Source organism: Symsagittifera roscoffensis, chromosome 4, assembly GCF_963678635.1.
Source record: "Symsagittifera roscoffensis chromosome 4, txSymRosc1.1, whole genome shotgun sequence".
Lineage (NCBI taxonomy): Eukaryota > Metazoa > Xenacoelomorpha > Acoela > Convolutidae > Symsagittifera > Symsagittifera roscoffensis.
Window position 1 is genome coordinate 78,055,483 of NC_087065.1, and position 144,179 is coordinate 78,199,661.

A 144,179-nucleotide genomic window follows, 5' to 3' on the forward strand; every position below is an offset into this window, starting at 1 on the left:
AAAAACAGGGAACTGTGGCTCCAGATTATTAAACTTTTGGTACGCGGAAGTCATACTCATAGCCCGTTCATTGTGTTCATTCGTAATTTTTTTTAATTTTGAACAAATTCTTAAATCTTTCTGAATTAACTAACTCAATTTGAAAAACAGGGAACTGTGGCTCCAGATTATTAAACTTTTGGTACGCGAAGTCGTACTCATAGCCCGTTCATTGTGTTCATTCGGAAAATTTTTTAGTTTTGATCAAAATTTTGATTTAACTAACTCAATTTGAAAAACAGGGGTCTGTGGCTCCAGAATATTAAGCTTTTGTTCCGCGGAAGTCATTTTTATTGTCAGCTCATTGTGTTCAATCAGTAAATATATTAATATTTAACAAATTTTTAAATCTTTTTGAATTAACCAGCTCAATTTGAAAAACAGGGAACTGTGGTTCCAGATTATTAAACTTTTGGTACGCGGAAGTCATACTCATAGCCCGTTCATTGTGTTCATTCGAAAATTTATTAATTTTGAACAAATTTTAAATCTTTTTGAATTAACTAACTCAACTTGCAAAAACAGGGGTCTGGGCTCCAGATCAAAAACTTTTGGTACGCGTACAACATTTTCATTGTCAGCTCATTGTGTTCAATCAGAAAATTTATTAATTTTTAACAAATTATTAAATCTTTTTGAATTAATTAATTCAATTTGAAAAACAGGGGTCTGGGCTCCAGATTATTAAATTTTTGGTACGCGGAAATCATAGCCCGTTCATTGTGATGAGTAGTATTTAACAAATTTTAAATCTTTTTGAATCAACTAACTCAATTTGAAAAACAGGGGCCTGTGGCTCCGATTATTAAACTTTGTTACGCGGAATTGTGTTCAGTCAGAAACTTTATAAAAATTTTAAAAAATTTTAAATCTTTTTGAATTAACTAATTCAATTTGAAAAACAGGGAACTGTGGCTCCAGATTATCAAACTTTTGGTACGCGGAAGTCATACTCATAGCCCGTTCATTGTGTTCATTCGAAGTTTTTTAATTTTGAATAAATTTTAAATCTTTTTGAATTAATTAATTCAATTTGAAAAACAGGGAACTGTGGCTCCAGATTATTAAAATTTAGGTACGCGGAAGTCATACTCATTGTCAGCTTATTGTGTTCATTCCAAAATTTATTAATATTTAACAAATTTTTAAATCTTTTAGAATTAACTAGCTCAATTTGAAAAACAGGGGTCTGGGCTCCAGATTATTAAACTTTTGATACGCGGAAGTCATACTCATAGCCCGTTCATTGTGATGATTTCAAAAATTTATTAGTTTTTAACAAATTTTAAATCTTTTTGAATCAACTAACTCAATTTGAAAAACAGGGGTCTGTGGCTCCAGATTATTAAACTTTTGTTACGCGGAAATCATTTTCATTGTCAGCTCATTGTGTTCAATCAGAAATTTTATTATTATTTAACAAATTTTTAAATCTTTTTGAATTAATTAATTCAATTTGAAAAACAGGGAACTGTGGCTCCATATTATTAAACTTTTGGTACGCGGAAGTCAAACTCATTGTCAGCTTAGTGTTCATTCCAAAATTTATTCATATTTAACAAATTTTTAAATCTTTTAGAATAAACTAGCTCAATTTGAAAAACAGGGGTCTGTGGCTCCAGATTATGAAGCTTTTGGTACGCGTAAGTGATTTTCATTATCAGTTCATTGTGTTCAATAAGAAAATTTATTAATTTTAAACAAATTTTTAAATCTTTTTGAACTAACTGACTAAATTTGGAAAACAGGGGTCTGTGGCTCCAGATTATTAAACTTTTGGTACGCGAAGTCATATTCATAGCCCGTTCATTGTGTTCATTCGGAATGTTTTTTAGTTTTGATCAAAGTTTTGATTTAACTAACTCAATTTGAAAAACAGGGGTCTGTGGCTCCAGATTATTAAACTTTTGGTGCGCGGAAGTCATTTTTGTTAATTATGTTAATTATTAATTTTAAAAAAAATTTTTAAATCTTTTTGAATTAACTGACTAAATTTGGAAAACAGGGGTCTGTGGTTCCAGATTATTAAACTTTTGGTACGCGGAAGTCATACTCACAGCCCGTTCATTGTGTTCATTCGGAAAAATTTTTAATTTCGAACAAAATTTTAAATCTTTTTGAATTAACTAACTCAATTTGAAAAACAGGGCTCTGTGGCTCCAGATTACTAAACTTTTGGTGCGCGGAAGTCATTTTTATTGTCAGCTCATTGTGTTCGATCAGAAAATTTATTAATTTGGAACAAACTTTTAAATCTTTTTGAATTAACTAACTCAATGTGAAAAAAAGGGGTCTAAGGCTCCAGATTATTAAACTTTTGGTACGCGGAAGTCATACTCATAGCCCGTTCATTGTGTTCATTCGTAAATTTTTTAATTTTGAACAAAGTTTAAATCTCTTTGAATTAACTAACTCAATTTGAAAAATAGAGGCCTGGGGCTCCAGATCATAAACTTTTGTTCCGCGGAAGTCATTTTTATTGTCAGCTCATTGTGTTCAATCAGAAAATTTATTAATATGGAACAAATTTTTAAAACTTTTTGAATTAACTGACTCAATTTGAAAAACAGGCGTCTGTGGCTCCAGATTATGAAACTTTTGGTGCGCCGAAGTCATTTTTATTGTCAGCTCATTGTGTTCAATCAGAAAATTTATTAAATTGGAACAAATTTTAAAATCTTTTTGAATTAAATAACTCAATTTGAAAAACAGGGGTCTGTGGCTCCAGATTATTAAACTTTTGTTACGCGGAAGTCATACTCAATATGTTCATTCGAAAAATTTATCAATATTTGATAGTACTTCACTGAAAGGAAAACTCTCGAGGATCATCAACGTTGAAGATTGTTTGTTTTTGCAGCATTTACTTTTTGAAAGACCAAAACAATTGGGCTAAATCTTGGCAACATTGCAGACAAATTACTTATTTTAAAGCTTTAATTTGTAGAGGCTTAAGCTACTGAAATCTCAATTTTATTTTGCAGATGTTGAAGTAACTGGCTGAAATTTCCTAGAACTAAGTCATCTTCCCTCTAACACTTTTCAATGTTCAGGGTTTTAATATGGTGCCAATCAATTCTATTTGTGATTCAACAAGAAAAACTCAACCTTCAAATTTAAATTTATGTTCGGTTTTAGGTTGCATGGAGAACAATAATTATATGTTAAATATTAAACATTTGGGCAAAATATTTCAATAAATTTACAAATATAATTTTAAAACTCAACTCAACAAAAACAACTAACTGCATCGCGGAGAAAAATTTCAAATAATAAATTTTCGATGAAATTAAGTGGCGCAAAACAACCAATACGAGCAGGCAAAACTATTGGTTGCAATAAATCTATCTCAAAAATACATTTACTGAATGTTAATTTTTCCAAAACATTACCATCTGAATGCTATGACAACCTTGAAAAGCATTCACAATGTGATATCTTTGAAAGATTTTGGCAATTAGGGAACAGAAAATAGAATCAATTCAAACGTTTAACACATTTCTTCGAACATTTAACTGAACTGAGAAAAATCAGTTTAGCATTCTCTTTACTAGAAGTTTAAACATCTTTGAAATTTAGCACAGCCCGCTGAAGACTCAGAACTGTTTAAGCTTCTCAAGAATAATTAAGCGTTATGAGCCATTTATAAGCCGGTTATGACGGATTTTGATAACAGGTTCAACTAACGCAATTTACATTAACTAGTGCCATCTCCTTCGTCCTTTTGAAATAGTTGAACGAGTTGAAGTAATTCATAGACAAAACTCACTCGCTGCAAAGACCAATCGACTGCGACACAAATGTGGAAGCAGCTGAAAGTAATGCTCAAGTAAACAGACCAGAGCAAGATGTTTTGCACACGAGATAGTTGCTCTCGTGTTTTTCATGTATTTATAGGTTTTCAAAATCATGATCCCTATTTAGAAAAAGTTATAGGAATCAACAAATTAACAGTTAACATCATCAACGCGGGTTTTAATCCACCATATTTATAGCCTGTTTTAAAAATCATAATACTTAAGTAAAAAGTACCAGAAATCAACAAAATAACAAAATGTTATCCTTAACTCGGGTTTTCATCCACGGCGGGTAACGATCCAGGATATGGCGCTTAGATATAATATCGGTAACTTGAAATGGGTCAACCCGCGACTTAAGTGTAACTAATTTTCAGATAACTGATTGTTAAGTGTCATTCAATTGCAAAAAAGTAATAATTGCCGGGGCCTCCCATGCAGTTCTTTTGACCAGTTTTTGGAACAGTGCGGAAAAACGATGAACGATGCAACTGACCATCCCTCAAAAACGCATGAAACAATTACAAGACTTTTAGCAGTCTAGTTGGACAAAATTAATTGCTTCCTTAGGTTTAAACGCCTCCTCTATAATCGCCTTAGAAATGTCAAATTTCAGATTTCCACCTGCTTCCCGGGAAATTATGGTGTGTTCAGCTGTCGCTGACAAATTTCGATGCGAGTCAATCGTCTTTCGAGGTGGCGAATATCTTGTTTCTGCCATGATGGTTATAGTAGAGCCGGTTCATCATGATGGTGAAAGTGCTGAGGATATTGAGCTTGGATAAACTCGCAATAATTTAATAGAGAAATGGGCCAATCCGCGACTTAAGGAAAGCAACTACTTTTCAGATAACTGATTGGAAAAAGTCATTCAACGGGAAGAAAGTAACCATTGTCGGAGGCTCACATGTACTTCGGATGACCAGTATTCGGAAGAGTACGGAACAGTTAAGGCCACCGAAGGAGAAAAAGTCAACAGGCAAGTGACGACAGAAGTTGAACGTGTTGCCAGATATTGTTGTTTTAATGATTGGCGGAAACGATGCATTTGACCATTGCTCAAAAACGCATGCAAAACGCGACAAATAAAACAATCGATCGTTGCTTCAATGAAATAAAAAAATTCTTATGATCATTTAACAGAACAGTGTTAACAGTCAACGTGATACCTCGAAGTCCAAGGTAGTTTTAGTTGGACAGTATGCGCCTGAAACGATTTAAACAACAGCTCATTAGAAAAATTGTCTTCACTGGCATTCAAAATATAATGTAAAACTAACTCTAGATTACTACGTGGAATAGGCTGCTGTGATAATTTTAAAAAGTACAAAAATGAGCTAGTTTTTTAGAGGAATTCAATTCAAAAACATTTCGCCACAGATGTACCAGTTTTCGGGGGGCCAGCGTTTCGGGACCTCAAATTCAGTCTGCTAGAGAGCCTCAAACGCAAGGAAAGGGCAGCTATCAATAGACGTCCCCTTCGGAACTCTGCTACGCTCTTCAGCGAAGGCAGATGTGAACATCATCGATGTCATTTTCGAGATGAATCCCTCAGTGTTCCCGAGCCAACCAGAGGTGGGTTATGATTCGGGCCCGGGCAAAAACAATACTATATTTGGAAACTGGCTTTTGTTCTCAACACATAACTGGAACAATTCCATCACATACCGAGATTGTGTGATGGTAGGGAAAAGAGCCAGTGTAAAGTAAACCTATCATTTTTTCTCATATGTCAATAATAACCATTATTGAGCACAGTGAGACCTAATAGTTGAGGTGTATAATATTGAGATATTACTTTCAATATGTAGTTTTGAGACATAGTAATTAGGTTGAGTTTGATGAGTGCAATTCGAATTTATAGCTTGCACTGTCAAATTGTTAGTAAATTTAAATATTTTTATACTATAATAGTTTTAATTGTTGTTTTATTTATTTAGTAGAATTATCCAACCAAAAAACCGTCGAAAGCTCTCATTTAATTGTAATATTTGCTTCCGACATTCAAATAGTGAAACTTCAGTGGCTGATATAATTTTTGATCATTCGGTTTTTCTGTCACAAGGCTCTCCTTGAGTTCTTTAGCTCCTTACTTTTTGTTTTTTTTCCTTTCCCTTTCATGCACCTGAGCTGGCTGGTTAGTAGTTTATTTATTTATTTAATTTCATTCTGTCTGTAGTTGTGTTCATTCTGTTCCTCAGGTGTAGAAAATGAACTGTGGGATCTGTCCGTCCTCTACTGAGGTGCCGTTGTTGTTCCCTGGCGAGTGCTGGAAGTGGAACACTATCTTCCCATCAGGAGTGTCTATGTGCACCTTGCGCATCCCTTTCGTCCCGTAGTGGCTGTCTGCGCCCTACAACAAAAACTAACTCTTTTGAAATTCCTTCTTTGGCAGTATTTTTATATAGGTGGCTGAACCCACTGAGAATCAAAAGAAATAAACTGAACTTAAAAATAAATAAATAAAAAGTCACACCACCAAAACTTTTCCTGAAACAAAAAAATTACCAAGACCTATATAAGAGTCTTCACTCTTCATTCATGACTCTTTACAAACATTTGGCCAACCTCTCTTTTCTCATCCAATCACCTTAGCGGTAATTTATTTTGGATAGCTAAAAGTTCAGGCCTGCTTCTGTCGTCACTGAGATGAGGTTTTTGAAATATATTTAAGCTGTCCAAATCACGTCTGATAAAGCTTTAATAGGGCACCACACTCTATCCCCTACGAACTTGCTTTGTGGCGAGCGAAACTGTGGGAAAACGCTTTCCTAGACAGAGTTCCCCGACCGATTTGAACACCCGACATTTTTTGCCCCAAGTTTCATTATTCGTGAACCAGGATTCATAGAACGAGTAACATATCGCCTTTTAAGAACGTTCTATGTTTTTGGGTGCCATTTGCCAACAATTTCTCATTTCTATTCCAAACGTCAGAAAAAACGCGCCCAAAATGAGTGAAAATTCTCAAGAAAGAAAACTGAAACGCATCGAATAAAGGATAACCCATAACAATAACTTTTCCAGCGGGATAAATATTAATATTAACTTTTCCAGCCTTAAGCTATCAAAAACTTACGCTTATGCTTTAAAGTATCGTATAAAATAGCGGCATTTCAGAAAAAAAAACGACCCTGATTTGAGTTTTCAGAGGCGTTCATATATAGCGTGATGCCGATTATCATAGTGATCAACAGAAACAAGAACATGTGAGTTGACTTGAATGAAATTTCAAGAGGCAAGCTGCACTTCGCAAACAAGCAACCGATAACGGAAAAAAGGAGCTATTGAAAGCCGAGGCAATACAAAAACCAACCGTTCGGAATACAAATCTTGTCTACTACGTGATTCGAACGATGGAGCTCCCGATTATGTGTCACTTGCCTCAAACAACTGCTAGCTTAATAATACTACTTTCACGAATGGCTTGATATTAATTACCAACTAAGCGGATGTATCGCTCATGGTATTTGAAATAGAAATAATAGTTTCTGAAACTCAAAACTGAACAGAGAACTGAACTTAACTTTGGCTGGAAAAAAAGTAACTGATCATAAAACACCTGCGCTGCTTGTAAAAATAAGTATCAAATCATATTATTTCATCGTATTCATTATGATATTCGGGAAAAGATTGAAAAATTAGCTGTCGATTTTTGTTACACTTAAAATGATCAATAACGTGAAAACCACCTTCAATGTCCATTGGGATTTAAGCTTCTACCAAGATGAGATTTAGGCGATCATTTGATCCGTTAAACACAAATCTTAAAAGAGACAGCATCATTTTATTTAGATATTTGCACTGTGGACCGACCGACCTATTACCATGCGTGTTGATTTGCATTCCGTTAAAAAAATTATAGCTTATTTAGTACTCGTTCTAGATTTAACCAGAAACAGCCAAAAAAAATTTCAAAGAAGTCTTTCATAACAACCTGCTTCGGGAAAAAAACCCACGGACAGAAACTTGTTTTTTCAATGCAAAGATTTTCTCACTTAAAAATTCGCAAAATTACTTGAAACTTTAGTTATGTCTCTCATTATAATATTGTATAAAATTTTCAGACAATCATTTTATGAGCAATCGCCGATTAGACAGTTCTCTTGGAAGTTATCCTTAAGCATTCTTGCAAAAACGCCAGCGTTAATCTGTCTTCAAAGCCATAAACCGATATCTTTAGACCACGCGTTTCTTTGGTTATCCTGTGATCTGGACCAGTTTAACAGACTCCCAATTCCTCAATAAATCTCTTGACAGGTTAAATTAGGAAGAAGTTATCAAACTGAAGCTGCCATTGGCCTATCAAATAAATAGCCACTCCCTCTTTGGCTTGCAAACAATTACAGAAAGGCAGTTGATTCCGTTTGATCGCAACCACAAAACAGTCCAAACGTGCACTTGCACGAAGACTGACAAGACTAGGCGAGAACCTAAAACAAGTTACAAGCATTAAGGAGTCATTTATGTTCTAAAATAAGTGCCCGTGTGTACGCTCACAAGATATTACACAACACCATCTTCGCTAATGTAAAAATTAACCAGAATCAATGTCGGATTATTAGCGACTGCAACTTAAAGAAACCTCGATTGCGGCTTAAGCTGCCAGTTTTAGCTTTGCACTGTCGGATGTGTGTAGTGGAATACTAATCCCCAGTGGTGTCAACAGTCAAATGGCTCGAAATATAACCCGTATTTCAGATTAAGATCCCGTTGTTTTTGGGTTGGGAATTAAGAAGATACTCTTGATCAGTTTCCGGTTCTCTATATCAAAGAGGTTAGGGTTCCACTGAGTGGATTAGGAACAAATTGTGAAATATTGCGCGACTGTAATGTCACGCGGTGCTCAGTTAATCGCAAATTATTCAATATTGTCTTGAAATTGGTTGGTTGTACAGGTTATCAAAATTGAAGTCGATATTTAACGCAAATGTATGACAAAACAAAATGACATGTTTAATGAACAACAACTGTTGCTTTATCCACGACAAAAGAAAATAAAATTGCGACCGCAGCTTTTTTGCATGAATTTTCGACAAAATAGCCGAAAGAAAAACATCACTCTTTTTTTTTAACTTGGGAATAAATTTTTTGGTTTTTGTCGACTTGGTGATGAGCTATAATTAACTTAACAAGGAAAGCATCGTTTGGATCTCATCATTCGTCTTCAACGTCAGATGACTGGAGTAATTCATTAGTGATTACATCTTAATCTCATTTTCCATTGGAAACGAGGTTGCACTTCGGATACACAAGCTGAAAAATCACAAAAAAAATCTAGTTGCAATCGAGTTTTTTTGTACCTTCGCAAATAAACTTACCTTTTATTAGACTTGATAAAATATCCCTGATTAATAAATTGAAATCGACTTGGTATGTGAAGCAAAAAAGTGACATGCTTTCTGGTCTAGCATTGATAAGAACAAACAACTGTTGAATTTGGAATGATTTCTGAGCCGCATTATTTCGCCGCTTACGCCTACGCCGCTTATTATCTACCATTGCTAACTTCCAAACGCCCATAACTTTACAAAAACTGACCGCTGGTCAATTATCTTTTCAATTTGAGCTCATATGGTTGATAACTTTTAGAACAGCCAACTAACAGTTGGAAAAGAATAATGAACGCAAGGAAACTTAAAAAAAAACTCACTAGTTTTTTCAAGAGACTTCAACTTTTGGATTTTGAAGAAAAAAAATAGATGACCTTAAAGCTCTTTGAATTTGTAGAACAATTAATGAAGGACACTTTTTTGTTAAAATTAACCCAATTTGAGAAAACTGGATCAATACGTAAAATTTTTTCGCTGGGAAATCTGATAATTAAAATTTCCATCAGAAGTCAATCACGTTTTTCGTGAGCTTGCTGCTCGATAGTGGAGTTTGCCTTCCTTTTAACAATGAAAATGCACTTAACTTAAAAAAAATCACAAGTCAGGCCGTGAAAAATCAAAACTGCTGAAAAAAAAAACAAAAATCAGCAAGACCTATATATGAGATGATTACGTCTCAAATGGCATAGAAATTAAAAATTTTTCCCAAATGGCATAAGTTTCATGCAACAGTTGCATTGAAAAAATCGAGATCAATTTTTTCGTGAACAATGTGAGAAAATAAGTCAAATTGTCAATTCAAATGCTGATTGACATTTTATCTAAATTTTTTTAAACAAAAGCAAGAAGCATAAGCTTGCGGTTATTAATAAGCTTCTTGTGGTCAATTTTTTCGACAAATTTGTTGCGTAAATTTGTTTGAAAGCAATTAATTCCAAATCTTGTTCACATGCTTTCATTACAGACAAAATGTTACAATTAGAAATTGATAGAAAACGTTTAAACTACAATGAAAACTTGAAACTTATGCCATTTGGGAAAAGTTTCCATTTTTATGCCATTTGGGAATTATGCCATTTGGAAAGTTAGCTATGAGAGTACTCACTACGTTCATTACTCTTAATAATATCCGTTCAAAACGGTTAGTTCAAAAATCCGTTCAAAACAATTTAGTTCAAAAATCCGTTCAAAACAATTTAGTTCAAAAATCCGTTCAAAACAATTTATTTCAAAAATCCGTTCAAAACAATTTAGTTAAAAAATCCGTTCAAAACAATTTAGTTCAAAAATCCATTCAAAACGGTTTGTTACAAAATAAAAAACATTCCAAAAAAATCCAGATTAAGCACATATCCTCCTGTTTTTTGTTATATTTCCAACAGGCTCAAAGATATTGGACATCCATCCTCGCGCCAAAACAAATTTTTTAAATGATTAATTCAGTCTTTAATTTTAAAGGAAGCGATGTGACACATAGGTGACCACTGAATCTGTTTTGTTACTTCATTAAAGTTTTCTAATCAGGGCTGATCTACATGTAATTTAAAAAAAATAGGAGCCAAATTCATGCTATTTTTAAAAAGAAACAATGCGACTGATGGATAAATTATGCTGTAATCAACCCTTGCAACAACTGATTTCAAAGCAAAACAATCAACAAACTGGGTACTCAATTGAACTGATTCAGCAAAACAAAACACAGCCAACAGACAATTGGAGTTTTTTTTTTAATTATTGGTCGATCAGGTTTTTCGTGACGTTTACACTTTTGCTGTTTCATAGTGGAACTAATGCGCTTTAAAAATAATTTCATGGCATTTTCAAAACATGCATGTGTTCGAACTTCGACATTCTGCATCTGAAACGGTCATTAAAACGACCAGCATCATAGATCATGGACAAAAAATGATTGTAAATTATTAAGTTCTTTCAGAATTTTCAAAAATAGATAAGTTTCTACCTCAAAAATTACAATTTAGATACACTTCGCTCAACGTTCAAATGGTTGGAAAAAGAAGACTGACTGTGTAAAACTACACTTGCAAGCTTCCACGAAAATTTGTCCGAATCGAATCCGGACCTTTTGAGCCTCAGGCAGGTGCTATACTACAACACTAATTAGAAACCTACACTTGACAGTAGTTTACATTTCCTTTTAAAAAACGCTCTATTTTTTACAGGCTCATAAGAAAAAGTTGGTAAGTTGAAAAAGCCCCAGTACCCGTTTGCGATGCACTTGTTCTCGCAAGTGAAAGAAATAAACCTCGCAAGCAATTGGTACAAAATAGTTTCTTTAGAAACAGTTAGAAGCGTCTGAATAGTATAACTAAAAAGTACTGACAGCTATTGTCGCGGATGCCGTGTATGAGGCGTGGGGTCTGACTTCCACTGGTTCCCGGAACATCACTCGGAAGGTGTTGGAGGAACCATCCGAGGAGAAACTGGTGTCGTTGTCACCACATACTTTGCCGCTCTCATCGTGTGCGATCTACGAAAAATAAAATTATAACAGTTATATTTTTTAAATTATTTTCACTAGCCGCTCAACTGAAATTTAAAAAAATTCAACAAAAAATTGATTTATGCTAACACTATCTGATTAGCATGATTGCTTCCCTATATTAAAGATTGCTTGAGCTTATAATAGTAATGGCCAGCAAAATCAACTTGTATCCCAACTGAAGCACTAATCAATTATGCAATAATTCTAAACAATTCTTGCAGATAGATGAAGATAACTCTGTGGAAACTTGATCTAACCTGAATGCTGACTTGGTACTCCATTGGCAATTGGGTGGAGCCATACAGTGCCAGTCCAACAATGTGGATCTTCTGGTTTACTCGGAACCTATAGAGACAGTCAACTGCAGACACTTCGAAACGTACCAGTGAGCTCAAATTCAAAGTGATAGAAATAAATGGAAATACTTATATTTTTCAAATTCGTATAAAAAACTAAGGTAAAAAATGTTTTCAGTGTTCATTGACACTCAAGCAAGAAACGTCGAAGGTACAATAACGACTCTAATTTTCCTGTTAACATGATAAGTAGTTTTTTGATCTTAAACACCAAAAACGGGTATGTAAATCTCGAAAAACTTGCTAAGGCATAAATGAGTATAAGATTCGCATAAAAACTGAATCAGGGTACCAAATCATTTCATTTATTGGTTTCAATTTGAAAAAATGTCGAAAATTTAGCTACCTTATCTTGTCCGGAGTGCCACTGTATCCCCACCTGCAGTCGACCTGTTTGAACCTGGTCAGAGTATATTCACATCCAGACAAGTAACACCTGGGTCGATCCACAAACTCCACCTTCGGCTTCGGATTGCACGTGAAATACAAAAACAGATTGACTATCTCCTTGTCTTGCAGAATCTTCGTCTGTGCACATGAAGCGAACTCCTCGACCGACATGAGAGGGAACCGAATCAGAGTCGTCGCTTCTCCCAGCACTTGTCGTTTGTTCTCTGCAGTCGACGCGATTTGTTGTCGTTGACATTCCTCATCGGCCCAACGAACGATGGCTTGGAACAACTTGCACTCTCGTATTGACAGAGTATCCCGACGAAGCACGGAGCACAGTGTCTCAAGGTCAATGTCTACAAACCCCTCAGCATTTATAGCCTCAGTTGTACATTTATCTATAGTCTCCAGGCATAAATCAGCGAGTTGCTGTTCGTCGAACAACCGAGCTTGTGACAAAAGCATGAACGCATTTTCGGCGTTAAGATTTCGTTTGAGGAAATCGACGCATTGGCATTCAAGGGCGGGTACAGCATACTTCTTGGCAGTGTACAGTGTAGTCATTACAGTGTCGGGGCCAATTTGCGCCTCATCTGTATATAGAAACTTGAGGAGAAACATAAAAGCAGCTGGTTCCACGTCCGGGAGGTCAATTTCACTAGCGTTAGTAGCCATAGATCCATTGAACATGGCATTAAACACTGCACTGCCAATTGAGAGTATAAACTTATGCGAGGGAATTCTCTGTTGCGCCGATCCACGTCCCACTAGAAACTTAACGTCACTTAGAGTCTCATTATTGAAGAGAAATGCAAGGCGTTCTGCCATGCTCATTTTCATAGACTGCCAATTATGAATTGACGCCTGGGTTCTCGATGTCGTTAAATTCGTTTCAGACGGAGAACTATCCGCACTGCCTTCCTCTGGCCCATCTCCGTGTACTGGAGTTACATTAATGAAGAACGGGACGCTTTGGGAGCCAGCAGCCGACGAACTTACGGGAACGATTCGGTCTCCAGACGACGGGACGGACGCACTTTGGTGAAGTGCAACCGGGAGCGATGGAGCGCTTGAGCTACTCTGAGCGCCTCCATTTGCAGACCTATTCGCAGCTAAATGGTGGTTGCGGTTCCTCGGAGCGTGATTTTTTGCCGGCGAAGAGCATTTCGTACTTGTACTGACCAAACCGACAAGCGACTCATTGGAGCTACTGGTTCCGTTTGAGTTGCGATGCGGGGTTCGAATGTGGTCACCGCTGCTCGATATGGCCGAGGGAGATCCATTTGAACCCGACTGACGATTAGGAGAGGATCTCTTCCTGTTCATTTGGGGGTGTGAGTTAGCAGGGATACTTGAGGATACATTGGATACGTTCATATTAGCTCTCGGTCTCGTCATGTGAGGAGATGAGAGGGAAACCTGAGGCAGTTTGGTCAATTTGAGTCAGAAAACTCGAGCAGATGATGAAAGTTCAAGTAACTTCTCAATAAACAATTCATCGTATATTATATTTTTAGCTGTTAACTTGATATATTAAACGGAACTAATTAAGTTCTGAAAACAATTAACCACAAACAAGACAAAAATTGGAAAAAAAGGTTATAACAAAAAAAATCAGGAGGTAATGACTTTTAAGCAATTGAACAAGTGAACACCATGTTAAATTAATGCCTCCGCTAAAAAAAACACAAGCCTAAAATAGACGTGAAAAAAAAACCTTATCTAATTTACTTCACTACGTTCAGCAACACTTAATAATGAGAGCTTGTGAAATTTCACCTATTATCTCCTATTATTTCTGACTGAAGCTATCAAATTCACTAGAACCTGTCGTGCGATGGCTACTGCGGGAGGGACACGTGTGTGAGTGGAAACCGAACTAGCAATTGTTGTCGTGGATGTGGTAGAGGAAACAGTTTGCTCGTCTTCCGAAGCGGAGTCAGTCATTGCTTGGTTGTTACTTTCAGGCGACTCTATTAAACTGATCGCCTCTGATGTCTCATCCATGACAAACTGAAACCAAACATCCACCAATGCTCTAAACACCAATCAAATATAAAATTCCTCAAGCTAAAATACATAAATTTTATAGACAGAATTGATACATGAAGATTGAAGTGAACCTTTATTTAATCCGAGCTCAAGTCATTGATTTTTTTAATGTGATATCCAAAGGCTCTAAAAATTACAAGAAAAGACAAGAATATGCTTCAAAAATGATAAAACATCATTACAGATTGCAAGATTCGAATTTGTACCTCTCGCCTAGAATTCAATTGCCTTAGCCACGTAGACCTGGTGTCTACTTTTCCACTACTTTCACATTATCAAATTTTCATATTTAGAATCTAGATATGTTTTTAACAAAGCGACGCTCAACTTCGCAAACATGAAGGAAAAAAATGGACTCTCAAAAGCGTCAAAAATAAAACAAACCTCCACCGACCTGCAGGTTAATAATATCACGGACCTCCAGATTATGCAAACCACGGACCTCGTTTGCCGACGAATCAAACAAACCACGGATTCAAAAAATCATCCACCAGGCTGGCTTACCTGGTTACTAGCGTGTAACGCACTTCCGTTGCACCGAATTTTTTGAGAACTCATGAAAAACCGCAAATAAAGGAAAAAGATTTGCAATCTTTGAGTGTACTCTGACAGCACCCAATTACAGATTTGGTTATTTCAAATTTTGAACAGTTTTTTCTATTAAGTTTTTTTAATTCAAACTTTGAAAACCATAAAATTTTTCAAGCTCTATGTTTATTGAAAAATTGACAAAAAACGTCACATCTCGGAACTAAAAGCATTGGACGCAAGATTGGCAACTGACAGTACCCAACTGCAGGGTTGGAAATTTCAAATGTTGAGAAACTTTATAAAACTAAAAAGACTTGAGCAGACAAATTTTAAGACAAGAGTAGCAACCCCTGGAAGTGCCCTGACAGCACCCAACTACAGGGTTGAGAATTTCAACGTTTTAGATTATTTTTTAGTTTAAGTTTTTTGAAAATTTTTGAAAAAATGAAAAAATCGTCTTATCTTGTAAACTAAAAAGATTTGGGTGTTTTAAAATGGAGACCAAAGTCGCAACCCTGGATGAACCCTGAGAGCATCATAACACTATTGGGTTACTAGTTTCAAAATTGATCAAATAATCCTTGAAATCAAACTGGAAAATCGAAAGAAACATTTTTAACCATTGCAATTACGATATAGTTTAAACGTGAAAAAACTTTTCGTTAAACGTTCAAAGAAAACAATATGGTGAGAAAATTTCAGCAAAGGCGAGATAGTGAAGCCCGCATTTAAACATATAATAGATAGATTACACAGGGACAAGGTCGGATTTCGCAAACAAAAATGAAAAACGGCAAAAATGAGAAATCCAAGAACATGCAACAAAGTCAACTTCAATAAGCATTTTTTAACATTCAAGACAGCAGGATTCGAAATTGAACCTCTGAGCCAGAAGTCAATTGCATCTACCAGTTAGCCCTGTTGTCTAAGCGTTTCTTTTTTTATTGACTACATTTCACCCTTGAGCCTTTTTTCCGTGGGGGAGAAAGGTCATCCATTATGCCGCAGCCGGTCCGTCCCACCTTGAGGAGGCGGATGGCATTGACATCGAAACCTCCCCCCTGCCCCACGGAAAACAGTCCAAAGGGTGAATGCTGTGAATTGGTCCGGGGGCTAATAATAAAAAAGAAACACTTAGACAACAGGGCTAAGTGGTAAATGCAATTGACTTCTGGCTCAGAGGTTCAACTTCGAATCCTGCTGTCTCAAACGTTTAATGCTTTTTGAAGTTGATTTTGTTGCATGTTTTTGGATTTTTCATTTTGCCGCTTATTGGAGCTCCTGTTTTTGCCGTTCTTCATTTTTGTTTGCGAAATAATAAAAGAAACTTGCTAATAATTAAGAAAAAAAGAATTAGCGACTTCGAATCCTTTACTCTGATGTTTATTGCTTTATAAAGTTGATTTTTGTTTTATATTCTTTCTACCCTTCGCCACGCGTTTCTTCTACTTTCGCGTATAATTTATTATTAAATATCATACTTCAAATTATCTTTTTGAACGACGCAAAAATAACAAGACATAACTTTTAGGCTCTTCTCCAAACGCTAGATTCGGGAGGCTAGTTTTCGCGGAAATAAGAATTCAGAAACTTGAATCAAATATTCCCCAAAAAATTGACTTTTCCGAAGGTCATAACTTTTTGTTAAAATAATTTGGGCGTTGGGTTATCCATTGAGCCCAAAATCCCAGATTTGAGAGGGTAGTTTGTGAGAAAATGTCAAAATCCAAAAATAAAGATTAAAAGTTCCCCACACACTTTTTGAAGTCTGTAGAAAGTGTGGTAAGTTAAAAAGAGACTAGGGGATTATTCATGTACACAGGGGAGTGGGCGGACTTTCTATTGGTAAAAAATTTTGAAAAAAGCGACAACTTTTTCCAAAGCGTATCAAAAAAGTAAATGAAAAAATTTAAAAAAAAACGATCCCATTTTCATAATACCTGTTTTTCTCAAACAGGACTTCATTTAAGCTTCCTAATCAATCCTGGTAGTATTTTACAAAAAAGTTCCAGGGTCTTATCGATCTCAAAAAACAAAACCGGAAATATCAGGGAAACAAATTATTAGGAAAATAAGCCGACAGAATTGAAGCCTGCACTCAATAGGGTGAAAATCACGGAACTCATTTGACAATATCTTATGGAAAAACAGGATCAACAAATGGTAAATTATTTGCGTATGCAAGGTGATATACTTGATTCAGAAACTAAGCCGACAGCGCTAAAGGCGCCAACCATGAAGCCAAAAAACCATCAGCAAAAATTAATGTAGACATTCTATAATTACTAGTAGTATCCAGTAATTACTAGTAGTAAATAGTTAAATTTGAAGCTGCAAGAAATTGAGCACGTCAGCAGCATCAGAAACTATTGAAGTAATTAATCAATAAAAAGTCAAAACTCCGATTTGATAACTCTTGCTAATCGGAAGCATAAAGAAACCAAAAGTCAAAACGCAAAATCAACTTTAAGCCAGTGCAAAAATTGTTACTTTTTGCCGCAAAAAAAAAACAGAGAAAAAGTCATCACCACTTATGTTAATTACAAAAATTGCGTCCTTTCACAGTTAATAGTTTGGCCTAATTGTACCTATTTTGGGAAGTGCCCAATACGCATGAAAATATTTCATTTTATAGAAGTTTTGGCAAAAACAACACGGCAAAAAATACAAGCAAGCAAAAATATGACTGATAACGTTACTGGGAAAAACTTTGAGTCTACAAAATTTCTTAAGTGACGCACGCCAATTATCAGTCTACATAATTGCTAAGTGACGCAAGCCAATTATGACGCATTAGCAGTACCAGTGAATTTGAAAAAAAAAATTAACAACTAACATTTTATGAAGCGAACGCAGTTTTACTAGCATACGAAAAAGTTCATCGAACCCTCTTATTTTGTTGTGGGTTTCCTTTCCTACCTGTACGCTACAGATCCATGATACCTTATTTGTAACATAATAGTCTGCTTGTGTAAATAGCATAATTTTGCAGACTCATTTTTGAGCACTCCATTTACTTTCTCAATCAGCAAACCATATCGCCTTCCTTCACATGAACTTCTCCAACCACTCAAGATACATTTTTAGCATTCGTTGATGACATCCATTTTGCAGCTAATCCCGCATTTCATTTAATCAGAAGATTAACCTACTTAAGATTTCACAATAATTGTTACGCAAAACATCGAAAAAATACATTAGGATGATGTTAATATCGAAAACCATTACTTACTAAACTGAGGGACAATTTTCTTTCAGCCAATCGGATCGAACTCTACAAAAACTCGTTTCAATTACTCAACTGCAAATAAATTTTATTCGAATTCGAAAATAATCTTTATTGAATTATTCTCAAATCAAAAGATGATCAAGCGCAACATACAGGTACAATTACTGTCCAACTGTATTTTCTGAATTAAATTACAGTTTCTCAGTGAATTCAATTCAAGAAAAGCATCAACAAGGTTCATTAGAAACAGATCAATAATTCAATTTGAAGGCACTAATCGTCGAACTTGATTCGACTTGCTCTTTTCTTTATGCTTCTAGGGGGTCTCTTGGCTAATAAATCGAAAGAACCAGTACCTAAACATAAACATCAAAAAATATATTACACATGAAAAAAAAACAAATCATTACCAGGGGCGGATCAAGATTTCTCCCGAGGAACAGCGGATTTTCTAGAAAAAATATTTGAAAAAGTTATTGACCTGATTCCTTTTAGATCAACCCAATTGAACATCAGAGCTCTCTATGGGAACTATAAGGCCCCGTTATGCTTCTTTGTTTGCGCTGGAGGCGAAAACAAATTGCAAAAAACTTGAGTTTTAGAGCACTTTTTGGAGCGTTTTAGAGCACTTTTTGGAACGTTTTAACAAAAACAACTGCGTTTTTTCGGCGCACGCTCCCCTCTCAACTGTGGTGCATGGTGGCGCTAAATGCGTCTTTACCAACATTTTAGAGATGGTCAAAATCGTGAAATGGTACCAAAGACGTGACCTTTTAGGTAAACTAGAGTCGGACAAAAAACGCGAAGCTTTCCTTTAGTTCACAAAAAGGTTTTTAATTTCTAAAATTAGCTTTCATTACAGAAAACTAAAAAACTCGAAAAATGACACTATCGGCAGCCAGGAATTTAACCTTTTCTCTTTTAATTCTCATACCCTTCTGCCACTATTTTACGGTAAAACCCAGACTTTTTGGTCAAAACAATCCAAAAAAACTTACAAAACACCTTTTTGGCCTCTCTATTCAAAAATTTGACTGCGGTGAACAAAATTTGGTCAAAATTGGGGTTTAATAGCGATTCCTAGATGCCCCCACTCCTCGAGAAACCCTATCTTCATCTGATTTTGAAACAACCATTTTTGCTGACCAACCCTTTAACTTTTCAAATCCATACTTTTTAAAACAGTCTGTTGTCGTTTAGGTCAACACTTCGGCCTAATGTATTTGGTCAAAATTGGGGTTTGATAGTGATTCCTAGATGCCCCCACTCCTCGAGAAACCCTCTTTTCATCTGATTTTAGAACAACCATTTTTGCTGACCAACCCTTCAACTTCTCAAATCCATACTTTTTAAAACAGTCTGTTGTCGTTTAGGTCAACACTTCGGCCTAATGTATTTGGTCAAAATTGGGGTTTGATAGTGATTCCTAGATGCCCCCACTCCTCGAGAAACCCTCTTTTCATCTGATTTTAGAACAACCATTTTTGCTGACCAACCCTTTAACTTTTCAAATCCATACTTTTTAAAACAGTCTGTTGTCGTTTAGGTCAACACTTCGGCGTAATGTATTTGGTCAAAATTGGGGTTTGATAGTGATTCCTAGATGCCCCCACTCCTCGAGAAACCCTCTTTTCATCTGATTTTAGAACAACCATTTTTGCTGACCAACCCTTCAACTTCTCAAATCCATACTTTTTAAAACAGTCTGTTGTCGTTTAGGTCAACACTTCGGCCTAATGTATTTGGTCAAAATTGGGGTTTGATAGTGATTCCTAGATGCCCCCACTCCTCGAGAAACCCTCTTTTCATCTGATTTTAGAACAACCATTTTTGCTGACCAACCCTTCAACTTCTCAAATCCATACTTTTTAAAACAGTCTGTTGTCGTTTAGGTCAACACTTCGGCCTAAAGTATTTGGTCAAAATTGGGGTTTGATAGTGATTCCTAGATGCCCCCACTCCTCGAGAAACCCTCTTTTCATCTGATTTTAGAACAACCATTTTTGCTGACCAACCCTTTAACTTTTCAAATCCATACTTTTTAAAACAGTCTGTTGTCGTTTAGGTCAACACTTCGGCGTAATGTATTTGGTCAAAATTGGGGTTTGATAGTGATTCCTAGATGCCCCCACTCCTCGAGAAACCCTCTTTTCATCTGATTTTAGAACAACCATTTTTGCTGACCAACCCTTCAACTTCTCAAATCCATACTTTTTAAAACAGTCTGTTGTCGTTTAGGTCAACACTTCGGCCTAATGTAGGTGGTCAAAATTGGGGTTTGATAGTGATTCCTAGATGCCCCCACTCCTCGAGAAACCCTCTTTTCATCTGATTTTAGAACAACCATTTTTGCTGACCAACCCTTCAACTTCTCAAATCCATACTTTTTAAAACAGTCTGTTGTCGTTTAGGTCAACACTTCGGCCTAATGTATTTGGTCAAAATTGGGGTTTGATAGTGATTCCTAGATGCCCCCACTCCTCGAGAAACCCTCTTTTCATCTGATTTTAGAACAACCATTTTTGCTGACCAACCCTTTAACTTTTCAAATCCATACTTTTTAAAACAGTCTGTTGTCGTTTAGGTCAACACTTCGGCGTAATGTATTTGGTCAAAATTGGGGTTTGATAGCGATTCCTAGATGCCCCCACTCCTCGAGAAACCCTATCTTCATCTGATTTTAGAACAACCATTTTTGCTGACCAACCCTTTAACTTTTCAAATCCATACTTTTTAAAACAGTCTGTTGTCGTTTAGGTCAACACTTCGGCCTAATGTATTTGGTCAAAATTGGGGTTTGATAGTGATTCCTAGATGCCCCCACTCCTCGAGAAACCCTCTTTTCATCTGATTTTAGAACAACCATTTTTGCTGACCAATCCTTTAACTTTTCAAATCCATACTTTTTAAAACAGTCTGTTGTCGTTTAGGTCAACACTTCGGCGTAATGTATTTGGTCAAAATTGGGGTTTGATAGTGATTCCTAGATGCCCCCACTCCTCGAGAAACCCTCTTTTCATCTGATTTTAGAACAACCATTTTTGCTGACCAACCCTTCAACTTTTCAAATCCATACTTTTTAAAACAGTCTGTTGTCGTTTAGGTCAACACTTCGGCCTAATGTATTTGGTCAAAATTGGGGTTTGATAGTGATTCCTAGATGCCCCCACTCCTCGAGAAACCCTCTTTTCATCTGATTTTAGAACAACCATTTTTGCTGACCAACCCTTCAACTTCTCAAATCCATACTTTTTAAAACAGTCTGTTGTCGTTTAGGTCAACACTTCGGCCTAATGTATTTGGTCAAAATTGGGGTTTGATAGTGATTCCTAGATGCCCCCACTCCTCGAGAAACCCTCTTTTCATCTGATTTTAGAACAACCATTTTTGCTGACCAACCCTTTAACTTTTCAAATCCATACTTTTTAAAACAGTCTGTTGTCGTTTAGGTCAACACTTCGGCGTAATGTATTTGGTCAAAATTGGGGTTTGATAGTGATTCCTAGATGCCCCCACTCCTCGAGAAACCCTCTTTTCATCTGATTTTAGAACAACCATTTTTGCTGACCAACCCTTCAACTTCTCAAATCCATACTTTTTAAAACAGTCTGTTGTCGTTTAGGTCAACACTTCGGCCTAATGTATTTGGTCAAAATTGGGGTTTGATAGTGATTCCTAGATGCCCCCACTCCTCGAGAAACCCTCTTTTCATCTGATTTTAGAACAACCATTTTTGCTGACCAACCCTTCAACTTCTCAAATCCATACTTTTTAAAACAGTCTGTTGTCGTTTAGGTCAACACTTCGGCCTAATGTATTTGGTCAAAATTGGGGTTTGATAGTGATTCCTAGATGCCCCCACTCCTCGAGAAACCCTCTTTTCATCTGATTTTAGAACAACCATTTTTGCTGACCAACCCTTTAACTTTTCAAATCCATACTTTTTAAAACAGTCTGTTGTCGTTTAGGTCAACACTTCGGCGTAATGTATTTGGTCAAAATTGGGGTTTGATAGCGATTCCTAGATGCCCCCACTCCTCGAGAAACCCTATCTTCATCTGATTTTAGAACAACCATTTTTGCTGACCAACCCTTTAACTTTTCAAATCCATACTTTTTAAAACAGTCTGTTGTCGTTTAGGTCAACACTTCGGCCTAATGTATTTGGTCAAAATTGGGGTTTGATAGTGATTCCTAGATGCCCCCACTCCTCGAGAAACCCTCTTTTCATCTGATTTTAGAACAACCATTTTTGCTGACCAACCCTTTAACTTTTCAAATCCATACTTTTTAAAACAGTCTGTTGTCGTTTAGGTCAACACTTCGGCGGAATGTATTTGGTCAAAATTGGGGGTTGATAGCGATTCCTAGATGCCCCCACTCCTCGAGAAACCCTATCTTCATCTGATTTTAGAACAACCATTTTTGCTGACCAACCCTTTAACTTTTCAAATCCATACATTTTAAAAGAGTCTGTTGTCGTTTAGGTCAACACTTCGGCCTAATGTATTTGGTCAAAATTGGGGTTTGATAGTGATTCCTAGATGCCCCCACTCCTCGAGAAACCCTCTTTTCATCTGATTTTAGAACAACCATTTTTGCTGACCAACCCTTCAACTTCTCAAATCCATACTTTTTAAAACAGTCTGTTGTCGTTTAGGTCAACAATTCGGCCTAATGTATTTGGTCAAAATTGGGGTTTGATAGTGATTCCTAGATGCCCCCACTCCTCGAGAAACCCTCTTTTCATCTGATTTTAGAACAACCATTTTTGCTGACCAACCCTTTAACTTTTCAAATCCATACTTTTTAAAACAGTCTGTTGTCGTTTAGGTCAACACTTCGGCCTAATGTATTTGGTCAAAATTGGGGTTTGATAGTGATTCCTAGATGCCCCCACTCCTCGAGAAACCCTCTTTTCATCTGATTTTAGAACAACCATTTTTGCTGACCAACCCTTCAACTTCTCAAATCCATACTTTTTAAAACAGTCTGTTGTCGTTTAGGTCACCACTTCGGCCTAATGTATTTGGTCAAAATTGGGGTTTGATAGTGATTCCTAGATGCCCCCACTCCTCGAGAAACCCTCTTTTCATCTGATTTTAGAACAACCATTTTTGCTGACCAACCCTTTAACTTTTCAAATCCATACTTTTTAAAACAGTCTGTTGTCGTTTAGGTCAACACTTCGGCGTAATGTATTTGGTCAAAATTGGGGTTTGATAGCGATTCCTAGATGCCCCCACTCCTCGAGAAACCCTATCTTCATCTGATTTTAGAACAACCATTTTTGCTGACCAACCCTTTAACTTTTCAAATCCATACTTTTTAAAACAGTCTGTTGTCGTTTAGGTCAACACTTCGGCCTAATGTATTTGGTCAAAATTGGGGTTTGATAGTGATTCCTAGATGCCCCCACTCCTCGAGAAACCCTCTTTTCATCTGATTTTAGAACAACCATTTTTGCTGACCAACCCTTTAACTTTTCAAATCCATACTTTTTAAAACAGTCTGTTGTCGTTTAGGTCAACACTTCGGCGTAATGTAATTGGTCAAAATTGGGGTTTGATAGCGATTCCTAGATGCCCCCACTCCTCGAGAAACCCTATCTTCATCTGATTTTAGAACAACCATTTTTGCTGACCAACCCTTCAACTTCTCAAATCCATACTTTTTAAAACAGTCTGTTGTCGTTTAGGTCAACACTTCGGCCTAATGTATTTGGTCAAAATTGGGGTTTGATAGTGATTCCTAGATGCCCCCACTCCTCGAGAAACCCTCTTTTCATCTGATTTTAGAACAACCATTTTTGCTGACCAACCCTTTAACTTTTCAAATCCATACTTTTTAAAACAGTCTGTTGTCGTTTAGGTCAACACTTCGGCCTAATGTATTTGGTCAAAATTGGGGTTTGATAGTGATTCCTAGATGCCCCCACTCCTCGAGAAACCCTCTTTTCATCTGATTTTAGAACAACCATTTTTGCTGACCAACCCTTCAACTTCTCAAATCCATACTTTTTAAAACAGTCTGTTGTCGTTTAGGTCAACACTTCGGCCTAATGTATTTGGTCAAAATTGGGGTTTGATAGTGATTCCTAGATGCCCCCACTCCTCGAGAAGCCCTCTTTTCATCTGATTTTAGAACAACCATTTTTGCTGACCAACCCTTTAACTTTTCAAATCCATACTTTTTAAAACAGTCTGTTGTCGTTTAGGTCAACACTTCGGCCTAATGTATTTGGTCAAAATTGGGGTTTGATAGTGATTCCTAGATGCCCCCACTCCTCGAGAAACCCTCTTTTCATCTGATTTTAGAACAACCATTTTTGCTGACCAACCCTTCAACTTCTCAAATCCATACTTTTTAAAACAGTCTGTTGTCGTTTAGGTCAACACTTCGGCCTAATGTATTTGGTCAAAATTGGGGTTTGATAGTGATTCCTAGATGCCCCCACTCCTCGAGAAACCCTCTTTTCATCTGATTTTAGAACAACCATTTTTGCTGACCAACCCTTTAACTTTTCAAATCCATACTTTTTAAAACAGTCTGTTGTCGTTTAGGTCAACACTTCGGCCTAATGTATTTGGTCAAAATTGGGGTTTGATAGTGATTCCTAGATGCCCCCACTCCTCGAGAAACCCTCTTTTCATCTGATTTTAGAACAACCATTTTTGCTGACCAACCCTTCAACTTCTCAAATCCATACTTTTTAAAACAGTCTGTTGTCGTTTAGGTCAACACTTCGGCCTAATGTATTTGGTCAAAATTGGGGTTTGATAGTGATTCCTAGATGCCCCCACTCCTCGAGAAACCCTCTTTTCATCTGATTTTAGAACAACCATTTTTGCTGACCAACCCTTCAACTTCTCAAATCCATACTTTTTAAAACAGTCTGTTGTCGTTTAGGTCAACACTTCGGCCTAATGTATTTGGTCAAAATTGGGGTTTGATAGTGATTCCTAGATGCCCCCACTCCTCGAGAAACCCTCTTTTCATCTGATTTTAGAACAACCATTTTTGCTGACCAACCCTTTAACTTTTCAAATCCATACTTTTTAAAACAGTCTGTTGTCGTTTAGGTCAACACTTCGGCGTAATGTATTTGGTCAAAATTGGGGTTTGATAGCGATTCCTAGATGCCCCCACTCCTCGAGAAACCCTCTTTTCATCTGATTTTAGAACAACCATTTTTGCTGACCAACCCTTTAACTTTTCAAATCCATACTTTTTAAAACAGTCTGTTGTCGTTTAGGTCAACACTTCGGCCTAATGTATTTGGTCAAAATTGGGGTTTGATAGTGATTCCTAGATGCCCCCACTCCTCGAGAAACCCTCTTTTCATCTGATTTTAGAACAACCAATTTTGCTGACCAACCCTTTAACTTTTCAAATCCATACTTTTTAAAACAGTCTGTTGTCGTTTAGGTCAACACTTCGGCCTAATGTATTTGGTCAAAATTGGGGTTTGATAGTGATTCCTAGATGCCCCCACTCCTCGAGAAACCCTCTTTTCATCTGATTTTAGAACAACCATTTTTGCTGACCAACCCTTTAACTTTTCAAATCCATACTTTTTAAAACAGTCTGTTGTCGTTTAGGTCAACACTTCGGCCTAATGTATTTGGTCAAAATTGGGGTTTGATAGTGATTCCTAGATGCCCCCACTCCTCGAGAAACCCTCTTTTCATCTGATTTTAGAACAACCAATTTTGCTGACCAACCCTTTAACTTTTCAAATCCATACTTTTTAAAACAGTCTGTTGTCGTTTAGGTCAACACTTCGGCCTAATGTATTTGGTCAAAATTGGGGTTTGATAGTGATTCCTAGATGCCCCCACTCCTCGAGAAACCCTCTTTTCATCTGATTTTAGAACAACCATTTTTGCTGACCAACCCTTTAACTTTTCAAATCCATACTTTTTAAAACAGTCTGTTGTCGTTTAGGTCAACACTTCGGCCTAATGTATTTGGTCAAAATTGGGGTTTGATAGTGATTCCTAGATGCCCCCACTCCTCGAGAAACCCTCTTTTCATCTGATTTTAGAACAACCATTTTTGCTGACCAACCCTTTAACTTCTCAAATCCATACTTTTTAAAACAGTCTGTTGTCGTTTAGGTCAACACTTCGGCCTAATGTATTTGGTCAAAATTGGGGTTTGATAGTGATTCCTAGATGCCCCCACTCCTCGAGAAACCCTCTTTTCATCTGATTTTAGAACAACCATTTTTGCTGACCAACCCTTTAACTTTTCAAATCCATACTTTTTAAAACAGACTGTTGTCGTTTAGGTCAAAACTTCGGCCTTATGTATTTGGTCAAAATTGGGGTTTGATAGTGATTCCTAGATGCCCCCACTCCTCGAGAAACCCTCTTTTCATCTGATTTTAGAACAACCATTTTTGCTGACCAACCCTTCAACTTCTCAAATCCATACTTTTTAAAACAGTCTGTTGTCGTTTAGGTCAACACTTCGGCCTAATGTATTTGGTCAAAATTGGGGTTTGATAGTGATTCCTAGATGCCCCCACTCCTCGAGAAACCCTCTTTTCATCTGATTTTAGAACAACCATTTTTGCTGACCAACCCTTTAACTTTTCAAATCCATACTTTTTAAAACAGTCTGTTGTCGTTTAGGTCAACACTTCGGCCTAATGTATTCGGTCAAAATTGGGGTTTGATAGTGATTCCTAGATGCCCCCACTCCTCGAGAAACCCTCTTTTCATCTGATTTTAGAACAACCATTTTTGCTGACCAACCCTTTAACTTTTCAAATCCATACTTTTTAAAACAGTCTGTTGTCGTTTAGGTCAACACTTCGGCCTAATGTATTTGGTCAAAATTGGGGTTTGATAGTGATTCCTAGATGCCCCCACTCCTCGAGAAACCCTCTTTTCATCTGATTTTAGAACAACCATTTTTGCTGACCAACCCTTTAACTTTTCAAATCCATACTTTTTAAAACAGTCTGTTGTCGTTTAGGTCAACACTTCGGCCTAATGTATTCGGTCAAAATTGGGGTTTGATAGTGATTCCTAGATGCCCCCACTCCTCGAGAAACCCTCTTTTCATCTGATTTTAGAACAACCATTTTTGCTGACCAACCCTTTAACTTTTCAAATCCATACTTTTTAAAACAGTCTGTTGTCGTTTAGGTCAACACTTCGGCCTAATGTATTTGGTCAAAATTGGGGTTTGATAGTGATTCCTAGATGCCCCCACTCCTCGAGAAACCCTCTTTTCATCTGATTTTAGAACAACCATTTTTGCTGACCAACCCTTTAACTTTTCAAATCCATACTTTTTAAAACAGTCTGTTGTCGTTTAGGTCAACACTTCGGCCTAATGTATTTGGTCAAAATTGGGGTTTGATAGTGATTCCTAGATGCCCCCACTCCTCGAGAAACCCTCTTTTCATCTGATTTTAGAACAACCAATTTTGCTGACCAACCCTTTAACTTTTCAAATCCATACTTTTTAAAACAGTCTGTTGTCGTTTAGGTCAACACTTCGGCCTAATGTATTTGGTCAAAATTGGGGTTTGATAGTGATTCCTAGATGCCCCCACTCCTCGAGAAACCCTCTTTTCATCTGATTTTAGAACAACCATTTTTGCTGACCAACCCTTTAACTTTTCAAATCCATACTTTTTAAAACAGTCTGTTGTCGTTTAGGTCAACACTTCGGCCTAATGTATTTGGTCAAAATTGGGGTTTGATAGTGATTCCTAGATGCCCCCACTCCTCGAGAAACCCTCTTTTCATCTGATTTTAGAACAACCATTTTTGCTGACCAACCCTTTAACTTCTCAAATCCATACTTTTTAAAACAGTCTGTTGTCGTTTAGGTCAACACTTCGGCCTAATGTATTTGGTCAAAATTGGGGTTTGATAGTGATTCCTAGATGCCCCCACTCCTCGAGAAACCCTCTTTTCATCTGATTTTAGAACAACCATTTTTGCTGACCAACCCTTTAACTTTTCAAATCCATACTTTTTAAAACAGTCTGTTGTCGTTTAGGTCAAAACTTCGGCCTAATGTATTTGGTCAAAATTGGGGTTTGATAGTGATTCCTAGATGCCCCCACTCCTCGAGAAACCCTCTTTTCATCTGATTTTAGAACAACCATTTTTGCTGACCAACCCTTCAACTTCTCAAATCCATACTTTTTAAAACAGTCTGTTGTCGTTTAGGTCAACACTTCGGCCTAATGTATTTGGTCAAAATTGGGGTTTGATAGTGATTCCTAGATGCCCCTACTCCTCGAGAAACCCTCTTTTCATCTGATTTTAGAACAACCATTTTTGCTGACCAACCCTTTAACTTTTCAAATCCATACTTTTTAAAACAGTCTGTTGTCGTTTAGGTCAACACTTCGGCCTAATGTATTCGGTCAAAATTGGGGTTTGATAGTGATTCCTAGATGCCCCCACTCCTCGAGAAACCCTCTTTTCATCTGATTTTAGAACAACCATTTTTGCTGACCAACCCTTTAACTTTTCAAATCCATACTTTTTAAAACAGTCTGTTGTCGTTTAGGTCAACACTTCGGCCTAATGTATTTGGTCAAAATTGGGGTTTGATAGTGATTCCTAGATGCCCCCACTCCTCGAGAAACCCTCTTTTCATCTGATTTTAGAACAACCATTTTTGCTGACCAACCCTTTAACTTTTCAAATCCATACTTTTTAAAACAGTCTGTTGTCGTTTAGGTCAACACTTCGGCCTCATGTATTTGGTCAAAATTGGGGTTTGATAGTGATTCCTAGATGCCCCCACTCCTCGAGAAACCCTCTTTTCATCTGATTTTAGAACAACCATTTTTGCTGACCAACCCTTTAACTTTTCAAATCCATACTTTTTAAAACAGTCTGTTGTCGTTTAGGTCAACACTTCGGCCTAATGTATTTGGTCAAAATTGGGGTTTGATAGTGATTCCTAGATGCCCCCACTCCTCGAGAAACCCTCTTTTCATCTGATTTTAGAACAACCATTTTTGCTGACCAACCCTTTAACTTTTCAAATCCATACTTTTTAAAACAGTCTGTTGTCGTTTAGGTCAACACTTCGGCCTAATGTATTTGGTCAAAATTGGGGTTTGATAGTGATTCCTAGATGCCCCCACTCCTCGAGAAACCCTCTTTTCATCTGATTTTAGAACAACCATTTTTGCTGACCAACCCTTTAACTTCTCAAATCCATACTTTTTAAAACAGTCTGTTGTCGTTTAGGTCAACACTTCGGCCTAATGTATTTGGTCAAAATTGGGGTTTGATAGTGATTCCTAGATGCCCCCACTCCTCGAGAAACCCTCTTTTCATCTGATTTTAGAACAGCCATTTTTGCTGACCAACCCTTTAACTTTTCAAATCCATACTTTTTAAAACAGTCTGTTGTCGTTTAGGTCAACACTTCGGCCTAATGTATTTGGTCAAAATTGGGGTTTGATAGTGATTCCTAGATGCCCCCACTCCTCGAGAAACCCTCTTTTCATCTGATTTTAGAACAACCATTTTTGCTGACCAACCCTTTAACTTTTCAAATCCATACTTTTTAAAACAGTCTGTTGTCGTTTAGGTCAACACTTCGGCCTCATGTATTTGGTCAAAATTGGGGTTTGATAGTGATTCCTAGATGCCCCCACTCCTCGAGAAACCCTCTTTTCATCTGATTTTAGAACAACCATTTTTGCTGACCAACCCTTTAACTTTTCAAATCCATACTTTTTAAAACAGTCTGTTGTCGTTTAGGTCAACACTTCGGCCTAATGTATTTGGTCAAAATTGGGGTTTGATAGTGATTCCTAGATGCCCCCACTCCTCGAGAAACCCTCTTTTCATCTGATTTTAGAACAACCATTTTTGCTGACCAACCCTTTAACTTTTCAAATCCATACTTTTTAAAACAGTCTGTTGTCGTTTAGGTCAACACTTCGGCCTAATGTATTTGGTCAAAATTGGGGTTTGATAGTGATTCCTAGATGCCCTCACTCCTCGAGAAACCCTCTTTTCATCTGATTTTAGAACAACCATTTTTGCTGACCAACCCTTTAACTTCTCAAATCCATACTTTTTAAAACAGTCTGTTGTCGTTTAGGTCAACACTTCGGCCTAATGTATTTGGTCAAAATTGGGGTTTGATAGTGATTCCTAGATGCCCCCACTCCTCGAGAAACCCTCTTTTCATCTGATTTTAGAACAGCCATTTTTGCTGACCAACCCTTTAACTTCTCAAATCCATACTTTTTAAAACAGTCTGTTGTCGTTTAGGTCAACACTTCGGCCTAATGTATTTGGTCAAAATTGGGGTTTGATAGTGATTCCTAGATGCCCCCACTCCTCGAGAAACCCTCTTTTCATCTGATTTTAGAACAACCATTTTTGCTGACCAACCCTTTAACTTTTCAAATCCATACTTTTTAAAACAGTCTGTTGTCGTTTAGGTCAACACTTCGGCCTAATGTATTTGGTCAAAATTGGGGTTTGATAGTGATTCCTAGATGCCCCCACTCCTCGAGAAACCCTCTTTTCATCTGATTTTAGAACAACCATTTTTGCTGACCAACCCTTCAACTTCTCAAATCCATACTTTTTAAAACAGTCTAGTGTCGTTTAGGTCAACACTTCGGCCTAATGTATTTGGTCAAAATTGGGGTTTGATAGTGATTCCTAGATGCCCCCACTCCTCGAGAAACCCTCTTTTCATCTGATTTTAGAACAACCATTTTTGCTGACCAACCCTTTAACTTTTCAAATCCATACTTTTTAAAACAGTCTGTTGTCGTTTAGGTCAACACTTCGGCCTAATGTATTTGGTCAAAATTGGGGTTTGATAGCGATTCCTAGATGCCCCCACTCCTCGAGAAACCCTCTTTTCATCTGATTTTAGAACAACCATTTTTGCTGACCAACCCTTTAACTTTTCAAATCCATACTTTTTAAAACAGTCTGTTGTCGTTTAGGTCAACACTTCGGCCTAATGTATTTGGTCAAAATTGGGGTTTGATAGTGATTCCTAGATGCCCCCACTCCTCGAGAAACCCTCTTTTCATCTGATTTTAGAACAACCAATTTTGCTGACCAACCCTTTAACTTTTCAAATCCATACTTTTTAAAACAGTCTGTTGTCGTTTAGGTCAACACTTCGGCCTAATGTATTTGGTCAAAATTGGGGTTTGATAGTGATTCCTAGATGCCCCCACTCCTCGAGAAACCCTCTTTTCATCTGATTTTAGAACAACCATTTTTGCTGACCAACCCTTTAACTTTTCAAATCCATACTTTTTAAAACAGTCTGTTGTCGTTTAGGTCAACACTTCGGCCTAATGTATTTGGTCAAAATTGGGGTTTGATAGTGATTCCTAGATGCCCCCACTCCTCGAGAAACCCTCTTTTCATCTGATTTTAGAACAACCATTTTTGCTGACCAACCCTTTAACTTTTCAAATCCATACTTTTTAAAACAGTCTGTTGTCGTTTAGGTCAACACTTCGGCCTAATGTATTTGGTCAAAATTGGGGTTTGATAGTGATTCCTAGATGCCCCCACTCCTCGAGAAACCCTCTTTTCATCTGATTTTAGAACAACCATTTTTGCTGACCAACCCTTCAACTTCTCAAATCCATACTTTTTAAAACAGTCTAGTGTCGTTTAGGTCAACACTTCGGCCTAATGTATTTGGTCAAAATTGGGGTTTGATAGTGATTCCTAGATGCCCCCACTCCTCGAGAAACCCTCTTTTCATCTGATTTTAGAACAACCATTTTTGCTGACCAACCCTTTAACTTTTCAAATCCATACTTTTTAAAACAGTCTGTTGTCGTTTAGGTCAACACTTCGGCCTAATGTATTTGGTCAAAATTGGGGTTTGATAGCGATTCCTAGATGCCCCCACTCCTCGAGAAACCCTCTTTTCATCTGATTTTAGAACAACCATTTTTGCTGACCAACCCTTTAACTTTTCAAATCCATACTTTTTAAAACAGTCTGTTGTCGTTTAGGTCAACACTTCGGCCTAATGTATTTGGTCAAAATTGGGGTTTGATAGTGATTCCTAGATGCCCCCACTCCTCGAGAAACCCTCTTTTCATCTGATTTTAGAACAACCAATTTTGCTGACCAACCCTTTAACTTTTCAAATCCATACTTTTTAAAACAGTCTGTTGTCGTTTAGGTCAACACTTCGGCCTAATGTATTTAGTCAAAATTGGGGTTTGATAGTGATTCCTAGATGCCCCCACTCCTCGAGAAACCCTCTTTTCATCTGATTTTAGAACAACCATTTTTGCTGACCAACCCTTTAACTTTTCAAATCCATACTTTTTAAAACAGTCTGTTGTCGTTTAGGTCAACACTTCGGCCTAATGTATTTGGTCAAAATTGGGGTTTGATAGTGATTCCTAGATGCCCCCACTCCTCGAGAAACCCTCTTTTCATCTGATTTTAGAACAACCATTTTTGCTGACCAACCCTTTAACTTTTCAAATCCATACTTTTTAAAACAGTCTGTTGTCGTTTAGGTCAACACTTCGGCCTAATGTATTTGGTCAAAATTGGGGTTTGATAGTGATTCCTAGATGCCCCCACTCCTCGAGAAACCCTCTTTTCATCTGATTTTAGAACAACCATTTTTGCTGACCAACCCTTTAACTTTTCAAATCCATACTTTTTAAAACAGTCTGTTGTCGTTTAGGTCAACACTTCGGCCTAATGTATTTGGTCAAAATTGGGGTTTGATAGCGATTCCTAGATGCCCCCACTCCTCGAGAAACCCTCTTTTCATCTGATTTTAGAACAACCATTTTTGCTGACCAACCCTTTAACTTTTCAAATCCATACTTTTTAAAACAGTCTGTTGTCGTTTAGGTCAACACTTCGGCCTAATGTATTTGGTCAAAATTGGGGTTTGATAGTGATTCCTAGATGCCCCCACTCCTCGAGAAACCCTCTTTTCATCTGATTTTAGAACAACCAATTTTGCTGACCAACCCTTTAACTTTTCAAATCCATACTTTTTAAAACAGTCTGTTGTCGTTTAGGTCAACACTTCGGCCTAATGTATTTAGTCAAAATTGGGGTTTGATAGTGATTCCTAGATGCCCCCACTCCTCGAGAAACCCTCTTTTCATCTGATTTTAGAACAACCATTTTTGCTGACCAACCCTTTAACTTTTCAAATCCATACTTTTTAAAACAGTCTGTTGTCGTTTAGGTCAACACTTCGGCCTAATGTATTTGGTCAAAATTGGGGTTTGATAGTGATTCCTAGATGCCCCCACTCCTCGAGAAACCCTCTTTTCATCTGATTTTAGAACAACCATTTTTGCTGACCAACCCTTTAACTTTTCAAATCCATACTTTTTAAAACAGTCTGTTGTCGTTTAGGTCAACACTTCGGCCTAATGTATTTGGTCAAAATTGGGGTTTGATAGTGATTCCTAGATGCCCCCACTCCTCGAGAAACCCTCTTTTCATCTGATTTTAGAACAACCATTTTTGCTGACCAACCCTTTAACTTCTCAAATCCATACTTTTTAAAACAGTCTGTTGTCGTTTAGGTCAACACTTCGGCCTAATGTATTTGGTCAAAACTGGGGTTTGATAGTGATTCCTAGATGCCCCCACTCCTCGAGAAACCCTCTTTTCATCTGATTTTAGAACAACCATTTTTGCTGACCAACCCTTTAACTTCTCAAATCCATACTTTTTAAAACAGTCTGTTGTCGTTTAGGTCAACACTTCGGCCTAATGTATTTGGTCAAAATTGGGGTTTGATAGTGATTCCTAGATGCCCCCACTCCTCGAGAAACCCTCTTTTCATCTGATTTTAGAACAACCATTTTTGCTGACCAACCCTTTAACTTTTCAAATCCATACTTTTTAAAACAGTCTGTTGTCGTTTAGGTCAACACTTCGGCCTAATGTATTTGGTCAAAATTGGGGTTTGATAGTGATTCCTAGATGCCCCCACTCCTCGAGAAACCCTCTTTTCATCTGATTTTAGAACAACCATTTTTGCTGACCAACCCTTTAACTTCTCAAATCCATACTTTTTAAAACAGTCTGTTGTCGTTTAGGTCAACACTTCGGCCTAATGTATTTGGTCAAAATTGGGGTTTGATAGTGATTCCTAGATGCCCCCACTCCTCGAGAAACCCTCTTTTCATCTGATTTTAGAACAACCATTTTTGCTGACCAACCCTTCAACTTCTCAAATCCATACTTTTTAAAACAGTCTGTTGTCGTTTAGGTCAACACTTCGGCCTAATGTATTTGGTCAAAATTGGGGTTTGATAGTGATTCCTAGATGCCCCCACTCCTCGAGAAACCCTCTTTTCATCTGATTTTAGAACAACCATTTTTGCTGACCAACCCTTTAACTTTTCAAATCCATACTTTTTAAAACAGTCTGTTGTCGTTTAGGTCAACACTTCGGCCTAATGTATTTGGTCAAAATTGGGGTTTGATAGTGATTCCTAGATGCCCCCACTCCTCGAGAAACCCTCTTTTCATCTGATTTTAGAACAACCATTTTTGCTGACCAACCCTTTAACTTTTCAAATCCATACTTTTTAAAACAGTCTGTTGTCGTTTAGGTCAACACTTCGGCCTAATGTATTTGGTCAAAATTGGGGTTTGATAGTGATTCCTAGATGCCCCCACTCCTCGAGAAACCCTCTTTTCATCTGATTTTAGAACAACCATTTTTGCTGACCAACCCTTTAACTTCTCAAATCCATACTTTTTAAAACAGTCTGTTGTCGTTTAGGTCAACACTTCGGCCTAATGTATTTGGTCAAAATTGGGGTTTGATAGTGATTCCTAGATGCCCCCACTCCTCGAGAAACCCTCTTTTCATCTGATTTTAGAACAACCATTTTTGCTGACCAACCCTTTAACTTTTCAAATCCATACTTTTTAAAACTGTCTGTTGTCGTTTAGGTCAACACTTCGGCCTAATGTATTTGGTCAAAATTGGGGTTTGATAGTGATTCCTAGATGCCCCCACTCCTCGAGAAACCCTCTTTTCATCTGATTTTAGAACAACCATTTTTGCTGACCAACCCTTTAACTTCTCAAATCCATACTTTTTAAAACAGTCTGTTGTCGTTTAGGTCAACACTTCGGCCTAATGTATTTGGTCAAAATTGGGGTTTGATAGTGATTCCTAGATGCCCCCACTCCTCGAGAAACCCTCTTTTCATCTGATTTTAGAACAACCATTTTTGCTGACCAACCCTTTAACTTTTCAAATCCATACTTTTTAAAACTGTCTGTTGTCGTTTAGGTCAACACTTCGGCCTAATGTATTTGGTCAAAATTGGGGTTTGATAGTGATTCCTAGATGCCCCCACTCCTCGAGAAACCCTCTTTTCATCTGATTTTAGAACAACCATTTTTGCTGACCAACCCTTTAACTTTTCAAATCCATACTTTTTAAAACTGTCTGTTGTCGTTTAGGTCAACACTTCGGCCTAATGTATTTGGTCAAAATTGGGGTTTGATAGTGATTCCTAGATGCCCCCACTCCTCGAGAAACCCTCTTTTCATCTGATTTTAGAACAACCATTTTTGCTGACCAACCCTTTAACTTCTCAAATCCATACTTTTTAAAACAGTCTGTTGTCGTTTAGGTCAACACTTCGGCCTAATGTATTTGGTCAAAATTGGGGTTTGATAGTGATTCCTAGATGCCCCCACTCCTCGAGAAACCCTCTTTTCATCTGATTTTAGAACAACCATTTTTGCTGACCAACCCTTTAACTTTTCAAATCCATACTTTTTAAAACAGCCTGTTGTCGTTTAGGTCAACACTTCGGCCTAATGTATTTGGTCAAAATTGGGGTTTGATAGTGATTCCTAGATGCCCCCACTCCTCGAGAAACCCTCTTTTCATCTGATTTTAGAACAACCATTTTTGCTGACCAACCCTTTAACTTCTCAAATCCATACTTTTTAAAACAGTCTGTTGTCGTTTAGGTCAACACTTCGGCCTAATGTATTTGGTCAAAATTGGGGTTTGATAGTGATTCCTAGATGCCCCCACTCCTCGAGACCCTCTTTTCATCTGATTTTAGAACAACCATTTTTGCTGACCAACCCTTTAACTTCTCAAATCCATACTTTTTAAAACAGTCTGTTGTCGTTTAGGTCAACACTTCGGCCTAATGTATTTGGTCAAAATTGGGGTTTGATAGTGATTCCTAGATGCCCCCACTCCTCGAGAAACCCTCTTTTCATCTGATTTTAGAACAACCATTTTTGCTGACCAACCCTTTAACTTCTCAAATCCATACTTTTTAAAACAGTCTGTTGTCGTTTAGGTCAACACTTCGGCCTAATGTATTTGGTCAAAATTGGGGTTTGATAGTGATTCCTAGATGCCCCCACTCCTCGAGAAACCCTCTTTTCATCTGATTTTAGAACAACCATTTTTGCTGACCAACCCTTTACCTTTTCAAATCCATACTTTTTAAAACAGTCTGTTGTCGTTTAGGTCAACACTTCGGCCTAATGTATTTGGTCAAAATTGGGGTTTGATAGTGATTCCTAGATGCCCCCACTCCTCGAGAAACCCTCTTTTCATCTGATTTTAGAACAACCATTTTTGCTGACCAACCCTTTAACTTCTCAAATCCATACTTTTTAAAACAGTCTGTTGTCGTTTAGGTCAACACTTCGGCCTAATGTATTTGGTCAAAATTGGGGTTTGATAGTGATTTCTAGATGCCCCCACTCCTCGAGAAACCCTCTTTTCATCTGATTTTAGAACAACCATTTTTGCTGACCAACCCTTTAACTTTTCAAATCCATACTTTTTAAAACAGTCTGTTGTCGTTTAGGTCAACACTTCGGCCTAATGTATTTGGTCAAAATTGGGGTTTGATAGTGATTCCTAGATGCCCCCACTCCTCGAGAAACCCTCTTTTCATCTGATTTTAGAACAACCATTTTTGCTGACCAACCCTTTAACTTTTCAAATCCATTCTTTTTAAAACAGTCTGTTGTCGTTTAGGTCAACACTTCGGCCTAATGTATTTGGTCAAAATTTGGGTTTGATAGTGATTCCTAGATGCCCCCACTCCTCAAGAAACCCTCTTTTCATCTGATTTTAGAACAACCATTTTTGCTGACCAACCCTTTAACTTTTCAAATCCATACTTTTTAAAACAGTCTGTTGTCGTTTAGGTCAACACTTCGGCCTAATGTATTTGGTCAAAATTGGGGTTTGATAGTGATTCCTAGATGCCCCCACTCCTCTAGAAACCCTCTTTTCATCTGATTTTAGAACAACCATTTTTGCTGACCAACCCTTTAACTTTTCAAATCCATACTTTTTAAAACAGTCTGTTGTCGTTTAGGTCAACACTTCGGCCTAATGTATTTGGTCAAAATTGGGGTTTGATAGTGATTCCTAGATGCCCCCACTCCTCGAGAAACCCTCTTTTCATCTGATTTTAGAACAACCAATTTTGCTGACCAACCCTTTAACTTTTCAAATCCATACTTTTTAAAACAGTCTGTTGTCGTTTAGGTCAACACTTCGGCCTAATGTATTTGGTCAAAATTGGGGTTTGATAGTGATTCCTAGATGCCCCCACTCCTCGAGAAACCCTCTTTTCATCTGATTTTAGAACAACCATTTTTGCTGACCAACCCTTTAACTTTTCAAATCCATACTTTTTAAAACAGTCTGTTGTCGTTTAGGTCAACACTTCGGCCTAATGTATTTGGTCAAAATTGGGGTTTGATAGTGATTCCTAGATGCCCCCACTCCTCTAGAAACCCTCTTTTCATCTGATTTTAGAACAACCATTTTTGCTGACCAACCCTTTAACTTTTCAAATCCATACTTTTTAAAACAGTCTGTTGTCGTTTAGGTCAACAGTTCGGCCTAATGTATTTGGTCAAAATTGGGGTTTGATAGTGATTCCTAGATGCCCCCACTCCTCGAGAAACCCTCTTTTCATCTGATTTTAGAACAACCAATTTTGCTGACCAACCCTTTAACTTTTCAAATCCATACTTTTTAAAACAGTCTGTTGTCGTTTAGGTCAACACTTCGGCCTAATGTATTTGGTCAAAATTGGGGTTTGATAGTGATTCCTAGATGCCCCCACTCCTCGAGAAACCCTCTTTTCATCTGATTTTAGAACAACCATTTTTGCTGACCAACCCTTTAACTTTTCAAATCCATACTTTTTAAAACAGTCTGTTGTCGTTTAGGTCAACACTTCGGCCTAATGTATTTGGTCAAAATTGGGGTTTGATAGTGATTCCTAGATGCCCCCACTCCTCAAGAAACCCTCTTTTCATCTGATTTTAGAACAACCATTTTTGCTGACCAACCCTTTAACTTTTCAAATCCATTCTTTTTAAAACAGTCTGTTGTCGTTTAGGTCAACACTTCGGCCTAATGTATTTGGTCAAAATTGGGGTTTGATAGTGATTCCTAGATGCCCCCACTCCTCTAGAAACCCTCTTTTCATCTGATTTTAGAACAACCATTTTTGCTGACCAACCCTTTAACTTTTCAAATCCATACTTTTTAAAACAGTCTGTTGTCGTTTAGGTCAACACTTCGGCCTAATGTATTTGGTCAAAATTGGGGTTTGATAGTGATTCCTAGATGCCCCCACTCCTCGAGAAACCCTCTTTTCATCTGATTTTAGAACAACCAATTTTGCTGACCAACCCTTTAACTTTTCAAATCCATACTTTTTAAAACAGTCTGTTGTCGTTTAGGTCAACACTTCGGCCTAATGTATTTGGTCAAAATTGGGGTTTGATAGTGATTCCTAGATGCCCCCACTCCTCGAGAAACCCTCTTTTCATCTGATTTTAGAACAACCATTTTTGCTGACCAACCCTTTAACTTTTCAAATCCATACTTTTTAAAACAGTCTGTTGTCGTTTAGGTCAACACTTCGGCCTAATGTATTTGGTCAAAATTGGGGTTTGATAGTGATTCCTAGATGCCCCCACTCCTCGAGAAACCCTCTTTTCATCTGATTTTAGAACAACCATTTTTGCTGACCAACCCTTTAACTTTTCAAATCCATTCTTTTTAAAACAGTCTGTTGTCGTTTAGGTCAACACTTCGGCCTAATGTATTTGGTCAAAATTGGGGTTTGATAGTGATTCCTAGATGCCCCCACTCCTCGAGAAACCCTCTTTTCATCTGATTTTAGAACAACCATTTTTGCTGACCAACCCTTTAACTTTTCAAATCCATACTTTTTAAAACAGTCTGTTGTCGTTTAGGTCAACACTTCGGCCTAATGTATTTGGTCAAAATTGGGGTTTGATAGTGATTCCTAGATGCCCCCACTCCTCGAGAAACCCTCTTTTCATCTGATTTTAGAACAACCATTTTTGCTGACCAACCCTTTAACTTTTCAAATCCATACTTTTTAAAACAGTCTGTTGTCGTTTAGGTCAACACTTCGGCCTAATGTATTTGGTCAAAATTGGGGTTTGATAGTGATTCCTAGATGCCCCCACTCCTCGAGAAACCCTCTTTTCATCTGACTTTAGAACAACCATTTTTGCTGACCAACCCTTTAACTTTTCAAATCCATACTTTTTAAAACAGTCTGTTGTCGTTTAGGTCAACACTTCGGCCTAATGTATTTGGTCAAAATTGGGGTTCGATAGTGATACCTAGATGCCCCCACTCCTCGAGAAACCCTCTTTTCATCTGATTTTAGAACAACCATTTTTGCTGACCAACCCTTCAACTTTTCAAATCCATACTTTTTAAAACAGTCTGTTGTCGTTTAGGTCAACACTTCGGCCTAATGTATTTGGTCAAAATTGGGGTTTGATAGTGATTCCTAGATGCCCCCACTCCTCGAGAAACCCTCTTTTCATCTGATTTTAGAACAACCATTTTTGCTGACCAACCCTTTAACTTTTCAAATCCATACTTTTTAAAACAGTCTGTTGTCGTTTAGGTCAACACTTCGGCCTAATGTATTTGGTCAAAATTGGGGTTTGATAGTGATTCCTAGATGCCCCCACTCCTCGAGAAACCCTCTTTTCATCTGATTTTAGAACAACCATTTTTGCTGACCAACCCTTTAACTTTTCAAATCCATACTTTTTAAAACAGTCTGTTGTCGTTTAGGTCAACACTTCGGCCTAATGTATTTGGTCAAAATTGGGGTTTGATAGTGATTCCTAGATGCCCCCACTCCTCGAGAAACCCTCTTTTCATCTGATTTTAGAACAACCATTTTTGCTGACCAACCCTTTAACTTTTCAAATCCATACTTTTTAAAACAGTCTGTTGTCGTTTAGGTCAACACTTCGGCCTAATGTATTTGGTCAAAATTGGGGTTCGATAGTGATTCCTAGATGCCCCCACTCCTCGAGAAACCCTCTTTTCATCTGATTTTAGAACAACCATTTTTGCTGACCAACCCTTTAACTTCTCAAATCCATACTTTTTAAAACAGTCTGTTGTCGTTTAGGTCAACACTTCGGCCTAATGTATTTGGTCAAAATTGGGGTTTGATAGTGATGCCTAGATGCCCCCACTCCTCGAGAAACCCTCTTTTCATCTGATTTTAGAACAACCATTTTTGCTGACCAACCCTTTAACTTTTCAAATCCATACTTTTTAAAACAGTCTGTTGTCGTTTAGGTCAACACTTCGGCCTAATGTATTTGGTCAAAATTGGGGTTTGATAGTGATTCCTAGATGCCCCCACTCCTCGAGAAACCCTCTTTTCATCTGATTTTAGAACAACCATTTTTGCTGACCAACCCTTTAACTTTTCAAATCCATACTTTTTAAAACAGTCTGTTGTCGTTTAGGTCAACACTTCGGCCTAATGAATTTGGTCAAAATTGGGCTTTGATAGTGATTCCTAGATGCCCCCACTCCTAGAGAAACCCTCTTTTCATCTGATTTTAGAACAACCATTTTTGCTGACCAACCCTTTAACTTTTCAAATCCATACTTTTTAAAACAGTCTGTTGTCGTTTAGGTCAACACTTCGGCCTAATGTATTTGGTCAAAATTGGGGTTTAATAGCGATTCCTAGATGCCCCCACTCCTCGAGAAACCCTCTTTTCATCTGATTTTAGAACAACCATTTTTGCTGACCAACCCTTTAACTTCTCAAATCCATACTTTTTAAAACAGTCTGTTGTCGTTTAGGTCAACACTTCGGCCTAATGTATTTGGTCAAAATTGGGGTTTGATAGTGATTCCTAGATGCCCCCACTCCTCGAGAAACCCTCTTTTCATCTGATTTTAGAACAACCATTTTTGCTGACCAACCCTTTAACTTCTCAAATCCATACTTTTTAAAACAGTCTGTTGTCGTTTAGGTCAACACTTCGGCCTAATGTATTTGGTCAAAATTGGGGTTTAATAGCGATTCCTAGATGCCCCCACTCCTCGAGAAACCCTCTTTTCATCTGATTTTAGAACAACCATTTTTGCTGACCAACCCTTTAACTTCTCAAATCCATACTTTTTAAAACAGTCTGTTGTCGTTTAGGTCAACACTTCGGCCTAATGTATTTGGTCAAAATTGGGGTTTGATAGTGATTCCTAGATGCCCCCACTCCTCGAGAAACCCTCTTTTCATCTGATTTTAGAACAACCATTTTTGCTGACCAACCCTTTAACTTTTCAAATCCATACTTTTTAAAACAGTCTGTTGTCGTTTAGGTCAACACTTCGGCCTAATGTATTTGGTCAAAATTGGGGTTTGATAGTGATTCCTAGATGCCCCCACTCCTCGAGAAACCCTCTTTTCATCTGATTTTAGAACAACCATTTTTGCTGACCAACCCTTTAACTTTTCAAATCCATACTTTTTAAAACAGTCTGTTGTCGTTTAGGTCAACACTTCGGCCTAATATATTTGGTCAAAAATGGGGTTTGATAGTGATTCCTAGATGCCCCCACTCCTCGAGAAACCCTCTTTTCATCTGATTTTAGAACAACCATTTTTGCTGACCAACCCTTTAACTTTTCAAATCCATACTTTTTAAAACAGTCTGTTGTCGTTTAGGTCAACACTTCGGCCTAATGTATTTGGTCAAAATTGGGGTTTGATAGTGATTCCTAGATGCCCCCACTCCTCGAGAAACCCTCTTTTCATCTGATTTTAGAACAACCATTTTTGCTGACCAACCCTTTAACTTTTCAAATCCATACTTTTTAAAACAGTCTGTTGTCGTTTAGGTCAACACTTCGGCCTAATGTATTTGGTCAAAATTGGGGTTTGATAGTGATTCCTAGATGCCCCCACTCCTCGAGAAACCCTCTTTTCATCTGATTTTAGAACAACCATTTTTGCTGACCAACCCTTTAACTTTTCAAATCCATACTTTTTAAAACAGTCTGTTGTCGTTTAGGTCAACACTTCGGCCTAATGTATTTGGTCAAAATTGGGGTTTGATAGTGATTCCTAGATGCCCCCACTCCTCGAGAAACCCTCTTTTCATCTGATTTTAGAACAACCATTTTTGCTGACCAACCCTTTAACTTTTCAAATCCATACTTTTTAAAACAGTCTGTTGTCGTTTAGGTCAACACTTCGGCCTAATGTATTTGGTCAAAATTGGGGTTTGATAGTGATTCCTAGATGCCCCCACTCCTCGAGAAACCCTCTTTTCATCTGATTTTAGAACAACCATTTTTGCTGACCAACCCTTTAACTTTTCAAATCCATACTTTTTAAAACAGTCTGTTGTCGTTTAGGTCAACACTTCGGCCTAATGTATTTGGTCAAAATTGGGGTTTGATAGTGATTCCTAGATGCCCCCACTCCTCGAGAAACCCTCTTTTCATCTGATTTTAGAACAACCATTTTTGCTGACCAACCCTTTAACTTTTCAAATCCATACTTTTTAAAACAGTCTGTTGTCGTTTAGGTCAACACTTCGGCCTAATGTATTTGGTCAAAATTGGGGTTTGATAGTGATTCCTAGATGCCCCCACTCCTCGAGAAACCCTCTTTTCATCTGATTTTAGAACAACCATTTTTGCTGACCAACCCTTTAACTTTTCAAATCCATACTTTTTAAAACAGTCTGTTGTCGTTTAGGTCAACACTTCGGCCTAATGTATTTGGTCAAAATTGGGGTTTGATAGTGATTCCTAGATGCCCCCACTCCTCGAGAAACCCTCTTTTCATCTGATTTTAGAACAACCATTTTTGCTGACCAACCCTTTAACTTTTCAAATCCATACTTTTTAAAACAGTCTGTTGTCGTTTAGGTCAACACTTCGGCCTAATGTATTTGGTCAAAATTGGGGTTTGATAGTGATTCCTAGATGCCCCCACTCCTCGAGAAACCCTCTTTTCATCTGATTTTAGAACAACCATTTTTGCTGACCAACCCTTTAACTTTTCAAATCCATACTTTTTAAAACAGTCTGTTGTCGTTTAGGTCAACACTTCGGCCTAATGTATTTGGTCAAAATTGGGGTTTGATAGTGATTCCTAGATGCCCCCACTCCTCGAGAAACCCTCTTTTCATCTGATTTTAGAACAACCATTTTTGCTGACCAACCCTTTAACTTTTCAAATCCATACTTTTTAAAACAGTCTGTTGTCGTTTAGGTCAACACTTCGGCCTAATGTATTTGGTCAAAATTGGGGTTTGATAGTGATTCCTAGATGCCCCCACTCCTCGAGAAACCCTCTTTTCATCTGATTTTAGAACAACCATTTTTGCTGACCAACCCTTTAACTTTTCAAATCCATACTTTTTAAAACAGTCTGTTGTCGTTTAGGTCAACACTTCGGCCTAATGTATTTGGTCAAAATTGGGGTTTGATAGTGATTCCTAGATGCCCCCACTCCTCGAGAAACCCTCTTTTCATCTGATTTTAGAACAACCATTTTTGCTGACCAACCCTTTAACTTTTCAAATCCATACTTTTTAAAACAGTCTGTTGTCGTTTAGGTCAACACTTCGGCCTAATGTATTTGGTCAAAATTGGGGTTTGATAGTGATTCCTAGATGCCCCCACTCCTCGAGAAACCCTCTTTTCATCTGATTTTAGAACAACCATTTTTGCTGACCAACCCTTTAACTTTTCAAATCCATACTTTTTAAAACAGTCTGTTGTCGTTTAGGTCAACACTTCGGCCTAATGTATTTGGTCAAAATTGGGGTTTGATAGTGATTCCTAGATGCCCCCACTCCTCGAGAAACCCTCTTTTCATCTGATTTTAGAACAACCATTTTTGCTGACCAACCCTTTAACTTTTCAAATCCATACTTTTTAAAACAGTCTGTTGTCGTTTAGGTCAACACTTCGGCCTAATGTATTTGGTCAAAATTGGGGTTTGATAGTGATTCCTAGATGCCCCCACTCCTCGAGAAACCCTCTTTTCATCTGATTTTAGAACAACCATTTTTGCTGACCAACCCTTTAACTTTTCAAATCCATACTTTTTAAAACAGTCTGTTGTCGTTTAGGTCAACACTTCGGCCTAATGTATTTGGTCAAAATTGGGGTTTGATAGTGATTCCTAGATGCCCCCACTCCTCGAGAAACCCTCTTTTCATCTGATTTTAGAACAACCATTTTTGCTGACCAACCCTTTAACTTTTCAAATCCATACTTTTTAATACAGTCTGTTGTCGTTTAGGTCAACACTTCGGCCTAATGTATTTGGTCAAAATTGGGGTTTGATAGTGATTCCTAGATGCCCCCACTCCTCGAGAAACCCTCTTTTCATCTGATTTTAGAACAACCATTTTTGCTGACCAACCCTTTAACTTTTCAAATCCATACTTTTTAAAACAGTCTGTTGTCGTTTAGGTCAACACTTCGGCCTAATGTATTTGGTCAAAATTGGGGTTTGATAGTGATTCCTAGATGCCCTCACTCCTCGAGAAACCCTCTTTTCATCTGATTTTAGAACAACCATTTTTGCTGACCAACCCTTTAACTTCTCAAATCCATACTTTTTAAAACAGTCTGTTGTCGTTTAGGTCAACACTTCGGCCTAATGTATTTGGTCAAAATTGGGGTTTGATAGTGATTCCTAGATGCCCCCACTCCTCGAGAAACCCTCTTTTCATCTGATTTAAGAACAACCATTTTTGCTGACCAACCCTTTAACTTTTCAAATCCATACTTTTTAAAACAGTCTGTTGTCGTTTAGGTCAACACTTCGGCCTAATGTATTTGGTCAAAATTGGGGTTTAATAGCGATTCCTAGATGCCCCCACTTCTCGAGAAACCCTCTTTTCATCTGATTTTAGTACAACCATTTTTGCTGACCAACCCTTTAACTGCTCAAATCCATACTTTTTAAAACAGTCTGTTGTCGTTTAGGTCAACACTTCGGCCTAATGTAATTGGTCAAAATTGGGGTTTGATAGTGATTCCTAGATGCCCCCACTCCTCGAGAAACCCTCTTTTCATCTGATTTTAGAACAACCATTTTTGCTGACCAACCCTTTAACTTCTCAAATCCATACTTTTTAAAACAGTCTGTTGTCGTTTAGGTCAACACTTCGGCCTAATGTATTTGGTCAAAATTGGGGTTTGATAGTGATTCCTAGATGCCCCCACTCCTCGAGAAACCCTCTTTTCATCTGATTTAAGAACAACCATTTTTGCTGACCAACCCTTTAACTTTTCAAATCCATACTTTTTAAAACAGTCTGTTGTCGTTTAGGTCAACACTTCGGCCTAATGTATTTGGTCAAAATTGGGGTTTAATAGCGATTCCTAGATGCCCCCACTTCTCGAGAAACCCTCTTTTCATCTGATTTTAGTACAACCATTTTTGCTGACCAACCCTTTAACTGCTCAAATCCATACTTTTTAAAACAGTCTGTTGTCGTTTAGGTCAACACTTCGGCCTAATGTAATTGGTCAAAATTGGGGTTTGATAGTGATTCCTAGATGCCCCCACTCCTCGAGAAACCCTCTTTTCATCTGATTTTAGAACAACCATTTTTGCTGACCAACCCTTTAACTTCTCAAATCCATACTTTTTAAAACAGTCTGTTGTCGTTTAGGTCAACACTTCGGCCTAATGTATTTGGTCAAAATTGGGGTTTAATAGCGATTCCTAGATGCCCCCACTCCTCGAGAAACCCTCTTTTCATCTGATTTTAGAACAACCATTTTTGCTGACCAACCCTTTAACTTCTCAAATCCATACTTTTTAAAACAGTCTGTTGTCGTTTAGGTCAACACTTCGGCCTAATGTATTTGGTCAAAATTGGGGTTTGATAGTGATTCCTAGATGCCCCCACTCCTCGAGAAACCCTCTTTTCATCTGATTTAAGAACAACCATTTTTGCTGACCAACCCTTTAACTTTTCAAATCCATACTTTTTAAAACAGTCTGTTGTCGTTTAGGTCAACACTTCGGCCTAATGTATTTGGTCAAAATTGGGGTTTCATAGCGATTCCTAGATGCCCCCACTTCTCGAGAAACCCTCTTTTCATCTGATTTTAGTACAACCATTTTTGCTGACCAACCCTTTAACTGCTCAAATCCATACTTTTTAAAACAGTCTGTTGTCGTTTAGGTCAACACTTCGGCCTAATGTAATTGGTCAAAATTGGGGTTTGATAGTGATTCCTAGATGCCCCCACTCCTCGAGAAACCCTCTTTTCATCTGATTTTAGAACAACCATTTTTGCTGACCAACCCTTTAACTTCTCAAATCCATACTTTTTAAAACAGTCTGTTGTCGTTTAAGTCAACACTTCGGCCTAATGTATTTGGTCAAAATTGGGGTTTAATAGCGATTCCTAGATGCCCCCACTCCTCGAGAAACCCTCTTTTCATCTGATTTTAGAACAACCATTTTTGCTGACCAACCCTTTAACTTCTCAAATCCATACTTTTTAAAACAGTCTGTTGTCGTTTAGGTCAACACTTCGGCCTAATGTATTTGGTCAAAATTGGGGTTTGATAGTGATTCCTAGATGCCCCCACTCCTCGAGAAACCCTCTTTTCATCTGATTTTAGAACAACCATTTTTGCTGACCAACCCTTTAACTTTTCAAATCCATACTTTTTAAAACAGTCTGTTGTCGTTTAGGTCAACACTTCGGCCTAATGTATTTGGTCAAAATTGGGGTTTAATAGCGATTCCTAGATGCCCCCACTCCTCGAGAAACCCTCTTTTCATCTGATTTTAGAACAACCATTTTTGCTGACCAACCCTTTAACTTCTCAAATCCATACTTTTTAAAACAGTCTGTTGTCGTTTAGGTCAACACTTCGGCCTAATGTATTTGGTCAAAATTGGGGTTTGATAGTGATTCCTAGATGCCCCCACTCCTCGAGAAACCCTCTTTTCATCTGATTTTAGAACAACCATTTTTGCTGACCAACCCTTTAACTTTTCAAATCCATACTTTTTAAAACAGTCTGTTGTCGTTTAGGTCAACACTTCGGCCTAATGTATTTGGTCAAAATTGGGGTTTGATAGTGATTCCTAGATGCCCCCACTCCTCGAGAAACCCTCTTTTCATCTGATTTTAGAACAACCATTTTTGCTGACCAACCCTTTAACTTTTCAAATCCATACTTTTTAAAACAGTCTGTTGTCGTTTAGGTCAACACTTCGGCCTAATGTATTTGGTCAAAATTGGGGTTTGATAGTAATTCCTAGATGCCTCCACTCCTCGAGAAACCCTCTTTTCATCTGATTTTAGAACAACCATTTTTGCTGACCAACCCTTTAACTTTTCAAATCCATACTTTTTAAAACAGTCTGTTGTCGTTTAGGTCAACACTTCGGCCTAATGTATTTGGTCAAAATTGGGGTTTGATAGTGATTCCTAGATGCCCCCACTCCTCGAGAAACCCTCTTTTCATCTGATTTTAGAACAACCATTTTTGCTGACCAACCCTTTAACTTTTCAAATCCATACTTTTTAAAACAGTCTGTTGTCGTTTAGGTCAACACTTCGGCCTAATGTATTTGGTCAAAATTGGGGTTTGATAGTGATTCCTAGATGCCCCCACTCCTCGAGAAACCCTCTTTTCATCTGATTTTAGAACAACCATTTTTGCTGACCAACCCTTTAACTTTTCAAATCCATACTTTTTAAAACAGTCTGTTGTCGTTTAGGTCAACACTTCGGCCTAATGTATTTGGTCAAAATTGGGGTTTGATAGTAATTCCTAGATGCCTCCACTCCTCGAGAAACCCTCTTTTCATCTGATTTTAGAACAACCATTTTTGCTGACCAACCCTTTAACTTTTCAAATCCATACTTTTTAAAACAGTCTGTTGTCGTTTAGGTCAACACTTCGGCCTAATGTATTTGGTCAAAATTGGGGTTTGATAGTGATTCCTAGATGCCCCCACTCCTCGAGAAACCCTCTTTTCATCTGATTTTAGAACAACCATTTTTGCTGACCAACCCTTTAACTTTTCAAATCCATACTTTTTAAAACAGTCTGTTGTCGTTTAGGTCAACACTTCGGCCTAATGTATTTGGTCAAAATTGGGGTTTGATAGTGATTCCTAGATGCCCCCACTCCTCGAGAAACCCTCTTTTCATCTGATTTTAGAACAACCATTTTTGCTGACCAACCCTTTAACTTTTCAAATCCATACTTTTTAAAACAGTCTGTTGTCGTTTAGGTCAACACTTCGGCCTAATGTATTTGGTCAAAATTGGGGTTTGATAGTGATTCCTAGATGCCCCCACTCCTCGAGAAACCCTCTTTTCATCTGATTTTAGAACAACCATTTTTGCTGACCAACCCTTTAACTTTTCAAATCCATACTTTTTAAAACAGTCTGTTGTCGTTTAGGTCAACACTTCGGCCTAATGTATTTGGTCAAAATTGGGGTTTGATAGTGATTCCTAGATGCCCACACTCCTCGAGAAACCCTCTTTTCATCTGATTTTAGAACAACCATTTTTGCTGACCAACCCTTTAACTTTTCAAATCCATACTTTTTAAAACAGTCTGTTGTCGTTTAGGTCAACACTTCGGCCTAATGTATTTGGTCAAAATTGGGGTTTGATAGTGATTCCTAGATGCCCCCACTCCTCGAGAAACCCTCTTTTCATCTGATTTTAGAACAACCATTTTTGCTGACCAACCCTTTAACTTTTCAAATCCATACTTTTTAAAACAGTCTGTTGTCGTTTAGGTCAACACTTCGGCCTAATGTATTTGGTCAAAATTGGGGTTTGATAGTGATTCCTAGATGCCCCCACTCCTCGAGAAACCCTCTTTTCATCTGATTTTAGAACAACCATTTTTGCTGACCAACCCTTTAACTTTTCAAATCCATACTTTTTAAAACAGTCTGTTGTCGTTTAGGTCAACACTTCGGCCTAATGTATTTGGTCAAAATTGGGGTTTGATAGTGATTCCTAGATGCCCCCACTCCTCGAGAAACCCTCTTTTCATCTGATTTTAGAACAACCATTTTTGCTGACCAACCCTTTAACTTCTCAAATCCATACTTTTTAAAACAGTCTGTTGTCGTTTAGGTCAACACTTCGGCCTAATGTATTTGGTCAAAATTGGGGTTTGATAGTGATTCCTAGATGCCCCCACTCCTCGAGAAACCCTCTTTTCATCTGATTTAAGAACAACCATTTTTGCTGACCAACCCCTTTAACTTTTCAAATCCATACTTTTTAAAACAGTCTGTTGTCGGTTTAGGTCAACACTTCGGCCTAATGTATTTGGTCAAAATTGGGGTTTAATAGCGATTCCTAGATGCCCCCACTTCTCGAGAAACCCTCTTTTCATCTGATTTTAGAACAACCATTTTTGCTGACCAACCCTTTAACTGCTCAAATCCATACTTTTTAAAACAGTCTGTTGTCGTTTAGGTCAACACTTCGGCCTAATGTAATTGGTCAAAATTGGGGTTTGATAGTGATTCCTAGATGCCCCCACTCCTCGAGAACCCTCTTTTCATCTGATTTTAGAACAACCATTTTTGCTGACCAACCCTTTAACTTCTCAAATCCATACTTTTTTAAACAGTCTGTTGTCGTTTAGGTCAACACTTCGGCCTAATGTATTTGGTCAAAATTGGGGTTTAATAGCGATTCCTAGATGCCCCCACTCCTCGAGAAACCCTCTTTTGATCTGATTTTAGAACAACCATTTTTGCTGACCAACCCTTTAACTTCTCAAATCCATACTTTTTTAAAACAGTCTGTTGTCGTTTAGGTCAACACTTCGGCCTAATGTATTTGGTCAAAATTGGGGTTTGATAGTGATTCCTAGATGCCCCCACTCCTCGAGAAACCCTCTTTTCATCTGATTTTAGAACAACCATTTTTGCTGACCAACCCTTTAACTTTTCAAATCCATACTTTTTAAACAGTCTGTTGTCGTTTAGGTCAACACTTCGGCCTAATGTATTTGGTCAAAATTGGGGTTTGATAGTGATTCCTAGATGCCCCCACTCCTCGAGAAACCCTCTTTTCATCTGATTTTAGAACAACCATTTTTGCTGACCAACCTTTAACTTTTCAAATCCATACTTTTTAAAACAGTCTGTTGTCGTTTAGGTCAACACTTCGGCCTAATGTATTTGGTCAAAATTGGGGTTTGATAGTGATTCCTAGATGCCCCCCACTCCTCGAGAAACCCTCTTTTCATCTGATTTTAGAACAACCATTTTTGCTGACCAACCTTTAACTTTTCAAATCCATACTTTTTAAAACAGTCTGTTGTCGTTTAGGTCAACACTTCGGCCTAATGTATTTGGTCAAAATTGGGGTTTGATAGTGATTCCTAGATGCCCCCACTCCTCGAGAAACCCTCTTTTCATCTGATTTTAGAACAACCATTTTTGCTGACCAACCCTTTAACTTCTCAAATCCATACTTTTTAAAACAGTCTGTTGTCGTTTAGGTCAACACTTCGGCCTAATGTATTTGGTCAAAATTGGGTTTGATAGTGATTCCTAGATGCCCCCACTCCTCGAGAAACCCTCTTTTCATCTGATTTTAGAACAACCATTTTTGCTGACCAACCCTTTAACTTCTCAAATCCATACTTTTTAAAACAGTCTGTTGTCGTTTAGGTCAACACTTCGGCCTAATGTATTTGGTCAAAATTGGGGTTTGATAGTGATTCCTAGATGCCCCCACTCCTCGAGGAAACCCTCTTTTCATCTGATTTTAGAACAACCATTTTTGCTGACCAACCCTTTAACTTTTCAAATCCATACTTTTAAAACAGTCTGTTGTCGTTTAGGTCAACACTTCGGCCTAATGTATTTGGTCAAAATTGGGGTTTGATAGTGATTCCTAGATGCCCCCACCCTCCTCGAGAAACCCTCTTTTCATCTGATTTTAGAACAACCATTTTTTGCTGACCAACCCTTTAACTTCTCAAATCCATACTTTTTAAACTGTCTGTTGTCGTTTAGGTCAACACTTCGGCCTAATGTATTTGGTCAAAATTGGGGTTTGATAGTGATTCCTAGATGCCCCCACTCTCGAGAACCCTCTTTTCATCTGATTTTAGAACAACCATTTTTGCTGACCAACCCTTTAACTCTCAAATCCATACTTTTTAACAGTCTGTTGTCGTTTAGGTCAACACTTCGGCCTAATGTATTTGGTCAAAATTGGGGTTTGATAGTGATTCCTAGATGCCCCACTCCTCGAGAAACCCTCTTTTCATCTGATTTTAGAACAACCATTTGCTGACCAACCCTTTAACTTTTCAAATCCATACTTTTTAAAACAGTCTGTTGTCGTTTAGGTCAACACTTCGGCCTAATTTATTTGGTCAAAATTGGGGTTTGATTTTGATAGTGATTCCTAGATGCCCCCACTCCTCGAGAAACCCTCTTTTCATCTGATTTTAGAACAACCATTTTTGCTGACCAACCCTTTAAATTCTCAAATCCATACTTTTTAAAACAGTCTGTTGTCGTTTAGGTCAACACTTCGGCCTAATGTATTTGGTCAAAATTGGGGTTTGATAGTGATTCCTAGATGCCCCCACTCCTCGAGAAACCCTCTTTTCATCTGATTTTAGAACAACCATTTTTGCTGACCAACCCTTTAACTTCTCAAATCCATACTTTTTAAAACAGTCTGTTGTCGTTTAGGTCAACACTTCGGCCTAATGTATTTGGTCAAAATTGGGGTTTGATAGTGATTCCTAGATGCCCCCACTCCTCGAGAAACCCTCTTTTCATCTGATTTTAGAACAACCATTTTTGCTGACCAACCCTTTAACTTTTCAAATCCATACTTTTTAAAACAGTCTGTTGTCGTTTAGGTCAACACTTCGGCCTAATGTATTTGGTCAAAATTGGGGTTTGATAGTGATTCCTAGATGCCCCCACTCCTCGAGAAACCCTCTTTTCATCTGATTTTAGAACAACCATTTTTGCTGACCAACCCTTTAACTTTTCAAATCCATACTTTTTAAAACAGTCTGTTGTCGTTTAGGTCAACACTTCGGCCTAATGTATTTGGTCAAAATTGGGGTTTGATAGTGATTCCTAGATGCCCCCACTCCTCGAGAAACCCTCTTTTCATCTGATTTTAGAACAACCATTTTTGCTGACCAACCCTTTAACTTTTCAAATCCATACTTTTTAAAACAGTCTGTTGTCGTTTAGGTCAACACTTCGGCCTTATGTATTTGGTCAAAATTGGGGTTTGATAGTGATTCCTAGATGCCCCTACTCCTCGAGAAACCCTCTTTTCATCTGATTTTAGAACAACCATTTTTGCTGACCAACCCTTTAACTTTTCAAATCCATACTTTTTAAAACAGTCTGTTGTCGTTTAGGTCAACACTTCGGCCTAATGTATTTGGTCAAAATTGGGGTTTGATAGTGATTCCTAGATGCCCCCACTCCTCGAGAAACCCTCTTTTCATCTGATTTTAGAACAACCATTTTTGCTGACCAACCCTTTAACTTTTCAAATCCATACTTTTTAAAACAGTCTGTTGTCGTTTAGGTCAACACTTCGGCCTAATGTATTTGGTCAAAATTGGGGTTTGATAGTGATTCCTAGATGCCCCCACTCCTCGAGAAACCCTCTTTTCATCTGATGTTAGAACAACCATTTTTGCTGACCAACCCTTTAACTTTTCAAATCCATACTTTTTAAAACAGTCTGTTGTCGTTTAGGTCAACACTTCGGCCTAATGTATTTGATCAAAATTGGGGTTTGATAGTGATTCCTAGATGCCCCCACTCCTCGAGAAACCCTCTTTTCATCTGATTTTAGAACAACCATTTTTGCTGACCAACCCTTTAACTTTTCAAATCCATACTTTTTAAAACAGTCTGTTGTCGTTTAGGTCAACACTTCGGCCTAATGTATTTGGTCAAAATTGGGGTTTGATAGTGATTCCTAGATGCCCCCACTCCTCGAGAAACCCTCTTTTCATCTGATTTTAGAACAACCATTTTTGCTGACCAACCCTTTAACTTTTCAAATCCATACTTTTTAAAACAGTCTGTTGTCGTTTAGGTCAACACTTCGGCCTAATGTATTTGGTCAAAATTGGGGTTTGATAGTGATTCCTAGATGCCCCCACTCCTCGAGAAACCCTCTTTTCATCTGATTTTAGAACAACCATTTTTGCTGACCAACCCTTTAACTTTTCAAATCCATACTTTTTAAAACAGTCTGTTGTCGTTTAGGTCAACACTTCGGCCTAATGTATTTGGTCAAAATTGGGGTTTGATAGTGATTCCTAGATGCCCCCACTCCTCGAGAAACCCTCTTTTCATCTGATTTTAGAACAACCATTTTTGCTGACCAACCCTTTAACTTTTCAAATCCATACTTTTTAAAACAGTCTGTTGTCGTTTAGGTCAACACTTCGGCCTAATGTATTTGGTCAAAATTGGGGTTTGATAGTGATTCCTAGATGCCCCCACTCCTCGAGAAACCCTCTTTTCATCTGATTTTAGAACAACCATTTTTGCTGACCAACCCTTTAACTTTTCAAATCCATACTTTTTAAAACAGTCTGTTGTCGTTTAGGTCAACACTTCGGCCTAATGTATTTGGTCAAAATTGGGGTTTGATAGTGATTCCTAGATGCCCCCACTCCTCGAGAAACCCTCTTTTCATCTGATTTTAGAACAACCATTTTTGCTGACCAACCCTTTAACTTTTCAAATCCATACTTTTTAAAACAGTCTGTTGTCGTTTAGGTCAACACTTCGGCCTAATGTATTTGGTCAAAATTGGGGTTTGATAGTGATTCCTAGATGCCCCCACTCCTCGAGAAACCCTCTTTTCATCTGATTTTAGAACAACCATTTTTGCTGACCAACCCTTTAACTTTTCAAATCCATACTTTTTAAAACAGTCTGTTGTCGTTTAGGTCAACACTTCGGCCTAATGTATTTGGTCAAAATTGGGGTTTGATAGTGATTCCTAGATGCCCCCACTCCTCGAGAAACCCTCTTTTCATCTGATTTTAGAACAACCATTTTTGCTGACCAACCCTTTAACTTTTCAAATCCATACTTTTTAAAACAGTCTGTTGTCGTTTAGGTCAACACTTCGGCCTAATGTATTTGGTCAAAATTGGGGTTTGATAGTGATTCCTAGATGCCCCCACTCCTCGAGAAACCCTCTTTTCATCTGATTTTAGAACAACCATTTTTGCTGACCAACCCTTTAACTTCTCAAATCCATACTTTTTAAAACAGTCTGTTGTCGTTTAGGTCAACACTTCGGCCTAATGTATTTGGTCAAAATTGGGGTTTGATAGTGATTCCTAGATGCCCCCACTCCTCGAGAAACCCTCTTTTCATCTGATTTAAGAACAACCATTTTTGCTGACCAACCCTTTAACTTTTCAAATCCATACTTTTTAAAACAGTCTGTTGTCGTTTAGGTCAACACTTCGGCCTAATGTATTTGGTCAAAATTGGGGTTTAATAGCGATTCCTAGATGCCCCCACTTCTCGAGAAACCCTCTTTTCATCTGATTTTAGTACAACCATTTTTGCTGACCAACCCTTTAACTGCTCAAATCCATACTTTTTAAAACAGTCTGTTGTCGTTTAGGTCAACACTTCGGCCTAATGTAATTGGTCAAAATTGGGGTTTGATAGTGATTCCTAGATGCCCCCACTCCTCGAGAAACCCTCTTTTCATCTGATTTTAGAACAACCATTTTTGCTGACCAACCCTTTAACTTCTCAAATCCATACTTTTTAAAACAGTCTGTTGTCGTTTAGGTCAACACTTCGGCCTAATGTATTTGGTCAAAATTGGGGTTTAATAGCGATTCCTAGATGCCCCCACTCCTCGAGAAACCCTCTTTTCATCTGATTTTAGAACAACCATTTTTGCTGACCAACCCTTTAACTTCTCAAATCCATACTTTTTAAAACAGTCTGTTGTCGTTTAGGTCAACACTTCGGCCTAATGTATTTGGTCAAAATTGGGGTTTGATAGTGATTCCTAGATGCCCCCACTCCTCGAGAAACCCTCTTTTCATCTGATTTAAGAACAACCATTTTTGCTGACCAACCCTTTAACTTCTCAAATCCATACTTTTTAAAACAGTCTGTTGTCGTTTAGGTCAACACTTCGGCCTAATGTATTTGGTCAAAATTGGGGTTTGATAGTGATTCCTAGATGCCCCCACTCCTCGAGAAACCCTCTTTTCATCTGATTTAAGAACAACCATTTTTGCTGACCAACCCTTTAACTTTTCAAATCCATACTTTTTAAAACAGTCTGTTGTCGTTTAGGTCAACACTTCGGCCTAATGTATTTGGTCAAAATTGGGGTTTAATAGCGATTCCTAGATGCCCCCACTTCTCGAGAAACCCTCTTTTCATCTGATTTTAGTACAACCATTTTTGCTGACCAACCCTTTAACTGCTCAAATCCATACTTTTTAAAACAGTCTGTTGTCGTTTAGGTCAACACTTCGGCCTAATGTAATTGGTCAAAATTGGGGTTTGATAGTGATTCCTAGATGCCCCCACTCCTCGAGAAACCCTCTTTTCATCTGATTTTAGAACAACCATTTTTGCTGACCAACCCTTTAACTTCTCAAATCCATACTTTTTAAAACAGTCTGTTGTCGTTTAAGTCAACACTTCGGCCTAATGTATTTGGTCAAAATTGGGGTTTAATAGCGATTCCTAGATGCCCCCACTCCTCGAGAAACCCTCTTTTCATCTGATTTTAGAACAACCATTTTTGCTGACCAACCCTTTAACTTCTCAAATCCATACTTTTTAAAACAGTCTGTTGTCGTTTAGGTCAACACTTCGGCCTAATGTATTTGGTCAAAATTGGGGTTTGATAGTGATTCCTAGATGCCCCCACTCCTCGAGAAACCCTCTTTTCATCTGATTTTAGAACAACCATTTTTGCTGACCAACCCTTTAACTTTTCAAATCCATACTTTTTAAAACAGTCTGTTGTCGTTTAGGTCAACACTTCGGCCTAATGTATTTGGTCAAAATTGGGGTTTGATAGTGATTCCTAGATGCCCCCACTCCTCGAGAAACCCTCTTTTCATCTGATTTTAGAACAACCATTTTTGCTGACCAACCCTTTAACTTTTCAAATCCATACTTTTTAAAACAGTCTGTTGTCGTTTAGGTCAACACTTCGGCCTAATGTATTTGGTCAAAATTGGGGTTTGATAGTGATTCCTAGATGCCCCCACTCCTCGAGAAACCCTCTTTTCATCTGATTTTAGAACAACCATTTTTGCTGACCAACCCTTTAACTTCTCAAATCCATACTTTTTAAAACTGTCTGTTGTCGTTTAGGTCAACACTTCGGCCTAATGTATTTGGTCAAAATTGGGGTTTGATAGTGATTCCTAGATGCCCCCACTCCTCGAGAAACCCTCTTTTCATCTGATTTTAGAACAACCATTTTTGCTGACCAACCCTTTAACTTCTCAAATCCATACTTTTTAAAACAGTCTGTTGTCGTTTAGGTCAACACTTCGGCCTAATGTATTTGGTCAAAATTGGGGTTTGATAGTGATTCCTAGATGCCCCCACTCCTCGAGAAACCCTCTTTTCATCTGATTTTAGAACAACCATTTTTGCTGACCAACCCTTTAACTTTTCAAATCCATACTTTTTAAAACAGTCTGTTGTCGTTTAGGTCAACACTTCGGCCTAATGTATTTGGTCAAAATTGGGGTTTGATAGTGATTCCTAGATGCCCCCACTCCTCGAGAAACCCTCTTTTCATCTGATTTTAGAACAACCATTTTTGCTGACCAACCCTTTAACTTTTCAAATCCATACTTTTTAAAACAGTCTGTTGTCGTTTAGGTCAACACTTCGGCCTAATGTATTTGGTCAAAATTGGGGTTTGATAGTAATTCCTAGATGCCTCCACTCCTCGAGAAACCCTCTTTTCATCTGATTTTAGAACAACCATTTTTGCTGACCAACCCTTTAACTTTTCAAATCCATACTTTTTAAAACAGTCTGTTGTCGTTTAGGTCAACACTTCGGCCTAATGTATTTGGTCAAAATTGGGGTTTGATAGTGATTCCTAGATGCCCCCACTCCTCGAGAAACCCTCTTTTCATCTGATTTTAGAACAACCATTTTTGCTGACCAACCCTTTAACTTTTCAAATCCATACTTTTTAAAACAGTCTGTTGTCGTTTAGGTCAACACTTCGGCCTAATGTATTTGGTCAAAATTGGGGTTTGATAGTGATTCCTAGATGCCCCCACTCCTCGAGAAACCCTCTTTTCATCTGATTTTAGAACAACCATTTTTGCTGACCAACCCTTTAACTTTTCAAATCCATACTTTTTAAAACAGTCTGTTGTCGTTTAGGTCAACACTTCGGCCTAATGTATTTGGTCAAAATTGGGGTTTGATAGTAATTCCTAGATGCCTCCACTCCTCGAGAAACCCTCTTTTCATCTGATTTTAGAACAACCATTTTTGCTGACCAACCCTTTAACTTTTCAAATCCATACTTTTTAAAACAGTCTGTTGTCGTTTAGGTCAACACTTCGGCCTAATGTATTTGGTCAAAATTGGGGTTTGATAGTGATTCCTAGATGCCCCCACTCCTCGAGAAACCCTCTTTTCATCTGATTTTAGAACAACCATTTTTGCTGACCAACCCTTTAACTTTTCAAATCCATACTTTTTAAAACAGTCTGTTGTCGTTTAGGTCAACACTTCGGCCTAATGTATTTGGTCAAAATTGGGGTTTGATAGTGATTCCTAGATGCCCCCACTCCTCGAGAAACCCTCTTTTCATCTGATTTTAGAACAACCATTTTTGCTGACCAACCCTTTAACTTTTCAAATCCATACTTTTTAAAACAGTCTGTTGTCGTTTAGGTCAACACTTCGGCCTAATGTATTTGGTCAAAATTGGGGTTTGATAGTGATTCCTAGATGCCCCCACTCCTCGAGAAACCCTCTTTTCATCTGATTTTAGAACAACCATTTTTGCTGACCAACCCTTTAACTTTTCAAATCCATACTTTTTAAAACAGTCTGTTGTCGTTTAGGTCAACACTTCGGCCTAATGTATTTGGTCAAAATTGGGGTTTGATAGTGATTCCTAGATGCCCACACTCCTCGAGAAACCCTCTTTTCATCTGATTTTAGAACAACCATTTTTGCTGACCAACCCTTTAACTTTTCAAATCCATACTTTTTAAAACAGTCTGTTGTCGTTTAGGTCAACACTTCGGCCTAATGTATTTGGTCAAAATTGGGGTTTGATAGTGATTCCTAGATGCCCCCACTCCTCGAGAAACCCTCTTTTCATCTGATTTTAGAACAACCATTTTTGCTGACCAACCCTTTAACTTTTCAAATCCATACTTTTTAAAACAGTCTGTTGTCGTTTAGGTCAACACTTCGGCCTAATGTATTTGGCCAAAATTGGGGTTTGATAGTGATTCCTAGATGCCCCCACTCCTCGAGAAACCCTCTTTTCATCTGATTTTAGAACAACCATTTTTGCTGACCAACCCTTTAACTTTTCAAATCCATACTTTTTAAAACAGTCTGTTGTCGTTTAGGTCAACACTTCGGCCTAATGTATTTGGTCAAAATTGGGGTTTGATAGTGATTCCTAGATGCCCCCACTCCTCGAGAAACCCTCTTTTCATCTGATTTTAGAACAACCATTTTTGCTGACCAACCCTTTAACTTCTCAAATCCATACTTTTTAAAACAGTCTGTTGTCGTTTAGGTCAACACTTCGGCCTAATGTATTTGGTCAAAATTGGGGTTTGATAGTGATTCCTAGATGCCCCCACTCCTCGAGAAACCCTCTTTTCATCTGATTTAAGAACAACCATTTTTGCTGACCAACCCTTTAACTTTTCAAATCCATACTTTTTAAAACAGTCTGTTGTCGTTTAGGTCAACACTTCGGCCTAATGTATTTGGTCAAAATTGGGGTTTAATAGCGATTCCTAGATGCCCCCACTTCTCGAGAAACCCTCTTTTCATCTGATTTTAGAACAACCATTTTTGCTGACCAACCCTTTAACTGCTAAAATCCATACTTTTTAAAACAGTCTGTTGTCGTTTAGGTCAACACTTCGGCCTAATGTAATTGGTCAAAATTGGGGTTTGATAGTGATTCCTAGATGCCCCCACTCCTCGAGAAACCCTGTTTTCATCTGATTTTAGAACAACCATTTTTGCTGACCAACCCTTTAACTTCTCAAATCCATACTTTTTAAAACAGTCTGTTGTCGTTTAGGTCAACACTTCGGCCTAATGTATTTGGTCAAAATTGGGGTTTAATAGCGATTCCTAGATGCCCCCACTCCTCGAGAAACCCTCTTTTCATCTGATTTTAGAACAACCATTTTTGCTGACCAACCCTTTAACTTCTCAAATCCATACTTTTTAAAACAGTCTGTTGTCGTTTAGGTCAACACTTCGGCCTAATGTATTTGGTCAAAATTGGGGTTTGATAGTGATTCCTAGATGCCCCCACTCCTCGAGAAACCCTCTTTTCATCTGATTTTAGAACAACCATTTTTGCTGACCAACCCTTTAACTTTTCAAATCCATACTTTTTAAAACAGTCTGTTGTCGTTTAGGTCAACACTTCGGCCTAATGTATTTGGTCAAAATTGGGGTTTGATAGTGATTTCTAGATGCCCCCACTCCTCGAGAAACCCTCTTTTCATCTGATTTTAGAACAACCATTTTTGCTGACCAACCCTTTAACTTTTCAAATCCATACTTTTTAAAACAGTCTGTTGTCGTTTAGGTCAACACTTCGGCCTAATGTATTTGGTCAAAATTGGGGTTTGATAGTGATTCCTAGATGCCCCCACTCCTCGAGAAACCCTCTTTTCATCTGATTTTAGAACAACCAATTTTGCTGACCAACCCTTTAACTTTTCAAATCCATACTTTTTAAAACAGTCTGTTGTCGTTTAGGTCAACACTTCGGCCTAATGTATTTGGTCAAAATTGGGGTTTGATAGTGATTCCTAGATGCCCCCACTCCTCGAGAAACCCTCTTTTCATCTGATTTTAGAACAACCATTTTTGCTGACCAACCCTTTAACTTCTCAAATCCATACTTTTTAAAACAGTCTGTTGTCGTTTAGGTCAACACTTCGGCCTAATGTATTTGGTCAAAATTGGGGTTTGATAGTGATTCTTAGATGCCCCCACTCCTCGAGAAACCCTCTTTTCATCTGATTTTAGAACAACCATTTTTGCTGACCAACCCTTTAACTTCTCAAATCCATACTTTTTAAAACAGTCTGTTGTCGTTTAGGTCAACACTTCGGCCTAATGTATTTGGTCAAAATTGGGGTTTGATAGTGATTCCTAGATGCCCCCACTCCTCGAGAAACCCTCTTTTCATCTGATTTTAGAACAACCATTTTTGCTGACCAACCCTTTAACTTTTCAAATCCATACTTTTTAAAACAGTCTGTTGTCGTTTAGGTCAACACTTCGGCCTAATGTATTTGGTCAAAATTGGGGTTTGATAGTGATTCCTAGATGCCCCCACTCCTCGAGAAACCCTCTTTTCATCTGATTTTAGAACAACCATTTTTGCTGACCAACCCTTTAACTTCTCAAATCCATACTTTTTAAAACTGTCTGTTGTCGTTTAGGTCAACACTTCGGCCTAATGTATTTGGTCAAAATTGGGGTTTGATAGTGATTCCTAGATGCCCCCACTCCTCGAGAAACCCTCTTTTCATCTGATTTTAGAACAACCATTTTTGCTGACCAACCCTTTAACTTCTCAAATCCATACTTTTTAAAACAGTCTGTTGTCGTTTAGGTCAACACTTCGGCCTAATGTATTTGGTCAAAATTGGGGTTTGATAGTGATTCCTAGATGCCCCCACTCCTCGAGAAACCCTCTTTTCATCTGATTTTAGAACAACCATTTTTGCTGACCAACCCTTTAACTTTTCAAATCCATACTTTTTAAAACAGTCTGTTGTCGTTTAGGTCAACACTTCGGCCTAATTTATTTGGTCAAAATTGGGGTTTGATAGTGATTCCTAGATGCCCCCACTCCTCGAGAAACCCTCTTTTCATCTGATTTTAGAACAACCATTTTTGCTGACCAACCCTTTAAATTCTCAAATCCATACTTTTTAAAACAGTCTGTTGTCGTTTAGGTCAACACTTCGGCCTAATGTATTTGGTCAAAATTGGGGTTTGATAGTGATTCCTAGATGCCCCCACTCCTCGAGAAACCCTCTTTTCATCTGATTTTAGAACAACCATTTTTGCTGACCAACCCTTTAACTTCTCAAATCCATACTTTTTAAAACAGTCTGTTGTCGTTTAGGTCAACACTTCGGCCTAATGTATTTGGTCAAAATTGGGGTTTGATAGTGATTCCTAGATGCCCCCACTCCTCGAGAAACCCTCTTTTCATCTGATTTTAGAACAACCATTTTTGCTGACCAACCCTTTAACTTTTCAAATCCATACTTTTTAAAACAGTCTGTTGTCGTTTAGGTCAACACTTCGGCCTAATGTATTTGGTCAAAATTGGGGTTTGATAGTGATTCCTAGATGCCCCCACTCCTCGAGAAACCCTCTTTTCATCTGATTTTAGAACAACCATTTTTGCTGACCAACCCTTTAACTTTTCAAATCCATACTTTTTAAAACAGTCTGTTGTCGTTTAGGTCAACACTTCGGCCTAATGTATTTGGTCAAAATTGGGGTTTGATAGTGATTCCTAGATGCCCCCACTCCTCGAGAAACCCTCTTTTCATCTGATTTTAGAACAACCATTTTTGCTGACCAACCCTTTAACTTTTCAAATCCATACTTTTTAAAACAGTCTGTTGTCGTTTAGGTCAACACTTCGGCCTAATGTATTTGGTCAAAATTGGGGTTTGATAGTGATTCCTAGATGCCCCTACTCCTCGAGAAACCCTCTTTTCATCTGATTTTAGAACAACCATTTTTGCTGACCAACCCTTTAACTTTTCAAATCCATACTTTTTAAAACAGTCTGTTGTCGTTTAGGTCAAGACTTCGGCCTAATGTATTTGGTCATAATTGGGGTTTGATAGTGATTCCTAGATGCCCCCACTCCTCGAGAAACCCTCTTTTCATCTGATTTTAGAACAACCATTTTTGCTGACCAACCCTTTAACTTTTCAAATCCATACTTTTTAAAACAGTCTGTTGTCGTTTAGGTCAACACTTCGGCCTAATGTATTTGGTCAAAATTGGGGTTTGATAGTGATTCCTAGATGCCCCCACTACTCGAGAAACCCTCTTTTCATCTGATTTTAGAACAACCATTTTTGCTGACCAACCCTTTAACTTTTCAAATCCATACTTTTTAAAACAGTCTGTTGTCGTTTAGGTCAACACTTCGGCCTAATGTATTTGGTCAAAATTGGGGTTTGATAGTGATTCCTAGATGCCCCCACTCCTCGAGAAACCCTCTTTTCATCTGATTTTAGAACAACCATTTTTGCTGACCAACCCTTTAACTTTTCAAATCCATACTTTTTAAAACAGTCTGTTGTCGTTTAGGTCAACACTTCGGCCTAATGTATTTGGTCAAAATTGGGGTTTGATAGTGATTCCTAGATGCCCCCACTCCTCGAGAAACCCTCTTTTCATCTGATTTTAGAACAACCATTTTTGCTGACCAACCCTTTAACTTCTCAAATCCATACTTTTTAAAACAGTCTGTTGTCGTTTAGGTCAACACTTCGGCCTAATGTATTTGGTAGAAATTGGGGTTTAATAGCGATTCCTAGATGCCCCCACTCCTCGAGAAACCCTCTTTTCATCTGATTTTAGAACAACCATTTTTGCTGACCAACCCTTTAACTTTTCAAATCCATACTTTTTAAAACAGTCTGTTGTCGTTTAGGTCAACACTTCGGCCTAATGTATTTGGTCAAAATTGGGGTTTGATAGTGATTCCTAGATGCCCCCACTCCTCGAGAAACCCTCTTTTCATCTGATTTTAGAACAACCATTTTTGCTGACCAACCCTTTAACTTTTCAAATCCATACTTTTTAAAACAGTCTGTTGTCGTTTAGGTCAACACTTCGGCCTAATGTATTTGGTCAAAATTGGGGTTTGATAGTGATTCCTAGATGCCCCCACTCCTCGAGAAACCCTCTTTTCATCTGATTTTAGAACAACCATTTTTGCTGACCAACCCTTTAACTTTTCAAATCCATACTTTTTAAAACAGTCTGTTGTCGTTTAGGTCAACACTTCGGCCTAATGTATTTGGTCAAAATTGGGGTTCGATAGTGATTCCTAGATGCCCCCACTCCTCGAGAAACCCTCTTTTCATCTGATTTTAGAACAACCATTTTTGCTGACCAACCCTTTAACTTTTCAAATCCATACTTTTTAAAACAGTCTGTTGTCGTTTAGGTCAACACTTCGGCCTAATGTATTTGGCCAAAATGTTGCGAAAATCGGCACAATTCACCCTACTTGATTTAAGAGACCATCAATGGCTACCAAATTTTGAAATTAGAAAACTCCACCAACCAATACTGGAGACTTTGCCGACAGAGATACACGCAGAAGGTGAAGTCAGATCTTCAGGGTATCCAGAAATAGCCGCCTCTTTCAGAAACCTGAAAGCCGATTCGAAACTGGCTCGCTGCAGATGTGAAGGATTCTTTGCCACTTCAGTTCGAGAGAAGCCTGCGATATTTCCACTTTGGGTCATATAGTCGGCTAAAACGACAACGAGTTCAGTAATTGAATCAAACTTCTGACACGCTCACCATTATAACGACCATATGCCTAGTATTAAAGATCTCTCCCGATTTAAATCTTTCGACTTCTTAGAAAGTGGCAACTTTTTTTAGAAAAAAGATGACGCATATTTGTTCAGTTGGCCTTTTAAGGACCACGGCCTGGCCTCGTACAAGCGTACTAATGCTCATCTGTTTTTAGCAACAGGCTTATTTTTGCTACTTATCTAAAGTAAATTCGGTTAAATGGCGAGAATATTAAACAGGCCACGGATTCTCTAGCATTAAATACCGGTCTTTGCGATCCTTCCAACAACCAAAATCTATTCTACATTGATGCGTGGACAGATTAGCCGCTTTGCTTTGAGCTTTGGTAACCTTCGCTGAAAAAAGCTGGTTTTTACCTTTCCTTGTCAAGCTCATTTTTCATGATTAAACACTTAAATTCCTTCAAGTTTAACCTTCAAACCTTAAGGCACTACTCGTTGCACAATTTAATACAGTGCGTTACGGGCGAGGAAAATGGACGAGAACTTACCAACAAGCGACAGATGTCTTCTGTCCACTGCAATTCCATAAGCACTAAACACAGAATCCAGCTCCCGAATGATTCCAGCATAGGCGGCCTCTATTCCGAAATGCCAGAGCAGGTGGTGTATGCTGTTCGTGTACAGCTTGCTCAGGTCAAACACATCCGAAAACTGGGAAATGTAGTCTACGTTCACTCCTTCCGTCACGAACTTACCATCTGATACCACCGCTCGAAGAACCCCTGCAGGAAAGAAACACAAATAAAAACACAAACCCACTGAAACAAATCTAGAGAAAACGGCGGATCTTGTTTACAATCCCTCCTCTGGAACCTAGTCATGAATATGCCCCTTTTAATTATCAAGTTCAACTGTAAGGTCTAGAATATTGGAGCTATTGAACGGATTACAGACCGGTCGTTAGAATACCCCGAACACGTTTCGCCCAAAGCAGTAATCGAACATTCGCTCTTCTAACTGTCTCTGTCTACTACCTCAGCCGAATACGCGACAACACCTCGTGAACTCAACCATCTTACGTAAATATTAGTATTTTGGTTTTTATTCTTCAGAAACAATACTTTTCTGATGGACTTAGTAATGCAGTCAGTCGCTATATCAAGGGTATAGGAATAGCGGGGTGTAGCGACTTGCATGCGTGTCGCTTAGCATGCACAATTGAAACAATTACTCGTTTGGTGCCAATGAGAAACAACAAAATCAATTATAGTTGCGCTAATAGCCGCATGCTATGCGGCTCGCAAGTAAGCTGGTCCCCAGGAATAGCTAACATTTATCTTGAGCGTAATTTAACTCTAATCTTTCCATACTCAAGAGTCTCCCGAAGAATACAACGAATGCTTGACAAGCGACCTTTAGCCGTAGACATTTACCTTTGGCCTTTGAACAGAGTACAGCCTTGGATATCTCCTCCTTCAAAAAGACCCCGAAGTCCAGAGGGGTCTCCTCGACTGGGAACTCAAACACAACTGTGCAATGACTCTCTGAAACACAAACAAGTTTTAAAGGGTGTGTTATGCATGTATTTGTTGTTCCCATCACAATCTATCGTGAGGATAAAATGGATGTTTTTCTCGCATTGTAGAATGACCAAAACCTTCAAGATGGGATCGAATCACATGTCACAAGGAAACCCTTTTTGAAATAGGGCTTTGAGCTTCAGTTAAGTATTCCGAAAAAAATTATGTGTCAAGAAAAAACTGTTAAGCAGTTTCTCTTTTTGCATAGTTTCCGGCTATTTTGGTTTAAAGCCAAGTGCCAATCACCATATTGGAACTAACTAACCAGCTATGTATAACATCGAGGGTGGCCGTCTATTAAGAACAGAATGTTCCAACCATCTCGATTTGTCCTAAGCTTGAGAAACAGCCAACACAATTATTGAAAAGTGCCAAAAAACTCAAAAATACAGAAAACAATTTGACACTATTTTTGAAAAATTTCTAACTTGCGGAAAGAAACACTTCACTTTAAATCTGTTTTAAAAATGAACTTCGAATTTCAAAAGAAAAAAATATATGGTAAACTAGAGAAAAATGGATCAATATGTAAAAATTTTATTCCGCTGGGAAATCTGAAGAATTCGTCACCTTTATACTATACAATTTCGTTTTTCGTGACCTTCGAACTTTTGCTGTTCGATAGTGGAGTTTGATTTCTTTTGAACAAAGGAAATGAAGTGATATTTAAAAAAATCAAAAGTCAAACTGCGAAAAACCAAATTTCAGCGTAAACATACTTTCTTTTTCCTAAAAAAACACAAAAAATAAACAAGGCCTACATGAGAGTATTCACTACGTTCATGACTCTTAGCCCAATAAGAGAAAATTTAAGCATTCACATTTTTTCCATAAAACAAACCCTCCAAGAAAAAATGGATCAATAGATCGTTTTTTTTTTATTTGGCTGGGAACTCTGACAACCAAATATCTTCTTTGCAGCAAAAATACCTTAATTTTTTTCGCCATTGAAAATTTTAATATTCGAGAGCGAAATCTGAATGAACTTGAAAAGATCAAATTTGAACGCGAAAAATTTTCAAGACATTTTCCTGAAAAAAAAATCAAAAACAAACTAACACGACCTATTTAATGTCTACGATCATTGATACTTAAAAAGACATATGAGCATAAAAATTACGCAAAATGAGACGCATCAGAGGACGAAATTAGACACAACTAAGCCAATATGATTTGAAAAGAAACCGGTCACGCCAAAAAAAGGGGAAATCAAGGAAAAACTGATATGATATCTAATAGCGGTTGGCAAACTTACTTTCAAATAACAAAAAAAAAACAAATGAAAAACGAAGAATTGTCCACTACGATGGTTGCTATTTTTGCAAAGGACAACTAACAAAAAACAAAATTCAAAATGCTGAAAATAAAATATAAAACAACAGAGAAGAGCAGCTTCGCTTCGCAAAAGCAAGCAAAAAAAACCGCCTTAAAGTCGCTTTGAGCAGGTCAAAAAAAGGAAAAAGGCGATGAAATAAAAATTTATAATGTGTTTTGAAATAAAAAGACCTCTACGGGATTGAAAACTCAGACCTCGGACAACCAAGTACTAAAGCCGACTACCGTACAGGCATGTGCCACTGGAGCTTGCAGAAAAAATACAATAATCACCAATGAATTTGAGACTACATGCTATTATACTGACAATATATGCAACAAAAGCGCCACATTTCAGCTTTATTTCACTCGGGAATCTACATTTTCTCGCTACTTGCAGAGCAACGTCGCACCATCGCTTCCCAAAATTTTTAGTCAAAAGCGATCGATACATAACCGAATCATGTAACATATCAAGTAATATATCATCAATATATTGTGCTGTTTTGTGACCTTTGATTGTGTCGAACTCGTAGTGTACAATGGCGTCGGGTGAATCCCTCAGGAAAGAGTGCACTCTCTCGTCATGTGACTCCTTGCTCACACTGTGAACTACATGAACTGCAAACGAATCACTAGTTCTAACTTTATCACTACAACTGTTTATTGACAATTTTTTTTTAAATAAAAAAACTGAACCTGCTTTTTGTTCGTCCGCTTCTGCACTCTCGCCGTCCTTGCCTATCAAAATATGTAGGAGTAAAAAATTTAAACTCGGTGATATGATAAAAACATATGGATCAACATGTCAACCTCAAAGCTGACCATAAAAACGTTTCGAAATTATTTCAGAAGTTATCATTTGCACAACTTTATGCAAAATTATCCTTCACATTTCACCTTTGGACTCGTCGGCAGATCCCTCGTCCTTCTCGTGTTCGTCCAACTCATTCTCAGATTCCAACACTTCGTCATCCGCATCTTTCTCGTCATCGTAATCCTAGACCAACATTTTCTTAGTTTTACGTTTCTTAGTTTTGCACAACCTTCAAAACTGCAAAACTACAACTTTTCACTATCACAGAAATTTTTTGTACTATCACAGAAATTTTTTGTACTATCACACAGATTTTCCATATTTTCCATTAATCTAAGTTCCAAGCAAATCATCCGTTAAAAATATATATCTGGCCTTGGTTGCTATTAACATGTATAAATGAATTCATATCCATGAATATAATAAATAAAAATCACTTATTTTGTAAGTCATGTTTCATTTCACTTCAAATGGGCGTTCGAGGATTGCATTACTCACTCGTTCGTCATCTATTTTGGAGAGTGTCTTGGCAGCTCCAGTGCCCCCCACTTCCACATTGTCCTCACAGTCCGAGTTGCCGTCCGACAGAGTTCGATTCCTCCCCTCCCCACCTCCACCCGACTGAATCACAGCCAATTATTACATCGCCTAACTCCAGTAATAGATAATGCTAAATTGTTGGCATTATAGGTAATCTTGAATTTTCCAACCGCTCAAAAAATAAATCCTTTTCCTTAATTAGTTTTTCATGAAACTATTTGAACGCAATGATTGCAAATGGGGTAACCAATTTAGCAATAACTTTACACTGAACACAATTTCATTTCCTCTCGTTTGAAAATTGCCCACCGCTAGAAGAATGTAGTTTTCATTTGACCTGGCGTACAATTACTCATCTCTAAAAACTCTCGTCACGGGAACTTTTGAGAAACTGCAGCAAACAACACGTCACAACAGTTTTCATTCTCTCACAACAATCGTTGCACCTTATATCTTTTAGGTGTTTCAATGCATACGTGGTCAACTTACAATAGCGTATCCGTTGGGATCCACATGTTCGTCTGCAGCTTCACACGAGGGTTCCCCTCTGCCCAGATTCTTCACTACACGTACATACTTCTTCACCAAAAACTGAAACAACTCAAAATTAGTGCGCGTATTTTGAACTTGTAAATTATATATACTCAAGGTTAAAGTCCAACTACTACAGCCAATACCCTTTGAAAATACAATTGTATCGTGGACTAAGGACACAAGTCAAAATCCCAATAAAAATCTGATAATACAGAACTTGAACCTGGATCGAATAGTAATCACCTTGATAGTAGTGGATTCGAACGCGGATATAGCAACACCCGAAGCGGTGTAAGTAACGTATAAACTATGCACAATATTGCGTTGGAGAAAAAAAAGACTACCGACCGAATAAAATTATGCTCAAAAATTCATTTTTCTAAAAAAAAATTAAAAATCTGATGTAACTAGAAAATATCAACTCACCGTGAGAAAAGTGTGCTCCATGAATTTGAGCACCTGTCTGGACTTGAGGAATGTCAGATATCTGAGATACTTCTTGGAGACAAAGTGGAACTGGACCTTGTACTTCTGTCTCAGATCTTTCGACCAGCTCTTTTCCAAGTCCACCGAGAGCACAACGTCTTCCAAGTAGATCTTGCGGAAGTCTTTGCTCAACTTCTCCGACAACTTTTCTGCTCGGGGAGCTGCAAACAGTGATATCTCCTTAATCAGAGAACTAAATTAGCTAATACAAAAAACACCGACTCGTAGTTCGTCAAAGCAGATATCTATTATTCAGCTTTAAACGGTTATCCAGTCTTGATTGCGTAGGCTGTTGTTTCTTCAAACAAACAAAAACTGCCAATGGATCCAAGCAAAAAAAAACAGTTCAGGAACGCCACGAAATAGAACGTCCGGTAACTTACCTGTGTTTTTCGGGGCGTTCCTTGACTTAAATTACCAAAACGTTCTATTTGGATGGAAAATTTCAATATCATGACTTCCAAAATCAACCGTTAGTGACCGAATGATGACATGGTAAAACATGGTAAAAAAAACTTTTTACTCAATAACCTTTTTGTTACACCAACTTGATTTAATATCAGTTTGATTAGTTATATCTCAAATAAAGTAATAGCGGCTATCAGTCCCAGTAGGAGTTTATCGTGAGGATGAGTTCAAACGTCTTCTTTTTATGCGTTTCTACTATGAGTTGCAGTAATGTACCAACTCGAGGGTCAAAGTTTACTGCTCATTGTAGAAAAAATTTTGAATTGAATATTGAAGTTAATTGAGAAACTGACAAGGAAACAAAGAAAAAACTCAGATAATTAGGTCATGACTTCTAGGAAAGAAGCAATAATTGAAAAACCTTCGAACAAAAAATTTTATAAGAAGAGAAAGTCACGAAACATTCAGAACACCAGTGTTCACTGAGTTGAAAACAACCTGTATGCATGCCGTCTTGGGAGATTCAATTTTCAACGATTTCTACTTGAAAAATCAATAGCCTTCTCCTGTCCTGGCGCTGCCCTTAACGCATTAGCTAGTCAGAAAGTTGTAAATGATCTCAGTAGCAAACACGTCGAAGAAGTTTCAATAATAGGAGGAACAAAAGACCTTAATGAACGGGAGGTCTCTGATGAGAATGTGTTTGAAATCAAAGAAAAAAACGAAGAGACTGGTAACTTTATATAAAAATTTCCATCTAGTAATGATGAAAATAAATGGACGGTTTGGAAAAAGCGAAGTGAAAACGTTGAACAAACGAACAAAACCTCGCAAAAAATCTTGAAATTGCTTGCCATGAAACTAATTTTGCAATAAAATTTTGTTCTTAGATGTTTTAAAACCATACAACCAAAACCTGAAAAAAAATACATCAATTGTCCAAAGATTTGTATTCCGCTCTTAAATTCCTCTGTTAAAGTACTCATTAGAGGTTCGACTTGCCGAGGAGCAAAAGAGCTCTGCTATTTTGAACTGGCTCGAGGCTTTTAAGAGGCGAAGCTTCGCAATCACTAGCGAGAACACCGCAAAAAGCAGTTATAAATGCTGAATGTCCAATGCTAAAGTGAAATTTTCAAATAAATGAACACTTTTAATGAAAACTTTCATTTGCGAGTTAGGTTAGAAAAAAATAAGGTTCGTAATAATACACTACGCTGATCGCTAGTATAACGATGACTACCATAGGAAGAAGTGCACTGTAACTGAGCATAAAAACAACACAGAAGCGATGCTTCGCTTCTCAAACACCAGTGACAACACGACACTTTAACCAGTGACTCACACGCAGCTTTAAACAGTAGAATAAGAAAAAGTATAAATAAGCCTCGAATTAGCAAAAATTCGACTACGTTTGAGATTCGAACCTGCGATCTTCAGATAAAGAATCACACACAAACTACTCAGCCACCGAAGCTCATTGGTAGATAGAAGATCAAACACTAGCCACAAATACCGCAGAGAACAGATACTATGCAATTTCCAATGCTACAGTGAATTTTCCAAATTAATTGAACACTTTAATGAACACTTTTATTTGCGAGTTAGGTTAGAGAAAAATAAGGTTCTTAATAGCACACTAAGCTGACGCTAGTCTAAACAATCGGAATAAAGCAACCCATAGTAATACGGGAAATAGCCTGCGAAATTACTCAACAACAAAGTCGAAACGAAAATGTATCAACTAACACCACTGAGAACTAGAAGAGGTGTCTCAATATAAAAAGAATGATGATGAATTTTTAATAGACACTTCACAATTGTTTTTAACTGGACATCACTGATATCGGACCGATCGCTTACTTTTGAGAACTGGAACAGTCATGGTGGGTGTCTTGATATTCTTGGAGGCAGTCTGCAGCAACTCCCGCAATCGGGGGATTCCCAAAGTCACGTTCACGTCTCCTCTTCCCGCAAAGTGGAATGTGTTCAGTGTCATCTGCGTAGACGGCTCCCCAATTGACTGGGCTGTGGTCAAGCCAATCTACAAAAAGAAAAGTGGAAGATATTTAAAGTTTTCAATCATTTTTCAAACTTCCGGCCGCTTTTTTATGTAACGAGCTTTCTTTGAGTTGCCTGAAACCTGCTGAAAAAAAAACACCGGGCCATCGCTGCCTTCCACTTGATTTGACTTTTTCAAATAACAGGTATTTTGCTATCTTTCCTTCAGAAATCATTCTTTGGCCCTAGAAGTACTCTTCCTTCATAGCTTCATTCAAAATGCAAAACTTTAGTTGTTTCATTTCAGCGCTTGTTCGCCTTTAATTATTGGTGAAAGGAAGAGCGGTGAAACCATTTCACGTTTACTAAAACTAAGCGAAACAACGCGTTTTTTACTTACACCTTCGCCCGGCTCCATCAAACTGTTCATGAACTTATAATTCAGAAGCTGTTTGCATTTAGTCTTCTGTTTGCTGTCTGAATTGGGAATAGATTCGTCTCTCATTGTGCCGAACTTATCCGACACAGATCCAAAAAATCGAGCGGGCGAGAGATGGGAGATAACTGGAGAGGTCTTAGTCTTTTTTGCATCTGTCGCAGTGAGCGATGCTTCTGTAATGGGTTAAAATGAGATTATGCACAACGAATTTGTACGAGCTTGGACACATTCTGTAACCTTTCAAGAACAATTAAAATTCGCCCATGGAAAAAAGAATAAACGTAGCCAGAAAAAATGTCAATGAACTCACTGGTTTCTTTTTTATAACAAGTTTTCAACTTTGAAAAAAAAAACACAAGCTTTACGCTCGTTGAACTTCAAAATTCCTTTATTTTGGCCGTTTCTTTCTGAAACAAAGCCAGTTAGAGAAAACTAATAGGTCAATTTTTAGCGCATGAAATTCTGAAATCTTTCGTGTAGTTTTGAAACTACGAAAAATGCACGCTTTTTAATTTTCCGAATGTCCTTTTGCTTCTGGAGTGGACAATTTCCAGTCCATTTGACACATAAATTTCGAGAAAACTCAAATATGCAAACAGCGAAAAAAAATTATAGGTGAACAATTAAAAAAAATCCGAGAAAGAAACACGGACCTTAACTTAGAAACACAGACACTTGGCTTCATAAATCTTTTTACTATTACAGAGCAACTAGCAAGCCCGCCTCCAAAAATCAATTGGCTCACAAAAAAGTGTTTTGATCAAGCTATTCAAGCTATGAAACTTTGAACAATTTCATGTTGAGCCATATCGTAAATCGGTTTGAAAAACTTTAGGTTTCGTAGAACGAATCAGTTCCCGAAAAATTGAAGTTTTTCTAAGCAAGCGATTCAAGCTGAAACTTTGAAATAATTCAAAATGTTTCATGAAGCAAATCGGGAGGCGAAACTTAAGGTTTTTCTATGAAAGCATTTCAAGCAATGAAACATTGAATTATTTAAAGTTGCTTCATAGAGCGAATAAATCCGCGAAAAAGTGAAGTTTTTCTGGCGAGCTATTAAAGTACGGAAAATTTGAAAAAATTCACGTTGTTTGATAGGGCGAATCAGTTGGCGAAAAGTAAAATTTTTTTAGCAAGCTATTCAAGCGATGAAACTTTGAAATAGTTCATGTTACTTCACACAGCGAACTGGTTCGCAAAAGATTCAAGTTTTTCTAATCAAACTATTAGAGCTATGAAACTTGGAATTATTTCAAGGTTTTTCATAGAATGAATGCAGGCTATTAATATTATGCTTTAAAAAATTTTATAACAAATTGGCTCACGGAAAACTAATGCTTTTCCTAAGCAAGCTATTTTAAGGACCGAATCAGTTCGCGAAGTGTTCAAGTTTTTCTAAGCAAGCATTTGAAGTCATGAAACTTTGAAATATTTCATATCGTTTATTGGATCTAATCTTTTGCAAAAAATAGTTTCATATGCTATTCGATCAACGGAACATTTTTGAAATTTCAGATCGTTGCATGAAGCCTATCTGTTGGCAATAAATTTAAGTAATTCTAAGCAAGCTAGCTAAGAAAGGAAACTTCAAAATATTTCAAGTTATTTCATGAAGTTGATACAGAAAAGAGAGCTAGCAAAAAAGATAGCCAGCTTACAGTCTTCTAAGCAGGCTATTCAAGCTATGTAACTTAGAATTTTTTAAAGTATTTTGTTGATCGAATGGGTTCCTAAAAAAAAACTTAACTTTTCTTAGCAAGCTTTCTTAGGCAAAAAAGTTCAAAATAATTCAAGTTAGTTTGTATCCCGAATCAGTTTCCAAAAAAGCTTAAAATTTTCTAAGCAAGCTTTTGAAGGTACGAAACTTCGAATTATTTCAAAATAATTGATAGACTGAATAGGTTCATAGACTGAAAGTTGAAGTTTTTCTAATCAAGCTTTCAAAGCTATGAAATTTTGATTTATTTCATATACCGAATCAGTTTGCGAAAAACTTTCAACTTTTCGAAGCAAGCTAGTCAAGCGATAAAACTTTGAATATTTTGAAGTTATTCTGCTGACCAAATCGGTTCACAAAATTTTTTAGCAACCTTTTAGAGCTATGAAACTTTGAACTGTTTCATGTTAACTTATCTGAGTCGGTTCAGGAAAAATTGAAATTTTTCTTAGCAACCATTTAGAGCTGTGAAACTTTGAACTGTTTCATGTTAACTTATCTGAGTCGGTTCAGGAAAAATTGAAATTTTTCTAAGCAAGCTTTTAGAGCTATGAAATGTGCAATTATTTCAGGTTGTTTCATAGACTGAATCGTTTTGCCAAAAGCTTAAGTTTATCTAAGTGAGCTATTAAACTTTAAATATTTAAAATTTGCAAAAAGCTTGCTAACAAAATGTTTGCGAAAACTTTGCTTTAAAAACTTCAGCTTTTCGCAAAACGGTTCGGTCTATGAGATAACTTGAAATATTTCAACGTTTTTCTGAGCACACGATTCATGCGATGAAACTTTTGAACTTTTCAAGTTATTTCAAGAGGTAAATCAAGCAAGCTATTGAGGCAATGAAACTTTGAATTATCTCAAGTTTTCACAGCAAATCGATTGGCGAAAAGTTCTTTTCTTTCTAAGCAAGCTATGCAAGCGATGAAACGTTGAACATTTTCAAAACAATTCATAGTGCAAATCGGTTTGCAAACAGCTAGTTTTTCTAGCAAGGAGGTTGTTGTTTTTAGTTGGTTCGTTTCAGAATGAAATTAATCTAAGAACGCAAACTTCGGAAAAAATGGACAGGCACTGTCTAGCCTTATAAATGAATTGAATCCATCTTGTCTATACTTAAAAAAATTTCAAAAATCTAGATCATTCTTGGCTTTCTCTTAAACGTTAGGCCTTAAGAATTTTTTAAATGTTGCTTTCGACAAAGCTAAAACATTGCATTCAGTTAAACATTGCGTCCATAGCGCATTCGGAGTTACATTTAATATATAAGATTAAGCTGATGAAAACTTCAAACAGCACATGGCCAAAAAAGACCATCACCACAGACGCAATGCAGAAATTCGCAAACACAAAAGAGAGAAAACGGCAAAAAGTAGCTATAAAAAGGTAAAAACTAAGTGAAAATAAGCCTTGAAAAATAAAATTGCCATGTGCTGGAATCAAACCTCCGTCCTTCAGATTAGAGTTAGGAGACTTAAGTCCTCACATTTGCGCCACAATCCCTTGGCAATTAACTAACACAAGCCACAAATAAAGCAGCTACAGATGCTATTAAACTGCCAATGCTAAGAAATACCATAATTTCTATCAAATTAGAACCTTAATTTGCAATACAGTTGGGAAAAAAGTGTTCGAAGTTATACACTACGCTGAGCTTGTATAAAAAAAAAAGGAAAGTGAAATTTTTCTCCGCAAAACATTTCAAGTAGTATAGTAAAAGTGGCTAGGAAAATGACCACTTTTAACCCCCCCCCCTGAAATTATGCGTCGAACTTTATGAGAAAGATATTTAGATAATCAAAACCAATACTGAGAAAACTCGGATAATTAGTTCTCGGATCTGTATCATGGGCACTTCCTAAAAATCACTAAACACTTGGCAAACCTTTTGGTAAAACGGCAAAGAAAACGTTCAAAAAAATTAAGCTGATAACTTTTTTTGACGAACAAGTTGAAAACTTCGACCCCCGTAAAAGATGGAGAAAAAATATGGGCGTTCCACTGTAATTAAAATTTATGATTTTCATTTACTTGACAAAATTCTAATTCAAATCTTTTTCCGACACTGGTGACCACATCAACTATTTTCACCTTTTAAATGAGCTTTGACTGCAGTTGTATCCACTGCTTCCCTGCATGTGCGCACTTTGTCATCATAGACATTCTTGTTGTTGATCAGAGTCTTCATAGTCTTCGAGTTATTGAGATAACTGGACTTGATGGGATCCAGGCCATCTTCTCCGAACAGGAACTGCACCATCGTGGAGTCACTGTTGCGAACTGTGTTGTCGTAATGCACCTTCACACCCTCCAACAGTTTTACGAGACACCTTTAGAGAAAACATTTTCTTTTGCAGGTTGTTAAATTAAAATTGCTTGTAACACGGAATTGACTATTTGAAAATGAAAGTTTGGAGAAGCGACGAATGCCTGTCTTGAATCTCTGCTGCGAAAGCAACGTTAATTTTTCCGCCAAAACTTTCCTTTTTGTGTAAATCTTTTGTGAACGCTCCATAAAGTGATTTTTCTGTTCGACACTTTTCGAAGTATGTGATCAATGGAGGGATTTCAGAGAGCTAGGAAAAATTCGTCGGAGCGGAGAAAAAAATTATCTACTAATCCCCGTTTCTCACATGGAATGAAAACTAATTAAAACAATGCAACCAAGATCAGACTTCTCCAATTACCAGCAAAGATAGCAAAAGAAAACATTACCTTTGCAAATATCCACTTCTGCTTGTTTTGACGGCCGTGTCTACTAGACCATCTCTTCCAGCCATACAATGGTACACGTACTGGGAGGGTTTCAGTCCAGTCAGGAAGCGGTTCGTGGCAAATCCTCCAGCCACTGGGTTCAGGTCGTATGCTTTGAAACAGGCTAGATGCTTTCCACTCAGCTGCATCGGGATGCGACGTCCCTCCAACTCAATTTGACCATTCTGAAACAAGTTATGGGAACATGAACAACCTTCTAGGTTTGTTTTTGAAAAACTGTTTTTTTAAAAATTAAAACCAATAACTCAGCTAATAAACTCTTTATTTAAAAAGCTTTAAAGCAATCACCATTATTCAATTAGGAATTGCAAAAATAACGACCTGAATATCAATTGACCGCACTGACCAGGATTCATTTTTAAGTCACTTTAAAGAAAAATGCGAAAACATAAAAATAGTTATGAGGCTGGGAAAACGATGAACTTCGGCGGAAATCGCACCTGTCTTCGGATACCTAAATTTAAAAGTCGACTGCCGCAGAATTTTATAGAATCCAAAAAGTCGCCGATAAATTGGAGACACAGAAGCGAAGCTGTGCTTCGTAAACAATTGCGAGAACACGAAAAAAAGCAGCTCTATCAAGTGACTTAAAAAAAGTAGAAATAAGCCTCGAATTTGCAAAAACTCGAGGCTTAGCGAAAACTCCAATTAGCAGAAAACTGCGATCTAGCAAATTTGAGTCTCATGCACTAACCATTCAGCCACGGATGCTTAAAATCCTCAAAAACTAGCCACCAATAATGCAGCAACATATGTTAATAAATTGCCAATTCAATGCAGCAAAAGTAGCGCCAAACACAAAAAGATACAATTTTGCATGTGATAAATCGCAAATCATAAAGCCACATTAAGTATAAATTATGCATTTCAAAAAAGTGCGAGATATATTTAGCTAGAAAATTTTTGAAAACAAGATTTTATGAATCTTATGCTGTTTGAAACAAATAGCTTTCTTCGGTTCACTTGATGAATTAAAAATGCATCAACTGGATAGACTTCAAACTATTCGAATGTCAAAGCACAAGTTATCAATAAGCTGTAAAGGTGCAACATATTTCCAATCATTTTGTATTGCCAATTCTATGCAGCAAAAATTGCATCAAAATAAGCACTTTTAATTTCGAATTTGTTGGAGGAAACTGGACTGCGCATATTACACTACGCTATCGAAGTCACTAGTGTCACGACGCTGTGAACAGTCAAAACAATTTGAATTTGTTTTGAAAATAAGCGTTGAAAAGATTAAATTTAGTCCCAAATGAATTAGACAGCAGGATTTCAATCAAAAAGTTTTGACACAGAGGCAAAGCTGCATTTAGCAAACACAAGAGAGAAAAAGCAAAAGGTAGTTCCAAAAAGTTTAAAAGTGAATTAAAGAAAAAACGGTCAAGTAAGTCTAGAAAAACAAAAATCATGCTATGTGTCGGAATGCTATTGGCCGGAATCTATCAAACGACCTGTAGATTAAGAGTCTCACAACCTCGAAAATTGGTATTTATTACGCTAGCTAAGATTAAAAAAATGCACTAATTATGTCGGAAAAAATTTGTTTCTATTGATTTTGTTAGTCATAATAAAACTTCATGATAAAAAGTCAGCTACGTCTGGGATTCGATCAGCGACCTAGATATTATGAGTATCGCGCACTAACGTTTAATAAATCACAAACACTAGCCGCAAATGAAACAGAGAAAAGATGCTGAAAAAATTCCAATGCTACAGCTCGTGATAATAGCAAAAGTGCAACCAAATAAAAGAACACTTTTAATGATGTATTTGATTTGCGAGTTGGGTTAGCAAAAAATTGTCCGTACTGATACACTAACAATCGCAAGTGTAATAAATCAAGCAGGAAGAAAATTTTCGAATAGAGGTAACGCTGAACTAGAGGCAATAAAAAAAATTGCAAGCTAGCAAACAGACGGAAACAACCATGAATAAAAAATCCAATTTCGAGAAAAACAATCGAGAAACACAAACACAAGCATTAAAAACGCTTTTAATATTTATCAAGCGGCAACAAAGCCGACAATAAATGAGTAGAAAACCGTGCAGCCGAAACCAGAAAAAAAATCATCAGAAATTGTTGTCATAAAATTGTTGTAATAAGTTCCAAAACTTTAAGATTTTGCATCACAATCGACCGTTTATTTTTATAAAAACAACAATTTTTCCTTCCAATTGACTCAAAATAAATTGATTAAGCCTATTGAACATAAATTAAAACCATAGATGCCAAAAGAAAAAACAGAGGAAAATATGCAGGGCTAGTAAAACCAAAGTTTGTTTTATAATGGAATTACAGGAAAAAATCAATACTTTCAAATACAGTAAAAATTGCTTACAGCACAAGAAAAATCCGTGATGCGGCAACTAAGCAGACAAAACAGAAGCACACAAGCATTAGCCCGACAAATCAATTTTTCCCGGAACAGAATTTCAGATTCATACGCACTGAAATAAAAACAAGTCAGCAGCATTACCTCCAGACCAAGTTGGAAGGAGACCATAATATATTAAGGTTCAAAAATTAAGAAAGTAAGAAATCCAGTAAGAATTGTAAGAAAAGTTGCTTAGAGGGGAAAATCTAGTTCCTGATTACAAGACACTTGCTCTAGCAAGTTTAATTGTATTATTGCTTATAACTTCCAAGTAAAAAAATTTCACACATAATGCGGCTCGCAAAAAAGATATCTGGCCAGTAAAAATACGCACAATATCCTTTTCCCAAACTTTCCGAGCGATGCAAGTTTCATTTCCGATAGTTGCACATAGTGTCAAGAATAACCAGTTACTGAGCAAGCAGCTTAGAGCTTAGAAAACTCTGACTACAGTAAATGGCAAAAAAATATTAAAACCATATTTATCTTCAAAATCAATAACTTGAGTAGCAAATACTTGATTGAAATGCCATTGATTGCAGAATTTTTTGATGCAACCCGAAACAATAATTCGTTTGAGCAGCTAACTTTGCGCGGAAAAAATACCCGAATATCCAATTTTAAAAAAAGGAAAAGGAAAAATTAGCTCATTTTTTGAAACTGCATACAATTTTTAAATGAGATGATTTTGAAAAATCTTGGTAAGTAGGTCATGAATACATGATACCGATTTCTGTGCAAAGGTTTTTTTAGTAAAAACTGGGTTGAATTTTTTTTTTTGACGAGTAACTTGTTTGTTTCATATTAAGAAATCATAAATTAAAATCCTTGGTCTTTATGGTTTAGATCTACATCAACAAAAACGGTTATTGCAAAACAGTAGGTTTCTATCGGATAAAAACAAAAGAATGGATTTTGATTCTCCAAATTGTTCTCAAATGGCATCTGCAAACAGGCTTGTAGCCTTACGGTGACCATTCGAATCGGCACTACTAAATCTGTGCATTTATAAATTATAATAAATAATTTATGTAATGTGCCTGATTCGTAAACGAATTTAATATTATTATATAGGAAGTCGTACGCCGGTGAGGCAAAAACTAAACCAAGGGTCGGCTTTCGACGACCTGAAATAAACTCAGCAAACTCACCTGAGCGGCTATTTGAGCCATGTTGATTGCACTTCCTTTAGCACCACTCTCAATCATCATCAGCAGATTGTTGTGAGGAAATTTGGATTTCAGTCCATAAGGAATGCACGCTGCAGTCAGCTCCGAGTTCAAGGAGCCTACCTTGCCCTGTAAACAAACACTATTATAATGACTTCCTACAAAAACTTTCTTCTGCCAATTGAAATTAAAATGACCCATTTTTTAAAACAGCCAACAGACAGTTGGAAAAGAGTAATGAACGCAAGTAAACAGAAAAAAATATACTGGAGACTTAGTTGAAAAAATCTCAACTTTAGGGTTTCACAGAAAAAAATAGATGACCTTTGAGCTCTTTGAAGTTATAGAACAGTTTATGATTGGCGCTTCTTTGATAACATTAACGCAACATGAGAAAGCTGGATCAAATCGTAAAGTTTTTGTTCCGCTGAAAATCTAAAAATTAAATTTGATTTTCGAAACTAGAACTTGTTCGTTTTTTCGCGCCATTTCTACGTTCGTATTTGAAGAGTGCTATTTCCGTCACTTTCAACGGATGAATTTCAATTCAAAAATTGAATATATACCAAAGTGCATGGGGGCCGACCTTTAACCAGGCCGACCTTTTACCAGAAAAGTTATAACATGTACCTTTTACCAGACTCGATAAGCAAATTTGATTGACAGATGTATTGACGCCGTTTAGTCTGGTTAAAGACAATGATTTCAAGGTTTTCTCAGCTAAGTTTTGTTTGTTCTAACCGCTTCCTTTTTGTATCTTCCAGTAATTTAAATTTATCTTAATTGAATTATTACATTGTGGTCTGGTAAAGGGTCGGTCTGGTAAAGGGTCGGTCTGGTAAAAGACCTAGCCCCAAAGTGCATTCATAAATGCATTAAAATGTATGAATGCACATCTGTAGTTATAGGAGCGTTTTAAGACTTTTTTTCTGAAAAAAAATCACCAAGAAAATTAGGCTGACACCACTTGTGCAGAGAAAATTCACATGAACAGTTTTTTCAATCAAACCATTCACCTCCGATTTGGCAGGGTAGTTTTTGAGAGAAGGCAAAAAGTTTCCTAACAACTTTCAAAATATCCAAATTGGACCATTTCTATGACAGTAAATTTTTTTGATTAGCCGTTTCAATAATCCTAGTGATCGAACTGATTTTATAGATTGAACCCTTTATCTAAAATTTGACGAAAAAGATTAAGAGAAAAAGGAGAAATTTCTAATAAAAAAAAGGTCAACGATTATAAAATTTGGACTTTTTCTAAGGCCAAACTCTTTTTCCTCAAAAATTAGGGCGCAGCAGCTTATCCATGGGTAATGCCCATAATATCCTTGTCTCAGATTTGGCAGGGTCATACATAAACACAGAAAAAATAGGTCAAAAATCACCCACTGAAATTTTAGAAGGCTGTAGCCTGAAAGTAAAGAACTAGAGACTAGTCAAGTATGCAGGCAGACAGCCGAGTAGCCACTTTTCCATCGAAACGACTTTTAAGTTCGAGAAGAAACGATTAAATAGGTTTGAGAAAATTTAAAATTTTTACGAAAGAGAAAAAACTTTCCAAAGCGTCTCAAAACACAATAACACAACCAAATCCCATTTATTTTCATAAAAACTAATTTTAAACAAAAGCGAAGCTAGCGAGAACACGACAAAAAAGCAACTCGACAAAAAAGAACACGACAAAATAAATTGCAATAAAAAGTAGAAATAAGCCTCTTATGAGCAAAAAATTCGACTACGTCTGAGATTCGAACCGGCTACCTAGGGATTGAGTCTCACAACCTGACCACTCAGTCAAGGAAGCTTAATAGGTAATAGTGAAAAAAGTCACAAATGAAGCAGAGAACAGATGCTATACAATTTCTAATGCTACAGTGGAACTTCCAATTAAGTGAACACGTTTAAAGAACATTTTTATTTGCGAGTTAGGTTAGAAAAAAGAGAAGGCTCTTAACAATACACTAAGCTGACTCTAGTGTTATCAAACAGAAACTAGCCACCAATAAAATAGAAAAAAAAACAATGCTATACACCAAAATAATGCCAGATATAAACATGCAAAATTATCTTTTTTATGGGAACTTTTATTTTCGATTTAGGTTGTAAAGCAATGGATAATGTAATAAGACAACAAGCTCCGCATGTGTAATCACAGGCTATTAAACTGCCCATGTTGCCTGCTGCAAAAGTACCACCAAACGAAATTAGCACAACATTTGAGATTTAGGTTGTAAAAAAATTTAGCTTAGTAGTATCCGCTTGTTTGAACACACCCGTATCCAGAATTCCTTCCCACTTTGTGTTCGGAAAAAAATGTTTTGGAATTTTCTAGCGTACAGATTTTTTGTTGATGTTGACTGATACGATTTAGCTGATTCGGATCGAACATACCGACATCATTTTCTCCCAGGTAGACATTTTGAAGGCATCTCGCTGGTTGTGTAACAGCTCCAGCTGAGTTTTCAGTTCATCCTCTTTTGGGTCACTGACCTCTCCGAGCAGAGCTTCGGCAGTGACACTAGGACCCGCTCTAAATAAGCAACAGTGACCTTCATCTCTGATTAATCACGCTACTGCTGTATATGATATACATCCAAGGGACGCGAGCGACATGAACATACAGGCGAAGCTGAATTCGCAAACACTAGCGCGCCAACGGAACATAGCCAACAGACAGTTCCAAATAAAAAATAGATGACGTTAAAGCTCTTTGAATTTTTGTTTGGCATTTTTTGATAAAAAATTAACCTAATTAAGGAAAACTGGATTTTTAGGAAAAGTTTTGGCTCTTTTCCTTTTCCCCCCACCTCACATAAGCCTCAATTTCTGGCGTAACGAGAGGTTTTACAAGGGGACCAAGTTAGCATCCTCATCCCCCCCCCCCCCAAAGCCCTTGGGGGGGGGGGAGATGTTAACTTGGTTCTAAGTTAGGAATTTTCAGTCAATTAGAATCGAGTATTATTTTACATGCAGTGGCTAGCAAATTTAATGCGAATTAAATGCTGGGATTAAAGATCTTAACTTGGTCTATCTGGGGGAGGATGTTAACTTGATCCTTACAAGGTTAGATGTGAAGACCAAATATGTTTGTCATAGCCTAATTAAACCTCATGCCAATTTTTGTAACAATCGGACAATGAGAACAGAAAAATTATTAGTGAGTATTCGCTGATGGGGAGGGGCGGGTGAAAAAGAACCAAAGTTTTAACTCTTACGTCCTTCCCTCGCAGCCACGAATGCTTAACGATCGCCAAACACTAGCCACAAATAAAGCAGAGAACAGATGCTCTGAAGTTTCCAATGCTAGAGATCGTGAAACAGAAGCAAAGCTGCAATTTCGTAAATACAAGAGAGAAAGGGTAGAAGATTTGGTGTGCCAGACATCAAGCCGACGGGACTTCATGCCGAATTGTAAAATTAGGGACTTCAAGCCGAATATTTTACCATAGTCATAAAATATGATCAATTTGAAAACTTTTTTGAAGAATTTCTCAATTTCATGATCTTTCTTCACTGGTTATTGGCGTTTTCATAAAGTTTAAGCATCCAAATCAAGTTTAGGATAGTTGAAAAATACAACACGGTTGATGTCGTTTTTCATTTTTATAGGTTATGCGTTTCAAAAACCGGCTGACTTTACTAACGGATGCCAATCATAAGTAGTGCATTGTCATGAATAAAGCTTATTATGGACTAAACTTGCCTAAATGTTTGAAAAGAAACGTTTTACGGATGAAAAAATAGTGTTTTGAGGTGCTTGTAATGTTTAAGTTTCGGCCTCAAGTCCTTTCGGCTCGAAGTTCCGTCGGCTTGTTGTCCTAGACCAGAAGATTTGGAAGGCAAAAAATTAGCACGTAAACTTTGCATGTGATCATTTGGAATCAACTAAAGGCAAAAATTGCATGTAATTATTTAGAATTGAATCACTAAAGACAACCACAAACTTTGCATGCGATAAATTGTAGGAAAATTTTAAGCCAAACTTTGTATGAAGTAGGCATTCAAAACATTTCGCGAAATATACTGAGTTGCAAAATTTTTGAAAAGGACATTTTTGTTCCGACTTTCGATACGAAAGTAACGGAACATTTGTGCTCGGGGTGGGTTTTTTTTTCTTCAGACAAATTTCGACTTTTTAACTAGCCATTTTTGACGGAATTTTTTTACATCATTCGAAAGGTATTGTTGTCCTGAGCTCAAATTTAAAAAGATATTTCACCTGTGATCATTTTTTGTAAAGTTACGGGGGTTTAAAGATTGCCATTTTGGTCAATTTGGGACAATTAACGCGCGATATATTTCGCGCTATTAACGCGAAAGCGGAGTATTAATTCGTCTTATAAATCGTTCCAAATTGGTTAAAAGAAGCATATTTGCCATAATTGGTTTGTTACAAGGAGCGAAATTTATCCTTTTGTCATTTATATGGCGTGTGGGGTGATGAAAAAATTTCATAAAAAGTTTCAATTTTGGATAAAAAAATTTTTCGTTTTGTTTTATTTCATTGAATTTTTTAATGCTGTTACTGCTCCATAAACCTTAAAAGGCAGTCGGAACATTCAGGGCTTCACCCTGATACGAGCAGTCTTGTTGCTTATTTTGATTTTGAATAGAACAATCTTAATCCTGATTTTTTGAAATCGTTAGAAAGAATGTGAGTTGACGCATCCGTTTTACTATGATAACTCAAGTCTAATTAAATAGCAATTTTAACAATTGCTTGTTTTGAACAGTCATAATTTTTCTTGCTCTTTGAGAATGAGCTTGACAGCAATTTTAACATTACAGAGTTCACAAGAATGCTTGTATGAGGCCAAAATTTAACAAGACTGCTCGTATCAGGGCGACTGTTCCGACTGCCTTTTAAGAATTATTGAGCAGCAGTAATACATATAAAAATTAAATTAGATAAAATAAAATGAAATTTTTTTTTCTAAAATTTGAAATTTTTTTTTGAAAATCATCCCCCCACACGCCATATAAAGTACAAAAAGATAGATTTTGTTCCTTGTAACAAATCAATTATGGCAAATAAGCTTCGTTCAACCAATTGGGAACGATTTATAAGACGGATTAAATCTCCGCTTACGCGTTAATAGCGCGAATTATATTGCGCGTTAATTGTCCCAAATTGGTCAAAACGGCCAAAATGGCAACGTTAAAACCCTGATAACTTTACGAAAAATGATCACAGGTGAAATATCTTTTCAAATTTAAGCTCAGGACAACAATACCTTTTGAATGATATAAAAAATTCCGTCAAAAAAGAAGAGTTAAAAAGTCGAAATTTGTCTGAAGAAAAAAAAACCCACCCCGAGCACAAATATTCCGTTAATTTCATATCGAAAGTCTGAACAACAAGACTGCTCGTATCAGGGCGAAGCCCTGATGGTTTCGACTGCCTTTTAAGGTTTATTGAGCAGCAGTAGTACATAAAAAAGTTAAATGAAATAAAATAAAATGAAATTTTTTTTTCTAAAATTTGAATTTTTTTAATGAAAATCATCCCCCCACACGCCAAATAAAGTACAAAAAGACAGATTTCGTTCCTTGTAACAAATCAATTATGGCAAATAAGCTTCGTTCAACCAATTTGGAACGATTTATAAGACGGATTAAATATCGCTTTCGCGTTAATAGCGCGAATTATATTGCGCGTTAATTGTCACAAATTGGTCAAAATGGCAATCTTTAAACCCTCATAACTTTACGAAAAAAGCTCAGGTTGGAAAAAAAGGGGTACAAGTGTGATACAGGGGTCCAAGAAACTAACAGGGTCCTTAATGTTCAAATCACTTCAAAACTGTTCACTTTGTTGCCTCGCTGATGCCAATTAAAATATCGCATAATTTAGCACAAATGAGGCAATAGTTTAATTACATTTGAGAACAAGCTTTGAAATGACCGACCGGCGCATATTTATTTAGTTAATTGCGGTATTTGCTTAAAAATAGTGTGGTTTGAGACCTCTCTCACACTTGTACTAAAGTAGAAATATACTAATACACTATGCTGGCAAGTGTAAAAGAGAACATAAATCAGAGGTGAACTGGACCCTGAGAAGAAATCTTACTTGAGAATGGCAACTCACTTGACACAAGCTCTGTTCTTCTTTTTCCTAACCCTCTCCGCTTCTGAGGTGCACAAGACATCTTTCACTCCCAATGTGAACCCACGCATTTGCTGCAAGTAATTAGTCATCAGCTTCGAACACGCGCTTAAAAAGATCACACTTCACTCAAACCACTGGTTAAAACGCTATCTTCACTCCATCAATTTGTCCCTGTCGTTTTTTCAGGGGAAATTTTTTATTTTGGTATCATTTTTAAACTCGAAAACCAACCTGAGGAATTTACTGCATGGTTGAGGCCCATAGAGTTCATACAGACAATGTGTGAAAGAGTGCTCGGCACTTCCGATCGAGGTTTTGTCAATCACACCTTGCAGAAGCTCACCTGCAAACAAACTACTAGCGTGCAAGGATGTAAGGCGCAACGGTCTTAACACGAGGGCCGTGAGTTCGAATCCCACTTCGTTTCCGGCCGGGGGTTCTCAACGGCATTGCATTCGCCTCATCAAGGGGTAAACGGCTGCGACAAATGATAACCCCTCCCCAGGATGGCCATGCAATGGGCGTGGGTAGGGCCGGGGGCTAATAAAAAAAAGCGGGCGACCCCTTCAAATCTAGTTACCAAACTTTTCATTAGCACCCCCTTTGGATGTATTAATGACAATCATTGCAGTTCGACCAAACCTACAGTTCGACCAAAACACAACAAATTTTAAGGGCTAGCTTCAACGAAAAAAAAACGCGATTTCTTAATGTTAAACTTTTAAGCAGCGCTGGAAACAAATTTTTTGGACAAAAAACAGCAAAAAATTGAAATGCTCAGCTGATATGTCGATAAAAAATGCTGACTCTAATGAACAAGAGTTAAATATAGACTCACCATCAGACACGACAATGACTGAGTCATCCAAATCGGAGTGCTCATACATAGGAGTCAAATCCCTCAATTGAGACCAGAGCTTCTTGTTCACTTTTGATTTTCCCACAAAGTTAGGCCTGGCAGCACCTGAAATTTTTCACCGATATCCGTTCACTTCTTGTAGCAAGGTCGGTTTTAGGGAGGGGGATTCTTTCCCCTCAGCGATTCCAACCCCTCACCAGCCAAAGGGACCCCCTTTGGTATTATTTTATGACACCCATTTTTGACTGAACAACCCTAAAATTTTCTAAAGGCGCCAATAAATATCAATTTTGAAGGAAGCTCGCGCCAAAAAAACGCAATAATTTCGTCAAGAATTTTCAAAAAGTACACTAAAACGGCATTTTTTACCTGTTTCTTTTTTTTGAAGAATTAACCGATTTGCGCCTCACCCTTTGGAAGGCAGTGTTGCAGTATAGTTGAGAATATCTGTTTGCCAGACCAGAGAAGGCACGGCTTTACAATCGCAGGAGGCAGACACTTGATAGAATCTATGCAGAAGGGAAGGGCGAACATGACCAGACTCTGGTACTGCTGCTTGGTGAAAAATTTCCCCCTCAGAGTCAAGTGGACTGCTCCCACTATGTGGTCCTGGATCAACCCACCTGCAATATTTAGAACATATTGAAACTTTGCCAGAATCTTAACAATTTAACAGAATTAAACGGAACTAATTTTGAGACTTGTATTTTGTGCCTTTTGAAAGTTGCCTTTCACAAGAAAATTATATGGACAGGATTTTAATTTAATGCCGCAAATATTTTCATGGAGTCTCGAACCGCCGATGTGACTCAGAGGTGATACTAACGACTTCGCCGCTGCTGCAGCATTGCACAAATTACTCTCCCAACCTGACTATTGGGTCTTCTCATTCGAAGTTGTGATGTTATGGGACAATGTTATCCTTTTAAATCAGAAGTTTAAGATCAATCAAATACGAAGTAAATGGCCACGGCTCTTTACCCAGAACCGCTGCTTCATAGTGGGCCTCTAACCACTGACCTCTCAATTGACAGGCGGAGAGCAAAATATTTTCACCATCGCTCTTTTTTTAATGAAGACCAATTATCCACAAGTATTTGTACTGAACCTAATGGGGATCCATCTTTTGGTGTGAGGTAGAAGTTGGCAGAGTTCATCAGTTGGTAGCACTCACTCCTCGCATTGAAGCTCTGAGGGAAGTGCACATTCATCTCATCCCCGTCGAAGTCCGCATTATACGCTTTACAAGCAGAGTAGTGCAGCCTAAATGTAAATACACACTCACTCAGGGGAGCTTGAAGTAAAGGAGGTGCCGACGTCCTACCCCCTCTCAAGCAGTCGACCTCCTGACCACCAAAAGGCTCCATCCTTCAGCTACTATTTATTTTACGACATCACTTTTTGATAGACCGACCTTAGAAATTTTTCTCAAGTTGACTTCGGCGCCAATAGACACTGAATTTTAGAGTTGGTGAACGGGCCAAAAAAAACGTCTTTCGATTTCGAAGAAGACAGAAGAATCAACAAAATCCCAGTTGTCACTTTCCCACAAGGTTTTCATTTGGTATTGGCACGGCACACCTAGCCAACCAACACTGAATAACTTTGACGTCCTTAAACAGTTTTTCGGTCAAGATTTACCTGAGAGTTTTCTCTTTTTTGAGTACTTTGACGATGTGAGCCTGCATTGAGGGCTTGTGCAGTGTCGGCTGTCGATTCAACACCACTACGTCCCCATCCTCCACGTGTCGATACAGCACATACGGTCTAAATACAGAAGAGCATTTTTCACTTCTAAGAAACTATCAAAATTTACTTCCGAAATTGCTTAATTGAGCTCACGAAACTTTCATAGTACACTTTGAGTCATAAAATTATTACAGCTATTTATACCATGGTAACCTTATTACGGGTAAAGAGTCCTATTTCTAGATCCATAATGATTAATCTCACTTGTTTACACAGGTGGAGTTGATTATTTTGGAGCTAGAAACGTGACTTCTACCCTAAAATAGGTTTACCCGTAATTTGATTTTTAGGGGGTGAGTGTTGGCGGAGAGATTTCACTAAATAATTATTCTGATTCGAATCTCTAAACGTACTTTTCATGGTCCATTGACACGTTGAACAGCCTGTAAACCAAATTCTCCCTCGAATTTTTGTCATTCGCATTCAGAAACATCATTCTTCCATTTGGGTCCAACAGGAAATTAGCACCGGGGTAGCCCGAAGGTCCGTTTCTGATCAGTTTCTTCACCCTCTGCATGTTTAGCATGGAGATGGGTTCTGGAAAACTGAGTTTGGTTGCCAGTTCAAATGGGATGCCAACTTCGTTCGTTGCCAACATGGGATCCGGAGTGATGACACTTCTAGCACCGAAATTGACCTAAGCAACAGAGCACACTTCAAGTTTCACTATTACTTTAACTTTTCGATAATTTCAACAAAGATTCAATTATTTAGTGTTTCATAAGCTGACGCTATTTTGCAACAATAGAGAAGAATAAAAAGAAGAATTTATTTCGCTTGCACATTTCAGTAAACAAAAATTCACAAGATAAAACTCTCAGTTTTTAAACACAATTGGAATTCAAATTTAAGTTCTACTTTTAATTTGATCGAGGATAGGCAAAGGGTTAGACACCCCTACTTAGCGCCTACCCTGAACGGCGAACATTATGTTAGGCAGTAGTATTCATTTAAACAGAGGCGAAGCTGCGCTTCGCAAACACTAGCAAGAACGCGACAAAAAAGCAGCTCTATAAAGTGAAATAAAAAAAGAAATAAGCCTGAAATTAGAAAAAAGTTCTGCCACGACTGATTCGAACATGTCAACTAGAGATGAAGATCTCACGCCCTAATCTCTCAGCCACAGGCACTTAACAATAATCAAACACTAGCCTCAAATAAAGCAGACAACAGATGCAAATAAAGTTCTCATGCTAGAGATCGTGATTATGGCAAAGTTTCCCTTAATTGAGCACTTTTATTTGCGATTTGGGTTGGAAAAAAAGAAGGTTCATAATAATACGCTACGCTCGCTAGTTAAAAACAAAAAATGAATACTTATTTAGGAAAATGTTCTTGTCTCTATATTGCCTTTAAGGAAAAAAAACGGCCACAAAAAACGGGTATCAAATTGAAAAGCATTTCGCCCTCTTTTTTGACAAAATTCGTAATTTATGAGTTCACTGAGGCGTGAAGTCATAAGACTAACAAGCCTTTTTCTGAAAGAAAGCAGATAGTCCCCCAAAGCACACACTACAGCAAAACTTTCATCTAAATAAGGCAGTTAGCACACAACGTAAGAGCACTGTACTTTTTAGTATAAATTAGTCTTTCATCTTATGTACTAAATTTTTGCACTTCCTTTGTTAGATTTTGAAAATACTGCTTTAATAAAGTACATCCAAAGTTTGCTTCCTCTGTTCCAAATTGATTCACAACAAATATTTTTAGACTTTCTCGTTTTATATGTGGTCTTTTATTCTGAAATTGTATTATATGTGGTTTCTTTTATTCTGAAAAACTTTAAGATACTCCGTTGTTTTGACACAGATGCTAACACTAAGGAGAACACGGCAAAAAGCAGCTCTACAAAGTGCGATAACAAAAATAGAAATAAGCCTCATTCGGCTAGGTCTAGGACTCGATCTGCGTTTTCCTGCAATCAAGAGATTTTGAGTCTCACGCACTAGCCACTCACGCTCAACCACCGACAAAAACTATTCACGAATAATTCATATGCTAATAAGATAGCCGGTTACTGTGCAAGTAGCACATAATGTTCTGACCACAGTCTTAGAGAATACAAAAAAAATTTGTGGATGGTGTGATAAAAAAATCTGAACAAAAAAAATAACTTAGGCATAATTGACAGTTATAATAAGAAGGCCATTCGAAAAACCATTTCTGAAAAAATGGACTAGAACAACGAAAAAAATTATAGAAAAAATTTAAAAAGAAAACTTTTAAAAATGTTTCGAAATTTAGCTGAAGTTTTTGGAATTTTTAACCTTTGTTTACAAAATGGCGCTAAAATATTCCAAAAACTACTTTAGTTGAGCTCAATTAAATTTTCACGGCTTAAAAAACGCTCAATTAAGTTATTGTAAGCCTACATGCTCACACAATATAAGTCCGAAACTAGGCCAAAAATCAGAACTTTCAAACCGGTTTTCTCGACACTGGAAAAATGTTTGAAAATTTTGATGTCGTTGGAATTAAGATTGGACGAGCTTTAATATGGTATATCACTTTATCCATTCAAATAATTATTTGTGAAACCTGATTTTGCGTGGAAAAAAAACGAAAACACTTGAATACAAAGTTCCTCCCCATTTTTCAAATGGCCGGAATAGTAAATTGCCAATGTAATTCAGCATAAATGGCACCAACTACAAATAGACACAATTTTGCAAGTAATAACTCGGATTATAACAAACTGAAGGCATCCACACTAACTTTGCATGTAACAAATCGCAAATCCTAAAACCACAATGTATCAAAAAATTGTAAGATATGAGTTAGAAAATTTTTGAAATCGAGTTTTTATTATTGTTATGTTGTTTGACCTTTGGGACAACTATATTTGCGAAATGGGTTAGAAAAAAGAAAGTTCTTAATAATACACTAAGCTGACGCTAGTGGAAATACGGAGTCGAAAAATATTTTATGTCATGTCAAATAAAAAATAAACCATGAGTCACATGAGCAATTGAGTATGTATCACAATTTTCCCTGGATCAAACCAATCAAAAATGCTATCAATTTGTTTGAAGGAAAAATTGATATTCGAGAAATTCCACTTCGCATGAAGAACATGCAGTCAGCATGAACTATGAGCCGTCAAAAACAAAACAATGCAGATGCGCGCTTACCATTGTATCGTGTAAGGACGCTACTGAACATAACTCAAGTTCGGTGGACCATCAGCCAAGTATGAGTCTGGGGCAAAATGTATCAGCGCAATATAGCACTTCACTTACCTTGTGTAATTACAAAAAAGAAGCGACTCAACTTACACGTTTGCCCATCATGTTCATGCGGAACACGCCCTGCTTCTTTTCAATCATCTCCTTCACGCCCTTCACTCTCTCATACTTCATGGCTCTGGTTCCGTCGGCCAAGTTGTTCACACCACGCTGCAGATCTAGCCACGCGAACCGGAACTTGTCGTCCATGCCTTGACCTGTAATAAAGCCAGGGTGGCATCGGGTCTCTTTACTTATTCCGCTCAAAATAACAGCGAATCGTTTCTAAAATGGGCGAGTAGTTCGGACTATACATTAGCGACGTACGTCATCAATTTCAACCAATCAAACTCAGGTATTTAGCCTATCAGATTCTTCTTTAACTCTGAATTTGATTTGCCATTAATGAGAAGCATAACCGATAAAATAATTGATCAACATTACCAATAGCAGACAGAGAAATTTAGAAAGCTTCGAATTAATTCGGCAGGAAATGATTTCGATCGTAAAAAATTTAAAATCATTTTTCCGACAACAAGTTTTTTGAATTCCAATAGCATCACATCATTAAAATGCATCATTATAACCATTACGACGACACCTGATACTTGTTTCCTATTTACAGACATTTTTCACGCATTTTTGCATGGCGAAGATTGAAGATGAAAATTAACGGTACCTTTACAATATTGCAGCAACTTTTTCTCGTCATCCTTCAGACATTTTGCATTCTCAATATCGTTTTCTTCAGCTTTTATCAACTTAACAAACAGTAGAATTGTCCGACGCGCTTTTAGCACCTAAATAAAAGTAGACTACAATAAAATTCGAAAAAAAACAGCCAGGAAGAACATTTACTTTTGCCAAAAATTTGTCTATCTTTTTAATAGAAAAACATATTGTTAATTGGATAAAGGAAACTATTAGAGTGTTGTATGGTGGCAATTGGTCTAATTATTTTGCAACTGATGTTAAAAACACGCTTATAGCAATGATCGTATAGCATCTGAGCCGATTGAAACAACATCTAAGTCTAAAACCAGAAGACATCTGTTTGAGAGCACAGACAGGACTTCATCTTTAGAAAGTGCACAAGTGTTCAAACAATCATGGCAAACAACTTGAACACCAAAACAGCTTTCGAAGAATTTATCAGTTTTGAGACCTTATTAACTATAGACTTGATTTTGAACTCACCTGAACATACGTGGTAGTCTGCACATGTTCGCTTTTCATCCCGTTCGTCACTTGATATGGTCTGTGTTTTGGAGGAAAAACTGGCAGATTCTCAATGAAAAACATATCTGCCCAAGGTCTCACAAGGCTGTCCGGACTTCCGAACACAAATGTTAGCACCTTCAAGAGCGGATAGAGTAGATAAATATATTTAAAAAAAAACTAATTTTTCGAATAATTTGCTATTTTGAATTTTTTTACCAAAACTTGAGGAAAATCAAACGTGTGAAAATTGGTTTATTTTTCTGTCAATTTCAGAGAGTTTGGTTAAATTAGATAAGACTTTGTATATTTGCATTTCTTGGATATTTTCTATTCCACACTTTCTCTATGAGTTTAATTTGCTATCAAAAAAACATTATCCGTTCTTTGAACCTCTTGGTTAATTTTCCAGGCTGCTTTCACAATTTGGAACGCAATGCTAGGGTTCAATGGTTCGTCAGTGGAAGCCCCTAACTTATCTTTTGGCATTTGATACCCCTTTCTGGCTGTACAGTGAATTGAAACATGATTTTCGGCTCTGTAAACTGGCAGATAGTTTGAACAATGGCAACACTGCTTCACCGACTTGCAGAAACTCTCGGCCCAGAAGTTATTGCGAATATTGTTCCTGGTCTCAATTATAGCTGCTGTCAAATCGTTTAGTTTCTCAACCTTGAGATTATTTTTGAAATGCAATATGAAGTCTGCCAGTTGTGTTTTCTCGTGAAACGAATTCAAGCGCTGATTCAACTCATCAAGTGCTTCCAGTTGTCCTGCCAAAGCCAACTTCATGCGGCATATGAACAAGTTGCACTTTGCTACTGGGATGTTGAGCAGATTGCAGCATCTACAGATCGCTTTGAGCACCTTTGTCAAATCCTAAAAAAGCACATCCTTCACAATTTGCGGCCCAAAACTTTTGCATTGATGTCACAATTTCCGGCTAAAAGGTTATTATATTGCTTCCAACTTCAATTTAGGTCGAACAATTTGAAACTCCGGTCTCTTTAAGCACTATAAAGGCGAACTTTTTGAAAGAAAAACAAGCCAAAAACGCCGTTTTAGTGAACTTTTGACCAAAAATTATTGATTAGATGGGGGGAACACGGAGAGGTTGACCGAAAAAGGATGTCGTAAAATGGCACGTAAAAGGAAGGACCATTTGGGTAGCCAGGGGGGATCAACCTCTTGAGAGACACGTCTAAACCAGCATCCGCTATTCGCTCTCCTATAGCTTAAAATGAAGGATATATTTTTTAATAAATGCACAATTAACAGCACAAAAATTGTTTTTGGCCGCTTTTATTTGGTTCCGCCCTTTGAATTAAATCCGCTGTTTCCCTCTCTTGATTGCTCTCATATTGATTCGTTTTAGTAAATTTTATGCGCTTGAGTTTTCTTCATTAATACTTTTTTGTCATCAATAAAGGAAGGGCCTAGGATGGCCTCTGGGCCCATCCATTCGATCCATTCTAGGCACCATTTTGAAGCTTAAGTTCAAAAAATGCAGTCTACTTCGCTCACAATTGGTGACATTGGCACCGAATCTGCCATTAGAAAAAAAAATAGTACCGTTTTTACGGACTGTTTAATACGCAACAGGTAATTAGTACGCGTTTTATTTGCGCTTGTTCCCCCTATTACGTATTAAGTCAACAAGAACAAGCGAGTTTACCTTTTAGCGGTAAGGTGGTTGAATTCCTGAACAAGTCTCAACTTTCCTCATACCTTATGAGGAAAAATCAGGACATTACCATACTTTGAGCCATACTGTCATGCAAAACTATGAAAATGAAAAAAAAAACTGCGGAGGAAAGTGCCCGAATATTGTTTTGAAAGGTTTAAAAGGGGAGAGAGTTTGTGCTTACTGTGAAGTAGCACGGGTTATAGACTGGCACTGGCATCTCAATGTGTCCCATGTGTCCACTGCACTGCACATAGCCTTGGCCACAAGTCTGGCAGTTGATGTCCAGCTCCAGAGACCCCAGACGTCTGTCGTAGAGACCTGCAAGGCAAATTAGTGATAGTAAATTCCTATTTGATTCGAGTAAAACAAACAATAGTATTTACTCGTTTACATTATCTGAAACAAATAGTAGAAGATTATCAGGTCTTGTGACCTGATTCTAATCCCCATAAAGAGATCAAAATTCTTCACTAATCAAAACCATATTTTTAGAAAAAAAGAGATTCGTTTAAAAATTGTTGACAGACAAAAAACAATTTTAAAAAAATCATTGTATTACACGAGGCAATGTATTACCAATGATAATATCGACTAAATTGAAAAGGAAAAAAAATCGGTGAAAACCACAAAAAAAATGAAAATTTCACTACCAGCATTTAGACTACTTCAACTAAGTACTTAGAAAATACGAATTATAAAGTATCAACCACAAAAGGTTTTCAAAGAATATATTATCGAACAAGATAGTAACCGAGAGATTTTTAGGAGAGTTTCTCATTTTTATCAACCAGATTTTGAATTATTTTTTCTGAAGCTTAATAATGGCAATCAACAACAATCTTACTGTGTTTCAGGCAACTCAACAGTTCTTCTACTTTTGTAACTTTTGATTTGAGAACCCTTATTCTGTTTTCTCTACTAAGTGACTTTTCTTTTTCAGTTTTGGTTATATCTGACTTCAAGTCATCAATTGAGTCACCTCGATTATTTCTTCTAAAACGCTTATCAGCTGTTTTAGGTGAACCTCTATCGTTGCTAGTATATTCCGCTCGCATTGTGTCTCATACATACACATACGGTCAAATTTTCTTAGATTCAAGCATGGTCTCCATAGACAGCGGTGGTATTTCTCCAAGTCTTCAATAACAGTTTTGTGTGCAGTGCCTATATAAAGTGCCCCATATTCGAATACAGGCCTTGCATAGGTGTTCTAAATTTCAAATGGTTGCTTCCTTGTTTAAAATTTTCCCAGTGTATACAGAGTCCAAGCGCTTTTGGCTAACTTTTTCTGAACATGTACATGCTCAACCACCCTCTTCCACTCGACTTTTCGCCATCAATCGTTCAATCCAGCTTAATTACTAAAAAAAACTTCAGAATTTCAAAAAAACTTGTTTATTGAAATTTTTGAAAAAAAAAATTATTAAAAAACTGTCATATCTCGACGAATTTAATGAATTGAACAATCGTGAGCAAACTGAGAAAGATCTTTTTTTGATAAGTATTGATGAAAAAACACGTCAAATTTAGAAAAAAAGGAAAGTATCTGAGCAGCCAAATTGGGAGACGAAATCTGCAACCCCTGCGAGTAACTTAACATCTTTCCGTCCTAGAGTAAAAAAATTCAAATTTTGAAACAAATAGAATTATCAAAAAACAACTTCGTATCTCGATATCTAGGAGAATTTACGCTATTATACGTACGGAGGCCATAAATACAACTGATGGCAGTAAACTGACCTTACCCACTAAAAGGGTGAACAATTGCAATATTTTTTAACATACGCTTTTGAAATTTTTCAAAATCATAAGAACGCCACATCTCGAAACTTAAAAGGCGCTGAGCAGTCATTTGGAGGCCAGATATAAACCTCTTGTGAGTACCGTGACAGCAACCCACCATAGATTTTTTTAAGTGAAATTGATAACGGCATGTCACGAAAACTACAAAGTTTTGAGCAGTCACATTTGCAGGCTAGATTTGCAACACCTGAGACTGACAGCACCCAAATATAGGGTTGAAAGTTTCACATGTCGTGAAGTTAATTAAACTTAAATTTTGAAATTTTTTTTTAAAAAAATCAAAAAACGTTATCACGAAAACTGAGAGGACCAGAGCAACCCCATTTGGAGGCAAAAATTGCAGGCCCTAAAAATTCTACAATAGCACCATATTACAGAGTTGAAAGTTTTTTGAAGATAACTCTCGTGAAATTTAAAAAAAATTAGGAATAACGACATATCTCGGAAGCTAGCAGGCTGTGCTTAGCAATCATACTTGAAGACATTGCTTAGCAGTCGTACTCGGAGTCATACTTTCGAAAAATCACAAAAATTGTCAGTGTTCATATTTCACAGCCCACGACAGCACATCACTATTAGGATGCTAATTTAAAATTTGGTTAAAAACACGCTGAAACGAAATACCCCCGTTACATTTTGTATAAATGGATGAAAAACTGCCCCTCCCCTTTCCTCCCATGCTGGCATCTTAACTACAGCTTTACATTCGGGACTTCCAATTGGCTTAGCATTCATAAACTGGAAAATCAAACAAAAATTTTAGCATTGCAATATACGAAATAGTTTAAGGATGCACAGATACATTATGCACTTAACCATTGTAAAAAAACGCTTAAACAGCAAGATATGTATCACACGGATTTAAATGTAGTATCGATTTGATTAACTTGCTAAAAAAAACAACCAATTTGGGAATGTTTGATTTTTAGGAGAGTTTCTCATTTTTATCAACCAGATTTTGAATTATTTTTTCTGAAGCTTAATAATGGCAATCAACAACAATCTTACTGTGTTTCAGGCAACTCAACAGTTCTTCTACTTTTGTAACTTTTGATTTGATAACCCTTATTCTGTTTTCTCTACTAAGTGACTTTTCTTTTTCAGTTTTGGTTATATCTGACTTCAAGTCATCAATTGAGTCACCTCGATTATTTCTTCTAAAACGCTTATCAGCTGTTTTAGGTGAACCTCTATCGTTGCTAGTATATTCCGCTCGCATTGTGTCTCATACATACACATACGGTCAAATTTTCTTAGATTCAAGCATGGTCTCCATAGACAGCGGTGGTATTTCTCCAAGTCTTCAATAACAGTTTTGTGTGCAGTGCCTATATAAAGTGCCCCATATTCGAATACAGGCCTTGCATAGGTGTTCTAAATTTCAAATGGTTGCTTCCTTGTTTAAAATTTTCCCAGTGTATACAGAGTCCAAGCGCTTTTGGCTAACTTTTTCTGAACATGGACATGCTCTTTGAAATTTAAATTTCAATCAATAACGAAACCAAAGTAGGTATACGAAGAAATTTGATCTGAATAATTATTTCCGAAATTGGTGATGCTAGTTGTGTTTTTGTAAGTACCAAAAATGATACTTTTTCTTTTATGGCTATTTCTTGACAGCTTATTAGCAGTGATACAATTACATAACGTATTTAAGTCTTCGCTGAAACTTGAGTGGAATTTTTCCCTATGTTTTATGTTATATCAGTGTCATCGGCAAACAAATTTATTTGCGAGTACTCGATTTGATCAGAAATATTGTTTATTTAGGTTAGAAAACGTATGGACCGAGGACATTGAAGTTTTTTAATCATTGAAGTCACTGAAGACATTCTGTCTGTTTTTAATAATTTTTTTTTTTCAAATGAACATGTTTCAATCACTCTTCGCATACAAAAGGTCACAGGAATTACTAAAAAAATGACCTTTCTAAGACCAAATTGCATAGTCTATGTCTCTTTCTCGCCTTGTTGTTATGGTCGATTTTAACTGTTTCCCTTAACTTCTCTATGAGTATGGAAGTTGCGCTATTTACAGTATAGTTGTGAGCCATTTCGTAAGTAATGTTTCAGGTGGAATAACATTTTGTAATTCTTTGTCAAAACTTAACCTCCGATGTGCGGGAATAATAAGTGAAGAAGCTGACCGTTTTCAGTGGGAGTGTTCATAGTATCGAAAGACGCCATGTTTGTGATGCTCAGCACACTCATCCCAATGACCTCTTGTGACCCCATGACCCCAAAGTGACACTTCTCCATCCTGCACTCTGGTAGGCCATGGATGCGCTTGTTGCTTTCATTCCTCCTCATAACTAAGAATCACTTAGGCTCCAATTAGTCCATAAATTCATTTAACCTAAAAAACTCAGCTTTGCCGCAACCTTCAACTTCTCTATACGCACAAAGACAAGACTAGTTTTCATCACGACTTCAAAAAGCATAAAGATTCTAACTGATATAGACCGGAGTGCAGCCAGTATTTAGACAGCCGCGTATTCATACTGGTCAGTATTTAGACAAATACTGTATGAACCAATCAGAATCGAGAAAAAAACATAAATAATCCAAAATTAATAATAATTATTTATTAATTTCTTCTTTGTCTCGATTCTGATTGGTTGAAACAGTATTTGTCTAAATACTGACCAGTATGAATACGCGGCTGTCTAAATACTGACATGTAACCATATAGACCATTCTAGGATGCCAGTTTAGAAAAGAGCCTAAAACCTAAGACATTTTAAATGGAGTACAGTAAATAACTTGCCAGCTGTTAAGACGACAAGTGTTTTTGGGGATGAATTTAAGACGACGCCACACACTAATTCGCCAATTGTACTTCTGAGAAATATAACTCGCTTGAATTCGATCAGTTCACTATACATGCTTTAACTCTCATTTATCGCCAAATGGTCATGTCGTCTTTTATATCTAGCACCTTTTTAAAAGTTTCCCCAAATAGCATCTAGAGGGAGTTGGAGAAAAATGGACAACCTTATTTCATATCGGTCAAAAAGTAGACAAATACTATATGAACCAATCAGAATTGAGAACAAAAGCAAACTCAGGAAATAAATAAATAATTATTATTTATTTCCTAGGTTTGCTTCTTGCTCTCAATTCTGATTGGTTAATACAGTAGTTGTCTACTAAATGCCGTGTCTACTTCATGACTCGTCTACTTTTTGCTACGTTCCCATCTAAAAGAACTGTTAAAACGTTTAACGTCTCACCGAATGAAAACTTCGTCGATGATTCCTGAATTTGTTCTAATACTAAGAATATCCTTTTTTTTATCACACTAATCTGAACTCTTACCGCAATTGTTCAAACGATCAGTTTCTATTTTAATCAAATTCTCCGAACTGAAGAAAACGGATCAAATTAACTTCTCTACGCCCAAGATCTGCAGGGGAGATGATGGTAACTTAGTTGTACTCAGGAATTTTCAGCCAATCGGAGTCAAGAATTTGTAACGCATTGCTAAGAGACTTCAAGCCAAATTAAATAGGGAGGTCAAATATCTTTACTTAATAGCCTAATTGTTGTGATAAACTTATTAAATAGTTTCAGATAGTTGAAATGTTTACCGGGGTAGCAATGGTTGCCCCGCGATGAAATTGTCCGACAGAAGATATCACTTGCTCAAGACATCATCTTCAAAAAATCTCCTGATTGCGGATTCTCAAGCACGCCATCTTGATTTTCCAAATTTCAATATCTTGTCCCTACCTGGGGCCCGAATTGGTGCGGTCCAAAACTTCTTACCCGAGAAAGACAAATTCAACATCATCGCTCTGCTCATCGGCGGAAACGACGCCTTCAACGGAAAAGACCCCTCCAGTATACCTGCAGGCGACATTGCTGAAGAACTGTCGAAGCTAGCCGAGGAGCTGTGTGAACGAGCCAAAAAAGTTTTCGTCATCGGAATCCCTCATCGTAGTGAGAACCGAGCTCGATCTGCAAAAATAAACGAATTCCTAAGAAAGATAAAAGGAACTTGGAAGTTTAGAGGAGTGAGTGAAAAAATCCACAGCTCATATCATTTGAAAACTGACGAAGTGCACCTCAGTGAAGAAGGTCTGAAGGGCATTAAAAGTATTCTCAAGAATAAAATCTTATACGATAAACATTCGAACATCTGCAATACAGAAGGACATCTGGTATATTACGAGTGTCGTTTCAAGAACTGTCAGTGCCCCTATTAACGTAAGTAGAAATAGTGAACCGCAGGCCTCCCCTTTTCGGGAACCACCAGGTTTGTCTATTTCTTCTTTTCCCCTGAGTGAGCCACAGGCCTCCCCTTTTCGGGAACCACCAGGCTTAACTGTTTTTCTATCCATAGTATAAGCAAAAATGGGCAAAAACTGCAAAACATGTAAAAGAGGCTTTGCCAGCAACGAGAAAACATACACTTGTGTCGCATGCAACGCTCAAATGCATTTGGAACCAACTTGTGTTGGGTTGTCTCTAGTGGCCATAAATGGAATAAAAGAACTAGGGCCGAATGTCATGTTGCTTTGTAATACTTGTGTGCAAAATAATGAACGAGACAACTTTATAAGATGCAAAACCCTGGCCAACATAGACGAGAAGCTCTCAAACATTGATGTAACTGAAAGCCTTAAAAGCATGGAAAGAAGACTTACCGATTTAGTAGATCAAAAAATTGGAAATGCAATGAAAACGACATGCGATAAAGTGGAAAAAACTTATAGTGCCGTTGTAGCTGCTGAAACCACCACCCGGATAAATCAAGCTCAAACCACTCAACATGCTGCCAGATCTAACTCTGATCACAACATAAATCAAAGTTTTAGGATACAAGGGGTCAAAGAGGACCCTGAGAAAACAAAAGGAGAAAACCTTGTCCCAACAAATGACGAAGTAAACGAAATACTAGACATAATTGGAGTGAAGCCGAAAATAATAGAACTAAAACGACTGGGAAAATTTGATCGTAATCGAATGAAGCCAAGAACACTGCTGGTAACTGTACCTAGCGAACATGAAGCACGACTAGTACTAGCAAAAAGCCGAGAAAAGCGAGAACAATTGGTCGAAAAAGAGGTCTACCTGCTACCAGCATTGACCAAAGAGAGTGCAATTAAAGAGAACGAAATCCTTAAGAAACGAAGACAACTACTAGATGAAGGCGTTCCTCGCGAAAAGCTGAAAATAAGGAATCTAGAATTGTTCAATGATGGTGTGAAAGTAACTATTGACACTGAAGTTCAGGAACCCCAGCATTGACTAGGATTCCTCAACATTCTGCAACTAAATACTAGAAGCCTAATCAACATAGAGAGAAGAACTAAGCTAGCAAATGCAATTGCAGTTGGAAATTTTAATGTCATATGCTTAAGCGAAACTTGGCTTAACGAGAATATTCAATCATCAGAGCTTTTTCTAAGTGAATATAACATCTATAGATCTGATAGAGCTATTGTGAGTGGTAAAAACTGTCACGGAGGCAGCCTAATAGCTGTCAAGAATAGTCTAATTACCGAGGACTTATCCACCAAACATGACATTCCTGATTCATGTGTGCTATGTAGTATAAAACTTCATCAAACTGAAATGATAATTGGCTCATTCTACAATCCGCCAAAAAACAGTAATTACAGATACAAAGTGCATGAATTTGAACAACTGATCAAAGCCATTCCTAAAAACAAACCGTTTCTCTTATGTGGGGATTTAAATTTCCCAGAAACAAACTGGAACACCCTCACCAGTACTGATGAGGAAGAAAACCAAATACTGCAAATTTTTGAAAATGGACTCTTTAGGCAGGCGATAGATTTCCCAACATGTGTGAAGAACATACTAGACGTAGCCTTCTATCGGAATTGCTATACAAGTGCCGAACAAGATTTTAACGTTTCCAAGATTTATGACTGCTCAGATCACAATGCCATAATGTTGTCTATTGAATGCACGGTATCAGAGCCGAAACCATACTTGGAAAATTTTAGAAGTTTTGGAAATGCCGATTTTGAAGGAATAAACAATTTTATAAACGAGAACCCATTTGAACCAGTATGCCACACAAACATTAACAAAATGCATGAGGAGTACACCCAATATTTGGATGAAATCATTAAGAGTTTTGTGCCTCTCAGAACAAGACATAGGCAATCACTTCCACCTTGGATAACAAGTAGCACTTCAAATTTGATCAAAAAGTTACAAACAAAACGGCAATCATGTATACTCAAACCGACCAACTACAGAAGACAACAAGTTAAACTGTTTGAAAATTTAGTAACTGAATCATCGGAAGTGGACAGGAAAAACTACCAAGAGGAATTGTTTAGAACACGGAACACTAATGTAATTTTTAAACACCTAAAGAACTTGAATAAACATACAAGTCTTCCTAAGTTACTCATAAAAGATGAAGTTGAAAGCACAAATCCAAACGAACAAGTCAACATGCTAAACGACTTCTTTCATTCAGTTTTTAATCCTAAAGAAAGTTTTAGTATTAGAGATATTCAATTTGGAAATCCCTTGTTAACGAATTTTGATATATCGAAAAAGACAGTAAGTGAGATTTTATCAACTCTGGACGTAACAAAGTCACGCGGCCCAAATGGGTTGCCACCTAGCTTTTTTCAGAAAACGAACCGCAATATATGCAAACCGATGAACAAAATTTTGAGAAACGTAAAACGCCTACGAAAAATACCTGATTCATGGAAAACAGCTGCAGTTACTCCTGTTCACAAAAAAGGTGACCGAAAATTGGTGAACAACTATCGACCAGTATCGCTATTAAATATTGACAGCAAAGTCCTTGAAAAATGTATATACAAAGACCTGTACCCTTACTTTGCCTGGTATTTGACGAAACATCAACACGGTTTTACTAAAGGTAGATCAGTTTTGACAAACATGCTCTCCTTCCTGAAAGAAATATATGAAGCGCTTGACAATGACTCAAACGCAGAAATTGTAGCAGTCTACACTGACTTTGCAAAAGCCTTTGATAAAGTTCCGCATTTTGATCTACTCAAGAAAGTTGCACTTATAGGAATAGGAGGCTGCATGTTAGAGGTACTCTATGACTATTTGAAAAACAGGAAACAGTTTGTACGAGTAGACAATATCAGCTCAAAAGTTTTAGAAGTCACTAGTGGTGTTCCCCAAGGATCACTTTTAGGACCACTGCTCTTTTGCATTTTTATTAACGACCTACCTGAAGTACTCAAATTCTCTGAACCATATATTTTTGCGGATGATCTTAAACTACTTTCCATCAAAAAAACATCAATTGAAATTCAAGAAGATCTGGACAAAATTCAGCAGTGGGTAACTGAAAACAAAATGGAATTAGCACTAGATAAATGTGCAAAAGTAAGTTTTAGGGGCGGAGACGCCAACTCTATGCTTTTTGGTGTAGTGCTTGGAACATCGATGGTTGTGAAAGATCTGGGAATTTTTGTGTCGGGCGATTTAAGTTGGAAGGTACACATTGAAACAAGATTAAAGAAGGCAAACCAAGTACTGTACCTCCTGAGAAGAAACCTATCAGCAAAGATAAATACGTTTGTAAAGTTAGGCCTGTATAAGTCACTAATACTCCCAGTGTTATTATACGGACTCTCATGTACACATATATCGAGGGGGGATCAATTGCAGTTGGAGCGATTTCAAAAGAAAGCAATCCGGTGGATCACTGGAAATAAAACGGGAGTGTACATCAACGAACTACGCTTGCTAAACATTTTACCCCTGCCCATGTTCATCCAGCTAAATAACATCTTACTTCTTGCCAGTCTTGATTCTAATGAACGAAATGAAATAGTGTTAAACAGGCGAACCACACGGGCTAGAAATATAGAAATTTTTGAGATGCGAAAAGTGAGAACGGAAAAAGCGAGAAACGAATTTGTTTTCAGAACCAGTAGGATTGTAAATCGATTAGAACCATATATTCATTTTGATAAACGAATCGGCCTCAAGACGAGAATTTTAAACACGATGTGGAAATTTGTAAACGAGAGATTTTCAGAAATGACAACGTGCACGTGGCAATTATTCTGTGATTGTATCACGTGCAGAAACAAGTGGACATTGTTTTAGAGAAGACGCCGGGACCAAGACTCCCAACAGCAGTGCTGTGAATCCCCAACAACAACAACAACAACTTGGTTTAACTGCGAGGAAGATGATAAATTGACTCAATAAACATCAAGAGATGAGATATCGTATAATGGGTGGGTTTAAGAGCGAACATGTGAAAAGAAATTTCGGAGTTCTAATTCTGTTGAGCTTCGTGAGGTAGAGCGCCAAGAAATGGAACAGTTTTGGTCAAAACGTTCTAAAATTAACCTAAATCGGCATTTTAGGCACTTTTCGTGGAAAAACAACTACTGCAGCGCTGAAATAGTTGAAGTGATAGTTATTTGGTAGACTATTCGAAAACTGGCCCCTCTACGCGACAATCCTAGATGTGCTCGGTAGTACATTTAAACTACTAAAACCGTTCTTTTCCATTCTGCACAATTTTACTTAGAGGCGAAGCGATACAAAACAAGTGTCGAAAAAACTAGATCTATCATAATGAATTATTAAGTCACACTCTACCTCAAAACACAAAAATTTATTTTCTCATCAAACGATTCAATATGAGGTCTTTAATGCGATATTATATAAACCGAAACCTATCAAGCGGAACAAAAAGGAAAAAAACACGGAAAAAAAATTGTTGTCATGAAAAACTATAAATTCTAATAAAATTTTTAGCATATTTGGTGCAATCCAGAGAAGAGCAATAAAAGTATGTTTTCTTTGAAATTGCTGAGAAATAGGTCACTAAGCCGTTAAAAAATAAGCCGAAATCATTTGGGCAGAAGGGAAGAGTTTTTAAAGAAAGAAAAAAAAAGAAAACAAGTCAAGGTTAGTAAAATTACAAATAGCAGCAAAAAAACACCAAAAGCAAATACAATTTAACTTGCGTAAAACAAAAAGAAACAATTTTACGATGTGGCAAGTTTGCCAACAAAACATAAGCCGACAATTTTTTAAAAGGATAATTTTCCGTTGAAAAAAAAAACAGGTCCTATCAGATTCGAACCCAAGACCTTTGCAGTCCCCGGCGTAAAGTGTAACGGAGACCCAAAGGAATATGAATTGATTGTGAACTGAGTCTAAATTTACCATTTCATTTTGACCATTCTGTGAACAAAGTTATTTACGGGGAAAAAGTCTAGTACCCGATTGCAATACCCTTGCTTATCGCGAAAGTAACTAGCAAAACGTTTGTTCACAAGATACCCGATTGTTAAAAATGGTCTTGCTGACAATTTAAGGTAACACAAACAAAAATAATCATCTTAGATTTAAAAAAAGTTTTAAAACCACTCGTTACACTAGAAAAGTTATGTGAAGAAGAGATGGTCGAGAGGAGACGAGCCATTAAATTAATTCGAAAATTATTAATGCGTAAAAAGAGTGCTTCTACTTTCATACATGTGTAGTTTTAGACTGAAAGCTTCATTTAATATGGCATATCGAAATACTTCAAAAAATCAGAAATACCTTGCGAAATGTTCGCTCTAATGACTATTTACTATTTTTTGAGGTTGATTTTACAGTTGGTTTTTCTTCGGTCAGTTTTGATGTAAAATTATCATATCATCTCAAGGCAATATCGCCAGTCGGATTTTTTTTTGAAAAAAGTTGAGCTTTTCATACTTTTGTCACTAATGAAGTGTAAATCGAGGAAATCATTGCCAACGTTAAATTAGCATTGAGGCAGAATTAACTAAGTCGCAAATGTGTTACTCGCCCCTAGAGTATACATGCTGACAAAAATCTAATCGCTCCCTTCAAATCGTTGAAAATGAGTTGATATCGTCGATATAACATACGTCGAAAGCATTTAGGCCGAAATAATCTTAAAAACGAACAAAAAATTTTTAAAAAAACTATACAAAATCTTGGATCGCAGTTAGTTTTGTACCTAATACTCTATATTGGTGAAAATTGCCGAATCTCCCAAAAAAGTACACACTGCGGATACCAAAGCGTCATAACAACAGACACGTCAAATTTTATGGCAAGGAAAATTTCCTATTCGCAAAAACTACAGGTCACTTCCGGACACGAACCACAGGCCAAGGTCGTCTCCATCATGATCATCGCCTTGCCAAATGGGTAATCAGACAACTGATTTGTATTCAAAATGAAGCAAATCACCTTATTGCTTGCTAATTTTGAGAAAATTTTACACAGGAAAAAAACTAGTATCCGGTTGCAATAACCTTGCTAAACGGAACAGTCAAATAGATAAGTAAATCGTAAGGTTGGCAAAACTTCGGACTGATTATCCAGCAAATGAATGCGAAAACACAGTTTACCATTAACTAGCGTTCCCAACGCAGCAAAGTTGCCTTGACAAACAAGGTCTTGCAGATAAACAAGAGCATAACGCAATATAAAAATGATAGACAGTCAAGTTAAATAAATGTAAAAAATTAGAAAATCTAACCACCCTCTTCCACTCGACTTTTCCCCATCAATCGTTCAATCCAGCTTAATTACTAAAAAAAAACTTCAGAATTTCAAAAAACTTGTTTATTGAAATTTTTAAAAAAAATTATTAAAAACCGTCATATCTCGAAAAATTTAATGAATTGAACAATCGTGAGCAAACTGAGAAAGATTTTTTTGATAAGTATTGATGAAAAAACACGTCAAATTTAGAGTAAAGAAAGTATCTGAGCAGCCCAATTTGGAGACAAAATCTGCAACCCCTGCGAGTAACTTAACATCTTTCCGTCCTAGAGTCAAAAAAATTCAAATTTTGAAACAAAAAGAATTATCAAAAAACAACTTCGTATCTCGATATCTAGGAGAATTTACGCTATTATACGTACGGAGGCCATAAATACAAGTGATGGCAGTAAACTGACCTTACCCACTAAAAGGGTGAACAATTTCAATATTTTTTAACATACGCTTTTGAAAGTTTTCAAAATCATAAGAACGCCATATCTCGAAACTTAAAAGGCGCTGAGCAGTCATTTGGAGGCCAGATATAAACCTCTTGTGAGTACCGTGACAGCAACCCACCATGGAGTTTTTTTAAGTGAAATTGATAACGGCATGTCACGGAAACTACAAAGTTTTGAGCAGTCACATTTGCAGGCTAGATTTGCAACACCTGAGACTGACAGCACCCAAATATAGGGTTGGAAGTTTCACATGTCGTGAAGTTAATTAAACTTAAATTTTGAAAACCTTTTTAAAAAATCACAAAAAACGTCATCACGAAAACTGAGAGGAAGAGAGCAACCCCATTTGGAGGCAAAAATTGCAGGCCCTAAAAATTCTACAATAGCACCATATTATAGAGTTGAAAGTTTTTTAAAGATAACTTTTGTGAAATTTAAAAAAATCAAGAATAACGACTTATCTCGGAAGCTAGCAGGCTGTGCTTAGCAATCATACTTGGAGACATTGCTTAGCAGTCATACTCGGAGTCATACTTTCGAAAAATCACAAAAATTGTCAGTTCATATTTCACAGCCCACGACAGCACATCACTATTAGGATGCTAAATTAAAATTTGGTTAAAAACACGCTGAAACGAAATACCCCCGTTACATTATGTATAAATGGATGAAACACTGCCACTCCCCTTTCCTCCCATGCTGGCATCTTAACTACAGCTTTATATTCGGGACTTCCAATTGGCTTAGCATTCATAAACTGGAAAATCAAACATAAATTTTAGCATTGCAATATACGAAATAGTTTAATGATGCACAGATACATTATGCACTTAACCATTGTAAAAAAACGCTTAAACAGCAAGATATGTATCACACGGATTTGAATGTAGTATCGATTTGATTAACTTGCTAAAAAAAATCAACCAATTAGAAAATCGTTAAAATTATTGCAAATAAGTAATAACTTTTACTTCCTTTCAAAATTGAAAAAATATATATTTATAAGAATAAAGAATATTTACATAGAGGCTAATGGATGCTTCTCACTACTTCGTTGGCAAAACATATGCTTAAAAACACTATTAAGAATAACAATTTGAAAAGTCCGCAACAATTCCTGGTTTTCATGATTAACCACAATCCATATATTATCATTCAGGGTTTTAATCATCACGGCTAATCTGACTTATATCAAATATCAGGGAATATAGCCAATAGAGTTCCAATTTTCGAGCTTTAAAGAAACAATAATCCTTAACGATCTTTGATTTCACCGAATTTTTATGATTGACATTTTTGTTTTTGAGCAAAATGTGCTTTTGTTTTTTGACCTTCCAGTTGGCAACTTAATATGAACTTGAAAAACTAAACACCAGACGACCGAATTAAGTGCCTTCGTGTCGTGCATTGACATTCAAAAGCAATGCAAAAAAAAATAATTATCACAAACCTAAAAAATCACTAATCAATTACAACTCAATTCCATCATACTCATAGTAAAACGTTTGACAAAGATATATTTAAAAAGTTTTAGCAGGGAACTTATTGACTTATCAATAAAAATTTAAAAAGCCAAGCACAGGGGCAATATTTAAGAGCAAATCGGTTTTTATTGGATTTTGAATTTCAATAACTTATTTTCAAATATAGTTGGTTACTTATAATGAAGAAAGATGAAATTTATAGAAACTAAAAATCACAATTTGAGCTAAAAACGTTCAGAAAACTTTTAGTTTAATGTCTTTCCAGAAGAACACAAACACATAAAACCTATTTTTGCTCTTCAAAAGGCGTACTATGAGAAAAGTAATGATACAATTTGAGCCAAAAAAAAAACATTCAATGAGAAAAACAAAACCTCAAACTATACAAAATCTAGTAACTGTTACCTGCACCACTATAAAAATTAGATATTGCATTTTCGTATAGCTAAAATAGCTGAAACTTTGTAAAAGGGCCTGCTGCTGGAAAAAAAGCCAACAAAAATAACTTGAAACACGATTGTCCGATATTCCGATTTTTGAAAAGTAGAAAATTCCCAGTGCGTGAAAAATTCTGGCCTTAGTTTTCTCTGCAAGGTCATTATTGCAAGGCTAAATGTGCCACAACAATTCTTAAGCTTTAAAGCTGAAAAATGTTCATGCTCAGGAGCGTCTCCTGTGAACTAATTTTTGAACGAAATTTCGAAGCGTCAAAACAGAAATAAAAATCATTTTAAAAAGTTTAAAACATTCATCCACAGCAAATACACTTTAGATGATTAGCGCAAAGAAGCTGCGCGTATGAAGGAACGTATTTCAGCTTTTTTAAACGATGAATTTAATTTTAGGGATCTAAACAAAGGCGAAGCATAGCTCCGCTTCACACGCGACACAACGAAAGCGCAGCAGTGCAAGTCAGCGGGAAAAAAATTAGACTGGAAATAACTATATCGAATAAAACATTTTTGGGAATGAAAAAAATCACAAAAAGTTTTTACCAAGCGACTAAAGTATGTGGATAGCGGCCCATTAAACCCAAAATAAAAAAAAGCCATAAAAAATGTCATTACGAAAATTTCGAGCAATAAAATTTACCTTTGAAAAATAATTTTCCGTTTGAAAAAAAAAACAGGTCCTGGTCAGATTAGAATTAAGGACCGTCGCCGTCCCAGGCTCATTCGTTATCTCCAGACTAGGTGTGCCAGACACGCTTCAAAATTTAAATTCATTTTGAACCAAGTGATTCTGTTAAACAAAATATTAACCCGAAAAAAATCTATATTCCCATTCGATAATGTTTGCTAATCGCAAGCATAATGAAACATCCACAGTTCGAACACTTGAGTAGGAGAGTAATTCTCTCTAAAATCACCGCCATGCATAAAGTTTAATTAATTGCGAGCTATACTACAAGACATCGAAAAAAAAACACAAATTAACAAAGATAGCCGGTTATTGTGCAAGATTTTTCGAATTAGTGTCTTTTTCAAATAAGAGTCGTTTTTTTCGGCGTGATGTGATAAAATGAGCTGAACGAAAAACTAGAGATTAGGCATATTCGACATTCATAGAAAAAAAGCAAACTGAAAAACAATTTTTGAAAAATGACTGGAAAAACGAAACAATAATCATTAAAAAATTTCGAAATTTTAAAAGAAACTTTTTGCAGTTTTTGGACTAAATAGGCACTAAAACACTCAAAAAAACTAACGTTACTCGAGTCAAATTATTTTTTTTTGTTTCAAATTAGGCTATTTTAAGCTTTTAAGCCACTAAAATAACTATGTTCCCTCGCTTTATTCGCTCGAATTAGGACGAAAGCCAAAAACTTTAAATCGGTTTTTTTTCGAAACTGAGACAACTTTTGACAAAACTTTTTAGTGTCGTTCGAATCAGGTTTGAAAAGGCTTTATGGACAGCGTTTCGAAAGTCTTTATTATTTTATTTATTGAGATGACATTAGGTCACATCTCTTTTCATGAAATTATCAAGCTTCAAAAACAAAATACAGAACTTCGCTAGGATTTAGAGCTCTAAGTCAAATTAATTTTCCGTTAAGTGCTTTGTTTATTCTGCACTTCTAAAACTAAAAAAAAACTCAGGACCATCAATTCACACTCATAAATTCAACGTAGAGATCTTAATATACCATTTCTACAAAAGTACAAGCAATCAATTCATCCGATCCATATTGAGCAAAGCGAAAACCGACATTCACTCGAAACGTGAAATCATTGGAAGGCAAAATAACCGATTTTTTTCATTAGCCCCGGTCCAGCTCCCACTATTCATTCTTGGGCCTTTTTTCCGTAGGGGAGAAAGATGTCATCCAATTTGCCGCAGCCGGTCCCACATTGAGAAGGCGGATGACACTGGGAGAAACTCCAACCGTGACCGAAGCGGGATTCCCATCCCAAAATAACATAAATAACATTGGTAGTGAAAAGAGGAGGCTATCTTTTTGGTAAGATTACTCGGGACAGCAAATAGTAATATTCATAATAACTTCGACGATAATTTTTATGGGTGTAAAAGAAGCATACAAATCGAAAACAAATTCATACATCTGCATTAGTGACAAAATTTAATAAATGGTTTCAAAGAAAATAACAAAAAAAATCGATCCACTTACACTGTCATACACTTGTATCAAATTAAGTTCATTTTGATGAAAAACATTTTGACAACAATTTATTTCTCAAATCATAAAGTAAAATAACCTCTAACGAAAACTCAATGAGATGAATCAATCTTTTGAATTAATCTGGAAAAAAAAACGAAAACAGTTCCAAGAATAGCAATGAAAGAAATTGTAATCTCGAAAAAAAAAATCCGCTTAAAAAATATGTGAAATTTCAGAGAAATCTAGTTTTTGAAAATAATATAACTACAGATAATATAATGGAGCAACTCACAGTGAAAATGAACACAAAACTATTTCAGCGGTGAGAAAATTGGTCAACCGAAAAAGCTGTTAAAATATATGAATAGAAAAAATGTTTTTAAAAAACAAGAATAACAAAAAACAGCATTTCATCTACAATTCTAACAAATTGATCAGCAAAAGAAGAAGCAACCAATTTAAATTTTTTAGAAAAATTTTTAAAAAAAAGACTTGAGGTCAGCCCAAAATTTAAAAAGAAGCCAAATTTCTCTTCAAAAAATTTTATTATGATAACCACGACCATCCACCAAGGTTTTTTCTTGGAATACTTTCTTTGAAAATTTCAACAAAAAAACAACCCGTAGGTGGAACGATAGTATAAAACCACACATGGTGAAACCCAAAAATTGCGGATGTTTTCTCGATAATTTAATTTATATGCTAAGTTCTTCAGTTACTTTTGGAAACTAATATAAAACTCACGTTTTTTTTAAATCAATTAATTTGTTGACTTTCATCCAAGTTCCGCAGATAGTGCTACTCAACATGTTCACTAAAATAATAAACAAACCGCAAAAACTTTAGCCAAAAATTATATAACTAACAACCAGAAATAAAAATCCAATTAAGGCTCAACAATTGTATGTATAAAGTATACTAGCATGTAGCGCACCTCCGGTGCTTCGAATTTTCAACAACTCAAAAAAAACTAATCTTTGAGTGTTCTCTGACAGCACCCAATTACAGAGTTCATTATTACAAATTTTGCCAAGTTTTTTATTCAAGAACCATAAAATTTTGTGAAGTTTTATAGAAGTTCTTTGAAAAACTTACAATGAACTAAGAAACGTCACAACTGGGGAAACTAAAATCAATTAAACAGTCGCATTTGGACCTAAGAACTGCAAGTCCTGAGAGTAACTTCAAATTTTGTTAAGTTTTCATTTGTTTTTTTAATCAAATTATGAAAAACCATAAAAATTTGTGATATTTTTTATATCTAACTATATAATGAATTAAGAAACGTCACATCTGGCAAACTGAAAGCAATTGAGCAATCGCATTTGGACGCAACATTGGCAACTCCTGAGAGTACTCTTACAGTACCGAAATACAACGTTGGGAAATTCAAATTTTGAGAAACTTCACCTTCAGTTTTCTAAAAAAGGTATTTTTTGAAAACCAGAAAAAAATTTACACCTCGAAAACTGCCAAAATTTGAGCAGTCTTTTTTGATGGCAATATTCGCAATATTTGAAAGGACACAACTACAGGGTTGGTAATTTTACTTCAACAAATTATTTTGTAAAATGAGTTTCCTAAAAACTTCAAAAAAAATCACAAAATCGACGTATCTTTTAAAGAAAAATGATTTGGGCATTCTTAATTGGAGGCCGAATTTGCAACCCCTGAGATTACTCTGACAGCCCTCCAACTACAGGTTAGGAAATTAAATCTTTGAAAAAAAAAATTAATTTGATTTTCATGAAAATTTATGAAAAAAATCACAAAAACGTCATATCTCGAAAACTACAAGAATTTGAGCAGCCATATTCAGAGGCAAGATTCGCAACCCCCTGAGATAACCCTCACAGATTCCAATAACAGGATTGATATCTTCAAAATTTTTAACATTTTTAACTTTTTAACATCTAAATTTTTTTTGAAAATTTCGCAGAAAATCATAAAAAACGTCATATCTCGAAAAATACAAGGATTTGAGCAGTCATATTGGGAGACGAAATTCGCAACTCCCGAGAGTACCCTGACAAAGCCTCACTACAGAGATGATAATTTCAAATTTTGCGAAATTTTTTATACCAAACTTTCTGAAAAAATTTAGAAATCCTAAAAAAACGTCGTCTCAAAAACTACAATCATTTGAGCAGCCATATTCGGAGGCAAAATTCGCAACCCTCTGAGAGTACCCTCACATATTCCAATAACAGGATTTAGGATTTAGATCTTCAAAATTTGGAAATTTTTGACATTTAGTTTTTTTTGAACATTTCGGAGAAAATCATAAAAAACGTCATATCTCAAAAACTACAAAAATTTGAGCAGTCATTTTTGGCCGTTGTGTCAAAAAACATGTCATGTAAACTAGAATTTCTGAACTCCTCCCAGAGTTAATAATCATAAATATAATTTAAAAAATAATTTCAGGCTTTCAGTTATAAATATAGCCAACAGACAGTTGGAAAAAGTCAATGAACGCCGCAGGGAAACAAAAAAAAACTGAATTGTTTTTTGAAAAAAGTTAGAAACTTAAAGTTTAAGTTCTTTATAAACATATAAACTTCAAGTTCTTTGCATATATTGAGTTTCAAACTTTTGCAACTTTCAAATTTCAAAGTCAGAAATATATGGTATTAGAGCTTTTTGAATTACAATAACAATTAATGATTGACCCTGTTTTTGATGAAAACTAATTCAATTTGAGAAAACTGGATCAATAGAGAGTTTTCATTCCGCTGGGAAATCTGATAACTAAAAAGCAATTTCGAAACTAAAATTCGATCCCTTTTTTAAATATTTTTACACTTTTGCTGTATGATAGTGGAGTTTGCTTTCCTTTTACAGGAAATGAACTGAACTTAAAGAGAAACCAGCAGCAATATAATAAAATCAAATTTAAGCGGGCACAAATTTTAAATTTTCTTTAAAAAAATCATCAAAACCTATATTAAATTCCCCACTACGTTCAGTGACTCTTCAAAACAATGTTTTGGACAATTTATAACCCAGTCTCAAGACAGAAAGAACGTCATTAGACCAAATGATAGATTTTAAATGTCTATAAAGCCTCAAGTATGGTGACAGTTCCACCTTTGAAGCATCGAAAAATGAGTACAACTCTTCTAGTTCGTAGCAAAAAAAGTAAATTTTAATCGAGAACTGGAGCATCTTAGAGTAACACAATTGAAATCAGCAAGGACGATAGATTTAAAGTGGAAAATGACACAGAAATGGTTTTATTTTCAAAAATCCAAAGCCGTAATAAAATTGTTGAATCAACTACTACTTTAAGCCCTAAAATTACAAGGATGGCCGGCTGATGTGCAAGTATCACAGAATGTTCCGAGCTGATTGGAGAACATTTTCAAATACAAAAAAAAAAACAAATTAAAAAAATGAAAATATATTTTGTCCAAAAATTCCAGTCATTTTTATCCAGAGAAGTCTATGAAATAGGCAAACAAATGCACGAAGCTCTAAAAAAATAATAAAATTGCTTTGAAATTATAAAATAAATAATTCGAGGGTAGCATCTAATTCCTGTCTAGATTCTTATCTAAGTTAGTCTGAAAAACGAAAAAAAAAATCAGACCAGTTTATCTCTACACTGAGCCAACTTTTTCAAAGAATTTTTGGAACCCCAACAACGACCAATAGGGCTTTCCTATGATAACACACATGAAGCTTAACGAGCTTTCCTTGGGGTACTCGAAATTGCTGGAAAAATTTAGTCGACCGTAATTTATACTTTCTTTCGACTCTTCGAGCATGTCAAGCAGAATCATTCAACAAAATATTGAGCGTTTGCACTCATAGTCTGATTTATGAAAAGCAAATGAGAACACGGAGAGCCAGCTGCTGGGCAAGTAGCACAGAATGTTCCAAACACAATGACCTCAGACACAGAGGCGAAGCGGAACTTCGCACCACTTGCGATACAACGCAAGCGTAGCTTTGCAAGAAAGCACATAGGAAATAAGCCGGAAATTATTCAATATATTTTCTGACAAAACAAAAAATTAAATTTCTGAAAAACAGCCGAGAAAAAGTAACTAGCAACAAACAAACTTTGATTAAATACTGAGCAGCCGCAAAGCCGAAACTACATGGGAAGACGCACACTGAACCAAAAGCAAAAAATTCCATAAAAAATTGTTGTCACAAAAAAATTGAGCGATTAAGTTTTAAATTTGAAATATATACACCCACACAGTCCTGAATTATATTTGAAATTATAATTGACTTTTGCCCTTCAAACGACCCAAACGGATAACTAAGCCGATAAAACATAATCCAAAACCAGTGTAATGACGAAAAAAATCATAGTTGGTAAACTCACGAAATAACAGGAATACTGTCTATAGTAACAATTGTTTGTATCAGAACAAAAAAATCCATGCTTTGTAAATTAAGCCGACAAAAACAAGCAGAAAACGGAAGACCGATAAATCAACTTTTCCGTTTAAAAAAATTAATTTCATAAACACTGAAAAAAGTCCGACCGGGACACGAACCCCAGAACCTAGAATGCAAAAGCAACCGTGTTACCTCTTGACTGACCAGTCAGCCGTAAAATTGTGAGGCTTCAAAAACAAAGCAAGTTCAATTAGCTGCAGATAGCAAATAGTCAAAACAAACAGAAATTGAGCCGACGAAAAATAAAAGACTTTTTTCAATCAGCTTTCATCGATTTTTTTAGCATGTAGTATGAAACAAAAAGACCATATCAATGCTGTTGCGTGTTTTTTTCTATACCATGTTGAAGTTTATACTGGAAAACCGTGCTAACCATCCTCATATAACACCAGCCTAATAAATCTGAGCCTTAGACAAAGAGGCGAAACGAATCTTCGCACCACTTGCGATACAACACAAACAAAAACAAAAAGCCAAAAAACAAATTGAAAACATTTGAAAAACTGGGTCATATAAACTTGCATATGTCTCCATAGCAGTTCACATCAGCCAAACATGCCAGATGAATTTTATATCAGCAACAACGGAACAAATTTTAAGAAAAGAAACAAAGCCGACATTCTTTGAGCAGACAAGTTGAGCCAAAAAATACGATTTTATTTAAAAATGTTAAAAGTCCCACCTTAAAAACAATGGACAACACTCGCACTTGCAACTACAATGAAATTTGTTTACAGCACAAGCAAAATCAGTGATGTGACAACCAATCCAACAACCTTTGAGCTGGAACCACTTCAATAAAGAAAAGATTTTTTAAAAATCTTTCAAGTCCCCCTTGAAACTAGAATGAACAGCACTCGCAACTAAAATGAAAATTGTTCGTATTTAAAAAAAATCAGTGATGTGGCAACTAATCTTTGAACAGACACCAACTGAACCGAAAATATTTTTGACATTTTTTTAAAAATCTTCAAGTCCCCCCTGAAACTAGAATGAACAACATTTTCAATTGTAACTACAATGAAAATTGTTTACAGCACCATTATTGTAGTAATTTAGCCGACAAAACTTGAGCAAACAAACGAAAAACCAGCAATTCAGTTCTCCTGTTTATTTCAATTTCCTTGATGCTGAAAAAAACAAGGTCTGATCGGGACTCGAACCCGACCTCAGGGTACAAAGGCAACTGATTTACCTCCAGGTCAAGGGGGAAGCAACCTGGATGAGGGATGTTAGGAGAAGGAGATAAGTGAAAAGAAGTCAGCTGCATAGTCAGCAAGTGAGTCAGCTGATTTCGTTAAACTAATTAACTAGAAAAAGTATATATTCCAGCTTGATAACGCTTGCTAATCGCAAGCGTAATCATTATGTTTGAGTTAAATGTAGTATTATTTATATGTCAGTTAAATTTATCGTAACAGTTAACTATTAATTCCATCCACATAGTAAATGAGATCCAATTTTTACCTCCACGATTTCTCAATTAGTCAAAAGAATACATTCAGAGTCGCAGTTTTTGTTCATTAGTTCAGCACTAGTTGCAAAAGTATTAAGTAATTCCCGAGTTTTTATTCTTCCACGTAGCCTTCTCCAGGCACTGGGTTTTTCTTAGGATTAAAGAACAAGCCTCTCTTTCCATCACCCCATGGGAAAGGTTTTTCAAGCTTTCCAAGGTGGGGATACGGTTTATATTCGGGTCTTCCCTCGTGCAACGAGTGCAAGTGATGCGCTGCTTCTTTTCTATATGCATTGTAAGCACCCCACATGCATGCTGGAATAGCAATGAAAAAGGTCAAAGCCTTCCATGTGTTCGCAGTCTCTGCGTGGTGAGCAGAGTTTTCTCCAACTGACTCCTTAATGAATTCCTGGATATTGACATCTTTCATTCCTCGGGTTGTTTTAACACAATTTCGACCACCATGAAGCTGTAAAAACTTAGGCACGGCAACCCTAACCAAGGACATTTGAACTGAAATTAACTCAAATAATTCATTCAACCAGTTAAAACGAAGATTCTGAAACAAAATCAATAGAGTATAGAGCCGATAAAAAAAGATGAGAAAAAAACTTTAAAAAGTAAATAGATTTTTTATCTTTGATGTTTATTCCTGTTTGTAGAAAAAAAAATTATTCATTAAAAACCGTAGATGAAAAATGAAGTGCATGTACATTTGCTGAAACAAATAGGAGAAAACTAGCATGTAACGCACCTCCGGTGCTTCCAATTTTATCGGCAACTCATGAAAAGCTGCATATATTGGAAACAAGATCTGCAACCTTTTAAGGTACCTTGACTGCACCATATTACAGGGTAAGCAATTTCAAATTTCATTAGGAAATTTTTAATTCCAATTTTGAAAAACCACAAAATGGTCATCTGGAAAACTTAAGGGGCCTTAAGGGGAAAAAATCATTAGTAAAACGTCATATCTCGGAAACTAAAGAGACTTGAGCATTCATATTTGGAGGCAAGATTAACGACGCCTGGGTGTACGCTGACTATAAGGTTGTCTCTTCATCAATTCGGTAGTTTTAAATTTTTTGAATTTTTTTAGTTAACTTTTTTGAGAATTTTGAAAAAAAAACGTCAAATCTCGGAAATTGAAAGCATTTGCGCAGTCGCAATTGAGCAGTCGCATTTGGCAAGATTTGTAAGTAACTCCTGACACTACCCTGAGTGAATATCCTTCATTGAGTGCATAAACCTAGATACAGGTCATGGAATAATAATACAAAGAAAGGGCTACCGTTAAAACCCAGACGTTTATTTCCGTTGTCCGTTAATCGCAAAAAAATGATTTTTATATGTAAAATCAAAGATTAAGAATCAATTAAATTACAATAAAGAATAGTAGTTGCATTTAGGTGTCACTACGTTCAGTGACTCTTAAAAACCATGTTTTGGACAATTTATAACCCAGTCTCAAGACAAAAAGAACGTCATTAGACCAAATGATAGATTTTAAATGTCTCTAAAGCCTCAAGTATGGTGACAGTTCCACCTTTGAAGCATCGAAAAAAAAGACACGGCAAAAAATGTTCTACAAGGAAAAATCCACAAGAGATGACACCCAAAAAGCTACATTTTTTAACGAATTTTTCATCAGTGTATATCAAAAGGAATCAATTCCTAACCCTCTCGCACGAAATACAAACTGTTCTCCTACAGAAGAAATCTGTACACAAATACACATTGAAGAAACCAAAATCCAATACATTCTCAAAAATCTTTTAACAAATAAAGCCTCAGGTTTTGATGGTATAGGTAATATAATCCTAAAAAATCTTTCTGAAACTCTGTCAAAATCGCTCTATCTTCTCTTCCGCACATTCATTAACAAGCGGCTCTTCCCGACCTACTGGAAAACAAGTCAAGTGGCCCCAGTTTTTAAAGAAAAGAACACGGCGTCCGGCAAAAAAGGTCAGCAGTACTACAAATGGTACAATTTTTGAGCAAAGTATATGAACTCTACGATGACAAAAATGTTCAAACACTATCAGTCCTTTATCTAGATTTTTCTAAAGCCTTTGATAAAGTTCCTCATAGTATCCTAGTCGCCAAACTACGGAACATAGGTCTAAGCATTCAAATACAAAACATAATACAAGACTATCTAACAGATAGAATGCAGTTTGTGAAAATCAATAAAAGTTCATCAACTCTGAAAGAAGTAACTAGCGGTGTACCACAGGGCTCAATTCTTGGCCCTCTACTTTTTATCATATTCATTAACGACTTTCCCAAATGCATTGAGAATTCAGATTGTTTTGGCTATTGTGACGATATGAAGATCTTGTCTACTGAAGAAATTCATCTGCAAAAAGACACGGCAAATGTTGAAAAATGGTGCAAAGAAAATAAAATGCCGCTGAATGAAGATAAATGTAATTTGTTAAACCTCAAAGGGAAAATGGAAGTTACACTATTTAATACACATGTTGATACCGCAAAGACCCAAAAAGACTTAGGTATATTAATGTGTGACAACCTTTCGTGGTCAGTAAATGCTGAAAATCGCATATCAAAAGCAATGGGAGCTTTTTACAAAATCAAACGAAATATCTCGAAAAAAACATCATTAAAGTCAAAATTAAACTTATACTGCGGATACATCGTACCAATCATAAGCTATGCATCGCAAACATGGTATCCGAACAAAGCAGAATTAAGACAACTAGAAAGAGTACAAAAACGAGCGACATCTTGGATTACAAATAACTTCAAAATGAGTTATACTGAAAGACTGAAATTTTTAAAGCTCCTTCCACTCTCAATGTACTTTGAATTACACGACATATTGTACTTAGTTTCACTACTAAAAAATAAACATGACATTGATTTGAATACAATTATTCATAAAAACGAATCACGAACGAGACAAGCAACACGTGGTGAGATTGCTGTTCATGCAACAAGACTGAAAAAGTCAAATGAAAATTATTATATACGTTCTAATACGCTATACAACTACTTTAGCCAAATTGTGGACTTCGAAAATCAAGATTATGACAGCCTGAAAATATCTATAACAAACACGTTTTGGAAATTCTTCAACAGAAATTTTGCAGAAAACAACTTGTGTATGTGGAGAATTCTTTGCTGGTGTGGAAACTGCAACCCACCGGGAAAAATTATGAACTTATAAACGAGGGTTCAAAACCCATGGAGAAATCCTAAAGCCTACACTACTACTACTACTACTACTACTACTAGTTCGTAGCAAAAAAGTAAATTTTAATCGAGAACTAGAGCATCTCAGAGTAACACAATTGAAATCAGCACGGACGATAGATTTTAAGTGGAAAATGACAGGGAAATGGTTTTGAAGAAGAAGAAGAAAGAACACCTGAATTAGTATACAGTAAAAAGCCGAGGCATCAGTATAGCAAAGTGTAAATAATAAAGTTGGTTAAAACTCATTGGTTACATCAAACAAAAACACAACATCAGAAAACAAGCAATAAACAAAACAAAACAAAACAAATTCGGTTACAGTTCAGAAATTGGTTGATTAAAATATATGAAGTTAGGGATACTAAAAAAATATGTTTTAAGAATAAAGAACGAGCTGGTATCAAAACTTTACAAACAATTTTATTTATAGTCCAAACATACAGCGTATATACAGAGTATATACAGATTCTCTTTCAAACAATGTCTGGAAAATTAAACTAAATTAAAACATATAGAACTAGCGAAAACGGAAATCACGCCACGTTTTTGTATTTGTACATATTGGATTGTTTCTCAATTCACTCACGTAAAATTCTTTCAATTTTTTCTTGAATCCTGTTCTCGATTTTTCTAAATTGCGCAAAATTATGGGCAGTGAATTCCATTTTTTAGAAGTCAAATGAAAAAATGATTTTTGTAGAGAAGCGGTTGAACAGTGTTTGGCAAAAATAATTTGTTTCGTTCTTTTATTGAGCCTATAATTGGCAGTCGGTAATCTCACTATATTTTGAAAAGCCTTCTTTTTGTTTGTAAGATATTGGTATAAGTATGTTATACACTTTAACTCAATTCTTTTCTCGATTCCAATGAACGATTTGCTAATGCGAAGAAGGGATGAAGATTTAAATTTCGATCTGAAATATGTTCTTTTTAACGCCCAGTTCAACTGTTTCTCTGGAGATAGCATCAAAGTAGCATTAATTTGTTGTGAAAATATTGCTGAATAATCTAAATGTGATAAAAACAAGACAATAAAGCAAGTCAATTAATGATAATGTCGGCAGTTGTTGTCCAATTGTATCTATGGTTTTAATTCCTTGTGCTATTTTTTGGAGAATTGTTTTAATTTGAGCATGAAAAGATAAACTTGAATCAAAAATAAGGCCTAAATTTTTGCATTCTGATTTTTTGGCTACACAATGCCCGTTAATTACTATTGTATCAGTATCTACATTTTTGCTATCATTTTCTTGACAAAATGTTATAAATTCCGATTTAGATGCATTCAGATTCAATTGGTTCTCTGCAAAAAATTCCGTTAGATTATTGAGTGATTTTTGCAATTGATTCAAAGCATCCTCAGAAATTATAGAAGAGGAAAAAACCATACAGTCGTCAGCATATTGAACTAAAGTACAACCTTCATTTAATCGCTCTTGTATGTCATTAACATATAAATTGAACAACAACGGACCAAGTACCGTTCCCTGTGGGACACCTCGTTTGATTTCATTCCAGTGTGAAAGGATTCCATTGACGTTTACTCTTTGAACACGTTTGTTTAGGAAGCTAGCAATTAAAGTATTTGCTCCATTTGAAAAACCGAGAGAAAGCATTTTTCAATTAAAACTTCATGCGAAATAGAATCAAAAGCCTTGGACAGATCTAATAAAGCTGCATGTACGATTTTTTTTGAATCTATTTGATTTCGAATACTTTCTGTCACATAAACAAGAGCATCTTGTGTTGAAATGTTTTTGCGAAATCCGAATTGAAATGGTGTCATTATTTGAAATTTGTCAAGATGTTCTGTTATTTGGGCATGTAAAATTTTTTAAAAAATTTTAGAAAAAGCACAAGTTATTGATATAGGCCGATAAACTTTTGCATCCATTGGGTCATCCTTTTTAAACAAATGGGTTACGTGTGCTTTTTTTAGTTCGATCGGGAAAATCTTCTCATCTAAGCAAGTATTTATAACAAAGGTTAAATGTGGAACTATAACTGATTGACCGTCAATGATTGCCCAAGCAGGTACGGTACAAGGTCCGAGAGGTTTTCTGACATTGATTTTTCGAACTATATCAAAGCATTGCTTCCCTGTAATGTGTTGAAAATGGAAAGGTGCAGATTCAGAGGCAGATTTGTTGTAATTCGGAGGCTTTTTAGCGCCGAAAAATTCGCTTAGTTTGAAAAAATATAATTTAAATCATTGGCAATTTTTTTGTCTTGGGTTATCATTTCACTGAAGGAATTTCGTAGAACTGTAATTCGATTGTTGCCAGAACATGTACCTCTAATTTGGTTAATATATTTCCATTTTTGTTGGATAGTGCTGAGAAGTGAAAAACAATTTTTTGAGTGATCGAGTTGTTTACTTCTTATCAATTGGCTCATTTGATTACGTAAAAATTGGTACTTTGACCAATTATTGCTTGTGCTTTGGCTGCGATATGATCTGAGTGAATTCTGTTTCTTAATCATTAATTGCTGACATTCTGAATCGAACCATTCCGTATTCGACACATTTTTTGGTTTAAAATTACGAACAAATTTTTTTTCGATAGGAGCATGTTGCTGAAGAGCACTAGAAATTAAATAAATCATCGTCGAGAACATGTTTTGTGCGTCTGTACACTGATATAAGAGATACCAAGGAAGAGCGGAGAATGTATTGCAAAATTCTTTTTTCTGATAATTTTTCTTATTGAAAGTCGAAATTATCCTCGGTAAACTTTTGCCGCATTTTATGTCCGTCAAAATAAATGAAGCAAAATGGTCGGTTTTATAAGGTGTATCAAAACAAAATTCAATGCCGTTTGTTTCATAGTCACTGATAATGTATTCGATATGAGTTTTAGTTGAGTAACTAATTCTGGTCTCATCGTTTGGACAAAAGACCTTCAATCCATATGGAATAATTATAGAATCTAAAATTTCTTTTTCTTTGCTATCCAGTTAATTTATGTTATAATCACCCAGAAGCGTAACTTTATAAGAAACTGAAAATGCATTATCTATGTTAAGCGTTAATTGTTCCAAAAAATTATTAAAGTTTGATCTGCTTGGATTATAACACAAATTAACTAACATTTTTTCTTTACTGGAAATGTTAAATGTAGATTTGCACTCAACCCACACTGACTCATATTTTTCTTTATCAAATAAATTTAAATCAGGCCTCAATTTCGGAGCCAATTTGACTGGTATATATAACAAAACGCCACCGCCTTTCTTTTTTACCGCTGATTGCCTATCATATCTAAACATCGCATGCGTTCTAGGGTGGAGATTCCATAAATTGTCACTATCTTCTTTTTTAAGCCACGTTTCGGAAGTTCCTATAATTGTATTTTCGCCCATATCATCAAGAAATTTTTTCAATTGCATCCGTTTTCTAATAATACTTTGAAAATTCAAATGAACAAATTTAAGATTTGCACAATTTTTTGGGCAGATGCCGTAGACTGTTTCAATGGTTTCAATAGGACCAGGGTTTATTTCAACATCCCTACTTTGGGTCAGTAACAACGCAAAAAGGAAAAAATGAGTCAGTGTGTTAGCTCTCCCATATTTCGATGATAATATCTTTTGATGGCAGCTTAGATAGCCCCAGTGAGCAATGGTTTTTTCTATATTTTTCATCTGAGCCTTGGAAATTAGAAAAATTGCACAAAACAACCAGAATTTAATATTCAGCGTAATAAATTAAATAAATTAAATAATCGCCAAAGTTTGCACCAAGAAAAAATGCGAAACTAGTATTTCCTAAAGAATTTTGCACCGTTTTGGAAAAATTGTATCATTTCTGTCGTTTTTGGATCTAAATTTGATGATTGTTGGGTTTGCTTCATTTTGGGGCGCGTTGTAATCTCACATGTGTTTGCATTAATATCAGAACCTCTAAAAGAATCTTTGCACCAAAATTTCAACACCCCCATCAGAAGGATGCAAACCATCCGAGCTAAGCGCATCGGTATTTTGACTAAAATTTTTGTTTATGTCTAAAATATCCAATTTTACTTCGCCCAAGTCCTTCATATTCCGTACTAAATTAAGAATTTGCTTGTTTAGCTTCTGTACATTTGGATTAAAATCTTTTCTAAAAGCGCCTAAGGGAGTTACAGTACATAGTGAAATTGTTTCTGGGGAGAACTTATGATTTACGAGATAAATTAGTTTTACTAAAATACTCACGGCTTCCTTCGCGTCGAAATCATTTGAGAGGCAGTCATCTATTCCAATTAGCGTAGTTACATGTTTAAAATGTCGCGATTTACTGTTTCTCACGCTTTCCAGCAATGCAGAAGTTTTGTTTCCACCAAATCCTCCCGCCAACACATTTTCCGATATTTGTTCCCCATTGATTCTGTTAACAATTGAGTCTCTCAGTAATAGGCCAGAATATTCTCCATCTCGTGGTAAAAATAAATGTTTTCGTTGTTGGTCGAATTTTTCTTCTTGAATATTTGTTGCTTGTATTTTGATTTCTTGGTTATTCTTGCTTTCTTGGTTATTTTTGCTTCGTTTGTTCTGATTTCTGCTCCGAGTTTCAATCTTGCTCCATTCATTTTCAAATTTGTTTTCTCTAATTTTCGAATTGCCCGTGTTTTTAAAATTTTCTAGATCAATAAATTTGTTTCCTTTTTCTTCATCTTTCGTTGATACAGTTAAGTTTTCGATAATTCGTTTAATATAAGTAACATTTTCGATCAAGTCTTTATACAGCTCGTATTTCATTTCGTCGTTCAAATTTCGGAAAGTTTCGAGGTCAAACATGTTGGCGATTAAAAACGAAATTGAAATAAGACATTAAAAGGAACCGACTGATCGCTAGAAATTTAAATTGGTTGTGAAAATTGGTTTTATTTTCAAAAATCCAGAGCCGTAATAAAATTGGATCAACTACTACTTTAAGCCATAAAATTACAAGGATGGCCGGCTAATGTGAAAATATCACAGAATGTTCCGAGCTGATTGGAGATTATTTTCAAATATAAAAAATAATAAATTAAAAAAATGTAAATATACTTTGTCCAAAATTTCCAGTTATTTTTATCCCGAGAAGTCTATGAAATAGGCAAACAAATGCACGAAATTCTATAAAAATAATAAAATTGCTTTGAAATAATGAAATAAATCATTTCGAGGGTAGCACCTAATTCCTGTCTAGCCTAATTGTTGTGATAAACTTATTAAATAGTTTCAGAGAGGGCAGATGGATTCGATTAGTGATGCTACTGATGCAAATGGTATTTCAATTGAGAGAAACACAGATGTGCCGGGACTGAGGTATCATGATCAGACTCCAGTATCATAACCAACACCAAAACGGCCAAATATTGTACTGTGACGAAGAAAATTCAGAGGACGATGTGACTGAGAAGCTGAGGCATACCGTTGAAGAGTCAATGAAGTTGTTGATACCCAGCTTTGTAGAGCAAATCAAAGCACAACTAATGACTGCAATCAACGTCGCTGTTGAGTCCGCAATAAACAACATGCAGAAGGAAATCATCTCGTCCTCCAAAATGGAAATAGCATCTCAGGCGAATATCAGCTACCTTAGGACTTTATCTGAAGCAGAAAAACTTGAATCATATAATCGACGAGATAACCTAAGAATTCTAGGAATCCCCGAGTGTTTGGAAGGGGAGAATAATCGTGAGAATTTTGATAAAACAATAGCGAAGGTAGTGGAGATTTTTCATGATATTGGTGCAAATGTGCAAGCGTCAGATACCTCAATAGCTCATCGATTGCCATCTCGTTCAAATAGAGGCAAACCAATTATCGTTCGTTTCGCCAGAAGAATCGCCATAATCAACTTGCTGCGAAACAAAAAAAAGATGGCAGATAAAGAAGGTTTGAAAAATATAACCGTTTTTAAAGACTTATCAAATGCTCATGTCAATTTCATAAAAATGATGAAGAGTGATTGCCGAATTAAATATGCGTTGATTCGAGAAGGTGTAATCCATTATATATGGAAGGCAGACGAGCGACTATATCGTATCGATGGACTTTTGTAACATTCGCCCGGAAGATACATATCAACGGAAAAAAAAACTATGTCCTAAGACGACTGGCTAACTTCTAAACAGAGCTTTACATGCTTTTCACCGTCTCTACCAAGCCAGTACTTTCGGTGGTCTTTCTAACATCGGGTCGACAAAACGTTACTGCTTTCGGCTTCGGTCAAAACACTCAAATTAACTAGATTACATGCGGAAATAGTGAGCTCATGGCTGGGTCTTAGTATCCCCAGACCACGAGGTCACTCCTAAAAACAGGGCTACTACTATTTATTGAATTATTATTGTTTTTGTTCAGTAGACAAAAATCATCATCTCCATCGAAGATGGATCAACCCTTTCCCCCAACTCCTAGCTTCTCAACCTAGCAAAATGATTTCAGATGTTAATTAAATTCAATTCTAGACATAACAGGGAAGCTAAAAGATTGTATAAAATGATAAAAGTTCCTGTCCCGAGACCCCTCTGGATTCTCGAATCCGGGGTAATAAGACCTTTAACTTCCTCCCGGAAGGCTGTCTTCCACCCTTCACCGTTGTTCGCAACGACCTTGCAACTATTGTAGCGACACAATAGTTGCAACTCGGAACGGTCTCTGCTATTTCTGCTCGTCTCTAATTCCGATTCTAAGTTTTTTCGTTGTTATCGTCGCAACTACTGTTGTTGTTGTGTCCTATTTCGGTTCTTTTTCCAAAATGGCTGTTTTTGACGTTTCTTAGAATAATTACGTCATCATTTCGAATTTCTAAAATTTACGAATTTCCAAATCCTTCAGCCTTCCCGATTTGTCCAATCGTTCGAATAACGCTCTTATTCCTTCAAAATCGCCAATTCGGAAGGTTCGCTGCTAAAAACTCGAAATTGCTGCGTTTGCATTTTTGTCCATTCTGGTCGAATGTCACATACTCCCCGGACAGTCCAGTCAATGTCCTCATTGAATCTCGCAAGGTTCGTAAAATTGGCACAGTGTCATCAAACAGAATTTACAAAATGCACGAAATTACTTTTATCCGCACCATCGACTCACTGCAGAATATAAATGGCATCATACTACATCACTATAGCCTTGAAATCTTTCACTAATCTGCACATTGAGGATATGACCCAAGGTAAAAACATCTTTTCTGACTTCCAATGTCAATGCCCTGATTAAAAAGTTTTTCTCCTAGATTTTTGAAAGACGTTGGTTTGCAGGACAGTCCTGCCAACCAACAAGCTAAAATTATCCTACTATGCTTCTTCCCTTCGGAAATCTTGCTTATTTTTGTCCTGAACATTAAAACTGAGAAACTCTGTGGTTAGAAAGATCAATGAGACAATCTCCCTCGAGAGATTACCCAAGCCTTTCATATTACCACAAAGTGATTAGTTCTCCTAGTTGATTAAAAACAGTCATGCAGGCTGGAATATTTAAATATACTCTATACTCAAGCCTTTCTAAATAATTAGTAAGTAAGTGTCTCTAAAGCCACTAACTAAAATCAAAATGCAAATTTATAAACGCAACAAAGTCTTTAATGTTCAAAGCTCAACTAAAAGTTTCAGTTTTCAATTACAACTTGGTTGCTTAGTTTCTCACTTGATTTTTTTTCACACACATAAAACAATTCTGAGTTTTAACTTCTTCTCTTCGTCACTCCTTTGTTTTTGTCTTTTTTCGTCGTTTAGAAGTTCTAAAACTTCTAAATTTTTCTAGTTTTCTTTCTTTTTGCCTCTTGTTCTTTCGACCGTTTGTCAATGTTCCATCTCTTCCTCCTGTGACACTGACTCTCCACTTTCAGTTTCTGTGTCTTGTAACACATCGTTAGCTATTCTGACGCTGTTGGAAGCAGTCCTCCAACACTTCTGCTCTTCTACCCTCTGTTTGCAACAAGGTAGGGGATCCACGTTAGATTCTCTGTTTCGGCAGAAGCTGTTGTGGAGACACAACGTCACGTTTCTCTCCAAATCTTCCTTCAACAACTCTTCCTTCTCCTTTCCACTACGTTCACTCGTCATGTGAATTCTTTTTACAGTGGTGGTCACTGCATTCCGATGAGTCACCAAAGCTCGCTTGAAAACTCCTGCTACAATGTCCAGCTGATATCCACTGTACACCGTGCCGTGCCTCGACATAAGCTTTTTGGCATATTCGTACCACCATGCAGTCATGTTAGCTCTGAACCATGGCATCAATCGTCTTCTTGCCCATAACTTTTTCACTTCCATCAGAATGTTTAGAACCTTGCACATTGTCTCAAAAAGATCTAAATTTTTTAGACAATCCAATTTCTGCAACTGTTCTCTCGTCGGTGCCTCCTGTCTATTGTTTTCTCTCACATGAGCTTCCAGCCATCGTATCGCCATCATAACTCCCACTATCACTATTGTTATGGGCCGTGATGAGTCTGGTAAACCCATGGAGAGCAGCTCTCCAGAGTCCCAGATCAACACCAGATTACTACGCTCGGGATACCACCAGGTCTGCAGCAAGCAGTGGCAGGGAAACTCGTCATGCGTCAACATGATGCTCCTCCAATTACGTTTTCCCGAAGCTTCCAGTAATGGTTCCACTTCCATCATCACTCGGTGGACTTCATCATTCTCGTCTACTGTATTGTAATCCGTAACGGTTGATCCTCTCTGTTTCTGTCTTTTAAAGTCACTGAAGTTCCCACTCACGTATCCCATGAACTTCCTTCCCAGTATCGATTCCAACTCCTCCTTTGTTCTCTCTGGAACTGCTGAGAACATCTTACATAGCAACTCGTCAGATTTTTTGGACATTCTCTTTAGTCTCACACACTTTGGCACTGAGAAGGCTTGATCCACGATCGTTCTCGTTTTCTTTACTTTCACAGCCACGAAATGCACCGGGTATCTACTCCTGCACATTGGAGCCAATGTCGATCCCACCAAATATCGTGCTCCTGATGGTCTACAAAAAGACTCACTATGTCTGATGTTCATTTCCGTCTCGATCGCTTCCCTCCATTTTCCTATGTACTTTTGTTCAGTTTGCAGAACTCCTGGGAACACTTCTACACTGATGGCTGTGACCATCTCATGTTTCTGTTCTAGATTCAATAGTGACTCTAAAGAACCAAACATGCTGTAGAATCCTAGTGCAGTCACTAGATTCACCACGGTTCCTCCATGGCAATCTGCGATCAGTTCTGTTTCCGTTCTTGCTTTCATCACGACATTCCCAAACAATATCTTCAATTGCTTGTGTTGTCTCTCGAAGGTTTTTACACAATCCAGACCTCCACACACGTGACCTTCCAGTCCACAGACTTCCGCCAGACAGCTACCAGATTTGACCCAGTCTTCTGGTCCCCAGCCAGGCAACTCCACTTTGTCTTCCCCGTTGCTCCTAGAGGCTGTTATCATCACATTATATATGATATTCAGGTCACGCAGGTTACAATCTGCATTCAGCTCCCTCTGCACGTCATGTGTCGCCCCTAATATCGAGTCAGCATTGGGACTAGGACACCATGATGATCTCATCAGTTCCCACACTACCATCAAGCTCGTTCTCAGTAGTTCATCTGAGAAGCCCAACCCAAACTCCACTCTTTTGTTGGATTTTGGTACGGAAGGTGCAGTCACCTCTTCTTCCAAGACCAGTCCCAATTTGGTCTGTGGATTATTAGCGCTCTTAATCGTTACAATCCTCGACGTCCAGTATCTTAGCAACACTGCCTGCTCGTAATCGAAGAAGCAATCGCGTATGTCTTCACTCAGAAAAAGGTTGTACGCTATCCCAATGATTCCGGACACGTAGCTGTACGACTTCTTCTTGATCGGCCCACAGTACTCACTGGATTTCGGTAGTGCCCCCATAGATTCTTTAGTGAGTCTCAGCTCCTTGTTTGAAAATCTCCTGATTTCGTCTATCTTTCTCAGGGGCTCTAACTCCTCAGGTTCTTTCATATTCACCCTCATCGGCTTGCTTTGATGCATCTCCGGCAGTGCTAGCAAGAGTAAGGCTTTTGCTCGCTCATCGCCCTCCCTCAACATCTTGACACAGGTGTTCAATGCTGGTACTGAAATCTGCTCTATCAGGAATTGAATGAAACAAAGAGCATCTCTCCGCTTCGCGTACGCTACTGCCATTCCTTCCTGGATTATCAGATCCCTCAGGTTCGTCATCAGGAGTACTTTTTCTTCTTTTGACCTTTTCCTTTCTTCTGAGTCATATTCCCCGCGAGTTAATCCCATCATGCACCAGGCAAACCTCAGTTGTAATTCGGTTCTTACGTAGGGTACTGCCATGAGAGCGTGTGTTCTCGGCGCAGTCCTCATTTCCTCTTCGAAGTACTTCAACACCACTGCTCGATCGTTTCCGCCTGCATCTCGGATGACGCTAAAGTTCCATATGCCTTCTGCTTGAGGGTGGTGCCTCGCAACATTGTCTCCAGATAACCTTCCATGGCCATTTCGTCCTCCAGAGCCATCACATACCCTCTGGCCGATCTTCGAATTCTAACATCTCCATGTATCCACCGGCGGGTTCATCTATTGACACAGTCTCCGACACTGTCAGTCGGTTATACTCCACTGGTACTAGTTGTCCTGCAACACTTCCCTTTCCGTGGTTCATGGGAGATGGTTTACAGTCCTTCATCGTGCTTTCTCCACATTGGCTAAGTATTTCCATTTGTAAGGTTGCTCCAGTCAGAGTGCGGTCACTCCTTTTGGATTTGTAACCTGTCGACTTTATCCCTGCCATGAGAATGGGTGGCACCATCGCTACATCGGTCAACATTCTGTTCGTGCCAGGTAACTGATAATCACTTTGTCCCAAATCCATGGCCTCTTCGACTCGTTTTCGTTTCGCTGAATTGACAGCTTTTATTGATATCTCTGAATCCACCTTCGTCTTTCCTACTCTCCTCGGCATCACCTTGCTGCCTAACTTCATCTTCATCTCATTGATCTTATCAATCACCAATTTGGATCGCATCGTTCCCCTCCTGGTTGTTGACAGATACACCACCTCTCCTTTACCATCCTGCGGTGTCATCTTGATGGGAGAGTTCGCCTCACTTTCATCAGTGGCTGAGTTAATCAACATTTCACTCAATCTCCCTTCACACTCATCAAGTTTGTCAAGGACTTCCCGCATCAATGGTCGGTTGAGACTTGTTTTCAAAATGGACTGGGTCCCATAGCTCTGAACCACTATCCAGACTTCTTCCATGAACGCCACTCTGTCCAATCTGCATCCCGTCCTACTTTCATGGTCTCAATGATGTACTTCCCATTCTTCTTCGGGCAACGTTCCCAAGAAAGGTACTCTGGCTGAGCCCTCTATTCTTCTTCTCCTTGGTGATTCCATGAGGCTTCTTTGTTCGTTATTTCTTGAACTGCCAGGAGAGCTGCTCTCCGGCAAATTCCGTTTCATTTCCGTAAAGGCTGACGGAGGTTCCAGTGTCGATATGCCTTCATCCGCTGGCTCAGTCGTCTCCAACGTATCCGCGTTGTTCTCAAGATCACTGAAGATATTGAAATCCTGTCGATGCTCCTGTCGATGCCCTGTCGTCTTCCCCACCAGCTTGATTTGCATCCTGTTGCATGGGTTCTTCCGCTTGACGGCTTCCTCCCTGTCCGTCATCTCCTTCTGACTTATCCTTCTTCGAGCTTGAGGGCCCTTGCTTTTCATTGTCGGCCCCTTCCGGGAATTTTGGCATGATCAGTGTGCCAGCTGATCCATCTTCCTCTTCTCCATGGCCCACTTTGATTTCCTCGCAGCCGAAGGGTGCTAAGAAGGTGCTCGCCTGCAGTGTTCCTCCTACTTTCAATTCCGGTTTCACATTAGTCAGGATCAAGGAGGCCTCAGACAGTTCGGTCCTGCCTCTCATCTTCATAGGCGCTAAGCCTAATCCCGCCCATTCCTCGTCAAATCCTCCAGGCTTGGGAGTCTCGGCGTTGCTTATTCGCCTCCTCTTCGCTTGATCCGTATAGGCAAATCGTGTGTATTGTAACACGGCGGCATTTCCCCCACAAAGTATGGATCCATCGTTCCCACGAATTTTCCTATTCTCCTTTCATTGGTTTCAAATGCTCTCAACATAGGAGTTTGTACCACGGAGACTGCTCCGAGCAACATCCTTCTTATCAGAGGGAATTCGGGGATTTCTTCCGGCAGCTTCTCGTAATCACCCCAATCCTTCGTCGCTTCTCTCACCTTGTGATATGCTGCAGTGAGACGAGGCACTCTGGTTATCTCACCATTCGTTTTATCATAGGGTCTCAGATTCCAAAGCTTCGGAAACACCTCGATGTGTCCTCTTTCTACTTCCCCCATGCGATCATGGAAGTGATCGTCAAAATTGATGACCGTCATTTCTGGCTCTTATATTTTCGCAAAAAAACAGATCTTCGCTCATGAGCTCCCGCAACACGTGCTGCTCACACCAGTTCAGCGCACTACCGTCCACTGCTGATATGAGCTTCAGGTGCAGCACCGACCTCCTATACGCCTCCACCTTGACATCAGGGAACGCAAATGTGACTGCTGGTCCATAGATCACTGTCACAAACTCCGTGGTTCCTCTGATCAACGCTAAGGGATCAGTCCTCATGCCCAAGCACAGATCGGTTAGTAGGGGCATGCCCCCAACATGTCGTCTCACATCTTCCTCTCTCTCGATAGTCTCATCTTCTCCCGTTCCAAAGCGATTTTGTTGTAGGAGATATTGGATAAGAGTGTGTCTCAGGTCTGTTATCTTATTCCAGAGTCCGTGGCTTTCTTCATGTCCAATTTTCTCACCCTTTCCTTCATCTGCTCTGGACAACCTGTCACTCTAAATAATCCTCCCAAGTTTCCGTGAGTAATCGCAATCAACGTTAGAAGTCCATCCAACCGCAGGTTCTGAACTCCTTCGGTGAGCAGTACCGCCGGTCCTTTCACGAAGCTCTCAGCTCCAAACGTCACAAACAAGGCTAGTAGCTCCACAATCGATATTTCCACTACCTCTTAGAGGAATTCCTTTATCAACTAATGGGAAACTTTCGGGTAAACTTTCGCCAAGAAGGAAGCGGTCCATCCGGCTCCCAACCCTTCCAGCATGCTATCTCTTCGTTCAAAGACTTCTTCCCCCTTCACTTCCTGGGTCCAGAAGGTTTCCAAGGTAATCTGGCACATTCTATTCACAAACTCAGCCGTCTTTTCTTCAGTATTTTCCGCTAGGTCTACCTCCTTCGACAAGTAGGCATGGATTTTCTTCATCATTATAGGGCCTTGCTCAAAAGCATCTGCACCCAATGCCGCTCTTCGAGGACTTAGATGTAACCACTGGTTGGCCTCCGGTTTGGTCCTCAAAACCATCGCCTCCAAATGAGCTCTAGTCTCCTGTGAATTCTTCCTTCTCGCTTTTTCACCCGTTACTTCCATTGCTCGGAACCATAAGTCGTTTGACATCGCTGTGACCACTCGATGGTCGTCGTCTATTCCCGATTTAAGTTTGAGCTGTCGACTGAAGTTGGACAGTTCCAACCCCAGCACCTCAGCCAACACTAACATGTGCAGCGCATGGTCCTTGAATCCTCTCATCGCGTTCGAGATATCTGACCACACCGCAGGTAGTTCAGCCCTGAGTGGTCTCAGGTTCTCCATTTCTATCATGCAATTTGGGGCGGATATGATCACATCATATTTCCCTTCCGAAAGCAAGGTCACGATCGCATACACGAACTTCAATCCATCCGGGAGACATGCATACCCCGGAGACAGCGCGAACACTACTCTCGGTGTCACCTTGTTGAACGACCCCTCTTTCGTCGCATCCACCACTTCACCCATTGACTCCAGGATATCCTTTATCGCTGGCCACACTGCATTTTCTGCCATTGCATGATCTCTGAGTCTGCTCAGAAAACGTCTACTGTGCAAGTGGTCATTGATTCCAGCAAACACAATCGTGACTGGGTTCATGTCCGTCTGTCTTTGTTCCCCTATTGCCAGAGATACGGCTTGCAGTAGGTCCAGGTCGACCGCTGCCAACATTATGACATCCGGCCAGAACAGAGACTTGGAAGTGTACACGAACTCTGAATTCGCTACTATCATAATCTTGGCCTTCCTCATTTTTGCTTTGTCCTACGCGGCAAAGATGGTCTCATCTTTCTTTATCGCTTTCGATCCGCCGTACCTTTGGACGTCACCATCTTGACTCATTTGTTTCGGGTATATTCTATCTTTCACATGACCTGGGGGTGAGCTCACTTGCCTGAACATCTTCACATGTTGTCCGATCGGCGCCCATGTTACCAAAAATCTTCCAGGTCTCTCTTCTCGATTCCCTTCATCATGATTCAACCTCAAGTCCTGCAATGGTCTTGCGTTCACTGTTCCCATCGTGTTATTAGAGGGCAGTCCCTCTAGGTCAGCAAATCTCAAGGCTGTCGTGGAGCTGAAATTTATGCCAGCGGCTATTAACCAGTCTACACCTGTTATCGAGTACAGTCTACTGACGGATAGCCTCGCTCCATTCAGCATCCTCCTGGCGTCCTCGATGAAGCTCACCCTCTGGAGATCCAGCTTCATTAGCTCGTCCTTGTACACATGCCAGGGAGATGGTATGGGTCTTGACCACATCAAAGAGCCTCTATCCGGGCGTCTCTCCTCTCGACTGGTACTTGTCGTCTCCGATCTCGTGTCTGATCTGGACGTGCCAGTTGCCTCTTCCATTGGGTTAACTGTCCCTATTCTTCTCCTAGGATGAATGGTCCTCCTCACCGGCGCTTCTCCCAATCTAACCAGCACGTCCGTCCTTTGACCTGGTTCGCTGGAGCTCTGTTGTCTGTAGTTCGTGACGGCCGGGACCGTTCCCAAGCGTGTTTCCAGGCTAGGAGGCACAAAGGTGGTAATCAGCGTGTCGTTCGATGTTCCTTCCTCTTTCAGCAATCCGGTGTCAAAGAGTTCTGCTTCTAACTCATCCAATCGCTCTTGGTAGACTCTATTCAACCAAGCCTGTCCTTCTATACTATCGAAGTGGATGCCGTCCGTGGTCAGCCTGGCCTGATCCATAGCTCTCAACGCAAGTTCAATGTTCATGAGGATCCTTCTCCCGGCATTCCGACTTGCGAGATTCCTCAGGATGTTATTCCACCTGACGACTCCTTCGTTGTGCCTTCTCCCTGCTGCTGTCAAGCTCCTTGTATTCATTGGCACAGTGCAAACGGTCAGTACCGCGCAATTGAATTTCTGCCAGAGAGTAGTAAACAAGCACACCATCATTGATTCCCATAGTGTTCCTGCTCATCCGAACCTCTAGAGATGTCATTCGTTCCAACCAGGATCATCACATTGGGGATTCTTCCTGGATTCATTAGGTCCACCATTAGATATAACTGGGCTATTGTCGCGCCTCCGAAGGCCATCACCGTGATGACCCAAGATGTCCTCAAATTCGATAGTACTCTGACCAAGCTGTCTCCCAGTATCAGACGTGATGTCCCCAGTGGCGGTTGTTGCAGGTTTACTGCCGGGTTCCAAGTCAGTCGATTGAAGCAAGCTCTCGGATCTGTCTTCGGAACTCCCGTGAAATTATATCTCAATTGATTGTTCTTTTGTATGTCTATCACGCGTGACACTTTCTTCGCTGGCATCTTCTGTATTCTTCTCTCTGGGGCCTTAGAGCTCCCCATTAGTGGCGTCATGTCACTTATTCCCTCTCTCATCACGGTCTGGGAGAGTCGCACTCTGCCCGTGTCGTCAATCGTTCCATAGGGTGCAGTCACCCCCCCCCCCCCGGAACCTGGCGCATTCTTGTTGGTGACCAGTCTTCCAGCTGTCTCTATCAGCTTTCTCACCGTTTGTTCCACGACGGGGTCACCCAAGGTGTCACTAGGGTCCGGGATTGTCACTCGATCTGTTGCTGTCGGGAGCCGTGTCTCCGTTGTCTGACTCATTTCTCGAGGCGTCAAGAGCTCCATCGGGGACTGCCCACGAGGAATACTCCTTGCAGGTATCACCTTCTCCACGGCCGTGGTCAGCGCCCTGCGTACCGATAGCTCCTTGTAGTCCTGCCTCAAGCGCTCAATTTCTTCACCCTGCTTTTTGTTACAGTCTTCGAACAATCTTTTCCACATGTCTCTGTCGTCCTCCGCAATGAGCATGGTCTTAGTCACCTCGTCCAGCTCCCTTTTTGTCCTTCCAGTCCGTCTTTTATCCCATTCAGATCTTGCATGGTTTTGATTTGTCTGAACCCTCTGTTCTACTTTCACCCTCTTTGGTGGCACAGCTGCTCTCAGTGGTGAACCAGACGAGGCAGCCTCGCTGTTCATCTCCTGATGCATTCTCGTCAGCCCAGGTTTGGGCTTGGAGGGCATAGGCATTTCACCTGGTTGGTAAGTCCTAGAACTTCCCAATCCAGGCTCATTCGCCAAGTCACTCCCTGAGAGAGCCCCGTTTCTCCACCTCATCACTCTCGTGTTCGGGCGGTCTAGTACTCCCCTCTCTCCATATGCTGCCATCAATAGGACTTCCGTGGGGCGGTCCCCACGGTTGTCATGCCCCAAGATGTTTATCAGGGTGGTCAGCAACATGACTACCTCTGCGTCCTCCAGAGCGAAGTCTCGATCCATTAGCCGACGATAGATCGCATCTATCATTGGTCCTACATATGCCTCTGCCAGGTCCATCAATTCATCCAAGTTGAAATGCTCCATTCTGTTCTTCAGATTCGATTTGATTTGATTTCAAGGTTTTGACTCAAGTGAGCAATTAAATGATCAATCAGGATCTAGAGAAGAAGTCACGAATATCACACTTGTCAGTTTTCACCTTAATTTCTCGTTAAAATTTATTTAAAAACAGTCAGAATAGAAGATTTTTACCCTAAAATTTATTAAAATCAATCGGTCTCTAAAATTTCGGAATTCGACCTAAGATTGGACAGTCCAAACTTTGGATCTATTTCTAAGATCGTCATTCAGTTGTTCATGGTCACAAACCCCTTCTTACCCAAGAGCTTAATAACATAACACATAACATAACATACATATCACACATATCACACACTACATACAACTTAGTCTTTAGCCTATTACCCTCACGCCCGTCACTCAGCCTATACTTAAGTAATATTTCATATGTAAATATACTTGTATATTAGTATCAGAGAATATCACGTGTAGCAGCGCGTACAGTTCTCGAGGGTGCAGTCGTCCTCTGTTCGGGTCGTACACTGAAAGCGTAAGCTCCTTCACGTCCATTTCCACGAGGAAGTCTCTCAATCTCGTCAAGGACAAGACTAGGTTTTCCGGGTCCACGTGCTGCTTCTCCGTCGCCCTCGTTACCAAGAAGCATAGGTATTTTCCCGGTATCTGTGACGCCGCTGGAGGTAAGGCCACTACGCCCCCTATCCCTGGTCTTTGCTTCCATAGAAACTCTATGTTTTTATATTCTCTCTTAAAATCTGCCGCTAACGCTGTCCTAAAACTCATGTCTGCTGTAATTGCTATCGCACATGTTCTATTTGTGAGTATAAAATCACTGTCTGTTAGTTTTATATTACTTGAATATTCATTCGGTAAGTTAAAATATGACTCAACTACCCTCCCTATGTCAGGTTTCTTAGGTTCTTCGCCTGTTTCTGCTTCTAAGTCTCCTGTTTCTCTTGCTACTTTTAATTTTTTTATTATCAAGTTTTCAGTGTGGGTAAGTCCTACCCCCACTCCCCGGACAAAATTATCCATCGATGTCCCCGTCGATCGCATACCGGGTATCAAATCAAGATTGGAAGCCGGAACGAGTAGTCGCCCTTCCTGGGCAGCCCAGGAAGGATCATCTCGTTCGGTTTTCATGTATTTTATGCTTTTACGATCTACCTCTTGAATCGTGAAAGTGGTCCCCTTTGGGTCCGACGTCATTTCGTTCAGCCATTCTAAGACGCGCAGATTCGTCAAGTCTTGTTCATATGACTGCTGTTGCTCGTCGTCGAATTCTACCTCGGGTTTCGACCGGTCGTCGACCCACTCATCGTCGTCATCATCGCTTATGTCAATGTCTTGTCACACCGTTATTTCTTCTAGACCCACTACTTCTTCCACTATCTTCTTCAGATCTATCTTATCCACTACAAAGTCGTCACCGTAAGAATTAAATTTCTTTCTGGGTCTTGTGCCGTCACTCTGACGAGTCTGTAGCGTGAACGGAAGATCCGGTTCCAAGTTCCTAGGAACCTCCCTCTGTTCAGGGTCCTGCCAGTCCTCCTCTGCATAGGGTAAAGTTTCATCGTCCGCCTCAATCACGTCATTTGGGTCCAAGTCCAGTGGTGCACTTGCTCCTTCCTCTATGACCTCATTTCCATCGTTCTTTTCCCTGGTGCCCTTCTCATTGACCTCACAAGCAGGGTCCATCATTAGATAACCCCCTTCTTCCATGTCTGCAGGTATACACCAGTCTTCTGTTGATGGATTCTGTGGCTTAATGTTTTCGTAATGAGCGGCTCGGCCAGTACTCAGTCTGTAAAAGCGTCCCTTCTGATGCACTTACGTAATCATGAAGGGCCCCCTCCACTTTTTAGGAGCTTTTTTGTTCCTTTCCGTGGTATAACGTTCTGAAATACCCATACGTAGTCTCCCACCGAGTAAGTTTTCGCACCAGCTGCTTTCTTATAGAATTTTTTCCTCTGCCTTGCCTGTGCTTGCTGAGTATTTCGTCTACATAATTCGTTCAACTCCTGTTGACGTCTGATCACATCCCTCACGTAGACCTGTGGAGACGTTTTCTTTCCCTCATACTCTGGGTAGAAAAAGGTTAAGGGTAAAGACTTCTCGTGTCCAGTTAGCATCATGTGTGGACTAACTCCAGTGGTGGAGTGTTGCGTGCTGTTATAGGCTCCCATCACCTGTGGAAGGTATATGTCCCAATCGGTCATGTACCTGGAACAATATACTCTCAGCATCGACACTAACGTCCTATTCTGTCTTTCCACTAAGCCATTCGTCTGGGGGTGGTATGTCGTGGAGTGAGCCTGAGCAACCTGTGAGCGTCTCATAAGCTCTTTCGTAAGCTCTCCTACGAAAGCTGTTCCATTATCCGATTGAAACGTCATCGGACAACCATGTCTCGCTATCCACGTATTGATCAGGCGGTCGCTTGTCTCTTCCGCCGAGGCAGTTATGAAGGGCACGGCATCTGCATACTTCGTGAAATGATCTATCATGACCAACACCTGATTATAACCACTGTCTGTCATGCATATCTTTTGGTGATCTATCTGCACCGCCTCGTTGAATTCAGACGAGTCGATCGATTGTAAAGGAAATCGCAACCTCCTTGGATCCTTGACCTGTTGCATGGCATGACAGACATGCTGTTACCCACTTCTCGCATGCCTTTTTCATTCCAGGCCACCCGAAGCGCTTCAGGATCCTCTGATATACTTTGTTGATCCCCTGATGGCCCATCTGATCATGTGACCTGAATAATAGTTCTGTCTGATAGAGTTGCGGTAACACTATCGCGTTATACTTGTATAGGACTCTGTCTTCTTCTCTTCTTTTGCAAGCCACAATCCCGTCCTTGTTCAAATATAACCTCCCTTCCTTCTGCATGAAGTACTGTCTCAAGATACGATAACTGTCTTCATTGAGGTCCCCTTTATCCGGATAACCATTCTCGATCCACCTTTTCAGGTTGCTTGTCATGCGATCATTTCTCTGCGCCCTTAGAAGATCCGAGAGTCTGTATCTCGCCTTCAAGTACGTCTTCATGACCCTCATCTGACTATTCGGCTCATTGGGCTGGTGTGTATCTTCATCCATCTTCGCCAGTGGCTGTGTTTCCTGCTTGAACGGCTGGAGATCAGTCCTGACTACCTCTTTTTGTGGCAACAGACTTATCGAACGTTTCGATACCGCTATTGTCTCCAAATTATCCGCTGCGTTGTCAAAGACTCTTTCGCTTGGTACGAGGTAGCGATCACTGTCAGGATCCTGGTACACCTCTCTGTCCAGATCCCTTGCACGAGTTTCCACTAGTAGTGTGTGTATCGCTAGTTCGGACAGTTTTGATCCTGAGCTCGAGTTCCTGTCTGAATAGGTGTCAATTTCTGAGTTTCGGGAATTGTCATCTGTTGAAGAGGTTGTGATGGATCATGTCTCCAGATCATGTCTGTGCCTTCTTCGCATCCATCTGAACTCCCCGGACAAAACCTTGTTCCCCAGGTCCTGTTTCTCATCAGGAACTTTTTAATCTTTCTCAGACTCCCCGGAAAAACTTTCTTGTCCCGGGTGTTGAACTTGTACTCGCTGGCTCTTCTCATCGTTCATCTCCCCGGACAAACAATCCTGCTCCAGGTCTCGTTCTATCGTTTTACCTTTTCACCTTCTTTATCCTGGTCCGCAAAGGTAACAGTTTTCCTTCGCGTATTGCTCCCCTGTTCTTTCCGTCCGTAAGAGGTACTGGTTAAGACCTCGTGTGGTATTGAGGATACTAGTTGCTGAACTATTGTCCTACAATCCCTCTCGTTCTCTTCATGTTGTCGTCTGGACGGCATGATCTTCACTTTCTCCCTGACTGTTAGTGATGCAACTGCTGCTGTCCATTCGGGGTCATCTCTGGTCACTTCTCTTTCTAACAATCCACCCAGCATCCGCATCACTTGCGGTGTGACCTGCACCGTTTTATCCAATAATGATAGGCTGTTTATGTTCATGCGAGAGAGTTCTTGCTGGACCAGGTTTGACCGTAGCAACAGATCCAAGGGGACCGGGTCCTCCTTGGATAGGATCTTTATCTCGGCTGCCTTCTCTACAGGTAACTCAGGGTGTCCTGGAATTGGATGTCTAGACTTGTCCAACCATCTCATTAAGGGAAGCGCTTCATAAGTTTCTTTGTCCAGAAACGAAAATCCTTCCTTTATTTCTGCCTGATTGGCCTGCTTCTGTTCCAATCTTTCATAGAACTCAGTTTTCTTGCTGAGGCTGTCAGCATTCTGGTGTTTATCACGCATCCTGTGTTCGATTATTATATGGTAGCCATCCAATCTTACTATCCATCTACCAATATAACTCTGATCCATCGATTAGGTTTTCAACCAGCTCTGTTGTCTACGCGTAACTTAAAGGGAGCGCTCCCCAAGTATGCGCGGTATTTTTCCACAAATGTGACTACTGCAAACATTTCTGCTTTTGGTGCGCCATATTTCATCTCAGTGTCACTCAAGACCTTACTGCCGTATGCAATGGGACGGAGAACCGTTCTTCCATTCACTTCTTGCTCCTGATGCAATATTCCTGAGATGGCTACTACCGATGCGTCTGTGTCAAGAACATACATGCCCTTTTCTGTAGGCATGCCTAGCACTGGCGCTTCGCACAGTTCCCGCTTTATGTTCTCGAAGGCAACTTCTGCTTCATCGTTCCTTTCGAACTTTTTCCCTTTGTTGCGCATCAGCTTCTGCATCGGATACACCTTGTCCGCATATCCTTTTATGACATCCCGGTAGTAGTTGGCAAACCCTAGGAAGCTCAGGAGCTGTGAGTCCGTTCTGGGAGCCTTCCATGTCAATACTGCTTCTACTGCTTCCGGGTCTGACCTCACACCATGCCTGTCCACCATTCTTCCCAGGTACTTGATTGAATCCCTAAGGATTTCAAGTTTCGATGCTTTGCACTTCAATTCAAGCCTGCTCTTTTCTTGCATCCAAAGACCTCATCGAGCCAATCAATGTGGTCTTCCAGGGTCGGTGTGGCTATGACCACGTCATCCACGTAGCATATCACGAGATTCCCGTATTTCTTGATCACTCTGGTCAAAGCCTGAGCCATCAGTCTTTGAAAAGTGGCCGTTGCGTTGCACAAGCCGAAGGGCATCCGTTTCCACTGGTACAACCCTTATTCGCCCGCGAATCCGGTTTTCTCTCTATCCTTCTTCCGCAGAGGGACCTGCCAGAAGGCAGAACCCAAGTCCAATGTGGTGAAGAACTTGGCATCACCAAGCTTTGAGAGGCTCTCGTCTAATCGCGGTATCGGGCACGCATCTTTTATCGTTACCGAATTCAAGTAACGAAAGTCGCAACAAAACCTAAGCTGCCCCCTTTCTTTTTTGCCATTACTACCCCGCAAGCCCATGGCGATTTCGAGGGTTCTATCATGTCGTATTCAAGCGACATTTCTATTTCCGCTCGGCACGCTTCCGACTTGTGTGGCGTCATTCGTCTTGCGCCATCCCTATGAGGAACGGCGCCCTCTTCAAGTTTGATTTCGTGTTCGACGAAATTACAGCAACCGATAGCCGCCTTATGTCTTGAAAAAACATCCGCGTTCCGATTTAAGAGGTCCCGCAATTTTTCGAAATCTCCCTCACCTATTTTCCCTTTTAAATGTTGTATCTCTGGCAAAACCGGTTTGTCAGATTCTAGTTCATATGACGAGGGGCGTTCCGGAAAATTCGAGCAGCTCGATAAGCCGTCGTCCGTTTCGGATTTCATTGAAAACAATTTATGAATAGATTTTAATTCATTATTCCTCTTTAAAACTTTATCTTTATTGGCATGATAAGGACAGTCTTTCACACTATGTTTCTTCAAGTTTTGTGTCTCCTCATAGTCGGTCCTCATCGGCAAAGCGTAACCAAGCTTCTTTCCACGCTGGATTGAAACCGTGGTGTCCAGTGTGTTCAATATCACACTGACACACAGTCCGTTTCGCGTTACCGAGAAGCTCCGGCCTAAAATCACTGAGCTTTGACTATTTGGATTCGGTACCAAACAAATCTGTTTACTATCACTTAACGAATTTAATTTTGTCATTCTAAAAATTGCTACCACAGCCTGCCCTGGTTGTAGTTT

General features: G+C 37.8%; 2 protein-coding genes across 2 annotated transcripts; both read right to left on the minus strand.

Annotated features, from left to right (window-relative positions):
* Positions 1-5,742: 5,742 nt before the first annotated feature.
* On the minus strand, positions 5,743-14,427 carry LOC134843891 (BTB/POZ domain-containing protein 1-like). Its single transcript, XM_063860216.1, has 5 exons — positions 14,246-14,427; positions 12,375-13,837; positions 11,930-12,017; positions 11,511-11,657; positions 5,743-6,189 (listed from the first exon to the last, which is right to left on the minus strand). The coding sequence occupies exons 1-5, from the start codon at positions 14,423-14,425 to the stop codon at positions 6,034-6,036; spliced, it is 2,034 nt and encodes a 677-aa protein (XP_063716286.1). The 5' UTR covers positions 14,426-14,427; the 3' UTR covers positions 5,743-6,033.
* Positions 14,428-18,313: 3,886 nt separating this feature from the next.
* Positions 18,314-99,542, minus strand: LOC134843898 (DNA-directed RNA polymerase I subunit RPA1-like). The gene is made up of 29 exons (XM_063860236.1): positions 99,337-99,542; positions 95,569-95,705; positions 94,094-94,579; positions 93,680-93,838; positions 93,162-93,282; positions 92,534-92,700; positions 89,612-89,895; positions 89,151-89,276; positions 88,618-88,772; positions 87,920-88,132; positions 87,489-87,614; positions 86,882-86,993; positions 86,630-86,755; positions 82,930-83,068; positions 80,521-80,667; positions 76,929-77,152; positions 76,305-76,543; positions 72,461-72,672; positions 71,923-72,103; positions 69,595-69,815; positions 69,124-69,225; positions 68,593-68,715; positions 68,178-68,277; positions 67,977-68,018; positions 67,791-67,898; positions 65,817-65,927; positions 64,932-65,165; positions 64,182-64,373; positions 18,314-18,586 (listed from the first exon to the last, which is right to left on the minus strand). Exons 1-29 carry the CDS (start codon positions 99,497-99,499, stop codon positions 18,504-18,506), a joined length of 4,833 nt encoding a protein of 1,610 aa, XP_063716306.1. The 5' UTR covers positions 99,500-99,542; the 3' UTR covers positions 18,314-18,503.
* Positions 99,543-144,179: the final 44,637 nt, after the last annotated feature.

What these genes read in the sequence shown, in the direction of transcription:
- LOC134843891 (XM_063860216.1), bottom strand. Translation starts at nt 14,425, where the DNA reads ATGGATGAGACATCAGAGGCGATCAGTTTAATAGAGTCGCCTGAAAGT. An exon ending in AGTACCAAGTCAGCATTCAG is followed by an intron (nt 11,658 to 11,929) that starts GTTAGATCAAGT and finishes TATTTTTCGTAG; the next exon opens with ATCGCACACGATGAGAGCGG. An exon ending in CGGCATCCGCGACAATAGCT is followed by an intron (nt 6,190 to 11,510) that starts GTCAGTACTTTT and finishes TTTTTGTTGTAG; the next exon opens with GGCGCAGACAGCCACTACGG.
- LOC134843898 (XM_063860236.1), bottom strand. Translation starts at nt 99,499, where the DNA reads ATGAGGAGGAATGAAAGCAACAAGCGCATCCATGGCCTACCAGAGTGC. An exon ending in AGAAGTGGATATTTGCAAAG is followed by an intron (nt 76,544 to 76,928) that starts GTAATGTTTTCT and finishes TTTTCTCTAAAG; the next exon opens with GTGTCTCGTAAAACTGTTGG. An exon ending in AGTCAAAGCTCATTTAAAAG is followed by an intron (nt 72,673 to 76,304) that starts GTGAAAATAGTT and finishes AACCCATTACAG; the next exon opens with AAGCATCGCTCACTGCGACA.